This window comes from Chelon labrosus (genome assembly GCF_963514085.1).
Source record: "Chelon labrosus genome assembly, chromosome: 2".
Classification (NCBI taxonomy): Eukaryota; Metazoa; Chordata; class Actinopteri; order Mugiliformes; family Mugilidae; genus Chelon; species Chelon labrosus.
Window position 1 is genome coordinate 16029728 of NC_140338.1, and position 144179 is coordinate 16173906.

General features: G+C 41.1%; 4 protein-coding genes across 6 annotated transcripts; 1 reads left to right on the plus strand and 3 right to left on the minus strand.

Annotated features, from left to right (window-relative positions):
• Positions 1-7264: 7264 nt before the first annotated feature.
• On the minus strand, positions 7265-54242 carry arhgap10 (Rho GTPase activating protein 10). The gene is made up of 23 exons (XM_084564239.1): positions 53652-54242; positions 41198-41293; positions 40909-40970; positions 39314-39385; positions 39044-39145; positions 37583-37693; positions 36800-36904; positions 36089-36218; positions 35740-35846; positions 35565-35659; positions 34213-34294; positions 34046-34088; positions 33885-33953; positions 33401-33475; positions 30017-30101; positions 27727-27785; positions 26190-26295; positions 24321-24480; positions 21906-22047; positions 17340-17505; positions 11863-11940; positions 10347-10438; positions 7265-8767 (listed from the first exon to the last, which is right to left on the minus strand). Exons 1-23 carry the CDS (start codon positions 53803-53805, stop codon positions 8679-8681), a joined length of 2280 nt encoding a protein of 759 aa, XP_084420365.1. The 5' UTR covers positions 53806-54242; the 3' UTR covers positions 7265-8678.
• A 1857-nt stretch (positions 54243-56099) lies between these two features.
• Positions 56100-72053, plus strand: prmt9 (protein arginine methyltransferase 9). 3 transcript variants are annotated; one of them, XR_014699573.1, is made up of 13 exons: positions 56100-56844; positions 57258-57462; positions 57583-57731; positions 57808-58044; positions 58172-58339; positions 59112-59214; positions 60245-60354; positions 60497-60689; positions 61969-62152; positions 63947-64640; positions 64736-64889; positions 66894-67083; positions 67165-68522. XR_014699573.1 is itself a non-coding variant. In XM_084565787.1 (13 exons), exons 2-13 carry the CDS (start codon positions 57259-57261, stop codon positions 69358-69360), a joined length of 2562 nt encoding a protein of 853 aa, XP_084421913.1. In that variant the 5' UTR covers positions 56100-56844; position 57258; the 3' UTR covers positions 69361-72053. The 3 variants fall into 3 exon arrangements, 2 of the variants coding, with proteins under 2 accessions (XP_084421913.1, XP_084421914.1); XM_084565787.1 differs by lacking the exons at positions 66894-67083; positions 67165-68522 and adding exons at positions 68538-68660; positions 69118-72053; XM_084565788.1 differs by having other exon boundaries at positions 66894-68522.
• Positions 72054-72203: 150 nt separating this feature from the next.
• Positions 72204-77296, minus strand: tmem184c (transmembrane protein 184C). The gene is made up of 10 exons (XM_084565818.1): positions 76421-77296; positions 75476-75606; positions 75361-75397; positions 74983-75188; positions 74113-74187; positions 73900-73993; positions 73649-73761; positions 73435-73534; positions 73182-73353; positions 72204-73075 (listed from the first exon to the last, which is right to left on the minus strand). Exons 1-10 carry the CDS (start codon positions 76535-76537, stop codon positions 72765-72767), a joined length of 1356 nt encoding a protein of 451 aa, XP_084421944.1. The 5' UTR covers positions 76538-77296; the 3' UTR covers positions 72204-72764.
• Positions 77297-81797: 4501 nt separating this feature from the next.
• Positions 81798-92484, minus strand: ednraa (endothelin receptor type Aa). Its single transcript, XM_084571315.1, has 8 exons — positions 92134-92484; positions 90621-91162; positions 89121-89248; positions 86854-87052; positions 85284-85436; positions 84987-85120; positions 84376-84484; positions 81798-83977 (listed from the first exon to the last, which is right to left on the minus strand). Exons 2-8 carry the CDS (start codon positions 91104-91106, stop codon positions 83840-83842), a joined length of 1347 nt encoding a protein of 448 aa, XP_084427441.1. The 5' UTR covers positions 91107-91162; positions 92134-92484; the 3' UTR covers positions 81798-83839.
• Positions 92485-144179: the final 51695 nt, after the last annotated feature.

Sequence of the window (144179 nt, forward strand, 5' to 3'; positions counted from 1 at the left end):
AAAAAGGCCTCACTGTTTGAGCAATTAACAGTCACTCTTTCTTTCACCGTGTTTGTCAATGACTTCCCCACAGTACACGATCAGAAAGGCCTCGTTTTACAATCCGTCTCGCCCCTTACGCTAATCTCTCACCTTTTCTTTGTTTTGCCCCCACTTTTTGCTTTTTTTTTTTTTTTTTTTTTTATTTCCGTTCTTTTTCAGGAATAATCAAACTGTCTAAAGGTTCATAGGATGAATGGGAAAGTATTTTTGAGAGAATTATATTTTGCTGGAAAACAATATTTAAGTACTTTGTCTAAAAATGATATCCTTTTTGTAAAATGAAATGTTATTGCATGCTTTTTGATGAGATGTTTACATTGTATTTAAGAAAAAAAAAGGGAAACTTGTGCCTTTTTATCTCACCTGATTTACAATTTTACAGTATATATTGTAAATACAGCAAGTCCTTATGTTGAGTGTAGTATAAAACATTTCTACTTTAACCATCTTGTTGGAATATTTGGAGGAAAGAAAAAAATATATATAAATATATATATATATATATACGTGTTTCCCACTCGCCATGTTCTGTGTGTCTGATCACAGAGAAGAATTCACAGTGAGGGTTGGCGCCACGACGGGCCAAAAGGAGAAATGAATGTATCATACATCGTGAGAGACTTATGGAACTTACTACCTGAATGTTAGAGAGAGAGAGAGAGAGTACATTTATTATCTTCTCATTAAGTAAAGCTATTTGCATCTTTTTTTTTGTTTTCTTCTTTTTTTTTTTTGTTTTACTTTTCGCATCTTCGTTCTCATGACTCAAAAAGTTGTGTATTTTTTTTCCTTTTCGTGACAACACGTGATAAGTGATGGATCATTGTTGCTGTTGAAATTGTCGATGAGCACCACGATAAAAATCGAGATGTCTCTTTTTTTTTTTTTTTTTTTGGTGGGAAATGCAAACTTTGCAAGCGAAAGCAGCGAGCCGGACGTCCAGCAGATTCGAACCGTGGCCGTCTTTTACCAGTCATGGACGGGCCCGTATTGCACTAACTGCCAAAACAAGGCTCAACCGCAAATTTGACCCAAAGAATGACAAAAGAAAATTCTTGACGCTGTGACCCTTGCACCTCTCACAAACACAAGCTCTGCCTTTTGGCTCCTTTTGTTTGTGTGGCTTTTATTATTTTTTTTTAAGGTGTAGTTTGACATTTTGGGAAATTCTCTTATTTGCTTACTTGCTCAGAGTTGCACGAGAAGATCGATTCCACCCCGGTGTCTGCAGGGTAATAAAAAACATAAATAAAAAAAAATGAGGAAGGCTTTCTTAGCTTAGCATAAGGACTGGAAAGATGCACAAAGTCTGATAAATTGCATCAGCATCACCTGAGGCAGCGTCAGTCGGGGGCCGAGAACTGGTTTGAGGATGAAAAATATCTGGTGGAGCCGAGCTGGACAGAAGCAGACTTCTTCTGGAGTGACCTCGGTGGGCCGTCGGTGGTGGAGTTGCATTGTGGGTTATGTAAAGCTGACAGATCTGAGCGCGGCGTCGACCCTTCTCGTTTGACTCTCACCAAAAAGCAAATGAGCCCGTTTCCCAAAATGCCAAAACCATTACTCAGAGGAGTACGATTAATGCACAGTTTGTTTAATGGTCATCAATCACCACCTTCTGCAAACGACATATTAAAAAAAAAACAGTCCCCGCACTCGAAAGGAGTTATCTTCAGAGCTGTCTGCGTCTAAATTAACTCCCGATGACTCAGAATTCGTCTGACTGCCGTTTCACAGTACACTTATCGCGTCACTGTATGTGGAGTCACATCGTTGCCATTTTCTGTTCACAGCAGTGAATCGGGTGTAGAGAGACTAAGCCATATCTCCACAGCCATGGCAGTGCATTTCTTATTGATATATACAAATGCTTTCTTTCTTTTTGCTTTTTCTTTCTTTTTTTTCCAGTTCCAAAAATGACTTTTTACTCAGATGCTTTGTACAATATTTCTCAGCAACTATCCAGCACACACACACACACACACACACACACACACACACACACACACACACAGTAGACATCCTTCACCGTAAACCAATAAACCATCTCTGAAACCAGTTACTACTGTATATCTTGATGCAGATATTGCCATACTTGTGTTTGCAAACTATTGCAAGATTCTAATAAAACCGTTAAACCGATCGCTTGATGCGTAATTTGTCTGCTTTTTGCTCGTGCGTGTGTGTTTTTGTTGTAAGAAAAAAAAAAATTCACAGGCACTAGCTAGGAAATGTGGCCTTATAATAAATAAAAAAAAGAAAGAAAGAAAGGACAGAAAACGGTCTGTTTGATCTGGATGAATTCGTAACAGCTGCATTTGGTGGCTGGGGGAGATAATGAGCCAAAAAACACAATGTTAGCATAGAAAAACAGAGGAGATGTGGAGCGGCAGCAGGTACAGCAGTCGCGACGAGAGGAGATGAAGGGAACAAAGGGAAGTGGAAAAAAGAGGAGAGTAAAAGTGACAGAGAGGGAAGCGTGCGAGCAGGAGACTTTTACAGTAAAGCGGTGCCTGTGGAGGGGAAAAAAATCACCATTAACCTTGTTAAAGGCTGATCTGAAAACACGCCTGCTTTGCCAGACTGTGGAGCAGACAGTATTACTTTTTTTTTTTTTGCTCATTTCTCTCTCTCTCTCTCTCTTTCTTTCTCTCCGAATCCACAGCCCTCTCCAAATCTCCCCCAGATTTCCAATTGCTTTCACTTGTAGTCGTGCCAGATAAACAGAATCTATTGGATCAGGCTGATTTCACGGCTGCACCCGCGCACATGGCGGCTTCTGTGGCCCACTTTCTGAGCGGAGTTTTTTTTTTTGTTTTTTTTTCTCTTTTCTCCCTCTCTCGACGCTCTCTCCTTTATGTTCAAAATTCTCTTTTCTCCAAATTCCCACTCAGTTTTCAGCCCCAATAACACCTCGAGCCTTGCCGTGATTGCGTTTGAGCTCGGGGCTCCGAAAAGGAACCAGATGAAAAACCAGCCGGGAAGTATTGAGCTAGCTACCGCTGTTTATGGTTTGGGGGAAATTCAAACACATTAGTGGCACTTACGGTCGCCGTGTCACCCTCTCGCCGTTGCGGCTTTGATCCGAGCTGAGTCACGGCGTGGTGTGTGTTTTTTTTTTTTTTGCGTTGAAGGACACTGCGTCACGGGAGGTAGAGGACAGCTGGCACGTGGCCACGACTGGGAAGTGAGAAAGGAACGCCTCTACCTGGATTTTCACTCAAACGCACAGACACCTAGACCAAATCGACGTCGGTGTATACATCGCAGCAGCCTGGTACACAGCTCACTGATGCATAATGCATGCAGAGACAGGTAACTTCTACCACCTCAAGAGAAATGAAGGCCCCACAAGGCCCACAAACATGAGGCCACCTAAATTAACACAAAGAGAAACTATACACAGATCAGGCGTAACACTGAAGGCATGACCACCTTCCTAATATTCTCCCTTGAGCTTCCAAAACCAGTTGTGACTCATCAGAGAATGGACATGGGCCTTCTGAGGGTGTCCCGTGGTGTCTGGCAACAGGATGTTGTTAGTGGGGGCCTTTGGGTCCAATGTGTTGAGGGGAGGGGCCTCTGTGGATCATCCCACAGATACTTGATCAGTTTGGGATCTAGTGAATTTGGAGGCCAGGTCAACACCTTGTGCCGTTTTTCATGTTTTTTTGAGTTGTTCCTGAACCATTTTTGCATCCATCAAGGATGGTTGCTATGGGGTGGGGGTGTCTGGTCTGGTCTAGGTGGGTGCTACATGTCTAAGTAACATCCACATGAATGCCAGGTCCAAAAGTTTCCCAGCAGAACACTGTATTATCACAAGATGGTCAATGGTATTCACTTCTCCTGTCAGTGGTCATAATGTTATGCCTGACTGGTGTATAAATGCATGGAGCTTGACCAATTTCAAAAAACCACTATCAAAACAGCCGTCGAGGGGAGCGCCCGCTGCAGAGAAGGCAGAAACAGCGAGAGGTTTTAAATACTACAGAGAGACAGAAGCAGGAGAGAGGAAGGCAGATAGAGCAACATGGCAGGATTTCTGACAGACAGTCCGAAGCAGAGTGGATGTCTCTATGATTCAGCAGTATTCTGGCGGAGGGAAGAGGATGATGATGAAGTGCCCCGGGGGGTGGGCGGTGGAGGTGGTGGTAGTGACTGTAGGGGAATATTTTACCCATATCGTTAGCACCGCCTCATTTCATTACGCTATCGCCGCGTCTGCAGCCGCTCTAGGGCGCTGGTGGACATGTGTCGCACAGATACAACCTTCCTTTAACCGCACCAAGCCTCTGTTTGTGTGTGTGTTTGTACCAACAAGCAGTGGCATCAGGAGGTCTGAGCGTGGCGGTGGACTGGCGGTAATTATGTAACCGAGGCCAAAGCGCCCGGGTCTGGAGGCCATTTGGTGTGTTAATTACACAGATGTAGTCTAAGAATTAACATGCGTGAGGCTGAGATGTTAATGGCTCGAGAAAGAGGAGGAGGAGGAGGAGGAGGAGGATTAGTGTGTTTTCCTCTGTGAAAGATTACCATCTATTTTTAATCCCTTCATGGAAAGTTATTTTGGAAGTAGCTTTTACTCGGATGAGCCGGCGCAGGTCAATAATAAAGAGGAAGGCTTACATTACACTACACGGCTCACTGTGTCACTACGGGCTGCACGACGATTCCGCGTTTGGCTTCATTCTTAGACTGTGGCCTTTCTCTGGGACACAACAGATGAGTCATCGCAATATTAATGTGACAATTAATAAAGCTGCACATTTTTCCCAGATGTAAATTTAAGTAGCAGACCATTATAATAACTCTCAGTTATGTCCATGGTGATTATGGCTGAATAAAAACACAAAGGCAACTGGACTTGTTGAGTTTCCTGGAAGGAGTTTCATTCAAGTAGCTTGTCTGGTAGGGAGTTTAGGTTACTCTCAGTTAACACAACGAGGCCATAAGTGTGTATTTTCTTAATTGTGTTTCATCCACTGATTTAATTTTGAGAAAATGTTCACTAGGTTCCTGAAACTATCTGTTGTTAGCCTCTTAGATTTCATTATGGGGCGTGTTTAAACCATAGACTGTATATAAATATGGACTATGCGGCCCCACTTCCTTGCATTGGCCAAAATTGGCCTAGTTTTCCGGGGATACAAGCGGCGCCAGAGTCTGCGCAATAAGGTCTGAGAGTGGAGCCACGCGGAGCCACGTTAGCAATGACCCGCCCACACTTCCACCAGACTCACTTGTGCTTTCGTTTAATTAATACTGCGCTCTGTCACAAGATTTCTTTCCATCCAGTGTTGCATTCATTTTTCACCAAGATCTTGTATTGATGATGGGAGAGTCTGACCACTGACCAAAGCCTTCTCCAGCACATCACAAAGATTCTCAATGGGGTTAAGGTCTGGACTCTGTGGTGGCCAATCCACGTGTGAAAATGATGTCTCATGCTCCCTGAACCACTCTTTCACAATTTGAGCCCCATGGATCCTGGCATTGTCATCTTGGAATATGCCCGTGCCATCAGGGAAGAAAAAATCCATTGATGGAATAACCTGGTCATTCAGGGCCCGTCCACACGTACGAAAACGATCTTTTCCCTCTCCGTTTTCGATCATCGTTTCAAGAAATATCCGCGTCCACACGGATCCGTTTCAGCACGACCTGAAACGCTACTTCATATTCCAGGCCTATAAGTGGCGCTGTTTCGGTTTCAGAAATTCACCAAAAATGGAGAGGAAGATGCGGAGCATGCGCATAAAGCTTGAGCGCTGTTTACAAATCGCCTTTTTTGCTCAGCGTGGTGGCACAGGAGCATGATATTTTGCCCTAGTAACCCTAATAGGCTCAATATCGTCTCCAGCATGAAAACTAGCATGTAGTCCGCCATTGTTGTTGATGTTGTTACGAGACGTCTCGCGGGATGTGGAAGGCTGCTCGGGAGTGTGGCGATGACGTCATCGTTTTCCCCGTATTCGCCGTCCACATGAAAACGCAAGAGCTGCGTTTTCGAATTTCTCCACCCTGGGACCCGTTTTCAGAAAAGTGCGTTTTAGGGCAATGCGTTTACAGGATACGTGTGGACGAAAGGCCAAAACGATGAAAAACTTATGCGTTTCGGCGTTTTTGCGTTTCCGTGTGGACGGGCCCTAAGTATATTCAGGTAGTCAGCTGACCTCATTCTTTGGACACATAATGTTGCTGAACCTAGACCTGAGCAACTGCAGCAACCCCAGACCGTAGCACTGCCCCCACAGGCTTGTACAGTAGACACTAGTCATGATGGGTGCATCACTTCATCTGCCTCTCTTCTTACCCTGATGCCCCCATCACTCTGGAAGAGGGTAAATCTGGACTCATCAGACCACATGACCTCCAGAGTCCAATCTTTATGCTCCCTAGCAAACTGAAGCCATGAGTTCTACTGTTGTTTTTCTTCCATTTGATTTCACCAAACGTTTAAGTGATCGCCAATCACAATCAGGATTTTTTTCCGACCACATCTCTTCCTCAAAGACGATGGTTCTCCACTATCCTTCCAGTTTTTAATAATGCGTTTGACAGTTCTTAACCCAATTTTAGTAGTTTCTTCAATCTCCTTAGATGTTTTCTCTGCTTGATGCATGCCAATGATTCCACCCTTCTCAAACAGACTAACATCTTTTCCACAACATGGTTGTTTAATAAATGAGAAGCTACTCATTGCATCAGTTGGGGTTCAATAACTTGTTGCCAGCTGAAAGATAATCGCCCATGCAGTAATTATCCAACAGGAGACTCATAATGACAGAAACCAATCTTGAAATTTTTTATTTTTTTTTTGACATGTACCCATCCACTAACATTGAGGGGGTGGAGCTTATGACCTATACTGCAGCCAGACACCAGGGGGAGCTCTACTTGCTTTGGCTTCATTTTTGAGGAGCTGTTCTGTCGTACATTTTTAGTCTATGGTTTAAACCAACAGAGATAAAAAAAAAAAAAAAAAAACTCTGCATAGAGTTGGATAGTCTTCCAGCCAATCAGAGCCATTTTGTTGTATACAAATGTAACCAAACAATCAGATAACCTATTTTGACCATTTAATTGGCCTGGCAGAATTTGCTGGGGCATAATTAGTTCCCAACAAAGTGACTCCAGACCAGCCTTCCACTGCAAAATGTTTGTGTGCGTTAGAAGTCGGGCTGGGTTCCAGACTAAATATTTGTAGGATTTTTCTTAATAACTTAAAAAAAAAAAAAAAAAACTTGAAGAGACTTCAGTCTGTAAAATTAAAAATCATCATATATCACATTTATTTTACGGCAAGAATACATAATACAGTGAGAGAACAAAAAAAACTTTATTTGTTTAACATTGATCAAGAGGATACCCAAAGGTAAAAAAAAAAAAAAAAACAAGAGAGAGAAGTCAAGGCCCTTTATGAACGTCATAAATCAATGTCTTAAATTACTGTAACCTCGATTGAAAACACGAACAATCCTCCGAACCAAAGCTCTCAGACAAATGAAAGTGTTTCGCTGAACAGCTGCGGGATGAAATGTAATGTGATGTGCGTACATGCTAAAACCAATCTGAATGAAAACGTAAGAACATACTTGGCCGTAACTTTTTGTAATTATGCTGTGAACACTAAACGGAGGTACAACACGAATATGTTTAAGTACTGCAGTTAGACGCCTTGCCGATAATAAAGCACTGATTTCTAATCGCTTCCCAATAAGAGATAAAATAAAGCTGTTTGGGAGTGTCTCATTTCTCTGCTCAGAGGAACCCGAGCAACGTTAAAAAAATAAGCTTCGAAAGCAAACAAAACAGCTCATTTGACAGGATAAACTCTTCTCAGTCATCACTACCTGCTCGAATTTACCCCTGTTGACATTGATGCTAGTGTTCAACACAACAGTGTTCGTCGTGGGTCAGAGAGGCGCTTCGCTGTGTTTCTGTGAAGGAGTGCACCGAGAACAAAACAGTACAGAGTGTATTTAAAGTTCAAAAGTCATGCAATCAACGCTTCAATTAAATAAAATAAAATCACAGCAGCATTGTGCCTCATTTACTCTTAAAATAATAAAAGAATACAACATGTTATAAGTGAAACCAGTAACACTCCAATTCGTTTATCTCCCATTCGTATATATTTAGACCAGGTGTTTGGATGGTTAAGGCACGCAGGTATCGCTACAGTGACGTGAGTGCTTACATTCTGTTTTACATTTTCTGACAATCTCCCTTTGACTTTCAGCTCATGGATACCATGTATAACCGGGCAGAGGAGAGAGTGAGCTCAGGGACGGACTCATTCTCTGCTGCTGCCGCTGCTACGAACTTATATTTAGAGGCGACAGCGTCTTCATATACAGCAGAACATTGTACGTGCATCCCAATGCAGCGACAACAACGACGGCCATAATACGTTTGAGCACACTTGGATATGCATCGCAAAGTCTACTTGTTAGCCAAAAAGCGTGCAGAGAATAGTCCACCAATAATAGCACGGCTATTGTCACTTGACAGAGAGATTTCAGGGCTGCGGATTAACAAGGCTGAACTGTGAATTGTGTTGAGGCACATGCGTCTTTTGCGTACTTTTCACCGGTGAGCGCGACAAAAGTGTCCATAAATATTTCGGGTTTCTACAGCATCTCCACGTAGTTTTCAGGGATGAGGCCCCTCTTTCCATCCAGCTCCCCCTCCAGCCAGCCCGGCTCCCTCGACTGGGACACTGCAAGAGAGGACACAGCGTCACCGGGGCGACAACACCAGAGGGGAGGGTGAGGGGCAGACAGAGGACACAGATCCTCCACTCGGTGTATGTGCACGTGTTAGAGGGCAGAGGTTTAAAGCAGGACGCTGTAATTATGCAGTATAGACAAGTCTGTATTTAGGTCGGATTTTAATAGATATTTCACCTGGAGCTGGATTTCCGTGGCAGAAAAATCAAGACCTGACCATTTTCAGCCATAACATTATAACCATCTGGTGATAGTCACTGGTTAAGTGAATAACACTGATTATCTGGTTGACATGACGCCTCAGTCAGTGAGTGGGATATATTAGGAAGCAAGTTGACATTTTCATCTCAGGGTTGATGTGTTAGAAGGATTTAAGCAACTTTGACGAGGGCAAAATTGCGATCATCATCTCCAAAGCTACGGGCCTGTTCAGACCTTGCATTAAGATCCGATTTGGACAATCCAGCTTTATATGTGTGCGGATTGGTGTATGTCAGATAGCTCCTCTAAGCCGGCCTAAGATCACGGGAAAATATTATTTACAAGTCTTGTTTTTGAGGTGCAAACAAGACTGAACCTATTATTCCCATAATGACATCTGTTAAATGTGTGTTTACATCAGTCACGTATACATTTTGAAATAGAATTAAAATGAAAAATGAGTCTTCTGATGAGTACAGCATTATAATAACGAAAATAATTTCAGACAGCGCGTTTAAGAGAATAAATTAAAGATGATTTTGGCAGTGCAGAGATGTTCTTTGTTTCAATGAACACATGTTGAACTCTTCTTTAAACAGACTGTATATTAGAAGGCCTGGTGAAGTATTCAGCCCCCGTGACCCTCCGCACATTTGTTATGCACACAGCTCATGCTAAAAATTACAAATACATTTAGCAGTAATTCTATAGCGAGGCTAAGTATGCAAAATGTCAAAGGTGCTCAAGACACAGAGAGGAGATGTCTAGATAATGAAAACATCATCTCCTTTAACGCGTTGAAGGACAAACAGAATGTGAACGAAGCTTTTTTATTTTAAATCAGAGTAAATAATTCACTAAAACTTCTACTAAGCAGAAAGTTTCTGTTCCAAATTGAATATCTTAAAAAGGAAAGAACATCATTTATTATTTTAGTTTATATTATGAGTTCCAGTTCATGAGCTGGAAAGTGACCTTTTATTAAATAAATGTTGGTGTTGTTTTCATTTTTCAGCATGGGAACAGAAAACCCATGAACTGCAATGCATTGTGGGATCTTATCAAATTTATGTTTCCCTGTAAAGACTGTAGTATATATATAATGTCTGTGTCTCCTAAGTGAGGGGTTTGACAAAAACAGAACTACAAAATCCTCATTTCCTCTGAGAGCGATTAAAGCTCAGTCAAGCCTCTTCCTGGAGACACCGAGGAGCAAATCTCTCCCCTGCCCCGACCCTCCCTGTCCTCCCTCTCCTTGTCTCATCTCTCTGTTCAATTGAAGATCAGATTGGGTGTTCGGTTTTCCTCCAAATCCAATATGCCAGGGCCAGTTCTCAGTGAGCGACTGGTGTAGGCGATAACACTTACCATCGTTGAATATTGCGCCGACCTGGAAGGAGAGCTCAGAGTCGTGCTCAGCCTCACATGGGTACACTGCCTTGGCTTTCCTGCCGGTGACACTGAAAAATGAAGGCAATCAGTGAGCTGGCGGAGCTTTGGGGAGGATTACCGCACAGTTCAATCTGGGCCCAGGGCCTGCTTGTTCATTCACTCGCTAGCCTGAAACAGCAGAAACGGCCCGGGTCGGAAAATAAGCAAAAGTACAGAGAGAGGAGTCGCGCCGCCACGCCCTCTTGTCTTGCCCTATCGCCGGTCTAGACTACGGAGCGAGTCAAAACACACCTCCATGCACCGGTGTGTGTGTGTGTACAAACACAATGAGATGCGGCGTTGTTTGTAGCAGGTTTTATACAGCTGAAAAGGAAGGCACGCGTCAGGTCCGCACCAGCAGACAACCATCTATGGCGAGATAATTAAAAAGTGGCGAGGGAATTCTAAAGTAGGTTTGCACACAAACGCAGGCAGAATGGAAATCTCCCTCCGCAGCTCTCCGGCTTTTAGATTCACATTTGTTTGCTTAGAAGCTGAATTTTAAATCAGTTTGATGTAAAAGAGCGCGCGTCAAACTAGCCGTATTCAACGCTCTGCAAAGGTTCGTGTAAAGACGTATTTATGCCGTTCCATTTGCAAAAAAAACATAAAAACGGCTTCCAGAGAAAGGTTGTTTTGCCCACCATTGCGAACCGTTATCTGGGATGCCAGCAACATTACTATGTAGAAATTGTGCCTTCAACACACGATGCCCTGATAAATATTTCATATTCTTTCTGCAGAGCAGCAACAATGTAAGGATGAGAAAGAAAATACACAAACTGGAAAAAAAAAAAAAATCTAAATAAAAAGTTTGTGGTCACCGAGTTGTCAATGCAACAATGCTCAGGCAAGTTCTCGAAGTCAGAATTTAGAGAAGAACGCGCTCGTGTGGAACCGCATTGGGAAAAACGAGGACTTGTATTTATATGAAAATGACATTAATGGATCGGCCACAGAATGGCCGCGCTGTTTTCTCAGCAACATTTGAAGGCATTCAGAATGAATTCATCCCTAACTCTGAGGCAAGCGGAGCAATTGATGATGAGTGTAATGTGGCGACTGTCTACACAGCCCCCTCCACTTCACTCAGAGGCTATTTGTGGTTTTACAAGAAAGAAGGTTTCTGCTCTGGGTTCAGCCGGCACTTGTGTAGCATTTAATACGTCAAAGGTGACCAAATCACAGAGAATATATGAAGTGAGTGAAATTATTGATGTGCGAGATTGCAAGACGATGAGCTGCTGGTTCTTTTGAGTGAACATGAAAGACAAGCAAGTAATGGAGCATGTGAGTGAAAACAGAGTGGGGAATCTCATGTATGACATTTAACCACTATGTGAGAGTGAAAATGACTAATGAATGACTAAATTAAACTAAAATTAAGATCGTAAAAGTAGTCAAATGTAGTTGAGGAAAAACAGGAGGAAGGCAACAACGACCCCTGTCTTACCTCTCCCCTGGCTTGTCTCTTTCAGTGGCGGCAGCAGATTGGTTCTCTCCCGAACCGCAGGCTCCTGTTGTAGGGGATCTGAAAACAAAAATCACACCAGCTCAGCCACCAAATATTTTATAGTGTCATATATTGACCGACTGTGCATTTGCCATAAAATAAATCCATCAATCCGGCACGCTAAGAGCATTAATGTTTAGGTGTTGTTCACAATTCACACATAGAGCTTTTCTTCCATCCGGCTTTCTAGAGAAAAAAATGATGCTGTGGTTCATACGCTGTTAAATTATTCAGCACTGGTAGCAGCTACAGTAAGTGGTAGAAGCAGAGCAACAGGTGCGCTAAACTGACCAACCTGTTGTTATGGAGACAAGCTGAGAGTGTAATTCGACAACGACAGGGTGTCTCGTCCAGGTGGGAAGCTAAACCAGAAACTTAAATGCGGTGTAGTCAGTTGTCCCCGTTAAAAATACAGATGTTTTTTAAGGCAATGCCACAATTAGATGGGGGGGATGAAAATATCAGGATCAAGAACTGAACCTGTGTGCATAATAAAACATTTCTTTCCAAATAAAAAGGACAAGCTTCCATAAATTAAATCTATTCCACTCCATCTGACAAAAACCCTCTTGAAGAGGACCCACTCTCAGACCATGTTGACATGAAGGTTTAATATGCACAAAATATAAAAAGCCAATAAGCGACTACTGATATTTAACCTTAACACAAATAAATGTATTTGACCTGTGTCATATTTATTGCGCTCAACATCAACTCAACTACTAATACTCAATCACTGGGCTAAAATCTGTCAGTCCTGTCATCGAGTGACTTCTACATCTGAACTCATCAGGATTGATTATATCTGTAAAATGCCACGGGAGCAGACTTAGAATGAGAAATGCAAAGTGAATTAAAGATAATGTTTGGCTTTAGGAAGAATATTCCTACATGAGAGGGTTTGTTTGCCCAAGGTTTAACTTTAGTTCAAGCCTGAATTACAGCAAATTTATACAACAATTACATTTGACTGCAGAGGAAGGTCACCTAAATACCTACTCTACTTTTTAATACAATATGAATAATAAGCCTTCCCACCATGTGCCCATGAGTGACAAATTAAAGGAAAAATGTGAATTAGTGAAAGATAAAATGATAAAAGATGTTACAGAATGGATGAGTTTGACAGTAATATGAATCAAGCTGCGTTACAGACAATTATCCCAGCGGATACGTGTGACGTGACGTCTGGTGTTCTGAACCATCAACATAAGAATTAGAGAATATCGTCTGAATAAATATAGATATTTGTACAATTCCTGACAAGGAGCATTGATGATATTCTAGAGGCTTTTCCTCTTTATCCTAATGGTTTTGTTCATTTATTTACTTCATGTATGTACATCAAATGCCTACAGTCACGTGTATGAGTTCTGTACATGCAAAGGCGAACAATAACATTTTGACCAAGCTCTATCTTTTACAGCAGGAGCTGTGCTTTGCACTGACTGTTGTCAGGGCCAACAAGTCTATGGCTGACCCGCAGGATGGAAGCAGGGGTCCTGGTAAAGACAGAGTGCAGAAGAGGAGAGCAGGAGTCTTAGCCAGGCATCCCTCTGTGTTCCATGCCTGCCCCTGGGCCAGTGCTAATACAGCACATAATGAGCAAATTGCTCCTAGCTGCCGCTCCCATAGAGACGTTAATAAAGGCAATTAGAGAGAGCAGCTGGGGAGGGGCTGGAGGTTGAGAGGATGTTGTGAATAGTGGTTATGTTGGCACTGGTGGAGGAGAGAGAGAGACATGGCCTTAGGGGGAACATGGCAGGGGATGTTATGTGGACATAGGTGGCTCACGCTTTTGCCCCCCTCTCTGCATTGCTTCCTCTCTTCGTCTCTTCCCCTGCCTCTCTCTCAATGCGCTTGTCCATCCCCAGCGGTGGCTGTTCCATTCGGGCCTGGCCTGACTGTGGGTGATTTATAGCTCTGCAGCAGTGTGGGGCCACTGTGGTGCTCAGCTGCTTCACATCAGCATGGGGGGACAGTGCGCTGCAGTGCAGCAAATCCACTCATTAACCTAGGCCCAGGCACAACCACTGTCTGCCTGGGTCACAGCCAAGAGACGGGAGAGCGGAGGAGCACCAACACTTAACCCACCTGCAGGTGAACTTACTCACACACATGCAAACCCCTGAACTTGATGATGAATGGAAAACAGAAACTACATACAAGCATATTTCAGGGAAGGTTAATATGTCCACCTTACTTCAGCTGGAAGAGAATTACACAGATCTGTGAAGATCTTAAAAAGAAACATATCTCAATAATGATCGAACAACCAGGGAAAATCAGTGAATTCCACGTGGCTGCCCTAGAAACTTGTTAAATGTACCAGAGGTAAATACATTCATCTCAAAATTGCTTTCACAATTACAGCTAAGCCAAACCGAGGGAAATCGTTTGCCATTTCCCTTCAACAAAAATAGACTCAAGCTTTGAATTGCTCCTCGTTGTTTCACCCATCACAGGCCTAGCCGAGCTTGTTCTCTAAAGATGATTAAATATAGTAAATGGGGACTGGGAAAAAGTACTGTATGTAAGGCCTGGATGAAAATCTCTTCCCAAAGTTGCTAATATTTGAATCAAGGTTTTAAGAATATGATGTTTTTACACAGTGAGGATTTTTTTTAATAGATGAATACCGATTAAAAAAATTAATATGAAGGATACATTGTAGCTTAATACATAAAAGGACATCGTTACATAAAAAATAATGTATTGGCTTAATTCCAAATTGGACTGCGAGGTCTTCTGGTTTCTCGTTTAAAACATCAGCGCTATCACACTTGATTACACGCTGCCAGGTCAGTAGCAGAGAGAAATTCATCAGCAGAAGTGGACTGCTGCTTCTAATTACTACAGGAATCTCAGCCTGCAGCATCCAAGTCTTGTTGATCCTGGCGTGGAGCTAACATGGGGATGAGTGGGGCTATCAGCTGTCTTCCTATTCAAAGAAGAAAGGCACTGGTGGGATTTAGTCCTGTTTCTAGGAGAAAGTGGGATCAAACCTACAGTCAAGCCCGCTCAGTCAGCTACCGCCAATTTGGGTGGGCAGGAAATAGGCCCTGATCCGCAGTTTTATGATCCACAGCTGTCTGCCAGAGAGAAGCTTGGAAGGCTGGAGGAGAGGGGCAGGGGAGAGGAAGGAGAGCAGGCCAGAAAAATGTAACCTCATTGGGCAGAGCTTGGGGCAACGGAGCCACTGGGAGAAGCTGTGACTGAATTTAGGGAGAAGAGGAGAAATGAGGCGAGACATTCAAAACGACGGAGATGATAAATCATCCCACAGTCCGCGAAGAGTTATTACATGATATAGCGAGTCAGGATGCATTTGTGTATGACCAGGCAGATTTCGGTGCAAGAAATCCGACTAAAATATGCAGTTCTCCAGGTGCGCTTTTGAGCACACCAGAGAGCAGACAACACATTTCTGTGAGTGGCTGGTGGTAATCTAGCAATTGCCGTCCCTACTGCTCCTGCTGGCTAGGGATGAGGCCGCATCTTTGGCTTCCACGCCAGAGAGGTGCTGTGCTAACAGGTCTCCACCATCTCACATGCTAAGATTTATGAGTGAACAAAGCCAGGGCGACACCCTGTGACATATGGCGCAAGTCTTCATAAAGGGACAGGGGCCTCGGCTATAAGGGTAAACAAGATGAATATCTCCCCAATGTCAATACGATTTACACGGCCAACGCACGGCCACCTGTCTCCCAAACAAATAAGAGCTGAGATTTACGACCTCCTCCTGGTCGCTCCTTCCGTCCTCCAACGTGACGCCACATATGTGAGAAAGCAAAAAAAATAAAAAAAAATACCCCCAGGGAAAAAAAAAAAAGGAATTGGTTACATAAGACATATAGAGCTTTGTCTGTCTAATCCTGCAACTTAGGGGAAAAAAAACATGCCTACACACACAGGCGGACACGCGCCCACAGAGGTCACACGGAGAAGAATCGCATTGTCCTCTGTCAAGTTTTTTTTCTTTTTTTTTTAAACTTTACAGCTCTTTTCAGCTGATGGAGAAGGAGAAAGGGACAGTGAATGAGGGAAAAAGTCTATTTCAAGGTGAATCTGTAGACATGACACAGCAGAGAGTCGAACATCTGCAGCATAACCCAATAATTCATCTTTCACATCAGCATTCAAGACAACTCACGGGGCTGGAAACAACAAAAAAGGAGCAAGGACTTTGCAGCGAGAGTGAGGACAGAGGGGGAGAAGCTACAGAGGTACGGCCGGGCATCCAAGCATTAATGCGTTTTTCATTTAATGCAAAACAATGACAGCATCAACAATGGGGCTGAAACTAAAACTGTGCCTAACCTTGATTACTTGTTTTGCTAACTCAGTATGTCACAGGTTACCAAAACTGAGCCACATAAGAACTGAGCTTTGTTTATAAGTCTGAGTCACCTCAATTATTAATAATAATGATTATTTTACACAGTTAAATGTGTTTTTTTATCTGCAGGTTAAGAAATTATGTGACTCTGACTTAAAGATGCTATTTTAAAGTACTTGTTAGAGTATGTGTACTAATGATGGAGTTTTTGTTTACTCCTCATTTGTTAACAACCTAAGTTAAAAGGTCTACATTTAAAAGTACTATCATGCCAGAAGGAATAAGAGAAAGAGAAAGTGTGCAGGAGCATTTCAGCTGTTTTTTTTTATTCCAAGTTAGGCTAAGTTTGCATGATCAATTAAGTCCTAAGGCAAATGTTCTTAAAAAATAACAATAACACAAGTTAGGCTATTGCAGTTTAAAAGATAAAACTATTACACAGATAAAACTAGCAATGCCTTGAACTGTGACCTCAAAAATCTAAATCAAATCTAACTGTGAAAATTTTAATTTTTTGCCACTCCATTAACACTCAGAAGAAAAGGAATGGCACACTTTAACATTTCAACTAATTTAATGACACTGAACTAAAAAGTAATCGTTCCCTGTATTAAAATTGCCTCGACAGTTGTACTCCAAGTATGGGATTTACCGCCCACATCTCACACAGTGAATGAAAGAAGTGAAACAAAAATGGGAACTCGGTCTGACTATCAGGCTAACAGCTGTGGTTTGAAATCAAAGACCAGTTAATTACAGCTAGCTCTAATCAAATACCACTGATTGTTCAGACAGTTTACCTGTGAAAGCAGTAAAATTGATCTGATGCAGCAGAGGAAGAACTTTAAACGTCGATACTATGCTTTACTACTTATTTACAGAAAGCTAAAAACTAAATCAATAAGAGCCTGTAGAGTATTGTGAATTGCTGTATCATAGTGTAAATGGTCAACATGTCCGTCTAAAGCTTATATTGCTCATTTGGCACTTGTTCGTGGCGGATTTACCAGCCTATACCTGCATTCTGAGTGGGTGCACGGTCACATATCGATCTGGGACTAAATGAAGCACTCACCTGGGGTCGCTGCCTGAGCTGAGGTTGGCGCTAAGTGGTGTATGTTCAGTCTTCTGTGGCGGCGTCTCTGAGGCCGAGGCCGACGACGACTGGGACGATACGGACTCGTTGCTGCCCATCGATGTCTCGTCTGTAGCAAGGCTGGAACCGTCTCCCACCGTTGTCGCTTTAAAAAAAAAAAAGATATATCCACCAGTGTTAGTTTCAATTAATTGCCTGTTTTCTCATCAATTTCGTTTTACTGTAAAAGATTCAGCCCATTCTAGCTCAACGACGATAGCTTGCTTGATACAGCAGCTGAATAATTTATCAATGCACAGGGCAGTGCTGCATCAGCGAGGGAATTTATAAATCAAACTGCTGTCAAAACAGGCGAGACTTACAACCAAGTTTGTACTGTTGATAGTAATACACTTCCGCAGTCACAGGCAGGAACCTAAGAGACAATTGGGAGATCCACGCTCTTGTATTTCAATTTTCCTGTCAAGTAAAGATTGTGCTTCTGGGATATAGGGAGGCACAGAAGGAACTGTTAATGTGAAAAAAGCGAGTTTTATTTGATCATTTTTTTCCGTTCTCTTCAACAAAAACATTTCAAAGCGTTTAAGCTCATATTTCATTAAAACTGAATTCAAATTACAGTACTTACAGCCTAATTTTTTTCCAAATGTAATATTTATAAAGTATATTTTTGCATACAACCATGGCATTACTGGCGTCCCCTATTGTACAGTTTTTTAGTTCGTAACAGATTTCTACCTTAAACACACAGTATGTTGTTTCTGAAGCTGTGGATCTCTCAATCAAAACAATAAGAAAAGACATAGTTTGTAATGTTCTGTGGGATCATGGGGGTTGTTGTTTTGACCACGATTGGAGATGGTAGATGTATATTTAGGTTATGTCATTTTATTCTCATAAAATAGTTGTAAATTACTAACTTTTAATTAGAGAAGTTGACTGCCCATATAGTGACTGAAGGCAGTCTTATTCATGGGGTGTTCATGCCCGGTGCTGTTACCGTCTGTGGTCAAAACAATAATACTACAAGTATGAGCGCTTTAAAAGTTCCTGTGATGCCCCCCCACGTGGGTTCTGCTCAAGGTTGCTTGTTCTGGGGGTTTCAGTCTGTGGGTTCTGTAAAGCGTCTGGAGATGATTTGGATTGTTATTGGCGGTATATAACTAAATAAAAGTGAATTGAATTACAGGGGACATGATGCCATTGACAGGCAGCCAGAATGAAACGCACCATCACACTGAATAGAAAACATTGCTGGAAATGTCTCGGACAACGTATGTACACAAGTTAAACAAAACAAAAAAAAAAGAGTCCATGATCTGGTCCTTTTTAGATAAGGTAACGTAGATACGTGACATGTTACTCCTTTAATGGATCGAAATCCATTAATTTAAAGGCAAGACACATCCACAAGTTAAACTGATTGATCGGGTTAAAGGTGGGAGGAGAGGAAGGTTGAGACTTCTTAAGCCAATTAGAAGGATGCTGGTGTCTTTAAGGAGTGAGTTGTCAGTCTAGAACAGTCTACACGATCACACAGCCTTGAGAAAGCGGTCAGATCAGGTAACATAAGTGCGTGAAGGTGGACCATGGGAGACAAAAGTATATAATTAACACACAATTTACATCTGTGTGATGTGAAAGACCTTAAAAGCGAAAGCGAATCAGTCGCCCTTGTTAAACTATATTTGAGCTCATTTCATTTATTTACATAAAGTATTATTTCACTTTGGTTTAGAGATTTCTTGGTTGTGTGTCTTTTTGTAATTTAAAACTCAGAAAAAGTCACATATATTCCTGTTGTGAATGTTACCATTCAATCATAATAGATTTGCAGCTCAGTCTTTAAAAGTTGACTAAATTAAACAAGCAACAAATGTTCACATGATCTGTAATCATTTCCTGAAAGATAAGGTTCTCATATGCTGTGTTTGTTCGAAGGCTTCCTGACACAAATACTCTATAATGCCCTTCCCTTTGCATGGTGAGGCGTCACACTTGCAGGAGTATCAGACATGCATCGCCACATGTAGACCGGAGGCGACTGGACTTGTAGAGTTTTTTGAGAAGACCCTTCACCACTCATCTGAGTAGCTTCTTCAGTTCTAGGAGACTGGTGGGAAGTTTGAGGTTTAAATAGGAAACTCCAACTGAAACTTACTTGTTGTGTAAACAACCAGAAACCAGCGCAGCTAATTTTATTAACGGTTGGGTACTTACCTGTCGTTGAGGGGGGACTGTTTTGTCCCAGTCCTCTTTCCCTATGGACGGTGCTCTAACGACTCTTGTCCGTCAGAGACTCCAGTGGGGTTGAAACTTCTTGGGGACAGAAGTTAAAACTGTATTGTAAATAGATGGCAGATTAAATCTCAGTCCACCTCCTCTGTTTAGAGAAGGTTTCTCCAGTCTGACATAGATGGCTTCCTATACTCCTCTTTCAAACCATCGGTCTTCTCTGGCTAAGATCTGGACGTTGTTATCTTCAAAGGAGCATCCTTTGTCCCTTGTCCCTCAAGTGTAGGTGGACCTACAACCCATCCATAAACATGCGTTAAAACATGCGTTTATGGATGGGACAAAGGACACTCCTTACACAACAAGCAAGTTTCAGTAGGTAGTTTCTATTTAAACCTCAAGCTTACCACCAGTCCCCGAGAATTGAAGAAGCTACTCGGATGAGTGGTAAAACGTCTTCTCAAAAAACTCTACAAGTCCAGTTGCCTTTTCTCAAACCTTTTTTGGATATACCATGACCTGGATGACTGAGAACCTTCACAGACAAGTCATACACCTAGATAAACACTCTTCTCTCTCCCTTTAGCGTCCTTAAATTTGCTTTGACCCTTATTATGCGGGACCCACATAAGTTACACAAAGGTTAAAAAAGGATTACGCCTTTCATCCATGATATTAAAATACCCCACGGTAAAAGAGAGGCAATCTGGTAAGCTGATTTAGACCCCTCTGGTACTGTAGACGGGAAGAGATTTAAGCCGACGCGGATCAGAAAATCAGAAAGGTTTGATTTTTAATGGTCAGCAGAGCAGGTCAGGTCAGATCTTCTGACGCACCACAGCAGGCCCCTGCGTAGTCTGCCTTCTGATCAAACCTCAGAGGAAAACGAAGTAAGTTCTAAAGTAAACACGGTCACATGGATGTAAATATGTCCACGCAGTATTAAGAGAGGAAGGTGACTGAGTTCAGTGTGTCATCTGCAGACACTGTCAGGCTTCAGAGTAACTAGAGGTTAGTAGAGAACAGACTGAAAGAGTGAATTTAAAGGCTTAGCAAGGATTGGAGGTAAATGCACTCTGTTGTAGGTTTATTTTAGAACACCTAGCTAAGACTAATGCAGTCTAATACAACATGTCCACCTTCATGACAGTTAGTAATGTTTAATTTTTAATAAAGCTCTGATGGAGAGATGAGGATTCAACTTTCTAATCATTTTGAACAATGTAGTTTGTGAGGCTCTTGGACTCCATTGCACTACACAGAGAAAGGTTCCAGGTTATTTTGCTTAACCTCGTTGTTATAAATGGGTTGACGTAATACACTTTAATAAAATTTTATTTCATGACATTGACACAGCCACGTCTTGCAAATGAAAAAATAACCAAAATAAATGCGTGTGTTCAACTTCTGAAGGGTCCCCACCTCCTCATGTTCTCCTCCAGTTGTCATCACGGAGTGCGTGGCTTGGGCTATTTTCATATTTCAAACAATTTTCTTTTATTTTCATTAACAGTGCGTCCCTCGGCTGACACTGCAGTGACGCTACGGCTGGAAAATCACATTGTTCATTTCCTTAATTTAACACTACGTTGATTTAACATTGCTGTTCTTTATTTGACTGCGTTGCAACACCGCTGTGACAGACTGCCGACCTCTCCAGAGTTTACCCCGCCTCTCGCCCAGTGACAGCTGGGATGGGCTCCAGCCCCCCTGCGACCTCTAGAGGATAAGCGATAATGAATGAATGATTTCGCTACTACTAAACTCAACCTTTTTAGATGGCATCTGTCCATTTTGGGCATATGCCAGAGTATATAGTATTTAGGGAAGGTATGCTAATAACAAACAACAGACATGCCTCTAATTTAAGTGGGATTCATCATTCAGGACACCTGGGTAAGAACGTGTGGAGCACCTGAGTTGACTTTTTTTTCACCTTAACACAGAATAATGTTAGTTTGCTGCGTGAGGCCCAGTGGGTTTACCTGTTAAACAAAGTGTCATATAATCATTTGTTAAACATATTTTACAGGAAGAGAGATTTATGTTCTGTTTGCATTCACTATTAGTTTGAGAGCATGAATTAATCAGCTGTTTGAAATTAGTCATTTTTCATTCGTTTCCTCCGATACCTCCAGGGTACTCTAAATTAAATATGTGTTTGAGATGCTTTTAGTGATTTTCATCTAAAAACCGAGGGTGGGTGTGCTTCTTCATGACAGACACATCTTATCCTTAATGTTTCTTTCCTATATGGGAAAGGCAGGAGGAAATATTGCATATACGGGTGCAAATTTAAACGTCACTTACCATTTTGAATGTCAATGGCTTGTGGATTGTAGACTGCTAAGGGCCGATTTTGACGACTTATTTTCTTGGACTGCCGTGTGGGAGCAGATAACACTGGGGCATTGGGTGAAACAGGAAACGACTCAGGAACATCTGTAAAGATCTGAACGCACACACAGGAGTTAAGTCTCTACCACAGCACACAAAACACACGTGAATATTCTCCAAGAAGGTTGAGCAGCAGCCCGTTCTTGATTGACCTCACAGGGTTTGAAACTCACAGGCTTTATGCAGCACTAGATAGAGAAGGTATTTGCAGCCGCAGCATGTGCTCCTAGGGAAAGTGTAGCGTCTCATTGATTGGACCCTAAAAACTGCATGTGAAAAGATTTTGTTTGTGCCAAAAGAAAAAAGAGCAGCACATAACCCAATCATATCCCTTCCAGAAATCTGGGTCTAAGTAAAGGTGACATTTCTCCTCGGAGAAATTGACCCACTCTCTGAAGGAGTAGAAAGCAAAATGAAAAGGGTTTGGAGTCGAGGAGGGCTGGCCAACTGGCGCAGCCTGTTTACACCGGGCCGTGTTTACATATAAACTTCAGATGTGGAGTTAAAAGAGAATAGGGCTGCAGAGGAGAGGAAGTCTCAGCAGAGACTCAGAAAGGATCACAGACGAGGAGAGGAGGGAGGTAGGGAAGGGAGAAGAGAGAAAGTGAGGGAGAGAAAGTGGCAGAGAAAGTGAGACAGAGTGTGAACGGGAGAGGCAGACGCAGAGGAGGGGGCATGAGAAAGAAAGTTTGTAGGAGAAAGGCAGATAGAAAAAGTGAGAAATCTGATATGGCTGAGAGTTTCTGCTGCCTCTCTCTCCCCCTCTCGCCTCTCTCTGCAGATGGAGGTGAATATAAAACAGAGTCTACTGTTGGTATCTTGGGGTATCAGCAGTCTGGAGTGGGACTCAGCTGTGAGGGAAGTTAATGCCTGTCTGTCTGTCTGCTCAACTTTTCCCCTGCTCTAACATGCTGTACTTTCCAAAATGCTCTTGCTGCATTCTAAAACTACATCCTTTATCACCTGGCTGGTGTTGGATACCTCTGGGTAGTCCAGCAGTGTACGTCGGGCTGCTGGTGTTGTTTTAGCACATTTGTATACCCGGTTGGTTTTCATTCGGCTTCTGCATTTTCTCACAGCACATTTTAAATTTGTGAACTTGGGTGAGAATATTATTCAGACACACATCATATTCGATGCAATGAAGCTGGATGAAGAAGAAAAGAGAGAGAGAGAGAGAGAGAAAATAAAAACACACCAAAAGCTCTGGGTTTCATCTGAATCTATGTAGAGTGCAGCGCTGCTCCAAACAGATTAGAAAACTAATCTCAGACCTTTTTCTCTTCTTGATACGGAGAATTATTCCCCTTTGAGGATTGACACCGATTAATGACATTCCAGGGAGATTACACGATCACATGAACTGCAGGTTATGAAACAACTCATAACCAAAATAAATATATTCAAACTCACAAAGAACCTTCCAAACATAATAAAAAAAAATGCAATAATCTACCGGTTTATAAAACTACTCATAATGAATGGAATATATACATTTAATCCTTGTGTGAACACTTAGGGCTCCCCCTATAGGCCAGATTGAAAATTTCTGCAAATGAATCTGCAGTCCATCTCCTTTGTGCCTTAATTACTGTGTGAAGGGTATGCTGTCCCAGAAGATTAAGTTAAATATACATTATCTGGGAAAAAAAACAATATTTCTGCTCATAATTTGTGGAGATATAAATAAATACTGAAGACCTCAAACTACCCTTTGTCTAATGTGATGCATATTCTACTAGAACATTTGTTCAACTTTAAGGCAGATAAGGCAAGATGTTTACGTGAACCTCCCAAGTTTAAGCATCGCTAACAAAACAGTATCACATCTACCCTAATTGAGACTTTTGCTCTACCAAACAGACGCTGTGGTGTCAGGTGGAGTGTAGTATGTGCACTTCTCTGCAAAATAACAATTCAGAAGCAAAATACAAAACTTCTAAACATCAGTGCCAAGAGACCAAGACGTGCAAATATATTTTTCAAACATATTTTTGCTTCGCTTGCACATTGATTATTCTTCAGTGTCAAGTAATTACACGCTACCCAGGTTGATAAACACAAAGGGGCCGTGTGCAGCTTACTGATGTCATTGTCAGCTCAGATTTCCTTTGGTGCCTAGGCTACCTAGCTTCTAGTTGAAGGCAAATGAAAACACAATTATCCACAAAATGTTTCCCGGACTGAATGAATAAAATAAATACAGTCCGTGCAGAGATGTGACCAAACAAAAACTGACATTTTGGATGCTGCTAATATACTTCCCACCGTGAGTGTTAAGTTTCAAACGCATTTCTTTTGCATTATATCTCCGTTTCTGAGTGTTACCTTTTCTTGGTGCTCAATGAGGATTTCCACCACGATGTTCTGGAACTTCAGATCCATGATGGCAGCGACGGTGTCCTCCTGTGGCCTCATTAGCGTGGGGCCAAACACCACACCCAGATTGGCCACCGTCATCAGATTCTGTTTGCTGTGGGCCGCCACACTGCAGAAAAAACAACAACTCACAACATAAACATTTTACTCCAGCTTCCCAACTCAGCTTCGCAGATTTGCAGAAGCGAAGCATCTGTGCTGTAGCTATAACGGGTAACTTCTCAAAAATTCAAATACAACAATATAAGAAAAAGAAACTACTTCCTGTTCTCTGCAGGAAAAACTCCCTTCGTCTTCTGCTTAATTTAGTTAGTAGATAACAGTCTCAATAAAGAGCATCTGATAAGTGGCTGTGCCTAACAGTTAATGTTTACTTTATAAAACTGTAAAAATCATTTGATGTAAGCAGCAAGTAGCTGTGGTTCAAGAGGCAGACAGATAAAAGAACTACAAAGACACTATTCAGTCGCAGCCATTTAGAAGAACTTGTGTATGATGAGATATAATATGAAACACTAGAAAGACATATCACGTCTTGTTAGATTACTTTCAACCATCTCTCTGGGTTTTTACGTCTCTGCATAATATTTCTTACAGTTTCTCATTTGCTCTTCAAAGTTCAACACATACCAGTGATAAGGCTTTCATCGCATATTCCAAATACCGCTAAGAACTGGTCTGACGGGAGCTATTTTCATCATGTTGACCACCCTGAAATGCAAAGGTCAGGGCTACTCCACGTCATCCAGAACGTATTCAAATTGAGAAAAGACCATGTTTTACTGCATGTCTCCATTTTAAAACTAGAACATCTTCAGTAAAATAAACTTTTGTCTCAGGCCGTCGGAAAAAAAGTGAAGAAAACCTTCATTTGAAGAAAAAGTTATACGGACAGGTGAAGAGATTTCACACTCAAAATATGATGATATGCGGCGCAGCTCCAGAGAGACAGTTTAAATAGCTTCAAAGGATGCCTTTGAAGACAAAAACATTGGTGACAACTCACATTTATAACATCTCTGAAACCATTTCAGATAGGAGTGTGAAATTCTGGCTTTGCTTCCTTCCCCTGCAGGACATGCACACACGCCAACTTCAGAAAAATATTCGAGTCTCTCCAGTCTGGAGAATTTCACGCTGGATAATCCAAATTCAATTTCAATAGCGCTGCCTTTTTACCAGAGCCTGATTCTGCAGCAGGTTTCTATGAAATAAGATCCACCAGACTTTCACTGCCTCGGGGAAGAGGGATTATTTACTTATCTTCAATTTGCTCATATTTAGTTTATAAAAAGCTTGCTGAGGTAAAACCTTGTAATGTTGGCTAACATTATTTCTTAAATCTTTCTTCCTATCTAATCTCTAAAATGGAGTGATGCACAACAGAAGCCCATCTAGAGGTGTATACAGAAATCTCAAGAGAGGGCTTAATTTGAGTGGTCTATTTCATTTCACTTCCCCGGTGGGCTGAAAAACAGCATGACGAACAGGTACGGGAGACTACACAATCCTCCCTCTACCACATTAAATATACACCAAGATGACCTAAGAAAAAGTTTCTAAAAAAAATAAAAAAAAATGCTAAGATGCAGCATCAATTTTCTTACCCAGCAGTCACTGGGTAGACAGAGAAGAGATGGAGTGACAGCAGGGAAGGGGGAGTGAAGAGAGTGGGAGTGAGGGAGAGAGAGAGAGAGAGAGAGAAAAAGCATGTGGAGTGAGAATAAGGAGACAGACAGGAAGAGCGGAAAGAGAGAACTGAGAGAGCGAGGGGGTGGAGATTGGGTGAACTATGACCAAAGAACCATGAACACTCACTTGGCCAGATGCTTCATGAGCAGCCCGAGGACTAGTCGATTCCTCTCCGGTAGTTTGTGGACCAGGCAGTGGACGGCTTGGATGCGAGACTCGGGACTACCGCCCTCTGTTAAAACGCAGAAAGCCACGCAATCATATTAAACTACAAGGAGTCCTCTGTGCTCCTCACGTGGCAGACAGCCAACGCAGCTCAAATTAAGTATTGTACATTAGCAAATTTCGATGATGAAACACTGCATACACTGTTGATTCAAGCAGTACACTGTCAGATTTTGAAGTAAATAAACAACAAATAAGCCATTCAGACATGGGAAGACAGAAACCCTTTATTATTTCAAAAGAAATAATAGTTTTAAGCCGAATTTAAAAATGAGCAATAGTCAGTGGACCTTTAAGGGCCCAACAATCAGACTATCTCCCTCCAGTGTAAGGGATTAAGCATTAGAGGAAGATATATTCCAGTTCAAATAAATGAAGAAGAGGTGTGATGGTGATATACGGTCTGAAGCCTCCCAGAATTTGGCAGCCGGTACCACAATGCTGGCGGAGGAGATAGCTTTACGTTACTGTCGCTACCGTATAAAAGGGTTGTGTTAAAACCCCCAAGATCATCTCTTAAACATTTCCTCACACATGGGCATCTGACCGCCCACGCACCCTAGCGCACACACAGACACACAAAACATCATTACTATGGGAACGACAAGGATTTAAACATGGAAAAAGCCTCTTATGGATGCTGTCATCCATCAAAAAAAATATTCATTGCTAATCCATTTTTTCCCCCTTGTTATGGGGGCATTGCGAGCGCCTGATAAAAATGTCAACCTGATCCAATTATAGCACTTGTTGTAATAAGATTCAAGTTTGGCTTGCTTTAAAAAACATTTCATAGAGAAATTATATTATGTGGGCCAAAAACATGTCGTCTTTTTGCCGTTCAAGGTCACAGAACAGTTTCGATGCCGAATCTTTGAGTGGTTATTTGGCCATTCATTTAGCGTCGTGTGAAGGTGGCGTGTGTGTGAGAAAATGGACACTAGCTCATATGCACTCCTTGAATGTATAGTTAATGTTGGCAACAAGGAGTTGTAAGACAGAAGTGTCAAAAAGTATATCTTAGCCAAAGTCAGCTGAAAGGCCTTTTGGTAAAGCACAAATCAACCAGAGGCACATTGGCCGCTGAGAGTAGCACATAAGTAAGGAGACATAAGGAGCTAATTAGTATTCAAGACACACACCACCAACACAGTGGCTTTCAGACTACACTTTACATAAAAATGTTGACCACTATTATGTACTTTCCCTTAAAAGATTAGCTCTAACTTTAGAAAAGTTGGTAAAATGTAATTTAAACGTGTTCTAACACTTTTTCACTCCACAGCACGTTTTCAATAGCTCACTGAAGAGGAACAAACTGTTGGACCCGATGGCTTAAATATCTATCTCAGACCGACACAGCACATGTATACACACCGCTGTTTGCTTATGGTCTGTGCTCAGATGAAGTGTTGGTGTAAGAGGTGGGGGAACTTACTCGCAGGGCTGATGAACTCTTTGTAAAGTCCATAGGTCATCAACGGCTCAGGAAGGCTCCTTCACAGAGATAGCGAGAGAACGAGAGGGAGGTGGATGGAGAAGGAGAGTTGAAGTGAGCAAGGGGACAGAAATAGCTGGCGCACTGTTTTATAGGGTCTGCACACAGCAATGATTAATGTGGCCAGGCCAGGGGATGGAATTAGATGGTGCACGCGTTGAGATAACCAAGTTCATCTGAAGGTACTTCCACACTGCAGCTGGCTGCAGGCCAAAGGTACTTAGCCTCAGAGGAAACTGAGGAGATTGACCCTGCTTTATTCCAGCAGGTCAGACAAGTAAAAGGCAAATCAGAGTAATACTCAGCTTGGTCTAATATAGCATAACAATGTGGACATGCTATAAGTGAATACACATAGTTGTAAGTACTGACCGACTGAATATAGCAGAGCTCTCCTTCATTTTGGGAGTTTCCTTCCGGGAAATGACATAAAATCAGCCAATCACAACCCAGATTTAACACTCTGAAAATTCTTGTCATTCACATCCTAATCAGTGTCGTGTAACTGTCACACTGTTAATAGCAGTGGCCACTTGAACAATAAAATGAACAAACACTATGAAAATGTCATGGTTGTACTTTAGCTAACAGTAGAGGAAATAAATGAGAACAGTGTCTCGCTTTAATGTTGTCATTTCAGCACTGTCAGTTAAACTGCAGCCAATTACCGACAACACAGCAATAATCTGCATATTTCTAATATTGATATGATCTTGAAGAAAAATGAAAACGAGTGAACACGAATTAATTGTGCAAATGACAAAGCAGATAAATCAAAATATAAGAGGAGAAGAATTATTCAAAACTATTTTCAGCAGTACGTGGCAAAACTGGTTGATGTCGGACCCCAAAACTTTATCAGCTCCTTGTATGTTTGTTTATGTGATTCAGAAAAAAAAAAAAGGGCAAATTTGGAAACTTTAAATGCAACTTTTCATTCATTTAAATAAGCAAAGACAACATAAAGCTTGGCAACTGCTTGGTTACAAAAACAAACTGGCATTTAAATGAAACTAGCTTAGCTTCTTGCCGCCAGACTACATTTATAATCTCTGAACTTCACCCACACTCTCTGCCAACCTGGAAGGAGTTGGTGAACGCGGAACATGCACATCATAAGCAATGTTCGCTTGCAAAGAGTTAATTATAAAAAGGCACTCTGCATAATTAAATCTGCAGCCTTTTAATAAAAGAGGAAACTGACAATGGATGAAACGTTTTAAATTCAAGTGAACAGAGACAACCTTATTTATCTTAAGATATATTTAAAAAATCCATTTATCACAGTGGTTGTCAGGGGTCAGGAGTGGATTTGCTTGGATACACGACAATTGCGATTAATACTATGAGGTGCTTTACAAGATGAATCAAAGGGATCAGTTACATACTGAGCCTGTACAGTATATAGTAATGTCACTGCATTTCTATATCACTGTTAGACTCACAATGGGAGATAAAATGGATTTTTTTTAATCAATGCAGCAGAACCGAAAACCTTTTTCATTCTATTCATCTTTCTTCTTGTCAAAACATGGTCCCTGCAGTCCCAATTGTTTTGCGTCTTATGTCTACACTATGGGCCCTTATTTCAAAAATAATATATACATCGGTAGTCTGTGGCAAAGAGGATAGTGGAAAGAGACAGTTCAAAACTTCAAAGGTTTGTAGACAAATCCGACTTTCTTGACAAACTGACAAATCTTGACAAATGGGTGATTCATGTAACAATTCAAAGTGTATCAAGAACACTCTTCATCTCTCACCAGGGACTACTGTACATATTTTTTCCAATATAAAGTCCCATGGTGGTCCTGTAGAAGGGGGCTTTCTATGTGGTCTGGTACGACTATCCTCAAGCAGAGTTAAGAAAGTTGCATAGGTCTGGTAAGCTCACTACTAAATCCACACCTTCAGATTTCCTCCTCTTTTTTGTCACTCGGGGGAATTTATCAGACTTCACGCAGCTCCCTCTCGAGCCAAAAAAAGCGTTACAAAACTTTCATATTTGCAGTATTACTCCTGCAGACCCGTAAACAGGCTATGATGTTTAAAAATAGTGGCATTTCCCTTTAAATTTTATAGGTGTGACTTCAGCAAGATAATGTTTGCAATCCTGGGAGTTCAAGTGATCACAACAGAAAATAATAATAATAATGACTCTATAGCAAAACCAGTAGTTTACAGGTGTGTGTGTGTGTCTTTCACTGAATGTCATCACATCGATCCTCACCTCAGATAAAGCTTCAGTGCACTTGTTATGGTCTTGACGTCCCAGTCTTCGCTGGTAGACAGATCCACATCGTTGCTCTTCTCATCTAAAAGAATCACACATCACGCAAAATATCACCACTACAAAAATTCACTGACAAAGCAATTCACACAAAGGCACCACTGAACCACTGTTTTTTTCTGGTTTTGCCAGCCTAGAAAATCCAAATATGCAATATAAATATGTGACTCGTAATTAGCCATTTGAGGATAAAAGCATTGCTTCTGGCCTTGGGGATCGAGTCTAGCCCCAGCGGATATGGAAGGAAGTTGCAGCTTCTGTAGAGGGCTGCTGGCTTTATACTCATTACAACTTTAATTAATCCCTTACTACTTCACTGACTCCACAGGGACTCCAGGGGTGTGTTGTGCTGGAAATGCAGGGGGCTTTAGTCACACCTTAAGTAACCTCTGATGAATTTCAGAGGATGTGGAAGTGCAAGGTGTCAGTGAAACGTTTTGAGTCAGACACATGTTATGCACAGGGCCTGAGTCACCACAGAGGCTTTAACTTCGTGGGTGGTAGGTGGTCTCTTACGCGAAAATGTATTTTTCACGCTGCAGCCATAAGGACTGCATATTTATCTAGCTGCGCCCTACGCAAAATGGACTGTCCGATGTTAACTCCTGAAAGCTGATGACGTTTTTAAGGAGCCTTTGGAACCAGGTGTGTCTTTGTATGTGAAATTAATGGGCTTGGAATTATAGGTTATGACAGAGATGAAGATGATGATGAAGGACAAATTAGTCTGGTGTACAAGTAAAGAAAAATATCATGTACTGAACTTAAAATACACGTTAAATACACTTAAATGTGTGACAAAAAGAAGAGACGGTAGAGAAATGTTTTTTTTTTTAAAAGCAGAATTGTGCTTACCAACTGCATCACCCAGCGGTTGCTTACCATGTGATCAAGTTAACACCAGCTTGACCCTTTAATCCACTTGTGACCTCTTAACGGAAAGTATACTACCTCAAAACAGCTCAGGTCACGTGGTTACACAGCGTGAGAAACAAAAGCTCCCCACAACTCCTTCACTTTAGATTAGCGGGTGTCTGTATTCCACCGTTTCTGTAACTTTCTAAAACAGGCGTTCACACATTTTGCTAGGAGAGAATGCCTTAAAATATGCAGTTATCGATGTTGACTCTCTCCCTCTCTATCACAGTTGTGTTCCTGGCTGTGCAAACTAATACAGTTTGAGCATACTGAAACCCTTGGGTTTGCCCTGCAACCTTCTATGGTCCCGATTCTCAGGTAGGAAAACCATCAGCCAAGAGCAGGAAGGTTGGCCAGGCGAGATAAATCAACAGATGACCCTCATTAATCGCCTATTCAGCGTGAGGGACATCAAAGCGGGAAACTATTTTTCATGTAATCTGAGTGAACTAAACATGTTATACAACCCAAAACCCGTCTCCACTGCCTTCCTGTTATCGGCTTTGTCTGTTTTTTTTTGCTGATCTCTGTTAGCATTTTTGTGTTTTGAATGTAGTTTGTTCAGTAGATGACGGTTTTGTTGAACTGGAAATTAAATGTTTTAAAGATATATTTAAAAAAATGAACCCTCCACGACATCGCACGCAGGTATCCAGAAGAGCCGTTTTGAAGCTCATTGTGACGCCGGCCGTCGCCATCTTGGCAGTGCCTGACTGTGTAATTTAAAAGTGGGCAAAGAGGTGGAACCTGAGTGGAGCTGAGGCAAACAGGCAATGCATAGGCAGATGTGAGGCCTGCGAGGCCCACCCACCTTAACCAACGTTAAGTTTAAAGCGATGTAAATTGTTCTAAAACAATCACAGGGAACAAACTATGCGGAACAAAACGAGGTAAAGCCGGGCAATTTAACACAGAACTCTATGGAGACCGAGTCGCTTTTTGAGCCAGCTTGTTTGGCCGTTCGAGGAACTGCATTTTTTTGGCACCTCGCTGAGAAACATTTATCAGCCTATGAAGTTGCCTCTTAGTCTAGACACATCATTCACTATTTAATGTATTCATGGTCATTTCCACCTTGAAATGAAACACACCAAAATGTTAAATGTATTAAGTTGTTCTTTGGAAATCAATCCTCAAATTTGCCTCACTCTGCAATTATATCTATAGGAGCAAAACCTCTAATTCAGCAACTATTACAGCCCCATTCTGCCTAGCACCAGTAACTGCTGTGCCCATTCTGTATGTAGCACAGGCAGGTCAGAGACAGAATGGAGCACAATTTTACAGTGCTCTTCCCATTATATTGTTGCCTGTCATTTAATAGGTGCTGCTCTCTTTGTTTGTACTGTAATATGATGGTAGAGTTTTCTATCACTCTGTCCTCCGTGATTGGACCGTGGCCATGTTGGTGGGTGAGAGATGAAAAGGAGGAGGAGTGGGAGGATCCGAAGTCTTTCTTCAGGGTCTAAAGCTGGTTTCACCCACTCACTGTGGGCTGTATGCACAAAATGTTTGTGAATGTGTCTGTGTAGAAGTAATACTACCTCTGTCATGCATGTAAGTCATTTCAAGGATATTTGCAAACATTCGAGTGACACTAAAAATCTGTGGTGTCCCTACTTCAACAATAATATGTGGAATGTCAAGGCCAGAGGTGAAAGCTTTTTCTACCATACTCAAGCTTTAAAAAACTTGTTAATGCTACACAGCAGAGTGTTAATGGAGTCTATAGCATGAGTTGGCAGGGTGGGAGGCTGGAAGGTTTTGGAGAGGAAGATGAGACAGGCTGGCGGCTGCCTGAGTTTGTTGTCATTCTGAACACAGAGCTGAAAGTGAGCTGGTGTCTGCTGGAGACAGCAGGAAACCAGAGAGTAGACAGGGAGCGACGGAAAGGACAGAGGACAAGCTCTATAGAAAAAGGAGTTGAGTGAAAGGGATTCAGGACAAGTGAGAGGCATAAAGGAATTCGAGAAAGGCAAACGACTGACTAAGTCAGCCATGGGGCAGTACATGAGAGGCCGTCTTGGCGGTGTGTTAATGAAAAAAAGAAAAAAAAAAGCACAAGAACGTGAAAAGCATGGATCCTGTCTGGTTGTCTGGGGGACATAAAAGTGAATGAAAGCACAGCAGAGATAAACACTGGCACCTGTTGAGCGTCAGAGAGACATGCTACCGGTAGAAGTCATGGGTGGATTAACAGTTGCTATCTTTTTTAATATCGCCCCTGCAGACACATCCATTACCTCAGCACATCCAACTAACTAGGAGCAACCTAATTTCACAGTGGCAGAGCAGTAACATATGAATCTAATTAAAACTGAATAGTTTTTCTGTTCTTACCAAAAAATATTCTATGATACATTTACAGAGCAGTAAGACAGAGGAGATAAATGGACTTGTACTCACCGATCATTAATGAAAGGAGCTTCTGGACCTTGGAGCTCACCCCCACAACTCTGTACAGGCCTTGGTCATTAATAGCTGAGGAAAAATAATAATAATAAAATGTTCTTTTACAACACATATCATGACTATATAATAAAAACAAAACAATACAATAGGAAATTATTTATTATTAGATGCACGAATATTTCACCGTAGTTTGAGGCAACTTTTCATGCAAAGGGGATCAGAAAAGCAAATGAATAAGAGCTTAATTCCAGCGCAAGGAATGGAATCGGTATTATTTGTGCTGCTTGCAGTAACTGCTCAACACCCTTTGGTTTCAATACTGGAGAAAGGCTGCCCCCTTGTGCATAAATTAAAACACTGCACCTACATTGTTCCCCTGTGTTACCCTCCTCCAGTATATTTAGCCAAATGAAAAACCTTGTAATTCTCTCAACTGAGCTTTTCAATATTTCCATAATTACATTAGTCTGAAGCTCACCTCTTGTCTCCACTGCACTGATGGAATTCTTGACAAAACTCAAACCCACATCATCCAACCGGAAATCAACTGCAGGTAAAAGACAAAAACAAACAAGACGTTTACAATATTCTTCATAATATTCTTTTACAGACACAACATCTGGTACCAGCAATACTCACGGCCCGTTTCTTTAGACAAGGTCTTCCTAAGATAGTGTCCAATCTGTTAACAAAAACAAAACCAAATCAAACATTTTATTGAAATTTAACAGTCAAACAGAATAACGTGGAAAGACAGATAAGCTGAATTTGAGTAGCAGATAATGAAACGGTAGAGGGTGACTCACAGGTTCCTTCCCACCCATGGCCTGCATCCAGAACTTGTGGTCATCCTCCGACAGGGCCTGTACTGTAAGCACGGTCCCTGGCCTGGGAAAGAGCAACACCACAGCAGCATTAAGCATAGTATTAGAGGTACAGCAACAGTAAGAATAAGAATAAGAAAGACCTTTATTTGTCCCGAAATGGGGAAATTGCACACATTAATTAGTAAGACATTAAACGATACCAGCATCAATGCAAAGCATAAAATGTGCTCAGTATTCTTTTAACCAAAAAGGCCACATGGCCCTTGGATGGATTTTCTGTAACTACAGACATGAGCCCTATTAGTCATACCAGCTGGTTCATGGCACGTACAATCATGTAGGGCCAGATGGATATCAAATTACTCAACGCAGTCATAATGAATGTTTGCACTCAAATTTCTATACTAAATCTAGTACTATTGCTCTTCTATAAATACTACAAAAAAGAGTCAGGGCGGGGTTACGCTGCGTGACAAAATCAGATATCTATTATGGGAGGTCACAACAGGGTGGGGCAAATCCCCCTAGCTAAGTGTTTGAGGGCAGTCCTCCAACCAAGTCCTGCTATTCTGACCTCGGCAATCCAATACACAGAGCAACCAGCAGTACATGGGACTAAGCTCTTTAGCATACTGATGGAGAATATCACAGAGATCTACAGGAGAAAATATAAAGCAACGTAACTATGGCTAGGTTTACATGGACACTACATGGATGATAATCTGAATAATAGCCCAATCAGGGTCAAAACGCCACACGTGTCAACATCAGTCTAAACAGTGCGGCCTGATCAAAAGGTACATTTTAAATCAGAGAGAAAGAGGGGTGGTGTGACCTGCTGACAAGCCATTAAAGAGGAAAATATTAGCACCTAACAACCATGTAAATGCTTGATCCAATCGTTTCTCTCTGGTTGAAATGCACGTTAGGCCCTGACGTTAAACATCAGGTTTCTAGGAGGGACAGTCCTCTGGGGATGGCAAAACAAAGGATGATTGAAGCCGGAATCGATGTCGGCAGCAGAGTTGAAAACATCTGCCTTAGTCATCTTCTCCTAATTCAGTGTTGTTTTTCAAGTTGGGAAGAAGCTTCTTATATTTCTTTAAGATTTGACATCACTTTGCACATGTCCAAAGTTATATTCTGACTGATGGATTTTAGGGCGTGTGTATGAATGCATCTTAGCATTTTATTAAGCATCCATGAAATCAATTAAGCCATTTAAAAGATATATTTTCCACTGAATGTAGCCTGGATAACTTGTAACGTAATGTAACATAATCTTGCCATAGAAGTATAATTTCATCCCAGTGTGTGAGGTCATAATGTACCGATCAGTTATGTCGAGGTCTAGGCAGAACCTCCTGTCCAACATGTCTGTCGTTTTGCGGACACAGGATTTGAGCGTGACGGACTCCGTCTCACCCTGAAAGAAAATTGTTATATTCAGAATGTTGCAGAAAAGGCTGATATTTCTACAAAAACTGTACGGTATCACTAACTCACAATCTTTCCACCAGATCTGTGGTCGAAAGTCACCATGTGCAGGATCTTCTGCTCTTTGACAAATGTGCAGTAGCGCTTGACCCAACTTGAACCAAAGGGAGGTGGCCCTAGAAAAACAATGCACAGATATGACATACATTCACATTGCATCAATACCCCTTCCTTTGCACAGCTTTAAAGAGCTGGGGGCTAAATACTGATATGATATAACAGTCCCATTGCATTCCAATGTGTTACACAATATTTTTTACATGAGTAGTTTGTGGAGAGTCCCTCCTTCGATAACACACGACGGTTTATATTTGTACTACAAAAGTTAAACCCTTATTATGACACATTCAAGCCTTACGTCTTTCCTGTACATAGAGGTAGCCTTCACAGCTGATGGGACTGGTCTGTCTGTATTCTTGGGGTGTGTCTCTGATCCTCTTCATCAGCTCATGCACCTCTGACCGCGTGCCCTCAAATCGACTCCTTGTCTGGGAGGGAGGGAAAGCAAACACATGCTCCAGGAAGTCATTTCCTGATACTCACGATAGAACCTTCTTACTGAGAGGCCACAGCGAAACCGAAAATGATGAACTTCCCTTGAAATCCCCTTCAATCACGTGAAATCTCAAGACTAATTAGCGCAGTTTAAAAGCAAAACTAAAAGTGAAACTGGCACTGGAGAGTGGGTGTTACCAAACCAAAGCACTGACAAAATTAACAAGGGGTTGAAAAGGTAAACAAGTGTCATTTTTCTCTGGTGGCCAAGCCAAGACAAACAGATATTATTAGACCTGCAGCAGATTCATGTACTTAGAGACGGAACTTCAGTGGCCCATGATGATGCTTTGTTTCTACTTTAAATGGCTGTTTAAAATAGGCGCCAGTTTATTTAGGCGTCTTTCGGCCGTTTAGTGGTGAAAATGTTTTTCTGTAGCTTCCTACACTCAAACCTCTAATACTCTACTGGTAGACACAAACATACATACAAACATGTGCTGCCATGATTAAAATGGATTTCCATCCAAATTACAAATATGATAATAAACAGAATTAATAAAACATTTCTTACATTCTGGATATTGATCTGCAGCGCTCGCTTATAATGATCAAAATCCTTGGCCAGCTCAAAGCCCTGGTGATAAAAGGTGAAGACCGTCTGAAAGAAGGCCAGCATCTAGAAGACATCCCAACAAAGGAAGAAAGGGATAAGTTATAAGAGTTATAAACTGAAAGAGTTAAAAGAGTAGGTGAAAGAAACAGTCATGACAAAACACTGTAACAGAACATGATGGAATGGTTTAGTCATTTTCCAAGAAGGAAACATACGCCCATGTGACACATCATATACTGTATTGCACTGTCCTTTCTTGAAAGACTGAATTGTCTTAAAACAATATTGTTATACTTGTGTATTTGATAATATGTTACTGGTTATTAAGAATGACATGTCATTCCCTCCTAAGTTCCTCTGAGGCTCATATGCTTCACCATAAACAGACTAAATTAAATCATTTCAGCTTCTTTAAAATTTGTGGTCTAATTAGTACAAAATGTGTCTCTTTTCGTTAACCTCACACGTTCACACAACTACTGAGCAACTTTGAGAGTTACCAATCTGATTTAGTTTTGTGGGACTATTAAAGCTTCATGAGCCTCACCTAAACTTAGAGAGAAATTTGTATACAGAACAGGGGCGGTAAATCTATTGCCTCATTCCTTCCAGTGTCTTCCAAACTTTTTTACAAGTCGCAGGCAGTACCAGGAACCAAGTCCTACTCTCACAAACACATCATTTAATGCGGGGAAGAAAAGCCACGTCAGTGCCTGCGTACAATTCATGACCGTCACTCACCGGTTCCACACACTCATATTTCTTTCTCTCTTGGATCTCTTGCAGTTTGCACACATAGTCCAGCGACTCCTCCTGAAAGTGCTGCCTCATGGTTTCCACCTGGGTGTCTGCCTGAAGAGACCATGATGATTATAGTCACAGGCAAAAAAAATACACGTTACAGTTTTTTAGTGGAACAGAGCAATTTGGGAGCTGGAGGTTATTTTTGGTATGCCATACAGTTCTTATAGAATACATGTTGCATTTGGTCAATCAAAAACGGATATGAAAGGTTCGTCTCAGGACCTGTAAAGCCTTCAAAACCTTATACTGAGGGACAGCAGATGCAGCAAGGCTGAGTCAATATGATCTTTATTGCCAATGTTCCTAATATTTGAATGTGCAAATGACTGACACACTCAAAGGACATAAAAGTAAAAGTAATGGAACTAAAAATGCATGTACCCATCAATTACCCATGACTGCTTGTCCTTCCCAAGGTCACAAGCAAATTGGAGCCCATCCTAGCAGACACTGAGTGAGTGGCGGAGTGCACGCTGAATATATATATTTTCTCCAAAATCTCACCTAGAGTGATACAGTCTGCAGGCTTTGAAGTGGCTATTTAATCTAACCTGCATCTCTTGGACTGTGAGATAGAATTCACATCTAGTCGGTTTTGTTTTTTTCTTTCTATGAGGGCTATTTTGTGAGAATGCAAACTAATTTGCCGACCCAGAATTGAAATATCCTTGCAGGAACTATGCAGGTAGCAAGGTTACTAGTTAGTTAAAATACTAAATATTCAATTGGATGGAAAGATTTGGAATAGGTAGCTGTTCCAACTTTGTCCACTACATTGCAGACAAATCTGAGCGCAATATTCACAGGCTGGTCTAAGTAGTATATTCACCGGTTGGTTTGATGAATGACATGACTCTTGTGGTTGTGAACACATCACTGTTTCTATTTACTCTAATGTGATAAAAGTCAGTGGTGGTACCACAGACTCTTGTTTCATAAGGCTCACACAGAACAGAACAGCCTGTAGTCACACTGTTAACAGTTTCAAGTGTCCTCTCTGGTTGGTGTATACAACATATGCGTAAGCCTTACAAGGACACATCCTAGAACAATGACGAGAAGACGGAAATGTTGTTTCGAAAGAGGTTGCTAACAAATTAAAATTGTCATGATGGTACTGTAGCAGGAACTGCTGCAGCAATCATAGTTGACCTTGGTAATTTAGTACGCAGCGGCACACATTTCCTTTACAAACAAGCCAGAAAAACCGTTGCTGCAAGGCATGTCAGTGGAAACTCACACAAGCCTGCCAGGCTCTTCTTCATGGCACAGAACACAAAAACCAAAACAGCAACTCGCAAATTAAACTAAATATCTGCGTGCGTCTGTCTTTTTGTTATTATGAATGGGTTGTCTGCATGTTACATATCCGTTGGGAGATCATGCAAGGATAATTACCTCTTGTAGTTGTGGCTCTTTCTTCTTTGCCGACATATTCAGAAGCTTTTCCAAGGAGCTATAGTACTTCTCCGTTTCTTTTTCATACTTCTTTCTTTCCGCCTTAAGAAACACACAATGGAAGGAGACAAATGTATGGAGAAACAAAGAAAAGGAGACAAAGGAAAGTGAAATTCATTAGATTCAATCTGCTTTAAAGCACACCAATACACAAACAGCTCCAGAGCAACAAAACATATTGGGAAGAGGAAATGAAACATGATACGCTACCCTTACTGCTCCGAGCTGCTCTTTCCTGAACTTCTCCAGAGGTTTCATTAAGGTTTCTGTGATGTTTCTCATCTGGAAAGAGAACGTGCTGATCTCACTGACAATGGCCATTAATAATTTACAAGACAAAACAGCAATTTCCTGTCTTAAGCAATGACTGGCTGCAGTATATGGCTTCATACATTCTGAATTATATCATGTGGATTTGATACTAAGTCATGTAAGGGGTCAAACCTAGCGTGCTTCATTCTCGAACCATTTGCTGCACAATATTTGGTACATAGTTACTGTTAAGTCTATTTATGTCTACATGCTATCACCTGGGGAACAGAAATTCTGGAGCTCAAGTTCCACCTGCAAAGTTCTGACAGTGCACCAGTTGTTGTCCATCAACCACAGCATGACAGCAGGGTCAGCCTTAAAAGCTGGTCAGACGCAGCGTGGTTCAGACCAGAACCTCTTACGTTATCTGCTCGCGCTGTGCATGACAATCGACCTGCCACCATGTGGAGCTCATGCTGAACGTAATCGCCACGTTTTGTCCACCAGCAACTCCAATAAAGATTTTTCAAAATAAGGGTAACTTTGTAAAATGCTAAAGCTGAAACTGCTCTGTTTTTTTTTTTTTTTTTTTTTTTTAATTTTAGTTTTGAGTTTTTATTAATGGCAGAATTGCAACACTCGAGTTCTAAATCATTAGTAAGAATTACTACACCGGTAAGAATTACCACACTAAAAGAACCTTTGTCTTGCAGTAATGTATTAATCGAGTGTGTTTTTCTTCATTCCTCTGGTGTTTCTGTTGTGCTGACTGCACTCTACTGACATGTCTGTGCCTGAATGCCCATCCTACTTTTCCTTACTTTGCACTGTGATGTCATCGCACGGTGCTAAGTGCTGTGCCGAGAGCGCGGCTTACCATTAGTGTCTGAGCCTGGCGCTACTACAGTCACCTCAGTCAGCTACTGATGATGGGTTCACTCCCAAGCCTCAGACACTACACATTACAAGGAAACGTCTGTTTATATAACTCCCTACTGGCCAGGGAGCCAACTCTTTACTTCAGATGAGGCCTTCCTCTTGGCCGTGTGATGTCTCGTGGTTTAAACATTGGCAGATCTCTACCTAATGCAGAAGCTAGTTTTATGGCGATATCTCATTATGAGCTGTATTGTTGTGAACCTTGCTGACGGTTGTAGCTCTTGGTATTTAAAGCTTGGGTGTAATCATGCAGTTATGCACTCATGTCCGCTCTGCAGCCACTCCCAGGCAGGTGATGTGACAGCGACCCTTAGACAGGCACAAGGGGAGGAACTGTGCAGACGCTATCATTACTTATACAGCCACTGGGGAACTGGAGTGCTCTGCCCACATGTGTGCTGTGAATGTACAGCACAAATGAGAAAAACGCATTATGGAGTGTCTGTCTCGATTTCTGGTGGATGACGGAGTTAGACATTAATAGATACCAAATGTGGGTAGTAGTAGGTGCAGGCTTTTTATAAATGCACACAGTGCAAGCATTCAAACACAAACACACACAAACACATGTGTTCTCCCTTGCTTTCATGCAGGTTCTGACTGGTTGCTCTCACCATCAGCTCTCTTTGGTCTTCTAGGTTTTTGAGGAATGAGGAGAACTCCTGCAAAGACTCATCTGAAGGGGGAAAAAGATTGTAGACAACAAAGATTATAATGATTGCAATGCAGCCATTCTGCCCCCACTCTCTCTTTGCCTCCAACCCAGCCTGAACAATTCATGTGCACACCAATAACGGCCGGTTGAGAGAGGGCTGTCAACAAACATTTACAGAGCATGCCTGTGTGGCGTTACCAAAACTGGTGGTTAGTTTCCATCATGTGATGAGGTAAACCCAAACTTACCAATGCATCGCTCATCATCCGTCTTTGCGTCGCCGATGTACTCAAACTGAAACTCTCCCAGGCACTGAGCAAACTTTCGCTGTGCCAGTCCAAGCTCTATGAGAAAAGATCAAATATGACAACTATCAGCTCGAGCGTATTTAGAAAAGGGGGCAGCATAGCAAAACCTGCATAGCAAACACTGCAGCATAGCAAAAGCTGCCAAATATACCAGGTGAACATCTTAAGGAAAAACATTTAATCAAATCAAACTTCACAGTTGCATGTGACCACAGCTGCATGTATGTCAAAATGACAACAAAGCCTGATTTGATTTTATTAAATGTTCACGTTTACTTTAAAACTACTGTCCTAAAGAACCATTTCCAGAAAAGTAACATGACATAAGCAGTCTTGAAAAGTAGGTTTGATGTATGAGAGTTAACCACATTGCAAACATCCTGTCTGCTACATCCTGCCGCTCGTCAAACCTTTGTGTGTCAGCAGGGCAGGTACCAGAGCTTAACACATGCCAAAAAAATGAATGACATCTCTGTTATTATGAAACAAAATAGACCTAAACTTAGAGAATACACTGGTGCAAGAACTCCATTAGTCCCCATTTAATCAGATTTCTTTAACTTTTTTTTAATACGTGATAGTTCAGAATATTAACAATTCCCTTGGCCTTCATTGCACCAGAATAATTGCTTTTGAAAACTTCTTTATTCTAATTGTTTTAGTACTTCGTGTTCACTTCTATCCCTGGCTATCCAGCAGATTTAACACCCCGGGTTTCTCTGAGCAGTGTGTGTACACACACAGTAAAGATACAATGTCTGTCTGTGCCTGGCACTAAGGGCACAATTATTTATTCCAAATCTTCTTGAAAACCCACCGCTGGTCTCTCTTCAATGTCATCTCACATCTCTACAGTCCTAAAGCACACAAACAAATATGAACAACCTGTGGCTGTCTGGCCAGTTTGTCATGGAAACACAGGAAGCTAAGAAGCTGTTGCAGACAAAGGCACGGTCTGCGCATTATAGTATTTTCTTTGTTCCTTGAGTAGGTCTTCATATAGCACTTGGAGGAAATGCTTTATTTTCTAGTGGATGAGGTAATTGTTGTTCTTGAGAGAATAAGACGGACCAAACAGCAAAGCAGAACCATATGACACGCAGACACGCACATGAAAAGCAAATACACGGATAACCTTATGTATTCAGAAGAATTTAGCAAATATATTCTACTGACAGTAATCAAAACATGAAGATTCATGACTTGTTCTTGTTTATTACTAATAATAGCCCACAGCTCTGTTCATGAACTTCCGCAGGCAAGACACTGAACAGACTAACTTTAGATCATTAATCATGGCTGGAGTGGGTACACATTCATCCTTCTTTCAGGTGCCTCGCACATGGCCAACAGAAAATAGGACACGGTACAAGTCTTATTCAGAAACTCCAACTGACAATAGTAGTGAAGAGTCAAATCATCTGACTCACACACCTCTTTAAAGACTGTATTTTGGTAACATTGGAGGGACTGGGAGGGAGAACCCTCCTTTATTACTGTCAGTGAGTAATCACACTTGAGTAACTGCAAGAATTTATTAGACAGTCATTTAGAGTGGAAAAGTAATATTATAAACTTGCGTCAACTGCACCTGGTAAAACTGGAGCTCATCCATTTAATGTGCTACTATTAAACTAAAAAACATTCACTTTTTTTTTTTTTTTGCCTGAAATGTTTCTGTTACAGAGGTGACTACAAACTGAAGTAAACACAACCTGATGAATGTCATGTGGGAGGCGCTCAAGTACGGGTTACGGGTATTCTTTTCAAAATAAAGGTACGGCAAACGTAAGCCTCTCAGGCCATTATTTTGGGAGCAAACACTCATATGCTGAACACAGCAATTTTCTTCGAGGTGACTGTAAATCCAGGATGAATCTAAACCACACAGACAGCAAGGATCCAAACCAGGGCGTGCCAGTCCATAAAAGGTGACTCTGGTCAGTCTGGCCTAGTCCTGAATTTACAGTAGGTGGAACGACTACTGGCACCTTACACCGCGGGAGTGGAGACGTGATATGCGGCTGGCTGCAGCTTTTTGCATTTTCTACAAGGAGCTGAGATGATTTTGTCTGTTAATGGATTAGTCAATGCAAAGATAATTAACTGAGAACTGTTTTTACATTTATGACAAGGTTATTTATATTTTTTTTTTTATATAAAGTCATGCCAGTGTTGCTACATTGGTACATATCAGACCCTCTCTGCCTCTGAGCCTCTTTATTCCTGGGTAACTTCTGACTGCTCCACAATCACAGTTAGTCTGTTAGAGAGCCTGTGCCTTTGTGAGGGGAAGTTCAGTGGCCTTTGGTTTATCTTAATCTCTTGGTCTGGATATTTAGGTATTTTAAAAGCTCTGGACGGTGTAATACGTGCACTATAAATAAACGTGGTTTGATTTGAATTGTTTCAGTAATATTTTCAGCCACAAAGGCCTCAAAATGATCTGGCTGTTGGTACTCAAGTAAGAACCACTACATCATATACTACAACTTCATAAAATAATAAATTAGAAGATATTACTGTGGGCTCTGAGAAACTGTGAAAGACATTTTTCAGCATTTTGACATATCGCTACCCTGGAAGCTAGACCAACTACCCCGCCCACAAATTATGCATTTACAAGAATTAAGCAAATCTATTTAAATATATACACTGACATATTTGTTTTTACAGGGGGGCAGTTAGTTTGAAACCAATCTACTGGAAACTGATTATGCTCTGGCAAACATCTGCGGGTTTCACGCGGCGAGCAGCAGTGCAGTCATACACGCTGTGGAGTTTAATTTTTATACAACTAAATTGCTCTGACTGGTTGCAGAAGAATCCAATCGCATGCAAAGACTGTTCTGTCTCTGTTTGGGTAATGATAAGCAAATATCAAAGTGAACGTATCTTAAAATTGTAAAATATCTAGCCACTTTTGTCAAGAGTTGATATCAGCGTTATGGGACAGGGATGAGCTAAATAATGTTACTCCCAGCATCTCATATCTCAACAAAATGCTTTTTTGTTGAAATTCCAGTGTTTTTTTCCCCCCCAAGTGCTTCCTCCCCAGGACCTAATCCACTGCCTGTAGCTGTTTTCCACGACTATACCCCATCTCGGTCATGTCATTTTAAAAATCTATCACTTACTTTAATTGCTGTAATTTAATAGTCTTTGCCCTTCCAGTGATCCAGGCTTCAATGAGCTGGTTTCTGCAGTAAGAGACTCTGTTCTTTGAAGCCGTCTGCCAGAGGAACGCAAGGAGGATGAGTGTGTCATCTCCTGAATCCTTGCTAAAAAACCTTTTTTTAAAAACCCCACATTGGGTTTTTACTAATCTTTTTTTTTTTTACTTGTGCTTTTCTTTGGCTTCAGCAGTAGTCATATATTTTTTTTTTTTTTTTTTACTTTTAAATATTTTCCACTTGCATTTCAAATCACATAAACTGCCTCCTTTAATGGCTGTGCTATAAATAAAAAGAAAACAATGTATGCTAATTTCTTATATATTTTTTTAGTTGATTGTGAAGTTCAATGACAGGTTACATTGTTAAACAGGGTATTGAGGTATTTACCTGACAAGGTAATCACTGACACTTCCAAGTTCAACTGTTACCCCAGATAGTAAAAACTTGTTATGACAATATTAAACTGAACCTTGACACACCTTAGTAAAGCCTCAGAACACTATATTGTTTCTGACGTAAACACAGGACACCACTGTAAAAAAATAATGGCAAACTGAGGGTATGACGGTAGTTAAGGCTATGCCATTCAAACATTCTTCGAGGTGTGATAAGGATCCTGCAGTTTAGTTTTTGGAAAATTATTACAGCGCCTTACGCAACAACTCATAGCTTGCGCGTATTATTTTCACGTGCTGAATTCCTCTGATTAGGGAGTGATAACATAAAAGCAAACCTGTGTCTTTTGGCTTTTTATTATGGCAGTTTATTAGTATGTTGAACATATTTAGCACAGGCAGGATCAAGGCTTACATCACTGCGGATAATTAATGTGGACTCCGAGAACACTGATGTCAATGGATAGATTTGCAAGGCCGTTATTAGAGCCATATGTGAGCGTGGCGCACAAATCACACCCATCCACAATCTGATTACACAGGCTGCAGGCATGTTTGAACCGACTGCAGGGTGGACAGTTAATGAGACGGGGCTACATCAGGCCTGGCTGTGGACTTCATTACATAAAACATGAAGAATGAACGTTATCCGGTTACATGAAGCTCCAGCAATAATCAACATCAGGCAACATTCATAGAGGGGATAAAGCATTGTGTCCCTGTACAGTGTCAATTGAAGTTTCAGCAGCATAGATCAACTGGATACAATCAGTGGAGCAATAAACAAAGTGGCAGATGAGCAGTCTGTATAACAGACTTTAATGATAGCCACTGTCCTACAGGAAACAGCTATCACAAGATAGAAAAACTACACACTCCAGGGCACACAAGAGTCCAAGGCGAAAGCTTGCCTGCTTTTTGCCTTTTAAAGAAAGGCATTTCAGAGCAAACCTGGGAACTGTCAAACTTGGCTAGTTTCTCTGCAGAACACCAGAGGCCTCCAGGCTTCACACAGTGTGAGTCACACAAACCCCACCTTACGTCTATCTGATATAACAGGGCAGGTTGTGTATAACGGGACAAACAAAGAGAAAAATAACCATTTAACATAAACTCCGGTGCCCCCGGTCGAAAGAAAAACAAAGACGTCACAATAGAGGAGTTGCTGAATCACAGGACTCTGGCAGTCGTGGAGAGCAACAGATGAGAGAACAAGATGCTTTTTTTTTTTTCCACTGTCACCAAAGTAACAGGAACAAGCTCGTTAGGAAGCAATCATAACTCACATACACATTTCCTAGCTCTTAGCTTTAGCTAGTTGTTTAGTGCACCTAAGATTGCCGAGTAGCACAAGGTCAACAATGCACTTCCGTGTTTTCATCAAACGTCTAACTATTGTGGAAAAAAAAATCTATAAATATCTACTTAGAGTCCTTGATGACATCTTCAGTGTTTTGATGTGAAACTGGAAAATTGTGCAAACAAAATCATTACGTTCGTTCATCCATTCACGGTTGTCATCAAGCGAGAAGCGGGGTATCACCAATTAACCTAATGAGCATGTCTTTGGGCTGTGAGAGGACCCACAGGAGAACAGGCAAACTCCACACAGAAAGGCTCCAGTCGGAATCAGTGCCAACCCAAAATCATTACAACAAATATTAAAATGTATGCCAGCGGTTACAACTTTTGCCACAAAACCACATGAGGTAAGATCAGGTGTAGTCTTACAAATATCTGCTGTTGTACTCAGTCATAAATATTATCCTTTTTTTTTTTTTAAATCTGTGAATGTTTTGAATCAATGCCAGTCATCAGTTAACAGTGGCCAAAGCACGGCACTGGAAATACTTTCCTCTGTCCAAAGTCCCAAAATCAGACGGGGAGGCACCACATTACCGGAGGTGCTGACACAAAGTAAATGTTTGGCATTTCAATCACAAAAATAAATATCAGGAAGTCGTGAGTGAAGTAATGCGTGTGACACAAAAATACCACAAAAACATATAACAGAACATCGGGTTGAATTTGCGGAAGAAATAGCTGCCGTCAAGAGAATCAATACGTTTACACCGATCAGCCACAATATTAAAACCACTGACAGGAGGACAGGAGGAGTAAATAACGTTGACCGTCTTGTGACAATACAATGTTTGGAAACTTTTGGACCTGGCATTCGTGTGGATGTTACTTAGACATGTACCACCCACCTAGACCAGACCAGACACCCCGACTCCATAGCAATGACACTCCTTGATGGCAGCAGCCATCCCCAGCAGGATGCAGCTTGACACAGACACAAAAACAGTTTAAGAACAACTCAAACAAACATGAAAAACAGCACAAGGTGTTGACCTGGTCTTCAAATTCCCTTCAACACATATATAGTCCGCTTTATTGTCCGTTTCAAAAGATATGGAGGAACAATTAACAGCGATGAAGGCATTTGTCACGTATGCCTTGATCGCCCCATACTTTGTTGATCTGATTGGCAGTAGGATGTTCAATTGCGCGCAGAGGTATTTCTTTCATATTAATGTTTGAAACACTCCTCATAATAGTTTCTTGTAAAAATATAATACACTTTTAAAGAAAGGCTCCAATTAACTTTCAATGGAGATGTCACAGTTGTTGGTTTTTATTGTCACTCCTCTTCAAAGTTTTTCTTCAAAGTCTTACAATCTCATGCTGCTGTGACACTTGGGCTTTAATTGTTACATATAATACTTAAAGGAACCGTATGTAGGATTGTGGCCAAAACTGGTACTGCACTCACTTTCAAAATACTGTAGAACGGTGTATCCCCTCAGCCTCCCCCCTGACTCGAGGTTGCCAGCTAAGCTGCAGGATCCAGCAGGAACGTAGGCTGCTACAAGGAGCTTCCAATGGCAAGTGACGAGTCCTACACAGTAAGTTTTTTTTTTCTGTTAATAAAGTTTATGCTTCATGAGAGATGTTTTGCGAAGTATCGCAAAAATTTACTAATGGCGATTAGCCAAATATTTCGTAAAGATGTACTGTAATACCACATTTCAGTCGGAACATAGATTGTTTTCATACCCTGCTAGTGGTGCGATATAAAGCTTTTTATGAACGCATTTAGCACGGGCGACCATGGAAAATCCACTGTCTATATGTACGGAAGCACGGGGCTTTTAGCCTATACCAACAAACATGGCAGAATATAGCATCCAAAAGTCGAGGGTCAATTCCATGCCATTCCGGACTTTGTCACGACGTATTTCGGATTCATAACGAGGTCTTTTAGGTTTAGTAACGTTATACATGTTTTATCCGACACGTTCGTAGCTGCAGCTGTGGTAACTAGAGCAGAGCTGGCAACCCGGAAGACGAAACTCTACTGACTTCGTGATTGGTAGATAGGTGGAGGGTGGCGCCTCAGACCAAAACACAACATGACAACATCAACATCAGTTGAGGGCTGCAACTCTCACTTTTAAATGACAATATCCTGGCCGGACCACTGTTGTCAGTGATATAAGTATTTGAAATGAACATGATTTCTTCATGTCTAGTGACACATCAGGGCCATTTTATGATTAATTGAAATACATTTCTTACAAACGGTTCCTTTAATTCCTATTTACAATTTTTATCCCCATATTTCCTCACACATCTCACCATGAAATAACATCCGTACCATAAACCATTCTGATTATTTATTCAGACTATTTTTCACTCAGTGTGTGCTTTAAAGGCAGGAAACGTAGCACTGCTGCAGCGAGGGTTTTCCCCCCAAAACAACGCGTATACGTACGTATATGTCAAATGTCAGCTGGTTAAGAAGTCCACAGTGTATTTATTGGCATCTGTCGGAGGCGTGTTTGTTATGAGTTCTTACAGTGTCATCAGATGTGCCACTTAGGTCAGAACTTGCCTGGTCCAGGCCCTCGGCTTTTCCACGTTGTGCTTTTTCCTCAGGGCTTCCTGTTCCACTCTCACATCTTTTCCAAGCTAATTCCCTGCTCCACTTGAGAGCCGGCCCACTAGTCTCCTCCCACGGTGTCCCTCCCCCCTGCTCCCTGCCCACAAAACATGCATTACTTCATTCATGACTTCCTGATCTTCAAAACAAGTCTGTAGGGTCAGGCTACACTGCACAGCATCCTGTGGCTGATTATATATATATATATATAGATTATATATTGGGCTTATTTTTTAGCAGCAATCCAAAATGCTGCACTTTATAATGCAGGAAACGGTGGTTGAACCAAAAACAGGAACCTCAGAAGCATTGCCATCCAGTACACTTTCATAGTAGTCCTCTTTCTGGAGTGAGAGATAAAAAGCGTTCCTCCCACATGACTTCACGTCTTGTGCTAATGCGATTTTAATGAAAGATTGTGATGTGGCTCTTTGGCAGAATCAGTAATGTGATTACACAGAGCAGCAGTGAGCCAAAGCACACCATGGCAGGCTACTCTTAAACCTGTCTGCCAAAGACAGAGAGAGACCTTCACGTGGCTGGCTTCTCGAACTGGAAGTGAAAAAAATAAAAATAAATCATCTATATCAAGTCGTTATGTTGGGAGCCAATTGGTCGTTTAACCAGAGGAATCCCAGCTGTGGAAACGACTCGGACAGACCCCGCCGCGACCTCAGCCTAATTTCATTTTTCCTATTATTGCAGCAATCACAGGGCATGCAAGAATAAAGCCAACAAGGCTGACAGGCGGCAAACAAATAGGAAGCTCTTTCTGAAAGGTCAGCCCAGAGATTTTGGATTAATCAAATAAGAAATCAGCCTGTTTGTTTAAGGCAACAGAAAGGAGCTAATGAGAGGGTACACGTAGGACACGGTTCCTGTGGAGGAAGCCCCCTGAAACAGAAGCACATCTGTACGTTGCTCCACTAGTGGGCACTTCCATGTCATAGCTCTCTGGCCCGGGCCCCGCTCCAAAGTTTCCTCTCAGAACCAAGGACTTTCCGTAGTGGGACATCCTCCCAGCTGTAGTAGAGGAGGGAGTTACTGAAAGGCTGAGAAAGGACAACAACTGCACTTCAGACTGCTACAACAGCGGATCATTCTGAGGTCAAAGCCTAAAGCAAATCACTTTATCGTGCATCCACAAACCATTTACTAAAAGAGGGTCACTGCATATCTTTAATGTGAGGCTGAGAGTGGCTGTCATAGCCAGAGGATTACACAGCTTAGCTTCCTCAAATCAGCTCCACTCATCAAAAACAATTGTCCGAGCAAACGGGTTCGTCTAGAAGTGCGACTTCAATAGATGCAAACAACAAACAAGAAGATTCTGAGGAAGAAAACTGATGTATGATCTCAATCAAGCAGAAGACCGGTCACACTCATGTGAGACAAGATTCTGTTCACATAACAGATGGGCTACACCCTCGCAGTGTAAATATCTAACACTGATATTTGATATCTTACTTCCAATAGCTAAAAGTAGTTTATACCAAACGTTATAATTCAACTGTGCTTGGACAAAGTTTGAGGACAGGGTGAACTGGCCCTGGCTCAACAATTTGATTATTTGTAGATAATTACGGATGCAGACTTCATCGTTAAGCCGCCTCCCATTTGATTATCGGACTCAAAGGACCAGAATGACAATCAGAAGTTGTTAAATTGTAAATTGATGCGAAATTTCATTATTTTATTTATTTTCCATTTGTGCCGGGTCTCACAAAGGTAACCGACCTTGATTTTCCTGTCCGTTCCACTGGTTCCAACCGACTTTCCTGACTAAATATGCTAAATATTTAATCAGTCTGATAACGAATACTCACTTTCTGTGACCTTTGGTTGATCACGAAATAGATGTCTCCACAGTTGAGAGATAAAAACGGTGAAGTTTGGGACATTTCCCCTTTAAATAAAGTGATGCTGCTTCATCTTTTAGATTCAATTTTATTATCTATTCATTAAGAGATAATTCAGTTTTAAAACAATTTTGTTAAGAAAGAGATTTTCACAAAACTAATGTTGCCATCGGTTTCGTACATTCGTGGTGTTTTACCGCTGGCTGACACATCTTACATTCGGTTTTGCTTCTGTTCAGCTCTGTCTTCATACTTACTCTAAAAAACCAAAAATGCTGCCACCAGCGCACCAGCTTACAGAGACGTACCTTCTGTTATGCTTAGGATCTCACTCACATGGGGACTAATCTGGTTGTGCAGTCTGGAGACTGTCACAGAGTGATTTGTCATGACTAGTCTTGCGAGACCACAGCCAGAACCACAGGATGCAGGAAACGGCAGATATTTTAAAAAATCGACCTCAGGGTTTTATTAATAGATGTCATATCTGTCAAAGAACTTCAATTTGGTTTAGAAAATCAACATTTTTAAACCCCAGCCCCAATCAATTGTTGGCAAATCGGTCCACATCAGTCTAATTAGCCTCATTTTAACTAATAATCGTCAAGCCTTATTCGCATAGCAGCGTGTATAGATCATATATTGTGTTACATAATAACAACATGCGGAAGCTGTTGGATAATATTCAAATTGCTCTACTGATGCTAATAGGAAAGGCTGTAAATGCTTCATGATTACAGTGATCCAAGAAGGTCAATAACAGTTATTTCACGTTGGTGGAACAAACAGGCGACATTTTCTATAATGGTGTCCTTGAAGGGCCATGTGGGGACGGGACTGCATTAATGTCACACAGCAACATCAGTTCCTTCCTGAAACCTCAGCTGATTTTGCAACAGCCCAAGAAGAGACCGTATGACCATAGCTTCCTACTTCTTTTGATATTCTCACAGTCTAAAGTGGACCAAAGGAGACTTAACAAACCAGAAGTCTGGTACACGTCAGCGACGTGTTGGACAAAAGAAAAAAAAAAAAAAAAGACAAGACAAGTGGCACGTTGTTTATTCACGGCCACATAAGGCGTGAAATACAAGACACGGCATGTTCTCCTACGACTGCACATGCTGTATCGGCTTACACCACCATAGCAGAGCACCAATATGTGCCAGTGACCGAATACCAGAGTTCACCACAACACCCCTGGTAAAAAAAAAAATGCATGTGGCTGCAAAAAAAAAAACAGAGGGCCAAGGAAAGTGACATGTAATCTATTTTTATAAAGAAGAAGGTCAATTAAACATAAGTAGAAAAGAGAGCCGATTAAAACGACTACAGTTAATGCAATAAATGTTAAGGTTACTACTGTGGGAGAATAATCGTCGTGAGACGGGAACGTGGCAGACTTGCTCAAGCTGAGAGGCTGCAATGAGACCACAAGTATGCAAATAGTACGCAAAGAATAGCTTACTGTAGCACAGCGGCAAATGCTGGAGGACAGCGGGAAAGGAAGGTTCTTCACTCATGTTAGATTAAAAAAAAATGATGAAGGCGGGAGACTGGCGAGCAGAAAAGTGACACCTGCTCTTAAATCCTTGCATCTATTCATGTCGAGCACAGGCAGCTCGGGATCGATAAGAGCTCTCTGGCAGGTCTCAAGGCCGCAGACATGAAGAGCGCTTAAATGTCACGCATGTAACACGCATACGAACACTGCTGCTAACCAGGTGGGTGTCTTTATGACCTTTCAACTCCCGTGTCCGGCTCGGCCTTCGCACCAAATCACGGAAGCTCCCTCCGCTATAAGGCGATCATAAGGGAGTACGGGACGAAGCCGTGGGATGCGTGTCCACAAAACCAATATCAGTGTCGGGGTTTTTTTTTTTTTAGGTGTTTTGCAAGTGAAATCTGTTGTGCTTTACGCACAGCGACACAGGACTGTCTGACGAAGCAGCCTCACGCACCCCTAGACGAACAAAGACCCCTGTGTACACGTCAAACAGCACCCGGCTGGATGTGAGCGTTTTGCACAGTTCAGGTTGTCCCTAAGGCGAAATGAAAGACATACCTGGACATGTGACGCCAACTAACCAGCAGCAGAGACACAAACACGCCACAAAGGAGGGGCCTTTAGAGAAGAAAAATATGCTGACAGTCCTCAGCGCTGAGAAACTGCCTCTCATTTCTACATAACTGACAACGTGGTATTAGGTGCTTTTTTTTGGGGGGGGGGGGGGGCATTTCCATTCTTTAATGCCGTTAAAGTAAACAGAGGTGTTCAACATCATTTCCATTCAATGCAGTGATGTTAGGGGGTTTTAGGGAGTTCCCATCGAGTCAAGTCTGTTTCAGTTTAGACACTTGCCAGCTCTTTAGGCGCACCGGTGAAAGTGAATGCATGCTGATGTAACACTCCTGCACTAAAACGTAGCTGTTGCAATGTTCAATATACGTTGAAACAGTAAACCACTTTACAGGAGGTGGTTAGAGGTGCTGTTAAAAGTTTGTCTAATATTTAGCCCACTGACTATAAGCGGGGTTGTCAAAATAACAGGAACATGCGTCCACGCCAGCACACAATACAGCTCCCTCAGCTACTTTAGACAAAACGCTGAACGCCGTAACCTTCACAAAGCTAAGGTTTAGTGCAGGACCAGTGTACCTAATGTTTTGGCAACTGAGTGTACGCTGAAGCCCGGCCTGTAACCACCTCACGGGCAAGCCCAGCCCACAAGATTAGAGTTCAGAGAGATAGCAATCTAATCATTTAAACCCGGTTGAGGTGTATGGCTGTGAGCAAACAGTGCGAACGGGGTGTTATTGAAGAAAAAACATTTGAAGGGTCAAATAAAACAGAATCAAATAAAGAGCTCACGAGAAAAGACAACGCCTTTACCTGGTTACCATGACACTCGTTCTCTGATATGATCTCTATTGAACATGATCAGACACAGAGGCAAATACGTGACTTTTTTGTTGCTGTAGTTTTTCTTTTGTTTTTTTTGACTGTGTTCAACTCACGCTTTGTTGCATTGATGAGGTTCTTGCCATCTTTGTACAGCTCTTTGATGAACCTGTTGGTTTTGTCCAGCTCCGCTTCGTGCGACTTGATTTTGTCCCTGAAGCTGGGGCTGTCCAGATAGCATTCACTGAATTCCAGCGGGTGAAGTCCCATTTCGGCTCTGACAGATTGATAGCTTTGTGTCCAACAACGGAGAGGTGTGCGGGGTAGTGGTGGGGAACTTGCTTTCAAAAAAAACAAACAAACAAACAAACAAAAAAAAAAACGCCGCCGACCTATACGAGCTACTAACTAAAGTTGCCGTTGACTTGCTTTTTTTCGCTTTATGTTTTAAGGTCAGGCTGAGACAGCATAGCTACGTCAAGTAGCAGCGGCTAACGGTGGTTAGCATGGCAACTTGTTCTGACACGGGCGCATGGGTGTTCCACGGCTCTCGAATGAAACGGAGCGCGGCTAAAAGGTATAACAACGGTTGAAAGGTGATAACGATACGTCAACGGCTGAAGGATTCATCGGAAGTCGGTTCACGGCGGTTGTCAGAGAAGTCACGGCTGCTGTGTCCAAGTTTTTCCTTCCTCCATCAAGGCGCGCTCCACCTAGCAAAGTGACAGATTGGGAAACTCTGCTGACATCTGCGTGCGTGTAGCAGAACTTCCATCGAAGAGTGCGTTTCGCAAGATGGCTACGTCACCCGCACTTCCGCTTTCGCTTCGTCCGCTCAACGACGTCGTTGTGTGTTCACATCAATCACCATGGAAATGGTGTAATAATCTGATTTATTCCCGCGTGTGCTCCTACGTGCGAGGAATTTGTCTTTGTGTATGGTGAAATAAATAAAATAAATTAAAAACTTTAAAATAAAATATGTCATAGACAAAATATACTAAGAATATATGTGAATAGTCTGGTTTTAAAAACTAATATAAATGTTTTTTAAATAATAACAATAATAGTCAAACAACACATTAAATAGAAGGTTTTAATAGAACAATCTGCATAACACACATGATCTTGACATTTAAATGATTAGTGTGAAACTGTACAATTAGTTAAATTAAAAGCATAAAGCTGAAGAAAAAGTATGGTTGCCAAGCAAAGGTTTGCAGCAACAAATGGAGCAGCGGGAGCAAGCGGGAGCAATACAAAGCTGCAGTGTGTTGCCAAGTACAAACTTAAGATAAGGTGTAGATTTACTGATCACCTGCAAGGGAGAAATTCAAAGATGATACAGCAGAACAGGGTTTAACATCAAGAAGGGAAAAACAACCACAAGCCCATACATGAATCAAAAGTAGCTTACACAAATAAGACAAACTTGGGACAACAGATCAAGACGAGGTGTTGAAGACTGTACGGCAAAATAACCTCACGTAATCCACACATTAAATAGCAGCTCCTTCGGCTTGTTTACTGTCAGGAGGCGCCCAGACTGACTCATCAAATATCAAAAATCTGCCTTTCCTCAGCATGGACGTTCCTCTCAGGCATCGGAGCTGAACAAACGTGTGTGTGTGTGTCATCAGGCACGTTTCAGAAAACAACACCACGTGCTCAGTCAGAACAGTAGCTGCTGATGATGGGTCTTAGTTGTTAAGGTGCTTTGAGCATAAACACCACGGTTCAGCTCCAGACAAGGCAATATTTCTTTGCATAACGTACTCTTCTTCCCTGCCCCCATTTCTTGCAGGTAACCTTAAAAACATGGAAAGAATTAGAGAGCATTTATTTGCCACAGTGTCAGGTTCAAACTGAGGAAAGCCAGAGCCCTGGCCCCTACTGTGTGTACCTTCTACAGAGGCACCAGTGAGAGCTTCCCGACCAGCTGCATCACTGTGTGGGCATCTGCACCCATCCTGTCTTAAGACCTTCCAGCTAGATAATCAGTGCCTTTCTCCCTTCCCTTCAGGACTTCTACAACACCCATCCCATCTGGAAAGCCCTCTACATTGCAGGTGACCCCACCCACCCGTCTAACACACGCTTCCTTAGTGTCCCGCCATCAGGGAGGAGACTGCAGAGTCTCCGGGCCAGGACCAGCAGACTCAAGGACAGCTTCATCCGCCAGGCTGTCCGAAAACTCAACTCTTTCCCTGCTCTGCCCCCCTCTCCTCCTTCGGCTACCTGCACACACTAAATCTGGACTCTGACCCCACTGCTCCCCCTTCAGGAACTGTTCACTACCGCACACACTCACGCCCACGCATGTACACACCCACTCAGGGGTTGCACCAGCCACTTTATGCAGCATTGGACCGCTCTATGTTCGTTACATGCCTCTTGACACCACATCCCGACCTTTATATTATTTTGCACCTGCCAAACCCAGGGGCTGCACCATCCACTTTATGCAACACTAGACTCACTTGAATAGTTTAGTTTAGTTTAGTCACCTTAGTTTTTGTTATTTATGATATTTATTGACTTCTTTTTTTGTCTCAGATGTGTATATTTTTAAATTAGCGTTTAACTTGCTGCAAGGTGGGTGTTAGAGCAACGCAATTTCAATCCTCTGTATGCGCTGCACATATGGCAGGATTGACAATAAAGCTGACTTTGACTTTGACTTTATTTAGTAGGAGACGCTTGAGCGCTTGAACTGTCTTGAGCTTTAAGTACTCTTTGATCGTGCTGAAGGATTCGCCTGTGAATGGTCCCGGCACAGCTATTAATCCAATGCTTTGACATTTACCGTGTCGTGATTTGTGAACAAAACACGGAATCTTATTTATTTTATGCTTTTTGCATTAAAATGGCCCCTGCTCGTAATTTCAAACGAATCAAACTTCCTCACGAATGCGCCTGCGGAACCTTGTTTAGCCAGTCTTGCGTTTCCTTCCGGGCTGTTTGAGAGACGGACGCGTGTTTGTCGTAAACGGCAGTTGGACGATTCGCAGCAAAAATGTGATTTGTCGTTTTAAACTCTCAGCGGTTACATCTTGGATGGGAACCGATTCTATTATTAGTAGTATTATTTTTACAACCAGCTAAACTTCCGTGGCTGCTGTTAGAGCAGCTTTTATTATGCTAGGTCGCTGGTTGCGGAAGGATTGTCCACAGTCATGCTAACATCGTGTGTTGGACTTTACCGTAATGTTAATATTTGTGTGTTTACGAAATTAATAACGCCACTACGGTAGTGACTGCCCTCGTGTTTCTTCATCCCATCATCCAGCCGGTCATCTAAAAACCACAGTAAGTCAGTGTGAACGAGGCAGTGATGCGTTATAATACGTTATAAAATTAAATAGCTTTACAACATGATGGCGTGCTCATTTACGGCACAAAAGTTATAATAATGTTCTTATAAAGCAAATTTATGACGTAGGAAGAAAGTCAATTCATGTTCTTTATCTTTTTTTACATTCTAACTTCTTTTTTTCTTCAAATTATGATATAAATGCTGTTTCCAAAAAAAAAAATATATATATAATATTCTTTTTTTTTTTCTCATATACCGTATGTACATTATATTCTTAAGTTGTTGCAATCCTATGAACGTGTTTCACATATGTCAGAATTCTGTGTACACTGAATTGACGTAAAGTTTCAGAATTTGTTAGTTATGTTGTTTGTAATGTGAGGTGTTTTATTTTTTATTTTGGAAGGATGCCTAATGCCAGTGCCAGGCCGAAGCATGGCAGGAGGGCCAGAAGGCGGCGCAGACCGGACCCGAACCCTGCCAGGAATGAGCTGGTCTCCAGTTCCCTGGAAAGCGCCCAGCAGTGCCTGTTCAGTCAAGACTATGGAACTGCGTTTGTTCACTACCTTCTCGTCCTCAACCTTGCACCTGTGTTTAAGGACGTCGCAAGGGTAATGCCTGTTCACACATGTCTGTGTACTTTCAAACGTTGTGCACACATAATCCAGCCACAGTAGCCTGTGTGCACTGCTGCAGAATCCAAATATATCTAATGACGTGTTTGTTTTCAGGAGTCCTTCAGGTTCACACTGTTCAAATGGGCGGAGGAGCTGGACTCCGTGGGCCGCATTCAGGACCTCTTTGATTGTTACGAGCAAGCGCTGGAACTTTTCCCCGCTGATGAGGTCATCCTAAACGGCATGGGGGAGCACCTGTTCAGGTACTCTTATCTGTATAAATGTCATTGTGTAGATGTTTTTTTACTGTTTCTGACTGGCTCTTGTTTTGTCATCCAGAATGGGATTTAGAGATGAAGCTGCTGGACATTTCCACAAAGCCTTAAAACTGAGACCGGACTATCCAGAAGCCAGAGAGAACTTCTACCGTGTGGCCAACTGGCTGGTGGAGCGCTGGCATTTCCTTATGCTCAACGACCGCGGGAGGAACCGGAAGTACCAGCAAGCCATTCAGAAGGCTGTTCAGAACGGCTGCAACACTGTACTTGACATAGGTACTGGCACTGGAATCCTTGGGTGAGATATTTTCCATTAGCAATCCACTGGTAACTTTTTATTTTTGTTTATTTCTTAAATCGATCCCTTCAGCACAAACTCCACAGTGTGTTCTTCTTCTTCTGATTTCCTGTTTATCTCTGTTAAGTATGTGCGCTAAGAAGGCCGGGGCTGCAGAGGTGTATGCCTGTGAACTCTCCAAGACGATGTACGAGCTGGCCTGTGAGGTGCTGGCTGCTAATGGAATGGATGGCAGCATCAAGATCCTCCACATGAAATCTCTGGAGATGGAAGTGCCAAAGGACATCCCACACAGGTACTGTTTTATGTCTAAAATCTGTGCTATTAAGACCTTCAGGTAGTGCACACTGTAGTTTGTATAGACTAGTCAACTAGTCGGTTTGTCGGATATCACGTCGATCAGTCACTGATCACATGACAATAACAACATGGACAACTCAAATTGAACTGAAATACTTCACTAAAGATGAAGCCCATACTTCTGTGACATGCAAAATATGTAAGTCAGCCCTGAAATACAACAAAACTACCACTGCAATGCACCTGAAAATGCCTCCACTAACACTAACAGAGGAATGGTCCAAATCCTCTTGACAGCAATTAACAAATTCACCAAACGCCCTGTGGTGACATAGAGAAAGAGGCTGCACATCAACAATTTGATGGTGAATTTCACTGTCACAGTTGGTAGACCTTTAGCTGAAGTACTCAGACACCCAAGGCTTCAGAGAAAAAACTGTTGTTAAGCGCCTGTGGGCCTAGTTTTTCTGGTGTCCCCCAACACAGTTGGCACTGGGTTTCTTCTCAGCCTGCCATTTAATAGTACCTCTCCCAGTTTTGTCTGTCTCTCACCCTTGCTCAGAAGGTATGTGCCAACAGGCTGTGTGCTGTAGTCAAGTGCAAGTTCTTGGCCCAGACACAGGCAACGTGAGGCCTTCGTTGCCTGTAGTAATTTGATGTTGGTTAATGTTGTGTCACTATCTTCAGAATGTACTGTTTGTTGTAATTATAATGTCCTTTGCTTTAAGAAGCTTATTTTAAAATGTTTTTTTTTTGTCCTTGTTTAGGGTTTCACTGGTGGTGACAGAGACAGTAGATGCTGGATTGTTTGGAGAGGGCATCATAGAGAGTCTCATTCATGCCTGGCATCACCTGCTGCTGCCTCCACAGGTAATTCCAAGTATTAAACAACACAATGTTGTGACGGTAAACACAACGTTACATGAAATGCAGAAGACAAAGTGTTTTACAGCATGGCTCTCTTTCACACACTTACATGGCACTGGCCTGCCTTGGGCTTTGGTGTCTTGTTTCAAGACACTTACACGTGAACTACCAAATTAACTGCCCTACCAATTCTGCAGAAACCCTCTATGTTTCCTTTTCATCCACGTTTTTGTACCATTTGCCGCTGATATAGGGGGTTCATGATACATGATAGAGAACATACAAATCCTTTATGATGAAACACAGTGACCTGTAACCTCTAAGTGTTAGAGCTAATTGAAGAACAGAACGATGAAAAAGGCAGAAACCACGTGTACAAAGGAGACAATATCCATAAATTATAGATGTTGCCCGAAAGAGCAGAACTGAGGAGCGAAATGTTATCAGTAACCCAAAAAAGATCCAGTTGTGTTTTTCTCAAGCTCTCACGCGGAGTCATATGGTTATCATGGGCATGGATCTAGCAGCCACAACATTAAAACCACTAAAAGGAGAAGTGAATAACACTGACCATCTTGTGACAATACAGTGTTCTGTTGGGAAACTTTTGGACCTGGCATTCATGTGGATGTTACTTAGACATGTACCACCCATCTAGACCAGACCAGGTACCCCCACCCCATAGCAATGACACTCCTTGATGGCAGCAGCCATCCCCAGCAGGATGCAGCCTGACACGGGCACACACACAAACGGTTTAGGAACAACTCAAAAAATATGAAGAACAGCACAAGGTGTTGACCTGGCCTCCACATTCACTAGATCCCAAACTGATCAAGTATTTGTGGGATGATCCACAGAGGCCCATCCCCAGACACCACAGGACACCTTTAGAAGGCCAACTGTCAGTAACTTTTTAAAAGTACACTGTAGTAAAGAGCAAATGTGTTCAGTGGAAACTTGGGTTCATGTGTTAGTGATATTAAGGGTCTTTATGCTCAGTATCATTCAAATCATGTTTCTCTTCCTCTAGAGGGGTGAGAATGAATTCGGGGAACAGTCCGCCACAGGACGGGTCATCCCTGCCGGAGCCACTGTGTTCGGTATGGCTTTTGAGTCCCCTGAGATCCGTCGCCATCACAGGTAGGACCTGGAGTCCATCTGTATTTGCCTGAATAGACGTCTTCTCCTGCAATGACGTCTGCACATCAGTTATCCTGATCTGTGCGTTGTCTGGATCTATCAACCTATTGCGGCGTCTTTTTTTAATTTGTATTTTTTGCAGGCTCCGTGTGACAGAAGTGGGCGGTCTATCCTTGGCTGCCGCCGGGGAGCTCCATAGCCCCGTGAGCTGCAGCTCTGAACCAGATGACTCCATGGAGCCGTACACTACGGAAAGACTCAGCAGACTACCGGGCGGGTATAAACCTCTGACAGAGCCTTTCACCGTCCTCAACATAGATTTCAATAATGTGCAGGTGAGGGAAAACATTTAGCCATGGATATTTGAATACATAAAGCCAATATATTAATATTAATGTGTTTTGGAATTTAATCCTCGTATGTTCCTTTTGTTGTTGTTTTTGTTATTTGCTTTAGTCGAGCAGAATAATTAAATGATGTGAACATCAGTCCTATGAAACTAACACTGGCTGCTTCACTGGCTTAAATATGGCACATCAGCGACCACTTATTTACTGAGCTATAGGCCTCCAGGGATTTCAGTCTGGCTTATTAGCTCCCTGTACACAGCTGGCCATCTGGAGAGGCTGTGTTTATCAGTCACGTATTAGCTGTAGGACAATTATGTTGACATGCATCACTAAGAATATTCATCCATATAGGTGCAGTAGGGATAGTATATGAATACGTATATGTGTGCACTCACATGATGAGTCAAAATTCTTCTCAAAAACAGCAGAGTACTTTGTTTGTGTCTCATACCCACAAATATGACCGTTAGCTGTATGTAATTGTACTAAAACATTTCCTGTTGCATTTTGTTCTTCGGCATCTGGAAGATTTTACTTCCTGATATTGAGATGTAATACTAAAATCCTGTTTTGATTCTAGTTTCATGCTCCAAAAGACCAATATTAGTCTTTAAGGTCACATTCGAAGGTTGTCTGGGCCACTTGTGATGACAGTCTTTTAACAGTGTGAAGACACAGCGGCCGCAGCGAGTCACATTCAAAACCGCCTACTCAACTGCCATGTTCTTACATAAGTGGAATTTAACCTCATAAACATTTGAAAAACTTAACTTGTGTGCTCTCTGTCTTTATGTCACGATGCACCCACAACCACAGCACAGTTTGTGGCTCCGTGCAGCACACAATTTGCTGCTGCACCCCACGTGATGCCACAAGGTCTTCGTTTGCATACAGCTCTCGAAATATGTGATCAGACCTCAAGATGCGTGTGAAATGGTAGATGTTTTGACACGTATTTTCAGCTGATTAACCGTGATCCGATCACTCGAGATGCATTCAAGTAACTGGCCCGAAACATCCACTGGCTTGCTTGCAGAGTGTCTCAAAATATCAATATACGTTTTATAAGGTGGTACATATATTTACATCCTCATCTTACATCCTCCTCATCTTAACAAGCAAGTTGGTTTTCACGTAATGTCAGAGGCCTCAGTATTCACGCGGCTAAACGTGATTTTAGTTGAGACCAGGATTTCCCCATTGTGGGACAAATAAAGGTTTTCTTATTCTTATTCAACTCTTTTGTGTATTCGTAACCCTGTAGGAACTGGAGGGCCTGAGCTCCAGGGAGGTTCAAGAGCTGCAGCTGCCTGTCACTGAGGAAGGAGTGCTGGATGCGCTGGCTGTGTGGTTTCAGCTGCACCTGGATGAGGAGAGCAGTCTTTCTACTGGACCCCAGGAGGACACCTGCTGGGAGCAAGCCATTTACCCTGTCCACATCCCCCAAGGTAAGATACTAACACGCAACCAATACATTGTATAGCTTACTGGTAACTACACTGATCTTGACTCATTTTAAGGTAAACTTTAAGCAGAAAAGTCGAGGTGTAGGTCCAGGGCATTGTTATTAAATTGTGACTGCTTTTCTCATTAACATGCACTTCATTCTCATATCAGATGAGGGCACTGTGTGTTATAGACTGCAGTGTTTCAATTTTTATGGTTTTATATAATGGATTTTAACTCATAATGATTATTACTATTTTTGGAGAATTATACACGTTAATAGATAATAACATAAAGGTTTAGATCCCTGAAATGTAACTAATAGAATACATTTCTAAATTTTTAAAACCAACCCCTTGACAAAAAATATTGTTCCAGGCGAATATATCACAAGTTTTATGATCTTTAAGGCGTGCAGTAAAGCCATTACCCCAAAGTAAAGTGGATAGTATATAACACTAAAACTGTTGAGACCTTCAAAAACTTTAAATTGCTTTTTGAGCATTAACTTAACTTTGCCAAATGTCCCCGAGGGCTCTGCACATCCTTTACTCCGCTATCAAATCAGGCCACAGTGAACTTAATAGCCGCTGACGTTCGATGACATGTTCCAGTTGGCATCACAGTACATCGACTTTCAGACGGGGCTCAGCGGCGTCTCACTGAACTGCTAATTGGCGAGGGCAGCCTCGAGGGAGCCGCCACCTTTCCCGGTGATCACCGACATCCGTTTCCCGGCTGTTGTGACGTGTGCGCCGTGATCGCCTGTGACACTCTTTAGTGTTCATGAAATTCTTATAGGGAATAAATATGCATTTTCCCCAAATGCCTCTGACGAGCTGCGCGTTGACATGAAGACATGAACAGATGTTATTCCTGTAGGAATCCTCTCGCTGCCGAGTCTCCTGAATCTCATTTCTCTGTCGGATTTGCTCTCCCTTCCTCTTTTCTTTGCTTTAGACGAACTCATAAACATGACATCAAGAAAAACACTATATTTAAGTTTATTGGGGCCTTGTTTGCAGGTGATGGTAAGATGGATGGACAGGGAGTATCGGCATTATTGCAGTCACTGTGCTAGAACAATGTGAAGAATAAGGAGCTAAGCCTGAAGAATAGTTTCAAGTCAAACTTGGTTCCATCTCTCTCCTATGGTCTTGGGGTTTGGGTAGTAAGAAAGAAACTTAAGGATACAAGCGGACAGTCTGAGTTTCAGAAGTACAATGAGTTGGTTGAGTTCAGTCTTAGAGATTGTGTGAGGAGCTTGTACATAGGGAGCTCGGAGTAGATTAAGATGCCCCCTGGTGTGCCTTCCCTCTGAGATTTACTTGCCAGACCCAGCTGGAAAGACCATGAATTTCCTGAAGGGATCAGATATCTCATCTGGCATGGGAACCTTTAAGATCTCCCAGGAGGAACTAGAAAATGTTGCTAAGGAGAGGGATGTTCAGAATGCCCTGCCTTGGCTTACTGCCACCGTGACCCAATTTCAGATAAGAGGACGAGAATTAATGAATGGATAAATCTAGTGCAGGCACAGTATCGGAGGTCCGTTACCCAACACAGCACAACACAATGCTTTGACAGATAATTTAAGAAATAGAAAACTTTCTGCAATGACTTTCTGCAGTTCTTTGTTGGGAACTTCTGCAAATAAAATAAGCCAAAACAGACTAAATGCACTTATATTGACATGTTTATGTAAGAATATGTCTTTCAGTAACTTGTAATTTGTTACTATGAACACATTTCCGTTGGGGCCAGAAAAATAGTTTGTTTGTTTGTTTGTTTTTTAGGTTTTGTCCTGAAGCCTCAAGACAAGCTGATTGTTCAAGTCTCCTGCCGAGACGCCTTCCTAAGGCTCTGCTGTGTCTCTGTGCTGAGAGATGGGCATAAAATCCATTTGGACAAGCGTGCAGATTCGCAGCACTATGAAAACCCCATTTCAACCCCAGAGGCAGAGCTGTGCAGTGCATTAGCATGTCTTCAGACTGATCAGAGTGAGGCTAAAAACTCGTGTATGCTGGAATGTTCCGAAATGGCGCTGCTGAACAATCACAACTACCATCAGTGTTTTTCCAGTGCAATCGCCAAGCTCATCTCCCAGCTGAAGGTTAAATACCAAACTCAAGAGCAGGGATCAGCTCTCCAGTCTGACCCCGCTATCTCCACTCAGTGCAGTAGCCCGTTCTACGTGCTGGATGTGTCCGAGGGCTTCTCCCTGCTGTCCCTCATCGCTGCCTGCCAAGGTCACGTGAAAGCCTACAGCTCTATGGAAAAAAACAAGCAGCAGGAAGTGCTGAAGAGACTGGCTCACTCCAAAGGTATCTCAGAAGAGTATCTAGAGTTCTGGCTCAACCGCATGGAGGACGAACACGGGATGCTGCAGAGGCCGGCCAGGGAGAAGCTGTGGAGTGCCATCATCCTGGACTGTGTGGAAACATGTGGCCTCATAAGACAGAAGCTGATGGAAAAAGCTTCACTTGCCAGGTACGGGGAAGCCATCAGAGTTGCAGAAATGTTCTATCACTTCAGTATATTTTAGTGGGGGTTTTTTCCAACTAGATTTTCATTATTTATCCTAGGTGTCTGCTGGAGGAAGGAGGGCGTATATTCCCAGAGAAGATTATCGTGTATGGTATGCTGGTGGAGTCTGACACTTTGCTGCTGGAAAGTGCTGTCCAGGGTCAGGAGCCAACACTAGGCTTCAATATTGCTCCTTTCATCAACCAGTTCACAGTAAGTAAACCTGCGAAATCTTATATGTATCTAACATGTTTACTTATTTATGGAAAGTCTAGTTTAATGACTCGTCACTGCAGGGTGTGAAGGTAAAAGGTTATATCTTGAGCACCTGCGCAAAACTGGAAATATGCTTCCTAATGTCTTATGCATTAGTTACTTAAGGCATTTGAATTAAAAAGGAAAAAAGGGAATTAAAAAAAAGTAATGTTTTTGTAGCAAGGATATGATGGTTAACTAAACTAGGTGTAAAAAACATTTCAATTACCTGAAATAAAAACTTTTTTTAGACTTTTTGTACGTACAAAGCTAAGATAAAATGTAAAATATATACAAATATATACAAATATGTAGCAAATGCCTTCAGTTTTAGTCTTTGTCAATTTGGTCAGACTTGTCAGCACAAGCCTGAAGAGGCACTGGTGCTTACATCTCAATAAACATATGCACCAGTTGTTGTGTAGTGTTGTAAATCTTCTGGGAAAAGAGTTTGGTCCTAGAAATATGGCTTAAAAAAAAAAAAAAAACTATGCTCTGAATGTTAACTTCTATAATTTGACACCTTTTTAACAGGGATTTCTAAGCTATGTATGGAACACATCTGTAGTAATGCACTCAACCACTGGTTTAAAACAAGCATGTGATCAAAAAGTGTTCCAGCTGATGGCCGTTGCAATATCACTTTAACTTTGATAATCTTTGCATCCATGGTAATGGACATCAGGCGTATACTGGTTTCATCCAGTAAAGCTGCACGTTGCTGAGCCTTCCCAGTAACTAAGCAGAGTGGATATAGTCTATTACTGCACATTTTAGATTATAAGGTGCCAGGTGAGTCATGGCAAGGCTGGATGGTAGTTTATCACAGATACTTTGGTTTTCAGCAGGGATGTCCCGACTGGTGTCGGTGCCAATCTAGCGCAATTTTTAAATGATGGTTCGGGATTGGGGTTCAACCAAGGCCGAACCTTTGTAGTTCTTTGTTTTAGGTCTGTCATAAACCAAAACCACGTCTCAATGGCGGTCGGCTAGCGCCAAAGCTGCCAAAAAAAGTAAGTAGACAAAGAAGACTACTGGAAGGAGAGGAGCGATCTAGGAGAATAAAAATAAGATTAGAAATGCCGGTCTGAAACTCCAGGGGATGGAATTTTGTTTATTTGAGATCGGATCAGGGCTTGGGATCGGGCAGTACTCGTTTGGTATCGGATGGGGGCGCGAAAAAACTTGATCGGTACATAATTTCCAGTATATCCCAATATACTTAAAATGTAATGACAAATGAATGAAAAGTATGAAAATTGTCTGTGAGAAGAAAGAAGAAATGTCAGTTCTTAAACGACTAGAACAATTATGGTGTAGACATCAACATACTTCTGTTGCACCATGCAATTATAGTAAGGCAATTTATGATCATTTTAAATCAAATCCAGGTGAACTCCGAGGGAATCGCACTAAAACTACACACACCGAAACTTTTTCACAACACAAGTTGCGAAATCTTCCTTTTGTACATCTCAGGCCGCTTGTATCTCTTATTCTGTCTCATGTTCCTGATGCAACAGCCAGTATTGACGTTCTCACATACAGTATGCTGTGTTTGTAAGCTTGCGTCATTTGCATTCAACGATGGTACATTAGGTGCAAATTTGTTGCCTTGTTAAATATGACTGACATGTGGTGCAATAGCATAAAAAAGCATTAACAAAAATCCCAGGTTACATTTCACTCGTCTAAGGTAATCAGACGTGCTGAGAGTCCAGTTTGGGTTTCTACCATGTTTGGGGTTTTCTTTTGTTTGAATACTGAAGTCCAGGACTGTGTTTTTCTCTACTTCTCTTTGATGTGTGCTTGCCAGCTGTGTCAAAAAAAAAAAAAAAAAGCTGCAAAAATCCTTTGAATTCTTTTTCTTTATTTGGTCTGGAACTGATTTGTTTTTTTCCAGCATCATGTTTGCGCTCTAATTTCGCTGGCCTCTCGAGGGACGGCCGTTTGTTTTAACAGATGCCGTCTTTGAAGCCCTCAGTGGAGGGCACTTCCTAGCGCAACTGTCACACAAGACATAGCACACAGCTTGGCCCAAAGACATTCCTACCTGAATCCATCAGCACACATTACGTCAAGCACATCAAACAGTGGGCTCTGAGGTCTACACAACTGTGACAGGGAGGAGGAAAGATTCTTTTGTTCTGCAGTAAGGGAAACGGTGACACTTTTTATGCGCCCCCACTTTGGTTTCTGTGTCAGCTTTTAAGTTTTTTTTTTTGCCCTGCAGCCACAGTCTGTTTGTCAAGTTTGGAAGAGGCTGAGGTGGAGGACCTGATTTGAGCGTTCACCTGTGATTGAGTGATTACCCACCGACACTGCAGATTAAAACTACTTTGGAAGCAGCACCCGATAAAAGGGAAATGGATTATAATCATAAAAGAAATCTGTAATATGGAAAAGATAACTTTCTACCTATGCATGCATAAATTCACTGATTACCGGAAGAACCTGACAAGTTATCTTGATACAGCTGTTCTCCAACATGGGGATCTGTGAAGAGCTGCAGTACATTAACAAATATATAAGTGTATGAGAAGGCAGGGTAATTTGCATATAAGTGCATGCACGTGTACATGGATAGGTGTGAGTGTATGCATGTATATTTGTATGGGTGTATACACAGATCAGGCATAACCTTATGACCGCCTTCCTAATATTGTGTAGGTCTCCCTTGTGCATCCAAAACGGTTGTGACTCATCAGAAAATGGACATGGGCCTTCTGAGGGTGTCCTGTGGTGTCTGGGAACATGAATGTTGTTAGTGGGGGGCCTTTGGGTCCTATGGGTTGAGGAGAGGGGCCTCTGTGGATCATCCCACAGATACTTGATCAGTTTGGGATCTAGTGAATTTGGAGGCCAGGTCAGCACCTTGTGCTGCTTTTCATGTTTTTTTAGTTGTTCCTAAACCGTTTTTGTGTTTGTACCTGTGTTAGTCTGCATCCTGCTGGGGATGGCTGCTGCCATCAAGGAGTGTCATTGCTATGGGGTGGGGGTGCCTGGTCTGGTCTAGATGGGTGGTACATGTCTAAGTAACATCCACATGAATGTCAGGTCCAAAAGTTTCCCAACAGAACATTGAATTCTCACCAGATGGTCAATGTTACTTACTTCTCCTGTCAGTGGTTTTAATATTGCGGCTGGTCGGTGTATGTTCATGGTAACCATATGACTCATGTAATACTGAGCTTGAGAAGAACACGACTGGAATGTTTTCTCTAGGTTATTGATGACGTTTCACTCTCCAGTTCTGCCCTTTCCTAGAAACGTCTTCAAGAACCAAAAACTACTATAAATATTCCAAAGTGACTCTATTCTGACCTATTCTGTTCATGTTGTTTTAATCTGTTCTTTGCAGTTTGTCTAAGCTTTTCTTGCCATTTTATATTCAGTAATTAAAAAAAAAAAATAATTTGGATTAATAGTGAGGAGGACTGCTGACATCAACATCATGAACAACGTTACCATTACTGTGTACTGCATTGTTCCGCTTTGCAGACGTACAACTGGCAACTTACCCAAGAATATGATAATATCAACATTGAAGTTATTACTTTTGTCTTGTGCCAGCAGCTCGCTGACTCTGTTTTATATCTTCTCCAGGTACCAGTCCACGTGTTTCTGGACTTTTCCACTCTGGAGTGCAGACACCTCAGTCAGTGCGTAGAGCTCTTTGTTCTTGACCTCATGGATACCAACGCAAACTACACCAACAGAGAAGTCAAGGTAAGGAGTGCATCAACCATGTGCGTGATGCCAACATGACTGGAGGCAGTCCAACTAAAATGTCTGTTAAGTGATTTAGAACAGCACTGAACTGTTGAGACTGAAAGTTTTGCACCGACTCTGTGGGTATAGTTCAAAAAATTCCCAGAACTGCCTATTGCTATATGAACGTGAGCACAAAAAAAAAATAAAAATCACTAGAAATGAGTCAGACATAGGAACACACACTCCTTTGAACAAACTTCTGTCCTTTACTTTATTTTCTACCCCAAATCCACTATCTAAATGTTGAGAAATAAACTTTTATTTCATAAGCTTGGTGTTGGGGTATGGTTTTTTATAAACTATCAGAAGCTTTACATGAATAAAAAGAGACTGGGACAGAGTCTGTTAGCCGTGTCTGTTCTCCTATATCATTGAGCACCATGTTAAGCCCCGATCCCCTGTTCTGTCACAGGTCCAGGCTACGTCTGCGGGGAGAATAACTGCAGTTCCCTTCTGGTATCAAATGCACCTGGACCAGGAGATCAGCTTCAGCACCCTCGACCAGAACTCTCACTGGAAGCAAGCTGCTGCTGTCCTGCAGCAGCCCCTGGAGGTAAAAACTGGAGACTGGGTCTGCCTCGCTGTGAGGGTTCACAAAAGCACCATCTCAATTTTAGCCCGTATAGCGGAGGCACCTGCTGGGCCAATGGAATAATGTCTTGGACATTAGCTAGTATGCTAGGGTGGTATAAAGGTACTTAAGAATCCCGAAAGGTATGATTTTCCATACTTTCAAAAATAAATACACCCTCACTTTATGTTGAACTGATAGGGAGATGCAGTATTGAGGTGATGTACTGTACAGCACATGCCACCAGAGGGAAGTCTCAACTGGTAGTTGAGCTGAGAAAAATGGCGACTATGATTATTAGACACTCGACATTAGAGTGAAAATATTGGGGACTTAGCCAGCCTGACTTACTTTCACTTTGTTGGGAACTGATTATGCCCCAGCGAAGATCTGCAGGGCCAAACAAATAGTTTGGCCGGGCTTTATGCGGTGACAGAATAGTAACATCAACCTAGTCATGCATGTCATCTGAGCACAGAAGAGTTGAATTTGTTTACAACAAAATAACTCTGTAGGATTAACCAATTGTGGAGGTATTTTTTTCCCTCTGTATCGACTGGATACTGAGGTAACTCGTCCCATAAAATGAATTATCAGACTAATTTTCTAATAAGAACTGAGTGTGGCTACACCAGGCTACAAGGGAACCTGTCTGATTGTTGAAGTATTTGGAAGTAAAAAAAAGAAAACAATTCGTCATTTCTTTTCTGTAGGTCTCCAGTTTAATCTGATGGAAAAATTGCTAGATAGATGAGGTTATCTTGGAAACACTTACTACTATAAAAGTAGTTTATTAGCAACATGTGATTCAACTGCCAGTATGAATCACATGTCAGCCCATCTTTGTGTCACTATATCACGCATGCAACGTTAAATTCTGTCACCAGTGGCTATTCTTTATACCTCTGTGAAAAGTCAGGAAAGTCCATAAAAGGTAGACAAGCTTGCTAGCTAGTTTTATTTTTATAGCTTTTAAGTCAGATTTACACCACTGTCACATAACCTGTGGGGAAAATGGACATTCGCCTTCTGGTAGAATTGAAAGATTTACCCTTCACCGGTGCCATGTTCATAAATGTAATCAGTCTTCAGATTTCCACATTTTTCCAGACACGGTGTTACGTACAGAGAGGTTTAGTTTTAGCTTGCATGATGATGGAAAACCTTGTGAGTACCAGTGGAAAGCTGATACGTTAAAATCAAAGAATTTGTACTTATCAATATCATATTGTAAGTATATACATATGGTCAGTGTTGTTTTTGTAAAGATGTTTGTATCCAAAAGTAAACGAAGAAATGGAACATATTCTTAATAAATACAAGAATAAATAAATTGTAGTCAGTCTGATTTATTGACAAGGCTGTCACAGATGAAATAAAATTGAAATGATCCTGTTGATTTATTTAAAAACAAAAACGAATGTAAGGCAATGCAACACGCTTAAGATGGACATGATGCAGATTATGATACATGATTCGATTCATTTCTGACACAGGCTGACCTATCCTAAACTGTACATTAATCATGTCAATATCCCTGCACAGATCCACGTAAAGTCACAATGACAGAAGCTTGTCAAATCTAACGGAAAGATAAATGGCTTGTGTGTGCAATAGCTGAGAAGTTATTTCAGCTTAAAGGCTAAAACGGATGGATCTCATCAAATAAAACTGATGCTAATGTGATGGAGTGGATAGACTAGTTCCACGGCACAGAGAACAAGGCATCTGAAAAGACTAGTGAATAGATTTCTATTACACATAATAGAGTATGCTATTTGCAGTGAAGCGTGGATGGGATCTCACTTGCTGATTGTGCTGTTTCAAATTGAATTATATATGTTTTTTTAATACTTGAACTGCACTTAAAGCATCGACTCAGACCCCCTAAAACAAACACTGATCAGCCGCGACAGTAAAACCGCCTGCCCAACATTTAGTAGGTCCCTGCTCTGTCAGCTTGTCAATGCATGAACTTAACAAGACCTCTGAAGGTGACCTGTGGTATCAGTCAACAAAACATTGACAACTGTCCTCTTAAGTTGCGTGGTGACGTCCCCGTGGATTAAACTTTTTTTCAAGCTTGCCCCTCAGATGTTCTATCGGACGGCCGAACTTGGCCGCTGCCATCAGAGAACAACCGTGCAATGAAGGGGTCTACATGGGCTGCGATAATGTTGAGCGGTTAAATGGTTTGTGGTCACATCCACATTATTTCCAAGACCCAAGGTCTCCCAGAAGAACAAGACATTCACACTGCTTCCATCTCTTCCCCAGATAAATGACGCCCACACGCTTGGATGTCCATAAGATATAAAAGAAAATGTGATTCCTTAAACCAAGTCACCTTTGTTAATTGCTCTATTCTGACGCACATTTAGGCACTTTCAGTGGTGGAGTCGGGGTTGGCATGATCACTCTGACCAGTCCGAGCTTACTAAACCCATGCACCACAAGCTGCAGTGTAGTAAGTGTCCCAGTTGAGCAATTTGTAGTTCTCCTGTTGGATCAGAAGCCACAGACCAGGATTACTCCCTACACACTTCAGTCAGCCTTGAGCACCCACAACCCTGTCGTGGCTCACCAGTTGCACTTCGATGGATCACTTTAGGTCTGTGCCAACCTCTACAAACCAGGGGCACCACAAAAGACCTGCCGTTTTGGAAACATTCTAACTCAGTCATCTGGGAATCACAATTTGGCCTTCAGATCTTTACTCCTGCCCATTTTCCTCCTTCCAGCATACCGTGTCAAACTCGAAGGACTGAATCCTCTCCTGCTGCCTGTTATGTCTGAGATGATGTGGCTGTTCAGTGTACAGTGTATTTATATTGATACTGTGTGCAATATAGATACTGTGATGTTACTCTGTCAGCAGGCACGGCTTTAAAAATATATACTTGCATGAAAAAGATTCTGGACATTGATGTGCTTTAAGTGTTTTATAATTACTCATAATACATAACTGATGTCCAAAATCAGTAGAAACCAAGATAAAAGGATACGAGTATCTGTTTTTAAAGTTGCATATTTTTCTTTTTCCTCTGACGCGTTTGAGATCATGACATCACTGACACTGCCTACCTGTAAAAGTAGCCCATGCTCAGGACCCCTCGCCTCAAAAACACAAGGCAAAGACTTAGAAGCAACAAAATTATTCTGAGGACGCACGTTAAAACTGACCTCATGTCTTTCCCAATTAAAACTGATTCTGTAAAAGCCTACTGAGCCAATTGCCTCTCTAGTACAACATAAAACGGAATAAAATGCATGTCAGCAAGTCTTTTAGTGTCATACCTTCACTGAACATTCTTGGAGCTGCCACAGGCAGAGAGGTCCATTTGGTTATGAATTTGCAGGCAAACGTCTTCTATTACTTGACGTGGCCTCTTAAAAGTTTCTTACGTTTGCATCAGTACTCTGAAGGAACACAGCGAGGTCCTGTGGTAGAGTCTTTTTTTGTTTTTTGTTTTTTACACCAGCCTAAGCTAGGTGATCACAATAAGATCTGCCTCTGCTGGTTCTTTGGTTTGGTTGGTCCTTTCTTCGTCCTGGACTTCTTCAGGTCTGGCCTCAGACACTTCATCCCAAAGCGCAGAGCCGAGCCCAGCTGGTGCAGACAGAGAATGTGGTGCGACGGTTCTGCCCAGGCCTTGATATTGACCATTTGGGGACCCTGGGTTGGCTACTGCTTCTGCAATGGCATCCTGGGATGCCGAAGACAGCAGACCAGATCGCTCACCGACGTTTTGCGCCTCGTCCATGTAGGACTTCCTTGGACGACCCAATACTGTTCTCCCTGTCAACAAAAAATATATTTGAAGTATTTTTAACGTTTGGAACAGTTATTGACACTCAAAACAAAATAAAGCCGTGAAAATACATCAGGATAAGGAGGAACCTACCAACATTACGGACTTGTTCAGAAATGTCTGCCCTGACATCAGATATGTCCCACATCGCCATGAAAGAGTCAAAACAAGAACCCTCCTCAGCCTCCCGAATGTAAGGTTTGTAGGAAAAGCTGAAATGATGGGCAATGGCCGCGAGAAACATCTCCAAACATATGACGAAATCCTGAGCATAGCAAAACGTTGGTGTCAGGCCAAGTTACTCTCACATTTGTAATGTTGTTTTACAAGATACACATTACATTACCTGTAAGCCAGTAGCTACAGCCTCCACACTTTTCCAGTCCCAAGTGTGTTTGTCCGAGATGATGCCCACTTTCACCAGCAAAGCAATGAACACGGCTTGCCTATGAAAATTTAGAAAACTTGTCATTTCACCCTAACACACACGCAAAGCATGTTTTCAAAAAACAAAACAAAAGCAAGGTTATGCCATTTAATCTGAACACGCTAAGATTTACCAAAAAGAGACGAACACCACCATTTTGACACACAGGAATTTGCCCACTGGTTTGATTGGATTCAGTTCCTCTCTCAGAGCCCTGTAGAACAGCACCAGGCAATACATGGCAAACTAGACCAAGAGAAGACAAAGCGATAATTCAATTCAAAACAGTTTGTTCGTAATAACTTTAAATCTGCCTCTTGGCGTGCTCCCAGGGCATCATTTATGATGTTTTATACCAGTTTAATAAAAAATGTAAACATTTACCAGCTGTGACATATTATTGAAGATGACCAGGTATGTCCATGCATTTCCTGAACTGAAATTGCCTTCATCATACACTCCGCACAGCTCACAGATTCTAGGAGGGTAAAAACAAAACAATCAAAAAAAAAAAAAAAACGGCATCAGGCAACAATACAACTGTGAACAAAAAGTGATTAGTGAAACTGTAGTGTATAAAGGGAAGAGCTTACGTACAAAGCAATCACAGTTGTGACGGGTCTTACAACTGTGTACTGCAACACTCCCAGTTTGCATCTCAGTAGTAAAACCCTAGTAAAAAGAGGCATTTTATGCTTTGAATTAGAAGTGTACGGGTTAAACATCAACAATGTTGCAGACCTAAGCAAAGTATATTGAACTGAATGAGTAAGCCAAACTACTAAAGGTGACGAGATACCTGAAGACGACATTTAATCATGAGCTGCCTAACTTGCCTCCACAACAGCACAGTTAATCTATAGTATTCATTTACAAAATCCTACAGTGTTGTAAATGTTTAAAAGTTTTAACAAGACAACATTACATAAAAGACAATGTTAACAGAGGCTTCAGTAAAATGTCACTGATTCTCATGGAAATAAACAACTCTGGATTAAATTAACAGCACACAGGAATGTTAACCACTTATGGATGCTGCCTGACTGAGGCTAATGTGAAGCTGGTGACTGTTATAGATTTGTTGGCTTTGAGAAAAGACAGCCTCTGTAATTCAATAAACGAAGACAAACTCAAACATACTTGAAGTACAAGAAACACGCAGATTCTTCAGCATTACAAACACATTGTCAAAATGGAATAATATCACAGGGGATCATGTAGATGATCCATGTGATTGAAAGGCCAACTATATCTATAGATGTCATCAATTCAATGAGGCAGTAAGGAAAAATAACTATGACCCGTAAAGCTGACATATCTTCGTCACAGCAGGGCGGGCAATGATTAACCAATATCACTGCAGCTGAGCAGCAGTCAGCCTGACTGGGTCCATCACAGGGTACAGACAAGGATTTTATTTATATGAATCCAAACTATAAAAGAAGTACTATTCAAAAGGGAACTCACTCTCCCATAGGCCATGGAGGGCAGCAGCAGAGAGGGGGCAGATGTTTCTGCTGCTCCTGAACCTCCAGCATCATCACCAGGCTGGGGTACTGATTTTCCAGGTAGTTAAGCAAGAAGGTCATGAAGTTGTATATGACGTACGCCTCGTAGCACTCTCTGCATGTGTCCACATAAATCGCGATGCCGGGGTATTTCAGTGCGATCCACTGAAAAATAAAACACGAGAATATAGAATTGTCATATAGCATATAGCATAGAAGATATTCTCTAAAGTGTAACGCTGGAGGTAATGTCTTAACCAAAATCGCTTTTGTAAAACACTGTTTCACTCCTCTCTGTATATAAACTGTTGTATAAAAACGCTAATTCACAACTTACACTGTCCAAGCTGTAGATTGGGACCATCCATAATATCCTAAAAACAAGAACACGGACAATTAAAAACCTGTTTCAGGCTGTTATTTGTGGCTGATGTGATCATTGAAATCTTTACCTGATGATAGGTTTCTGAAGCTCTGGCTGAGTATAGTGAACCAGATGCTGGAGGATGCCCCATAATGATATGGGTATGGTCATGAAGACAAATATGCCAGCGATGAACCATGCTTTGTTATGAGTGCTAACCTGTCGTTAAATGAAAAACAAAAAAAAAATGTTATTTATGCAGTGACGTCTTATTCAGAAGAGCTTTTTGACTACACAGAGTGTAATCTACTCAAAATTAAGTGTGATGTGTATACATTGACATGTGAGGTAATTAAGAACATTTATATCTATAACTCAGGCATGACAGCCTCACTCTACTGCTTAATGTGTAAAAAATATGTACTTCTACTTATTAAAATACAATTTGACGAGTTATTTTATTATTTAAGAGAAAATCTTCTAGTGGAATGACGATATTTTAAAGTCTTAAGGGACTTAATAAGGACATGTTAATAGGGACAGTGAGCTTTTTATTGAAGAGATAATAAATCCTGCATCAAGTACATCATAATTGTGTTCAAAGTCACCATGACATTTATTAGCAGAGTCCCACATGTTCTTTAATGTTTATGCTTCCATCCAACTAAGTGAAGGGAAACCACTCTTCTCCTGAAAATCCCTATCTGCTCCGGCAGTAGCCCCCAATTAATGGTGGAGCCACTGGTCCAAAAAAACATGAAAATTTGAGAAAGCCTTTCATTGGACACTGGATCAATACACGCCCTTCAGTGCAGGATGAGTCATCAACATGTTTAAATTGTTTTAAAGGAATACCTATAAAATAACTTGGCACAAATAGGCGGTGTCCACAAAAAAAAAATAATAACATAACACTTCACACATAAATGTAGGTATCATGGAGACTTTAAGTACAGTATTAGAGTACCACTGTGTTTAACAAACATAACTCTCAGGATATAAATGAAGTCACACAACAATCGACTGAACTCACCCCGGACTTCTGGAGTTCCCATATGCACAACGGCAGGACGACTAACAGCAATAAAACATACAGTACAACGACCAAGGGCCGAATCCATCTTCTCCAATTCCCACAGGAACAAGGCATCTTCTCATGAAGCCGCCTTGGGGCCTTTAAACCCGGCCGCTGATCCGGTGACAAAACAATTAAACCCGCTGAACCAACGCTGCTAGCACTAATAACGCCCTTAACGTTAGCTTCGCATTGTTACACTCTTCAACGGCTCACCGAGACCTAATTCACCTCTTCATCGGTGGAGATGTAAGTTAGCCCTTTTACTAATGTTGCGTTTCATTCATGAGGGCAGAGCTGGTGTGTAATTTACCAGCTCATATGACTCGATTTTATTAGGACGTCTGCTAACGTTAGCTTGTCAGCTGATTCGCCATGTAAACAAACACATGATCCATGCTGCCTGAATCGTTTAAAGTTAGATAACTAAAGCAATTAAGTAAAAAAAAAAAAAAAAACGAACGAAAACGTTAATCGATCCACTGGATGAGTGTAAGGATAACAGACTTTATGTCCGTTATACGTTGGTATGTAAAAGTTCCCTAAGAAGTAATTGTTGTTCAGCGTCTACTTCCTGTTTTTGCGTCTGCTGCGATCCCCGCCTGCAAGCTGCAATCTGATTGGTCGTATAGAAGTTATTAGCCAATCACAGAAGACTGTCCTGTGACAAGTTTGGTTGCACTACATTCTCGTTGACCTCATGGTGTCTGTACATTCGCCACCAGATGGCAATGTGAATTAACAGTTATTAGGATCTGACCTTGAATACTGTGCAACAGTTTTAAGTCTGGCTCAGACTAGATCACATTTGCGCTGTTGAAAGTAGAAGTGGCGTTTTGTTTAGCCTGTTTATACAAATGATGGGTTATTGATTTAATTAAGACCAGTTTTCCACACATTTTAACTTAAGATGTATCAGAAAAGACTTTGACACCTAGATGTGGCTGTACTAAAATCATTAATAGCATGTGCAAAATAGTTGATTTGTTCCTTTTCTAAAAGATTAATGTCGATACAGATAGGTTTTACAGAGAAACATTACAGCTATGCTTTAAGTTGGACAGTCTACTGGCTCTTATACATTTTGTTTTAGTTGTTTTGGTGGATACTAAAGTTTGAGCTCAAGATCTAAGATTTAGGGTGAAATTGTTTCAGGATCAGGACAACAATCCCTCTCCAGCAACAATTCAGCTATTTCTATGACAGACTAGTATACTAATGTTTACAATATATCACAATCTAATTGTGCTGCCCCGGCTCTTCTAAATGTGCAAACACTTCTCACTGTGTCACGACCCGGCTCGAAGGAAAGAAAAAAATCTGGAGACCACACATGAATGTTTTATATGAAGCAATTTGTTTTATTATTATTGATCTAAATCGAAAGTGGGTGGTCAGCACTGATGCCTCACAGCAAGAAGGTCACCGGTTCGAATCCATGGGCCGGCTGGCCTTTCTGTGTGGAGTTTGCATGTTCTCCCTGTGTCTGCGTGGGTTCTCTCCGGGTACTCCGGCTTCCTCCCACCATCCAAAGACATGCTCATTAGGTTAATTGGTGATTCTAAATTGGCCGTAGGTGTGCATGTGAGTGTGAATGGTTGTCTGTCTCTGTGTTAGCCCTGCGATAGACTGGCGACCTGTCCAGGGTGTACCCCTGCCTCTCGCCCGATGACAGCTGGGATAGGCTCCAATGAATGAATGAATAAATCGAAAGTGCAGTCAGTAAATCAGTCATGTTTGTAGTGACTGTTTGCGGGAGTGAATGCTAGAATATGAGAACCAAAGGAAAGCAAAGTTCAACCAAACTAAACCAAAGAAGAGAGAGAGCGACTGCTCAAACACCAGCAAGTCAGGAAGTTGATCTTGAGGCCTGGATTGTAAATTCTTAAATATTTAAATAAGTATATACCTTATATACTTATTAATCTTGCTCACATTGACACGCAAATCTTTATCTTTTATATCAGCTTGATCATATCGTCTGTATACGTATCACCCTTGTTGCATTAAAAAATTATATATTTCCCTAAACATTAAATCGATCCCTGCACTCTGAGCAACATGTAACTGGAGTCAGATTCCTTGTATGTATGTGTGTGAACATGACCAAATAAAGCTGGTTCTGGTTCCGATAAAACGTTTTCTGGGTTTGACACTCAGAACTTTGAAACTTACATCAGTATATTAGCAAAAATCTGGTCTAATGTAATCCTAAGAAGTTTAGTGTCTGCTTCCTGTTTTTGCTTCACCTGTGGTCCCCATATGAAGTCCACCTAGGTTTATCTTATCACATTAGCGGTAGATGACACTACATTCTGTAGACACGATTGTGCATGCTGAACACACTTACTATGACTCTTCATTATCTTTGAAAGGCTGTTTATTTGCACTGACTTTCCAGGTTTTCACACTTTTTGTTTAAAATTAAAAAAAGGACCTTTCTTTTACGATTTCCTCCTGTGTATTTGTGCATGTGTGTCTTTCTGTAAAATGAGGAGAGGCAGAACCTTCCTTTCTGTCTGCACTGCCCCACAGTCACAGAAATCACTGGTTGTTGCAGGACAGATTGTTCATGAATTTTGAATTGATCCTTTTGGCTTTTATGAATTAGAGATGGTCTCTGCCACAAGTCGCGCGAGCGAGTGCCACGGCGGATAGCTTGGAGGGATTGCCATGCAAAGTGGCATACAGGGTACAGCCGTGTAAGGGCAGGGAGATAAACATATGCTGTGTTTGATCAGACCCAAAACATATTTTGGCATAAAGGATGTGGCGTCCATCCCGTCTCTCTGAATCCCAGCCATAACCGCGGGGTTTAGTAACTCGAACCGTATGTGCCTTGTAGACAAACACGCATATGAAGGAGACAAACAGAATGGATAGGTCTGAGGAATAATGATAATAATCAATGCAGAACAAAGGAGGAGACATACTGTCTGATTCTTGAGTTATAATGCATCAGCCAAAGTGCACCTCCTTTGTCAGAGGAATACACAAGACTGCAATTGTTCAACAATTACTAATTTATTTTAATGTGTCTGCCATAGGCCTTTTTGTCAGGAAATGTTCAGACACACTGAATGCGTTAACCTCAGTTCATCGCTTGTGTTGTCGTTCAGGAGCAACAGCCTACAACAAGTAGGGTGGAATTAAAGAGCATCTTCATACAATAACAATAGTTATGTCGAAACTGAAGCAGTAGAGTCGTCCAGAAACCATTAAAACCATGTTCCCACATAACCATGAGCAAGTTTGTTTCCAGTCACCACTGCAATTACGTTTAGCCAGCTTCATCCTTTACACGCAGGACACAACGAAAGTACTTCAGTGACTCACAACACTAACACTAATGGCCGGCTGAACCTGATCCCAGGCTCCAGACCAAAACGGAGCTGCCCGGCCTCTATTAGCCTCTCTTCCCTCCCACCCTCCGTGCATCGTGCATGGCTTTTCTACACTGACGTACTGCCTATAACCAGCAATGCAGGGTAGCTGGTGAATTAAATTAATTAATAATAACAAACTGACTGAAATACAACATGATACATAATACATACAACATTTTTATCTGCCCACGTGTCTTTAGTTTTTTTGTTTTGTTTTGTTTTTCATACTTTAACTTTTATATTCCATCACGCATGCCACTTACTGTCTTTCATCCGCTCCCCGCAGTTACGGTATTACAAATCTGATTCATCTGTTTGTTTACATCTGCTGACTCATTTGTTGGAACTGTAATTTATTATTGAGCATACCAGTTTTGGGGCAGTTTCCTTCTTTGCGTGTTTTGTTAATTTTTATTTTTTTTCCCCAAAAAAAACAAAGCTAATACAAAGACAACTGGACTCTTTGGAGTTTTCTTGGAGACTTTTCACCATTCACTGACATCTGCATTGATAAATGACGACTGGTGGGGAGTTTAGGTTAAGCTTCCTCCTTTGTTCCTTTATTTGTTCCTTTGGCTTTATTTTTGGGTATATCACTCCCTGGATAGCTGGAAGTCTTCACGGTCGTTCCAGCCTTTGCCTATCATTGCGGGTCATGAAATACACAGTCGATGAACTAATGTTGCCCATTATGAAAGAAACAAGTACATTTTGTGTCTTCACCCTTTACCCTAGATGACAGATTTTACTTTCATTCATGATTAGATGCACATGGACATAGGGGAAAAAAAAACTCTGGGATAAACATACTGATTTATGGCGTAGCCTTATCCATTTTGGATCCATAACAATCCACAGATGATTCATTTGCATGACCCGTTTAATTTCTTCAATATGATCCGAACTGAATGAGAACATTAAAGACAGCTTAGGGCTTAAAAATGAAAGTCAGAAAGTAAACAATGTAAATAAGTGCTTGTTGTCATGAGAATGAATGTCAGAAATTTCACAACACCGTTAATGTTAGGTCCTTTTAGGATACCTTGTGTCCTCTTTTTGTCTTTGACCTTGAACTTTGATAGGTCCTCAACATGTTTGGAGTAGCAACAACCAAATCTGACTAAGCTCTGCACGGGGGGAAGCACTATGAACCTTTGAGCTCCTCTATTATTTGTTTTTGAGCTTTCTTCAATTCACTGCTGCCAGGAAACAATGTTCCCACCAAATTCCAGAAATAAAACCGCTCCGGTTCACCCTCCTTCTCGTTTTCTCACACTCTCCAATTTCAATCCCGAAAAAAAAAAAAAAAAAAGCCTGAATAAAATCCCGAGTTTCATCCCAGCATCATCAGTAGTATTGTCATTATTTATGTTAGTTGTCTTTTATTTAAACTCTCTTCTGCTTTGTCAGACTTTCAGCTATGGCGCCCTAGCAACCAAAGTTTTGAGCAACACAGAGTTTGATTAGGGATACAAGGGAACTGATTTAACACGAGGAATATGAAACAGCTTCATAAAGTTTATGACCTGTCAAAGATTTATCTGCAACCCGCTGAATAAAAAAAAAAAAATAACTGGCCGGCATCTGATAAAGTCTTGGCTGCTGCAACAGTCTGTTGGTCTTGGGTGTTTTTCAACTTTCTATGTGGGATTACTGTTAAATGTCTATTTCTGGCAACCACTGAGAGTTTAATCCCAGGTTAATGACATATTTTGCCGCTGCCAAGGAGACATCGAATTGTGCCAGAGGAAGAATTGTCGATATGTGTTGTGTTGCTGCCATCCAGTTTTCAACATTTCTCTTATTGTTTATTTCATATAACATATAGGATCCCGATGAAGCCAAGCTTAGATGTGGATGAAACTATGCAAACTTTGCCCTCCTCCTTGTATCCTCTCTTGGCAGCAGAGATGAGAAGTGAATTATATGTATCAAATTCCCACCGTCCGAGCCGTTCACATCCTCTCTGCTGACATTAGCAACCCTTAGGGCTCAGCTGCCAAGCAGGTCACAGTGCGTCTCAAATCACTCCCAGACGCCTCTTTCTCACAGATGCCGATTAAAAACAGAAGGAGGGCCCCTCGGCTTCGCTGAGAAACCAGCGCGTTGGTAAAAATCCGAGCCGCATACCGTCGAACAAACCTCCTTGTTTATTTACAGTGGAGATGGAAACTGATTTATTGGTATAAGCAGCAGCAGCATCAACACGCATCATTGGGGTCAGCGTGTTCGATCAGTGACAACAAACGGTCTCTTACTGATTATTATGAAACCATTTTATGGGTAGTGGTAAAATAATGCTGTACAGACATCGCCTGTTCCTACACACAAGTGTGCAAAAAAAAAAAAAAAAGACACTCCAACTAACGAAGTACACACATACACCCACACACGCACAAATGCTAGCATATTTTTGAACTTACACAGGTTCACACATCAAATAGTATAAGCCAGTATAGTTGTTTGGTACAGTTTCCACATAAAAACCATAGCAGGCTATAATTTGGAGAAACATCCTTATTCGTTTACTTGTCAGTTACATATAAAGCTAGAGGAAGTATGCATAGAGACAGTCCTGAACTTAACACCTTGAAAAATATTAAACTAATTACCTATTACCTTGTACTTCATGAAAGAGTTATTACATTATTAATGACTCAAGGGTTAAACTCATTACTTTTCTTTCAGTCCTCAACAGTTAGCTCCATCGAACCTGCTTTGGAACAACTCCAAATCCTTCACAACCTCTTATACGCCACGCTGTTAGACATTACGTGAAGCCACGTTTTTGCGTAGCTCAAATCAAACAACCCTGAATGTGTAAATCAGGAGGCGGATCTTGCTACTGTTGGACAGAAGCAGTCCAGCTGTTTCCAGTCACAGAGCATTGAATATGCAGCTTCATTACATTACAACTGTAACGTAGTCCGAGTACAATATTTCTTATTACAGCAACACAACGATTTATAAACGTGGACACTATACATGTATTGTTTTTTATTATTACATGGGTTACACAAGCATAACTGTCACAATAACTGCAGGTTTTGTACGGTAAAGTTCACAGTGTTGTAGGAAAAGAAAGCTAGTCCTTGTCTGTTTGTGGTCAGTGGTGATATCAGGTTTTCACGATGCATCAAATGAATCATTTGCTTGACACGTGTTCTGAAAATTGAGAACTGTAACTTGCGAATATGTGCTTTGTCCCAGGTACTTTAGCATATCTTGTGATTTTCCTATATTTAATTTCTTTTTTAATTTCTAGAAGTTTTAGAGTCTGTAGATGGTGCTTATAACTTGTCATGTTCCCACCTTTTCCCAGAGAAAGCAGCAGGAGTCGAGCAAATTCAAACTTCAAAACATCTAGTTACATCGCAAAGTAGCTTACTGAATAATGAGTATGAGTAAAATGTGCCACAACCGCTCACATGTGTAATGGAATTAATTAATTCTTGCTCGAGTCAGTAACATGCTTTCCTGTTTTTCATCACCACTGAGTGGTGAACTCCTGAGGACACCGCGCACTCGCCTCCCATCATCCCCTCTGACAGCGAGCAGTCAGTTTTTTCCTTCCTGTAGCATCCTTCCCAGTAGTGCTGCCCTTTACAGGAATAGCACGCTCGGCTCCCGGTTGAGGCATTTATAGCCGGCGTTCAGCTGCATCCTTTTAAAGGGTCCTCCTCCTCATCCTGCTCTCCCCCACTGTGCAAGCTCCTCTGTCATTGTCTGTGGGTGTGGGAACAGAAGTTTGTCCTCGGAAGTCAAGCCCGCTGACAGGCTCAGGAAACATCAGAGCGTTGGATAGCATTGTTCCTTTTGATTCCAGTTCCTAATCCATCCCTGCCACACTCATGTGCTGCTTCAGTGGTCCGAGAGTATTTATTATAAGTTTTTTAAGTATACATTTTAGGATGAGTATTGGTTGCACTTTAAACATTTGCTTTGGAAAACCGCAAAAAAAATAAAAATAAAAAAATTCTCAGGTGAGAGATCAGTTGCTGTCTTTCCTGATGCTGCGGTCGGTGTGGAGGTTGTTGGGCTCAGGGCTTTTACACTGGATACTGGTGCCATTCATGGGCCCGATGCTGCTCAGCTGGTTGTCAGAGTAACACCAGCAGCACAAACACGACTTGAAGAACATGTGAAGAGAGGAAAGAGAACATTTTAGCATGGCAGTGTTTACCGAAGGGTTTTCCCATATGTGGAGCTCGTCTGTCATCCGCCACCACAACTCTTTCAACATGCAAACTTGAGGACTGGTTTATCTCCAGCCCCGCGACAGACATGTGTTGTGTGTGACCTCAGCGGCTACATAAATCTCCTGCTCGCTTTTACATGGCGGTCATGGAATGTCATCACCGTCAGAGCAACTGAGTCATGGACAAAAGGTCGAGTTCACTGTTTGTTTTACTGGCCAGGCTGAATCTGAAGGTTTAGTGCCTGGAAACTGAGAGCGATTGATTGTGTGTGATATGTGTGTGTGCGTTACATGCATTCAAATCTATCTGTGACGGGGAAGTACGATACCTTGAAGCAGTTCTTGAACTTCTTGCTGACAAAGTAGAGGATAATGGGATTTATGCAGGAGTTGATAGTTGCGAGGTTGATGCTAAGGTAGTCCAGGACCAAGAGGAAACTGAAAAACAAAGAAAAGATGATTTTCACCACTAATTTAAACCTTTTCGGGTGCTTTGGCCCAACGAGCCTGAACAATCATGTCAACTTTAATGAAACATACACCGATCAGGCATAACATTATGACCACCTTCCTAATATTGTGTAGGTCTCCCTTGTGCCTCCAAAACAGTTGTGACTCATCAGAGAATGGACATGGGCCTTGGACCTTGTGCTGTTCTTATGTTTTTTTGAGTTGTTCCTAAACTGTTTTTGTGTGCGTCAGTGTTATTTACTTCTCCCGTGAGTGGTTTTTAATGTTGTGGCTGATTGGTGTTTTTTCATACTGAGTAGGATACATACTCCTGTAATATTCTGTGAGCATTTAGAAGCCCGGTATTACTGCCGTATATTCTGACTTAAGTGAAAAGATGAGATCCTGAACTTAATAGTCACGGCAAACGTCATAGAAAGAACTGTTTAAGGATCCTCTGCGTAACATGGTTGTTCTACCAGACACTCACTTGAGCAGATCACAGCGCATGTTATCATTCTGATAGTAAACCATCTTCTTAAGAATCCTGCTCAGATGCAGCGGGAACCAGCAGAGGGCAAAGATGAGGACGAGGCAGAAGACCGCTTTGGCCACCTCCCTCCTCTGCACACAGAAAACACAAGGCTCCAGCATTAACAAGGAGGTCACGAAATATAACGCAGAGTACAAAAATGTAATAAACACTTCTAACTGTGCCAACCAGAAATCATTTGGTGTATTGAAGTGTAAGGGCTTGTTATTATTGTCATTTAAAGTGTTGTCTGACCTGTTTGAGGTGCTCACTGAGGGCGATCCGAAGGCTGCCGTTCCTGTGGTTGAGCATCTCGCAGGTCATCAGAGTGTAGAAGATGGCGGTGCAAGTCAGCGGTACACAGAAGTAGAAGCCAAACAGCCACCAGTCCTTTGCATCTCTGTAGAACTAGAGGAAGACACAAAACAAGTATGACCACACCTCCTGTATACATGGATCAGCCAGAACATTAAAACCACCGTCAGGAGAAGTAAATAGCATTGACCATCTTGTGACGATACAATGTTCTGCTGGGAAACTTTTGGACCTGGCATTCATGTGGATGTTACTTAGACATGTAGCACCCACCTAGACCAGACCAGACACCCCCACCCCATAGCAATGACACTCCTTGATGGCAGCAGCCATCCCCAGCAGGATGCAGGCTGACACAGGCACACACACAAAACTGACTAACTCATAGATCTACTTCATAGGTCACTGTCTTGTGTTCATCCCCAAGCTACGTCTGCCATTGATACAGGCTATGAAAGTAAACTGGAAACCATTAAGCTTGACTAGGTTCGAGACCCAAAACACCACCAGACTACCCCTGGACTCCAGTCCAAATGAAGTTCACATAACTACTGCTCTGCACGCAGAAATCAACCTGATTCAAATTACGCTGTGTGTAAGTGTCTTGTGGTTGTAAGAAAACATGTGAAATATGCTCTTTAAAAACACCACAACTTCTCAACAATGCAGACTTGTTCGAAACTTATTACACAACGTCCTCGAGTATTTTGTTTTGCAGATCCAGAGTTTGGCATCTGATTCTCGGTGCAAACAAAACGAAATCCACAACGTGCTAGTCGGTAATGGTCTTAAGAGGTTTCCTGGGGCCTTCACATTGTACCGATAGCTGGGTGAGATTTGGAATGGGTGTGCACATGTGGCTCAGCTTGAGGCCCCAGGCCGCAGTAATTGCACTTGGCCTGCAATCAATTATGTGCTCCGAGGATGTGAAAAGGCCACGATCACTGAGAGGGAGTGTAAGTAGAGCAGGTTTGTTTCTTTAAGTGATACTCCACTCACAATATTGATGCAGTGAGCTTGGGTGGAGTGGCGCACCCTTTCCGTATTACTAGGTGGCATTCTAGTTTTCTCATGTTCTAATCGTCTTATGTTTTGAGTTTGTTGTATTTTTAATTATTCATTGCACAAGGAGGAAATGCTATAGGTCATCGTTCTTACGGTCTCATCGATGCCCTTAAAATACATACGCCCAAACCGATAAAAATAGCACATCGGCGCACCTAACGTCCATTAAAAGCACTCCCCAACTCCACACAAACAACACATGCTTTTAAGATCATGGAAGCTGTGCTTGTGCCTTCACTGTAAGTATGTTCTCATGCAGGTGCACTTCCTATCTCATTAGCGCAATAATGTTTTGTCTCTATATAATGTTCTTCTGTACGAGTGCTGTGCCACATTGTACTTCACAGCACATCTTGGCCTTAACAGAAGCTAAACAACGGGACGCGAAAGCACCCAACTGCAGTTTTCTTACCCAAAGCTGATAAGAGAAATGATAATGGCGTACCAGCATGAATTCATCCTTGGGATTGAGCATGCACGTGCGCAGGGTGTTGTTGCCGTAGTTGAAGGTGATCATGTCGAAACCGACGGCCTCCGGTATTGCCAGGACGAGTGACAGCACCCAAATTGAGAAAATCTCAATGACGGTGAAGAGAGGGATGCCCACTCCCTGCACTCTGCTCCAGGATGCTACAGCCCTGTACCTGTAACCCAAGAGGATATTAAGTTCAGCATGTGGCTTTGAGCACAACATAGATGTTAAACGTCTTAAACTGATTAAAGGAATGGAGGATATTGAGTTACTGCAGTAAGATAATGCAATAAAACTATTCTAGGATAAAAATAACACACAATTACTACCATTTGAGTGTGACATGAATAAAAAATGTAATTTATCAGTAGGTCTATAAGAGTTAATTTGCTTACAGTTGCTGCCACGAGTGCAAAAATCAGGAAATTCACCTCTTCCTTTGTCTATACTAACTGAGAAATGCTAACATTTCCTTTATGCGTGGCAGCACACCAGACTCAACATACTGCTCAGTCAGCAAAGAATATCTGAATGTTAAGAATTAACGAGGAGAGATGATCAATTGTTTATCTTAAATATCTAATATTTATATTTTCGCGATGCCTCCAAACAGACCGGCCCCGCGTTGGCAGGGAGGCCTGTCTGTTGGCTTGTGCTCCGCGCGCACTGAATACTTGTTTGCTTGTTTGTTTCATTAATGGAAACCACTTGTCGAAATGTTTTAGTAAAATCGTGCATCAAGATTTTATGGCAAAAACAATATATTTTTCATGACACATTTGAATTCCTCTGTTCAACAACATGGCGGCATTTATATTTTACTAAGTGGTAATGTATCCACCTTTTTCCTCTTCCTCCAACATTGAAAAGATACAAAGGGGACTTGAGTACTTTCATAATGCACGCAGACTAAGATATGTTACACATTTCCTGGAAACAAATGGAGAGCATCTGCTCTTGATGGTGCAGCACCGCAGCCTTTTTTTCTCCTGATAGAGGTCATTAGAACGTCCCGCCTAGCTGAACCTTGGAGCCTCGTCAGAGCCTCTTATCTCTGAAGTTGTGTCTAGTGCATAAAGTGAAATGACACTGAGCTTCAGCACTTCACGACCATCATTTATTCATTGCGGAATTTCTATTAAGGTGCCATCAAAAAAAAGGAACTTGGCGGTACACTTGCAAGATGGAAGTGATGTCAGCGTCACGAATTAAGTGTGCAGTGCATGCATTACGCACAATACTGCATGGAAAATGCAAATAATCCCAAACAAAGAAGTGAAAGGTATCTTTGTAAGGGATAGGAAAGATAAATGACTTGTACCAGCAGACAATTAGTGGTGACCTAACGAGTTTCCCGAAAGTCGTTATCTGAGTCTTCCCGTCATTACTCTGGAATCAAATCAAAATCTCAATTCTACTATAATAACAAACCGTCCTGCACTAAACCCCTCTTCATGACTGTTATAATGTTCAGTTTATGTTGTAACAGTGTTGGAAAGGTGGTGATTCAACTGTATTATCATCTTGGAGGATGTAGTTTGTGGTCCTGTTAAACTGGACTGAATACAAAACTAAAGTATTTCTGTTATTTAGCCTGGCCCGCTGACTGAAATGGGCTTGTCAGAGCGATAGAAAAAAGAAACATGAGTCGGTACAACACAATACCATACAATAGCACCACAAACCACAGCCTCTGATATGAAAACACAGTGGAATCAACATCTCTCTGTGTTGTTTTGAACAAATGCTGAACACCAGAACCTGTATGAAGCTAGGATTTAGCTCAGGACTGTTCTATTAAAAGGCATTAGCTTTCACTGGTGTACCTAATGAACTGGCAAATGCTTCGTTTTAAATTAGTTTCCTAAAATTTTACTACAAGAAAATATGAATGACAAACTTATCTAAAGTGTGGCTGAGCAACATACAAATTTCAAATCAAATGCTCTTTCCAGTCATTTGGCCGCGTCCTTGAATTCTTTGCAACAAAGTTTTCAAGTGGGAACAACACACATTTGGGTCATGAAGCGTCTGAGCAAATATGTTTGGCATGAGAGCATTAGTGGAAAGCTACTGCTTTACACATGTCTGTGTGGGTTGATCAAAACACAAAAACTCTGCGCTTGTGACGTCTCTTTGTTAATGTCACGAACACACACTCAAGCGTCGGAGCAAGACTTTTGTTATGGTAAGACCCATTAACCTCATATCTGAAAAGCTCTTGGTGGGACAGCACTGACCTGTCCACGCTGAGGGCGCACAGGTTGAGGACGGTGATGCCCACGGAGGCCTTCTGCAGGAAGGGCACCAGCTTGCACAAACACAGGCCGAAAGTGCTGTCATCGAACGGCCAGCGTGACGCCAGCAGCTGGAAGGAAAACACAGAGTGGTCACAAAAAACTATCTGAAAAGAATTCAGTCGCATTCTTCCCAACGGCATTTATCTCCCATCGTCGCTCGACACGTGCAGAGTTGTCGTTAAGTCACTGCTCGGCCGTGTTAATGTATCCGTTAAAAGGATTTTAATTAAGTAATCTGGGAGCCTGCTATTTATCTAACCCACGTGGAGTTCATTAACCCATTAAGCGTTGTGCAATACATTCACTCCTCCAATAAACAAAAGAACTGAAAAACTTGCATTGCTAAAATAAGTCAAGGTCATGTAAACACAAGCTCTTACTTTATCACTAAAGTGTCTCTTCTCCTTCATAGAACAGTTTTTATACAAGGAAAAAAAAGGACAGTGTTTTGGGAACAATGTCCTTGCTCTGAGGAAGAGAACACGAGGATTTCAACATCGCGGACGTGGCTTTGTCTTTGTTTGTGCGTACGCTTCTCCCCGCAGTCGGATATTTGTTTCCTCTCTGCACATGTGCTGCGCCCACTACAAAGCCCTGCGCCCTCGGCCAAGTTAATTTCAACCAGGTGGCTTTCTTCATTTTTCTCTTGTTAAGATGGCGTCCCGTAATGGGCTCGAGAGATCAGCTTGACCGATCGTTTCGTTTCGTCGTCATTCTTTGTTATTTCGCGGAGCCGCGGCGGTGTTTACGGGCATAAATCAAACCGGGACGGGAGGCCTGTTGCAATTTATCATCATTAAACACTTCATAACTCAAAGTGGTCTCAAGTTGGAGGAAAGTGTTAGGGGTCACGCAAACCCGAAACTGAGTGACAGGGCTTTCAAATATACTAAAAATCATGAGACAACTACTTAATGTGGCTTTTAATGATTATGTGTTCACGAGGAAAGGATTGAAATGAGCCAATACCTCGCCCTAAGAATCCTAGTCTCTTTTCTTTTACCTTTTTACCCTTTCACTTTACAAAGAAAATGTAATGTAAACGCATCCCTTGAGGATTAGTTTTTAATAAGCTACCAAATACAGGTCAATGACTGATATCTCAGGTCAATACAAGGCCAGAGGCATGTGTGACTACGGCCTGATTCCTGTGTTTATTTAGCCAGTCATATCCCCGGCCCTCATTGCTAATCTGCCCATGTGAGGAAGATAACGGTGTCCGTCTGATTGCACTTTCCCGTCTACTTGCCTCCTCCCTTAAACTCCCCCCTTCCCTCTTCCGCTCCCTTTTCCCGTCCGTAATATTCCGCTTTATCTTTCACCTCCTTTGTTGCTGCGTTTCATCATATCAGCAGCTCGGCACCTGTCACTCAGCAGCTCGGCTGCGACGCAAAGGTTAAGGCTTCAAATAAACATGCGGCGGCTGAGTGAAGACTGTACCTTGTATACGTTGATGGGTATGTCAATGAAAATGTAGATGAGGTCGCCGAGAGCCAGGCTGGCAATGAGGGCGTTGGGCCCGTTCCTCATGCACTTGTGCTGGTATATAATCCTCAGCAGGGTGGCGTTGCCGACCAGGCCGACCACAAAGACCGTGATGGAAATGATGGTGTTGATGTACTTAAAATAGCTGTTAATGGAGGTAGATACGAGGCAATTCGGAGGACGCATCAGCCTCTTCGTGATAGTCTCATTGTCAGGGACGGATCCCGTGGCTTGTGCGGCAGTTCCCGGGGCCCACGTGTGGCGGCGGGGCCCCGCGCTTGGGCTGACGGTGCTGTAGAAACCCGGAGACTGGAGGGTGGAGTGGACGAGAAAGCCCGGGAGATGATCCTCCTCTGCTTCGGCTCTGTTTGTCTGGCACATTCCTCTGGCTGCCATACAGGCCATTAGCACCAACATATGCCCGGCTGGGGTGCCCATCATGGAACGCAGCGAGCGCTTTGATTTCGCTGATTGAAAGACTGTCCCAATATATGTCACTGGTGAGACAACAAAACAGAGAACAAGAGGACAAATATTCAGAATGCGCACTTGTGTTGTGAAAGAAAATCCGGCAACTTTGCCAGATCCCTTTTGAGGAATGAAGAGACAGCAGAACAGACGTGTAATATATCAAGTCAGGCACAAGACACAAACTTTGACAGCGTTACTGTCCCTTACAAAGGCTATGAGGAAGTTTAACAACGTCTTTAAGACATCAAAAAGGCTTTGCCGAGGGCGCGCAGATGGGAGATGCCAGAACCAGTTATGGTCATCCAGTGCGGATGGGGCATCAGCAGAGCACGTTGGGCATCTCTTTTTGCTCTCAGTCATTCCTGGAAGCCGGAGCAGTTGCTTATGTCTTTGTGTCAATAACGTTGCAGCTACGCAGTGAGGTTTTGACAATGAGCCTCTTGCGTGCATCTGCAATGAATGAGTTCCTCAGTTCTGCATTCTCCCTCTGTTTCTAATATTGAAAGGTTTAGACTTGTGGGACTTGTGTTTTTTTTGTTTTTTTTTCTTTAGCTGTGAATAAGTGCTCATTTCCAGTCAGCTGTGTGAGTGTAAAGGTTTTTATAAAAAGCAGATGAGGATCCAAATCCACAAAAAAAACGCATGCTCATACCATGAATCCCTGTTCCTCCTCACACACACACACACACACACACACATACACACACGCTTTCTGGACAAAATCAGAGTAGTTCATTCCACCAAACTGCTAGATAAAGTTTTAAACTATCAGATCCATAGTGAAGCCCTTTTCATCATGTCACAGCGCAGGCAACTCTTATAGCCCAGAGTTGTTCCTGTTCAAAGTCCCAGCTGTCACCAAGTACACAAAGAACTATTTAGCAGCCAGCCCTTCAAGTAGCATCACAGTTTAGCATCAGCATGACACTGCTGGGATCTGTGACAGCACGCAAACTGATCCGTCCATAAATAATAAATACATTTGGTTTTCACCTACCGCTTCTAAAATGTCTGCCTGGCCCCCTTGGAAACCGTCAGGCAAACTTTCAGCTGAAGCCCCCCAGACATCTGTATCACATCACATGAGTAATTAACGCACTATCAAAGTCGCACCGTATCCCACTTGGTTTCAGCAATGCACCCGTCTGCTCCGAGATGCCTTCGCATTATGGCTCAGAGTTTCCTGTGGAGAGTTTTTGCAGTGGTGTGTGTGTGCCTCAGCGGCGTGTGTGTCAGCTTGTGTGTATTTCTGCATGTGTGTGTGTGTGTGTCAGAGCACCAGTGAGACACTTTGACTGGGTGGGATAGTAAATCTCCACCTCCCTTTGGTAACAGACTGGGCCCCCCTTTGGAAACATCCACCCCACCTCTCTCTCCTGTCTATGAGAGGCACCGCCTGCTGACAGTCTTCTCCAAGGCACGGCAACGCACACAGGGGCAGGGGCATCTGGGAGCCCGACGCCCCTCCAATCTGCCCCTTTCCTTAAATCCCTCCCACCTTCTTCTTCAATCCCCTCTGACTCACGTTAGGTCTTGTATACATTACACGCAACTGTTTCCTCACACAAAAGGCAGCAGAGATTAGACTGGAGGGAGGAAGGCACGAGGAAGTCGGTGTCCATGTTGTGATGCTGTGTTTGTTTCATTTGGGTGGGGGGGGGGTGCTGAGACGGGAAGTGGGAGCTAACCATCAGGCAGCCTTTACTTTTACAGACAACAGTGTGGGTGGCCAAACCACATCACACTTTTATTTTTTCTCCTCCTGCTACATCTGTGCAGCGGAGAAATCGCTCTTCAGTAAATGATACGTTGGGGAAAATGTGGTCTAGCCGAGTGTTCCCTTTATTCACCAAACCAAATCTAAATTAAAAATACTGGAAAGCAAATAAATTGGTTTCACCTGCACACAATAAGCAGAACAAACAAACAGAGGAGTGCTTTCTGAGACGATTAGACGGCTGACTGATGGGTGAAGATGGCTCAATGTCAAGAGGGAAGAGAGCTTGTACATCAGTGTCCATTATGGATTTCAAAATGGACCATTTATCATGATGCGCGCTGAGAGCAGGAAGAGGCCTATCAAAGTCACCGCGTGTGTGTATTTTGCAACGCCGGAGAGCTGATACAGCAGCTGCTTAAAGAGGGAAAACCACTCCATTTTTTGTTATTAAAAAATAAAAAAAACTCTTTACCTGCTAGAGTTCAGTGCAGAGTTGTTAAAAATTTACCACTGAACACATTAAAATGACGAACAAGTACAAACCTGACTGAGAAACATTGATTTGGTGATTTTTACATCATTTTAGATGTTTGTGGGTTTTGCTTTCATTATTTTAAATTTTTATTTTCACCAGGCAAACCAGGCAAACTTACAGATATCTTAAAAATTATTCGTGTTTGTGTATGTGCATGTACATCTATAAACGCAAAAAGGAAACAAAGCAAAGTGAATGAATGAATGAATGTTACTCATTTGTGAAGATCTGATAGCACCTATATTACAGTGGCGGGCGTACGTGCCATCAACGAGAGGACAGAGGACACTAGATTGTAGAAATTGTGTTGTAAAAAAATATATATATATTATTGATCATTGATCAGACATGCTACATGATGAAAGAAAGAGGAATGTGGGTGAAAACGGGAACAGACGCACACTGACTGGTTGTGGCCCTGAGACCTTCAGGGTCAAAGATCAGACGTAGCTCAGTAGTTTGTTTTTAATACAATAGAGTTACTCATTCCTGTGTTGTAGACATCTGTGGTCATCTGTTGATGTCAAGCTCTGAGCTCTATCCTCTTTCTCTCTCTCTTTCTTTCTTTCTTTTTGAGGTTTAGTAACAGCTACAAGAGAGAGAGAGCACCAAGGCCAGTGCAGCTGCAGTGTAAATTGTCATGAAGTGCAGGAAGAGGTAGAGCGGTACAGAAAAGGCTTTAGAGACGAAAGAAAGAGACGTCTTGGCGAGAGTAAAAACACAACTTACACATACTGTACAAATAGATTAAGACCTCTGTTTACATCTGTTGATTTCAAAACAGTCAAAACAGTATTAATTCCACTATTGTCGTATGTTCTTATTTTTCTTATCTTGCAAAAAGCTTTCATATGTTGATTTAAAGCTTTCTCTCTCTCTCTCTCTCTCTTTCTTTCTTTCTTTTCTATGGTTCTAAAAAAATGAATGTAAAAAATATAAATCATGAGACAACTACTTAATGTGGCTTTTAATGATTATGTGTTCATGAGAAAAGGATTGAAATGAGCCAATACCTCGCCCTAAGAATCCTAGTCTCTTTTCTTTTACCTTTTTAAATAAATCCTCTACTAGCACTACTTTGGTACATATGTGGTTTTATACAGTTTTATGAAATGTGAATCGCTTAGTGTGTAGTTTTCTTTTTTTAATTAATTAATTAATTATTATTTTTTTTAAAGTTGTTAATGAATCTTTCATACTCCCTCCTAGGAAACATAGTTTCAGCATGGTTCATTGGCAGGTGCTTTTCCTACAGTCAAATGTGACTTAATTGGGTAATGCCAATATTTACAGCCATTTGAAATTAAAGGGATCGTGTTTTCTTTAATTGTAGTCATGAATAAATCATGGCTTCTGAATTAGTTATGGTCAGCAGTGGCGAATATTTAATTTATTGGAACGTGATTTGCTGACGGCATCTGATTCCTTACCCCTAGTCCCCCCCACCCCCCCACCCCCCTTGATTGCTGGCAATGTCTATGACATTTTAACTTTTGAGAGGGGGGGGAGTAGAGTCTTTGTTAGTAAATCCATTAATATATAAATGATGAAACCTTTACCTGCTCCCAGTTGCTTCGGCTTTCATGTTGTTGTTGTGTTGTTGTTTGGATCGTAATCAGGTATTAATGCCATTCTGTGTGAACTCAAAGATGGCAGGCTGCCTGGTAATTCATATGCTTGTTCTCTGATGGCATCTGTCGAAGTGTGCTCTCTGCATATTGGTACATACCCTATGGGAAATTTCAATCCAGCCCCAGACTGAGTGGGATGTAAGCAATTTCTTAACTGGGACACTTGTGCGAAAACAGAAAGAACAGAGAGAGAGTTAGAGGGAGAGAGAGAGAGAGAGAGACGGAGAGAGAGAGGGGAAGAGGCACAGAGAGGGAGGTAGAGAATAAGTTTGAGGCCAGTCCTACTGTGACAAGCAGTGACAGAGTGAAGAGGGCTCAGCATACTGCCTGGCTTTATTAATTTGGGACACATGGTTCGCTCAGACAAAAAGTTACAGCACCAGTGAAAACGTGGGTCTTGATGGAGGAATATCCACAGATTAGTGCCAGCGCTCATCTGAAATGAATTAATACCATATTAACAGATTCTTTTAATTTAGAAGGAGGGACGGTTCGTGCAAGCAGCGACGACTGTAGATGGTGAAAAGTGGAGAACTCTGTGTTCTTGAGAATCATGCCGTTTTTTAAGTTCCCGCAGCTGTCTTCACTATGGCTATTGAGCAATGCATCAGGTTTTTCAGTCATGATCCATAGCGCAAACTGGAAGTGGTCGCTTAGTCACTTTCTGTTCTTCTTTTCTTCTTTTTCTTTTTTTCCTGGGGATCCTTGTAAGTCAGGTTTGTTTTTGTTTTATTTTATTTTGTTACTTCCTTTTTTTTATCCCTGTATCAGCCTTCTCCCTGGTTTTTGGATTCCTGTTCTGACCCATATTAAGTAAATTTTGCTTTGTGTTTGTCCCAGGTGTCATGCATTTGGATCCTCTCCTGTCTGACCCGAACTCGCACATCATGGGTACACAATTTAAAGGGGAACTACTGTTTTTATTTCTGGCATAAAATACCATTGTTTACTCACCCATATAACTTTTGTGTCATTGTAGTAAATCAGAAAATATTTAGATATGCGTATATCCATATAGTGGGAGTGACTGGGGCACCGAAGCGCAGCCTCTAAATAACGCATTATCTGCCACGAAACTCGTTCATTTGACCAATGTTTTGTTATCGTACGCTAGTGCTATTCCCCGTTGAGTCCGGAGTTACCTGTTATCATCATCCAGGGTCTTTAGGTTAATCTACAGACCCTGCACCCGCGATGGTTGGCTTGTTTACCTGTAATTTGCTACTGCTATGGTTCATCCACAACCTCAGAATCGGAAAAATATTTAGCCATGTTGCAAAAAACTAGCAGTAGCAAATTACAGGTAAACAAGCCGACCGTCGGGTCTGTAGATTGACCTACAGACCCTGGATGATGATAACAGGTAACTCTGGACTCAACAGGGAATAGCACTAGCATACGATAACAAAATATTCGTGAAATGAATGAGTTTTGCGGCAGATAATGCGTTATTTAGAGGCTGTGTTTCGGTGCCCCAGTCACTCCCACTATATGGATATACACAGATCTAAATATCTCCCGACTGACTACAAATTACACAAAAGTTATATGGGTGAGTAAACAAACGTATTTTATGCCAGAAATAAGGTCCAGGTTGTAAAAAACAGTGGTTCCCCTTTAAACCATAATAAACCCATTTTTTACGACTCCTATCAAACCTGATTCGCCACCAGAGTGACGGAGGAAGAGGGTTTCGTGTGAACAGTCCGGCGCCGAGTTTTTTCCTTATTACATTTTTTGCTGGTTCATGTCTCAGATCTGCGTTCCAACCAGACATCGTCGTACAATTCCCAAACACTTCCAACGGATGACTCAGTCTTACCGGCATCAGCACTCCCACTTGAAATCAGAGAGGAGGTAAGGCTGTCAGTTTGGACATCGTCATGCTGAATACAAGGAAGATATCTGGACTGTGGTGCCAGTTTAATTTGGTAGCTTCCTGATAAAAGCTACAGGTTGAAAGACTGACTGATGAGGGTTCAGATGGAACTTGCATGAACAATCTGCCAAGGAATAAAAACTTGGGCAATTACAGAACCTGCAGGTTGTCTTCAAAGACAGTATTAATTATGCATTGAACATTATGGGTTATGGTTAGAGAACTGGACTAAGCACCACCCTATGTCCATAGCTGAAGTGCCCTCGGGCAAGGATCCAAGAGGGCTCCTTGTATGTATACATATGCAGCACACTTGGCCGATAAACTGATTTAGATTAACTCCCATTCTGGTGGTATTCCTCAAAGATTTATGTATGTTTAGATAATGTAGGTTTATACTGCATATTTATGGAATGATCATTCTTTTTCTTAAGCTTTTTTTCCTCTGTGGGATCTCGTAGACCCTTCATCAGGAGCTTCTCCTGAAGTGAACAAGCACTGCTCTGCTTTTTAACTGGGATGTATGCCGTATTCACATAAAACCAACATAATTTGTACATACTGTATTTTAATGTGGCAAAAATATGGGCTCCATTTGTCTGCATTAATAAAGTTAAAACGTCCTGCACACACACAAACACACATGGGAAATGATGGTTACAGATATGTTGTTGTGTCTTCTGTTCCAATGGAAGCTGCCCAGTGAAAAGGCTTTTCAAGCTTCCTTCATGAGGTACCTGGACCTGCGTGCCTCTGCAGTTCTGGGCTTAAGGAACACTGGCATTATTATCCTTCTCAGATAAGCCCATAGAGAGCATGCACAACTGAGACCTGCAGATATATGATAACATACTGTAGCTTCTCTAGACCAAAATTCTGATAACACATGCATCATGCATGTGTTGTCCCACAACCTTGCACTGTTTTGGGAGATGCTGAAATCCTCTTGTCTTCAAAGCAAGCAGAGTACAGTGGCAGCAAAACCTTGACCCCTTGTTGGCCTTCTGATTGGTCTGGTGACCACCAAAAAGAGGTCTCCTCGTCTTTGTCAAGTCCCAACTTCTTATGTTTCTGTTGCAAGGTTAGACGAACAAAGCGGGATTCAGTCCCATAGGAAACATAGAAAACCTGTAATAACAGGGTCTAGCGGAGGGTTAGCTATCATACTGACACTGGCAAACGTTACCAGTTGTCAGTTTTTATTTACGTATGGTAATTTCCTCCACTGTGCACACACTTGTGGACAGTACATCTTTTACGAGTTTTAATGCTAACTATGTCTGCATGTTTACGATGTTTTTGTATTTGAATGGACCGCTGCCTTGCTATTGTTTGTCTGAACCGTAACAAAGTAAATCTGGGCTTGACTAGGAGCCCTCTGGTTGGTGGTGGTCAGCAGACCAGTCAGAAATTGTGACAAAGAGTCGACTGGATCCGAAACAACTGCTACAAGTTCAGCTGATGGCCAGAAAATGCCTCGTTAATGGATTATTGCGTTGAGCCAATGTCAACATTAGTTTAGCACAAACATCTGAAGCAGGCGGAGGCTGAAAATGTTTCAGCTGGTTTAACTATCCAGTGGATTCAGGAGCATGCACAGAAATGCAGAGACTGCACATTACTAGAGTTTTCAGATGTTCTAAAATCAGCTCACTCAGCTCATACCTATCATGCAGCTAACATCTGTACACTTGGCACACTTGCTGTGTCTGTGTTTGGCGCACAGAGGGAGATTTTTGAGCATTCAGATTTGTGATACAATACGAAGTAGTGCTTCTATCTGACTACATCTTTGGGTCCCGGCATTCCTCACACACTTTCCTGAGTCTACACCGAACCCAGCTCACTATAGAAGCAATCTGGATAGCTAACAGGACTCAGGATTAACTATCAGTTGCATTTAATTTTCAAAACATACCATACAGACCCAGTGCCTTTAGTGTTTCCATGCTAAACACAAAGCTCTCAGACGACCGGGGAACTGATAGTGGGGTCTTTGACAGGGCAGTTACGGCCTAGACGCATTCCTGCTTACAATCTGGCTCTTGTCGGACAGACCCCAAAAGCACTGATAAACGCAGAGTCTTAGCCTTCTTGCTTTCCACTATCAGGAAGCCCATGGTTGCATGCTCAAAATGTCCAGGACATAATTACAACTCCATGTTGGTGAGAGCAGCACAAAGCTCCTCGAAAGGTTAAAGTTAGCTGTTAGACATTTTGAACATACTGTACATACTATATCCCACACATAAACTTTTAATTAGTGTGAAGTTGTCGTCATGATGTTGTGTTGCAAGTCTCACCGAAACACAGCATAAACAACCACAGAAGCAGTGATCAACACTCTGAACTCCTTAGGATGGATTGTAAAAACATCTGTAGACAATTTGAACATGACGTGCTACTTGTAAACACAGCTGTGAAGACCAAGTGGGCAAAAGTGAAGATAACAAACCTGAGTCAGGAAAGACTGATGGGGTTTCCTTGCCGAACTTCCAGATGTTGCTCAGGCCAGTTAGCCGATAAAGATCTGATATCAGATAGCACGGCTATGGCGAATAATTCTGGCAAAAAAAAAGAAATCATTACGGATATTAACTGTGAACGTTGGAGGAAATGGCTCTGTGGTGTTTAGCTACAGGTGGCTGAGCCTGATGTTCGTAAAATGCTTACGCTATTTATACTTTCTTAAGCACTAGATAGCAGGTTTACACACACACACGTGACGGCGGTCTGTCGAGAGCTGTCCGCCATCACGTCGCACGCTTTGCTCCTTCTCCTTTCCCAACTGTCCATCATATTCGGTTGCTATTTCAATTGGAACAACCTCCTCTCTCGCCCTCCTCCTCCTCCTCCTCCTCCTCTCTCCAGAACACTTAATCCCTCCACTTATTTCCCTTGATTGCTAGCTGTGTTGTTTTCAGCTTTGATGTAGGGCACCGGGCCCATTTGTATTCCTCATAGAGCGCCTCGTAGAACTACTGAGCAAGGTTTTTTTTTTTTTTTTTTCTTCTTCTTTTTGTGAATACTTATCGTTTGTAAAGAGTAATGAACTGGGATTTGTGTGTTAAAATCAAGGTTGTGATCTGGCCCAAACCACAACTAACATCAGTGAAAAGATAAAAGTAGCTAATGGGGCCTCGTCCAATGAAATTATGCTGACATTTTTGGACATTATTTAAATCATTATAATACTTACAAGGTCCTGGGTTCGAATCCATGTGTGGAGTTTGCATATTCTCCCTGTGTCTGTGTGGGTTCTCTCCAGGTACTCCAGCTTCCTCCCGCCGTCCAAAGACATGCTTGTTAGGTTAATTGGTGATTCTAAATTGGCCGTAGGTGTGAGTGTGAGTGTGAGTGGTTGTCTGTCTCTCTGTGTTAGACCTGTGATAGACTGGCGTCCTGTCCAGGGTGTACCCCGCCTCTGGCCCGATGACAGCTGGGATAAGCTCCAGCCCCGTCGCGACCCTTCACAGGGCAAGCGGTTACAGAAGATGAATGAACGAATTATAATACTTACATGTTTAATATTGAGGCCATTGTTAAATGTAGTATTGTATTAGACTGTGTACCATATAACACTATATCTGTATCAACTGTATATTCTGTCTATTACAGTATGCCTAATATTTATGTTAATGTTGAGGCATTGTATGAGATCATGCATGTCTAAATCTGTTTAAAGATGGCCACCAAATAATAATAATTTAAAAAAAGAATTAAACTTTAATCCCTTTAATCCCTTGAGATTTTTTTTAAATGTTCACCAGAAGAAAACTCGGCAGTGCAGCACAAACCGTAGCATTGCTAGGTGGTCTCTTAATCAGCGTGCCTTTTTAATTTGCCTTTTAATTACAGATTCAGCCTGTTCTCGATGCAGGGACCTCCAAAGTGGAAAGAGCTGAGGGAGAATTAACTCCACCGTGGTTAATTATACTTATTACTTACTGGTATTCCTTTGAGTTGCAGACGTTTCATTTCCAGACTTCGCTGGTCAATGAGATGACCAATAGAAGCCTTCACATGGCATGAAGCTCATGTGACCAATGAGCTAAATGTAGGTGCCGGGATTAGAGCCACCATTGTCCCACCGTACACAAGGTTATCACCCTTCTATTGTGGCGTTATGACTGGTTAAAACAATTAGGGTTATTATACACATATGTACACACACACACACACGCACACACACATGTTCATTACCAGGGCTGCACCTGTTAGAGTCAGACAGTCTGTTTCCCTGCACACGACAGCACCAGCTCTTCATTTAAGGGATGAAACTTTACATATTATCCATCGGGCGACTGGGGCCTTTCTGTGTGGAGTTTGCATGTTCTCCCTGTGGGTTCTTTCTGCGTACTCCAGCTTCCTCCCACCGACCAAAGACATGTTTGTTAGGTTAATTGGTGATTCTGAATTGGCTGTAGATGTACATGTGAGTGTGAATAGTTGTCTGTCTCTCTGTGTAAACCCTGCGATAGACTGGCGATCTGTCCAGGATGTACCCCGCCTCTTGCCCAGTGACAGCTGGGATAGGTTCCAGCCTCATCATGACCCTTCACAGGACAAGTGGTTACAGAAAATGAATGAATTAACTTTTCATATTCTTTATATTTTGGATGTTCAGCAAATCAAAGACCTCCAGTGTTGTCCAAGTTATTAACTGTTAAAAACACAATGAGCTGCATTTTTTACTCCATTGCAATGGACTTGGACTAATTAGAGTGCCAAATTTATTCATTCTAAATTAAAAATTGTCTATGAGTATATTTTCTACTTCTCTTTTACTGGCGTAATTGAATACTGAAAATGATTTGTTAGCGATAAGGGAAAATAGAGAAAAGTAGCAGCGTTATCCTTTAAGATGTTGAACTCTGGCACTGATTTCACAATATAATCATGAACCGCAAACAAACACTGCGTACTGTGTAGTGCTGGTACTGTGATGATTATCTTTTTCTTAAAGTGTTTCTTGACGTCTCACATCATCAGGTTTCCAAACAGCTGCAGCGTTGCAGTCGGCAGTTATCTCATAAGACGTTTTCACATTAATACATTAGCTCTTGTGGTCATGTTTATCCTTTGTTTATCCTTTACATTGATTAACGGACCACAGGGAATTCCCCGGCCCCGTCTTGGCTCCTCACACCGCGTGACCCGCTCCTGAGTGTTGCTCCTCCAGCAGACGAGGGAGCTACTCCCTGAATCATGTCGTTCTCCCTTGTGTATGCGTCAGAGACAGAGAGAGGAGTCAAAGGTTAGAGGGGCGAGGACCGGCAGACATCTGGCAGTGATTACGTCTCCAAAGAGAGGCTGAGATATCATTCTTGATGTGCCTTGAATGTATATTTGTGGTGTGTGAGTGCTGAACCTGTTAAACAGTGCATTTTTAAAAGCATGCGCTCAAAGAAATAACAGTTAATTTCATCTATTTCCTTTCTTTGCAGAATTATTGGAACAATGTGATCATTACAGATTTATCAAAATCCAGTGATTGGACATGAGTTAACGCTGAAGAACCTCACATGTTAAAATATATGGATAATCACACTGATTAGACGCGATTGCCGTGATTCATGGGATATGCATATCTAAGCACCCCGCAAATCAATTAGCCTCAAGCACTAAACTGACCTTTGACTTTCATAATGGGGCCCTTATTCAGCCCTGAGGGTCAAAAGGATACGTAGAAGCCCACCTGTGTAGACAATTAAAACCAGGAAGCAGGATTTTTAAACTGACAAACATCTCCAGCAAGGTTGATTTTACATGCAGCCAGCGTACAAAGAGATTTATTACATATTTAAATGATTTAGTGGTAACACTTAACCACACAGCGTACTTGTCAAGGTCTCTGTTGTTTCTCTGTTGGGTTAATGATTATTGAATTATTTGAAGTGCCTTGCTGAGTACTATAAGTGGTTTTAATGGACGAATGAAAATTCTGCATTCCAAACTGCAAGCTTACATATCAATTGTTTTCACTCATCTTAAAACGGAATATAATATTCCTATTTTGATCAGTGTGATTCACATTGTTTTTTTTTTAACCACTCATGGAGCAATTAATGAACACAATAGTAACTGTATACAGTTTTCAAAGAGTTGAGTTTTCATCCAGCAAACAAATTTCTCCTTTTATTCTTCCTCTCAGCTTTCACCCATTCTGCAGATATTTGAACCTACGCTAACCTGACAAAACTTAAGGTAATGAAAATTAATGCAATTTTATGCATGACTGTTCTAATGTTCAGTTTATGTTGAAACAGCGTAGAAGAGGTGTTGATCCAGCTGTCTGATCATTCTGGAGGATGTAGTTTGTGGTGCTGTTAAACTGGATTAAATTAAACACACACTGTTTCTGTTATTTGGCCTAGCCCACTGACTAAAATGGGGTTGCCAAAATAAAAGAAACATGTGTCGTTACAACAAAAACAAAAACAAAAACCACAGCCTCCAAAACGAAAAGTTGAATCAGCAACTCATCACTTCTTTTAAACTAATGCTGAATACCATAACCTTCATAAAGCTTAGATTTAGTTCAGGACTGTTACATTAGAGTTAATTCATTTTGTAACCAGTGTGACTAATGAAGTGGTAAATGACTGTATAGCTTTTAAATGGTCGTCTATTATCGCCGGCAGCTAGTCGCTAACTTTGTCGGGCTGCAGTTTTCATCCTGGGAAGGTAACGGACAACCAGAGCTTTATCTCTAAAAACGGTTTCCTGCAGTGGCTGGAAATGACTCTGACACTGATGACAGAGGTGAAGCTTGTGTCCTGTGAAACCAAAACGAGTTTAAAAGATGCCAAGACGCTTCCAAGAGCTAGAAGGTTCTACGATACCTTGCATCAGTTAGCGCTGACATACACTCACAATCTGGTAACTGTCCGATGATGCTTTACAACCACTTCTGATTAATCTGTGTACCACTGATTAAAACATTTAGCTGGGAATACAAGTATATCTAATGACAAAATATATATTAGGCTTGAATGTTTACTTTATTCATAATAATGCACATTCACAGTTTTATAGTTGAAACCACAATCCTACTCTACTGTATATATTCTTTTTCCTTGCAGTAGCACCAGCCCATGAGTCCCTTCCCTTCTTCATCCCTTATCGCTCATGTAATTATTTCAGTGTTGAAAGACTTACACTCAGACGGTCTTTTCACATTGGTTTCCTGTGCCCAGTGATCAAAGCAGGGGAAATGGGCACTGCCAGACATGCCTGGGCAGGGCTACGGAGTAAGTTACTGTATGACTGCAGACACGGGTTATTAACTGTCATCTCTGATGTTGTGTTAGTATTATTGGCTGGGTTTCTCTAAGACAACAACAACAAAATCCAACAAACTGTATCACATTTCGGGAGAAAAGAAGCAGTGTTTTATTGCCTTTTGGAAATGACAGTTTGTTGGCATTTCATGTTGGCATCTCCCTCAGAGTTTCAGTAAAAAGTTATAAACCAACTAGTTGTGATAATAATGGCAGTCTGAATACAACACTGCACCTCCAGTGAATAAAGACTGACTGCATAAAAGACTGAGAAACAAGGCAAATATCACTTCCATCTATGGATATGCACACAAGGATGAAGTATCGTCAGACAGCCATGTGTTAGCACGCAAAGGATTTGTAAAGGGTGATAAATTCCATAGCACTATTTGTGCAAAATACAAGTTTCCCGAAAGCCCTGAGTGATCATCATCATCATCATCATCGACGTAGTCGTTGTCATGCCCATTTCCTGTGCTTGTTTATACTGAAGGTTCTTGCTGGAGACAGAGCTGCTGTAACTATCAGAAATGTTAAAGACCATCGAAGATGACAGATAATAGCTTAGATTTGACTCACAGCTGAGCCAAGACAAGCATGCACTTAAACAGGCCTTTTTATTAGTCACCAAGCAAAAGTTAATTTGGCTTATGCATGTAGCAGATGCATGCACACTCGCCAACAGATTGCAGTATCAACTAAGTTGATAACCTCCAAACATACATTTCTTTTCATAAACCTATATATTTTTTTTTTTAATACTACATTTTTTTAAATTTTTTTATAGCCATAATAGGGACTGAAAATAAAACTTTAAAACCTAAGTCCATAAATATAAAGACGCATTCATGCAAGGGCTGTGCATGAACAAATCTTTCATACTCTTAGATAAAAGATATTTAAGTCTTCAAGTGTTCACTAGGACTCCTAGTATCACAACTAATTTGGCATGATAGTGATAAAGCTGCTGGATTAAAATAAAGTAGCATGATAAAAAACCTGGAGTTCAGCCGGACATCTGCATGCAAAACAAATCTACTATCATCAGTTGCAGGAAGATTCTTGGTAAACAACAATTTATTGATGCGGGAAAACATTCCTGACCCGGGGTACTTACAACAGTTCTGCTGCAACTGAGAAGAGGGGATTTGACAAAGCACGGAGACGGATTTAACCCTAATGTGTTGGAAGTTGGGTTATTGTAAATCATAGGAAAAAGACAAAAATGTACAAAGTTTAAGAAGTCACTGACTGTTAGTTGTGGTTCGTCAAATGTATGTAGTCATAATTGTCATCATACTGTATTGTTAAAGTACTCTTAACAAGGTCTCGAAACATCAAATCACTATAGAAACCATACTGTAGCCTCAAGCTAATTAGTAAATAAGGAGTACCTAGCCAAATAATAACTTCCCTTCTGAATTGCTCTCATTGTTCACTGTAAGTCCTGTACATCTCAAAACTACTCTAAACCTCATAAATTTCTCATGTTACATAGTCAAATTGGAGACAATTCGATTAGAGCTATTCTTGTTGAACTAACAACATCAAAAAATCCATGCCCCGACTCCAGTCACAGGCACAACACAGACATCATAAACAACAAGAAGCCACAGTTTATTGCCATACAGAACATGATGTCACATATTTACTTATTTATTGGTGAAGCCGGGTGGAACATGTTTAGGTGCTCTAAGGCCTTGAGGTAGAGATCAGTCGAGCTGCATGAGAGGCTTCCTGTGGTTAGGGACTCTCAGAGGAGAATGGGTTACATGTTTAGAAGTCGTGGATCACAGTACAGCCTACAGCCATACCTCCACCTCCATCTGGTGTCGAAGACACAGTCAGGTTAATGACCCAAGCCTGCTAGATCTTGGCACAAATGGGCTAAAGACATCATTGTGTCTAACCCGAGGATGGGCTTGCAACTCAGTGTCAGCAGGAGGTCCATTCTTCCTCATGTCTTTTTTTTTTTATCAGATCATTTCTTACAACAGATAGTGTTTGAATTAGGCGTTAGAGCATGGAACTCTTTGTTTTACAAACTGCGCACCCCAAAGAAGGGTGCTTTTAATCCTACTTTCACATACTTTCAGATATATTTGTAGGATTAGTTTTGAAAGGGTGTGAAAAGCAGTGATTTGAAACTGTTTGATATGATCACAGTATATTGTATATATTGTACAAATTCAAATTATTTTCATTTTGGAATAGCACCTTTTCTGCATTAACAAAAAAATGACTTACTGTTACTGTGGTGTTCCTCAGGGTGCCATGTGAGGTCCTCTAATATTTGTAAACAAACCAACGATTTGCATTGTTGGTTTTTGCAAAAAATATATACATAACACACAGCTGGGATAGGCTCCAGCAGACCCCCTACCCTTAACAGGAACAAGCAGTTACAGAAGATGAATGAATGAATGAATGAATATACATAACACGTGTCCCTTATTGCCTTCATTGTGTGATTTTAAACATGACTTCCTGAAGCTTGTTGAATAAAGGCACACTGTACAGTAATCTAAAGCATGTCGGACATGTCAAGTGAATTTTGTCGCGTGTTGCAAATAGACACAGAAGGCGCTACAAAAAGCTGAAAAAAGCACAGGCACAGAAATTAGAAACGATTTGATGTAATAGATACATACATGAATACAAGATAGTTAAGTCTCCACTTTTGGAAAATTGTTAAGCAAGTCTTCCTGATCTCAACAAAAAGGACTGTTGTCTAACCATAAAATAGATGTTACTGTTAATTTCAAGCCGTTATTGTTTTTCCTTTCTAATTGATCTGATGCCTACAGTACCCTGCATTCAGTAGTCATGAAGTTTGTCAGTGAAATAAATTTAATCTAAACACTGATGGGAGAAATGCTCTGTGACAAAGACCTGCTTACAATCAGCAGTACAATCTAAAATGGTGCACTACTTGTTCACAAACTGGACTAATCCTCAGCCGCATTACGCTTAGTGATGTCACTGGTGGCATTACAACAATGCTGTTCAAGTGCATCATTGGTAAAAATAGATTTTCTTTTATACAAATGCACAAAAATCTGGCTGTTAGATAATTTTTCCAGTTTTGTGGCATACACGTACACATTAACTTTCCTACTTAGGACCTACCCAGTACACCCATTAGTGAAAGGCAGACAGACTCAAAAACACCTCTAATCCAGAACTCTGTCTTGTGAACATTTCTGTTGTGAGTTCCTTAATAAAACATAAACAGAGCAAACATGAGAGGGCCCGACATGACCTGTAGCATATTGTGAATGCGAGGCCATTTGCTGGGAGCCTCTTCAGGGGGGTGCAGGGCTGAGATGAGTCTGTGCTCAACATTTGTTCTGATGTCCGTGGTCCGCATCGCCACCTTTGCGCCTTTCTATCCCTGAAGGACCAAATTCCCAGAGAGATCACAAGCAGTCTCATGAAAGATGTCCAAGAAAAACAGCCACCCCCGTGACCTGCGGGGACTGTCAGTGTGGGCCTCCAAATCCTCGAGGGAGATCCTGTGGAACGAGTACGGGCCGATTTAATTACGCTAGGAAAACATAGTGTGTGTGTGTATGAATAGCCATGTTTTGCTGCCCTTACTTGGCTTAACTGTCTGTGTGGAGGGATTGTTAGAGACACATGTTATTTATGTCTTTCGTGTGTCTTCTAATTTCCAAGTAGTCTGTTGGAATATATGAATGATGGCAACAGAAGGAGGATTGGAGTGAATCTATGAGTTAGAAAGAAAACAAACAGGCTTTGGTTTGTGTTGCTGGACTGTGGCATCTGTTTAAAAGACACTGAAGCAGTTTTCTGTAACAGAGGACCCATGTGAGCAGGTTAAAACAGAATAAATAAGCATCTTTTTACGAGTCTTACATTCCCGATTGTTCTCTTCTTTATGGCGTCCTCTTTGCAAAGATATTGTGAGAGTATCTCACTGTGACAGAGTCAGGAATCCAAGAAACTGTTTTTGTTTTATGATAAAATATAGGAAGTAATTCTTAGTCTAAATCGTATAATTCAGATTTAGACATACCATATACTATATAGCGTTAATATTATGCACCTTGTCAAACCAAAATCCTGCAAATTACAGTCGTTATAAATCACCACTTGTTTTTATTGCCTCAGTATGGCTTCATCTAAGATATATTCCATCCAGACAAGCCCTGGAATCAACTGCACATCAGTTATTCAATCATTCCCCACAAACGCACCTATTAAAAGTAATATTGTGCAGCATCACCCATGCCGTTCAGTGAATTTTAAATAGCAACTGAAACGCTTTTGCCTTCCAAGTAGTCCTCAAACTACACTTTGGAGAAAACTGAACGCTTTTATCAACAAAACCTCCCCGTACGAAGCTATAAATATTAACACTACTAACAAAGATCAAGGTTTATACTGTAAAAAAAAAAAAAAAAAGAAGTATAAAAAAGGGGATAGTAATAACACAAAACAAAAAAAAAGAGCAAATAAGTTCGAGGCCCAGACATTGCTGAAAGTGTGTCTACGCTGACCTATCAGACAAGAAACAGAGTGATTCTTGACACCGTTATGATTCATTATATATGCCATGAGTCCCAGAGCTCATAAAAATGAAAACAGACTGCTACAGCGTGAGTGACACGGGTTGAAGAGTGCAGACCCTGATAAACTATCACTTTGTCCGACAAATGCCCGCCAACAGATCAGTCGCTGATTATTTCAGTAATCATCAGTCAGCACGCTCAGTCTTCATCTCTGGGGAACGCATTTAGCGTTAATGCACGACGCAGATCAAGCGTTTCCATTCCTTCGCAACTTTCTCAGACTTTCGAGGATTTTATTCCTGCTTAACAAAATTAAACTAAAAATGCCTCGATGCCTTTGCGATTGCTTCTGTGGCGCATACTCACAAACGTGTAACAGCGGTAATAGGCCCCCCGACCTCACATATGGTAGCACTTAACTGGTAAGAGAGAAAAAGATCTCAGATAAAAGATCAAATGGGAAGAGAACGCTAAACCCCGGCCTGCCTGAACTAATGCAATCAAATACAAATACACTGCGTTCTGCTTTCTAAACAGAGCTGTGTTTGCTCTCTGTGATGAATGAGCAGATATCACGTAAATATTTTGTGAAAATGACTGCTGTAAAATGGCGACTCTGGGGTGGTGACCTTCTCTGGCATTGCAGCTATTTTATTTGGTCGCAATGAGTTTATTTTCTTGTTTACGGATGCTGATAAATGTTGTCAGATGTAGTATTTGCAGGACATTTTTGCATTTTTTTTTTTATTCCTACTCGCCTATTTATTGAAAAGGGAATAAAATACCATAATTCTGCACGACGCAGCTGTTCGACTCATGGCCTCAGTTGCATCTAGAAGAACTAAAGGAAAGATAAAAGAAAAAGAAGAATATCTACTGCAGGGGAAACTGTGTGCCCTGCCATCTGAAACAAATTTTCCTTCTGCCAATAAACCGGCTTTGAGAAGATTGAATACACGTGGTCAGGCTTTACGGCGAATATCAAATAGCGACTGGTCGCTTCCTGTGTTTGTAAAAAAAACAAAAAAAAAACTGCATCGATGCAACAATCTAGCTGCCCTGTTGACAATCTTTAGAAGAAGGAATTCAAGAGAGGTAGCATGAGGACTGATTATATAACAGCTCTGACTACCTCCATATGTCCATGCACATACTGTGTGAAGTATCTGATATTTGACCCCTTTCCTTGATTCATCTTACACGAACAGCTGACGTGTAATAACACTATAGGGGAGACAGATCCACCAGCCGTCTGTGTGTTAAATGAGAAAAAAGTATATTTAGAAACACGTCTATCGTCAGGTTTATTAAAGTCAGCCGGGGCAGCTGTGAACCTACAGCCTCTTTCAGGCCAGACTGTTCTGCAGCGCCTTGAACCCAGAGAGCAGCAAAGCCACAGATATACCCTAATCTTTCCGAAACGCCCTTGCGTTGCATTCTGTAATTGGCGATAAATTACCGAGGCGCAGACTTTAAGGAAAAGTCGTGTTTGGAGAGCGGTTGAAGACATGCGTGAGAATTTTCTAACCTCTAGTAGGGTTCAGCGGGCTCTGGCCCTCTGCCTAGAATCGTCAGGCTCTGGATGATGTTTGGGAGCTTTTGAAAATATAAAAGTATGGGTTCCATAAATTCTACTGAAAAAACCCCCACATTCATAACGCTTTTAATATCTGACACTGGTTCTAAATTATGATTCGATAATTACATAAACCATAGGATTACAACTTTTTTCACCCCCTTGTATATGTGTGTGTACATGTACATATATCCATACAGACACATATCTATACCAAAACATCACTGATGAAAGACCAGCTAGAGGAATGATGGCTGAAAAAGTATACATGTTTGTGAGCTTGAGCTATGACTCTTATGTACTGCACATGGTCATGGTTTTTGAAGGTTTCCACCTCTAGGGAAGCATTAAACTCTCTGTGCAGGTTGTCCATGGGTGCAAAAGCTTTTTTTTTTTCTGTAATGCTGTGTTTTGGGGAAATAGCCACTAGATGTCAGAGTTGCTTGGTTTTCAGGACTGTCATGCAGCGGAGTTACAAATCTGGAGATTTTCTGATGTGCTGAGACAGACAGTGATCAGGACAGATGGTGCTATGGCCTTTAAGCACTTTTGTTAACAGGCTTGAAAAAGAAAGAAAGAAAGAAAACTGATTTTATGATGACAGGCAAACTGACTTTTGTGGAAATAAACCTAAATAAATAGCATTAATCTTTACATAAAATATACATTTCTGACAATTTCCGTGTCAGTTCTGCATTGTTGTTGTTTTCTCCTGAAAATATTAACTTTTTTTTATATAAATACATTTATATATAAACAGTGTTAACATTTTAACAGGATAATAAATGGTTACGTAATATAAGTTCTGCCAAACTTAATTCCACGCTAGCAGTCGCTCAAGCCTGTGTGCAAAACTCCCCCATTAACGCTGAAAAAACCCGTCTACCTTTAACATTTCACTTTCCTCCTTCACAGTCAGAACAAAAGCAGGGTATCTGCCCCCACATGGGCCACATCACCCCCTCCTCATCCTCCTCCTCCTCCCCCTCCTCCTCCCCCTTCTCGCTTCTTCAATTTCTCCTCTCTCTCAATTTCTCTCGCTGAGCCTCTCTCCATCTTTCCAATTCAAGTCAGACAGATGCCTCTCCGGAACTTCAGAGCTGTGGAGTGGAAGTGATGAAAGCCACAAGCCGGGTCCCACTGCAAGACCCCAGCTCCTCGTCTGCCAGCGCAAACTCCCTCATTTAGAAGCACATCCTGGAACTGGGGCTGCTTTTTAATTAAAGCCTTGGTGGATTGGGCGAGACCCAGTAGAGGTTGCGAGGGAAACTTTAAAGTTGCACTTGACAGGTATATTTAAGTTCACCAAGTTTGACCAGATGGAACATGTATATTGTATAAGTCTTTGAATATGGTGGTGGTGGGGTGGAAAGAAATATATCAAACAAGCAAAAAGAAAGAAAAAAAAATCGTGGAGGGGGGGTGGAAAGGGAAAAAAGGCAAGAGTGTAAGGGTGGGTGCTAGTTGAGGGATCGAGGCATGGAAAGGGGGTGGATAGGGAGCTCAGAGCAACTAGCATGGAGCAAGCAGAGTGCAGCCTTCCGGGTGAATCTTAGATGTTTCGGCAAGCAGCATCTCAGGAATTAATTCACTAGAAGAGAGCAGTCTTTATCTGGCATCAGATAAAGTAAGACATTTGAAAGACTTAATTGTTAATATTCATCAATACGTCAAATTATTCAGTGATAAGTGAAAAATGCATCGCCAGCCTCCCCGCGGATGACCGGACGTGTCCCTCAGAGCGAAGTGTCTTTTTATGATTCATTCATCCGTCTTCGCTAATCAGCAACATCACAACATCGAGCAAACAAACACGGCTAAGTCGTCTGATCAAAAAAAAAAAAAAAAAAAAAGGCCCAGCATGCAGTATTTACGCATGAACTCCCTTCGCAAGATCATCTTTGGGTGGTGCAGACATTCAAGCAGGCTGTGCTTTGGAGAAACCTCAATCGCTCCTTGGTTTGTGAATGTTCCTCATCCAAAATGAAAACTTTTCAAAGAGCCACGAGCAAGAACAATTTGTCTTAAACTAAGTATCGCACAGGTAAGCAGAGGAGTGTGTGTGTGCAGCCTGCCCTACTATAATGTCATTTGAAATGTAATTAATGCACAGGTATGATTTTGGACCGTGCACAGAAGTGACAGAGTGCAAACAATCTGCATAGTGTTTAGCCCGTTCCTCTGAGTGTAGAGAAACTGAAGAGCTTTGTGTTTGCTCCCTCTAGTGAATCATTTCGGAACTGGACAACTGATCACACAAAAGGATAACATGGATTGTCTGCAGAGCTACAACAATAAACAGACAATAAAATAAACAGCTGAATATACAACAGTATTCTCTTGCACATAAAAAAGAAAGAGAAAACACTTATAACTTTCGAAATCCAGAGCTCAGTTGGTCAGCTTGACTATTTCCCAACACACAGCACTTCTTACTTACCCTTTGGCCATCACCCAACACTTACACTTAGATTTCATCATCATACTGGACTTAGGTAATTGGGGAATTTCTTACTGCCAAAGATGTAATTTTCTATTGCTCATATATACACCGTGTAAGAAATTAAGTGAAAGTGAAAAGTGTGCTCCCCATAATCAGCTTTCCATTTTTACATAAACGTAACAGAAAATGTCATTATTGTTATCCTAAATATTGAAATATCCTAAAAACGGGAAGGGATATCCTCTTTGTTTCTAACTGGCCATATCAAACACACTGTAGGGTCCATCGTTTCGACAGATGGTACTTCAGTGAGCAGTTAAGATTTAAAAGCACTGGGCATTTCTCTTTTGCTTCTGTGAATTAATAATCAAAGAAAAAAGGAAGAAGGAGTGAGGCCTTCAAAAATCAATGGACCCATCAACAAGGCTGGGTGTTGCTCTTGCCTCCCCTCACCTGGGTGACTGAGTGTGTGCATGTACTTAGAGTAGGTGTGTGTGCGTGTGTGTGTGTGCGTGTCCACACACGCAATAGCCCGTCCATGCCAGGGAAACTCACTTGAACAAAGCGGAGCAGCACTTCCTGCAGCTGCACGTCTAAATCACTGGCACGAAACACAGCAGATTTAACTGGACCGGCGACGGTGCACCCTTTCGGGTTCGCTCCTTCTAAACACCAGTTGTCTCTTCCAATCAGTGTGGTCACGTCTGCATTATTGATACGGTTGCGGGGCCTGAAGGGCCCGGGCTCAGATGGTGCACGGGCTCCCATTGTTCTCCTGGTGCGTCTGGAGAGAGTCTGGTTCTTGGGAGAGATCAGAGGCATGCTGGGACAAAAGTGAAATTCTGGTTAAACTGAGAATAAATGGCAGCAAGGCGTCTCCAGGGACAGCTAATGGTCAGGGATTACACCAGCGTCCTACAGTACACAGTGAGTCAGTACAGGGGAAGGTGACAAGATGAAGAGCCTGTCTGGTAACTATAGATGTCTTCATTTACTCTTGTTTTAATCCCTTAATCCCGTATTTGGATACGACATTTGCTCCTTATTAGAAGAACATTTATCAGGGCACGTCATGAAATAGCAGATTAATATCATTTAATCAAGCAAAAATATAATTTTTAGGCCCATAAAAGACAAAAATTATCTGATTCATTTGAAAATAACTGTCTCCACTGATCAGTCAGAGAAAAAAACAACAACAACCTCAGTATTCGGTATTTGTTTGCTGTATCATCAGCATTGAAATACATCAGCGGCTCTGGTGTCAAATCCTCAACAGGCGCGAGTGAGAGGAATCATGTTTGACAAAGCTGCGCCACGCATTAATTAAACCTTTTAATCTCAAACCAGAATTGAGACATTTAGCATCATTTTCTCCCTCCTGTTTGCTGTTTGACTCCTGCAGGAGCCGTATGAATTCTTCTCTGTCAAGCGGATAACTTAACGAGACGCGAGTTTAAAAAGTAAATGGATGAAATAAAAATATTCTTTCCAGGGCACTCCGGGCTCGCAGGGCTTCGTTTTAATTGAAGCTCAGTCCAGTGAAACCTTGCGCCAATTAGATGATTGGTTAAGTGGTGCAGCACCACGGCCTTTTTCTTTTTTCTTTTTCTTTTTTTGTTCTGGTGTGAAGCAGCTTTCTTCTCACCCTGATATGGGTTAACATGATAGGCAGTAATTGTCCGGATCAGAGTTAATTTGGCATGTGCTTTTTCCGCCTGCCTAAAATAAATGGCCTAAATTTAAATAAATTGTCACATCTCATCAGACCTTAAACCCCGGCAGGAAATTTTAAGCGAGGGGGCATTAAATAAATATGGATTACATTTCAAACAAACTATTTGTTTTGCCCAATTAGTAGAGTCATTCGATGAGAGAAATATTGATTCGGCAAAAAACAACACAGAAAATTCATTTGGGAGATTTGCGCAGTATTTTAATAGTGATATTACTCGTGATAATCTATTTGGTTGGATCCTTTCTGCCAGGATTCTCAGATTAATCAATTGCATTTGTCAGATTGATTTAATATGTTTTCCTCACCTCTCGAATCAAAGCGCGTGTCAAAATATCACGCCAATGACCTCAGCACCGTGTTCCTGCAAGAGAAGTTCAGATTTTAATATTTAAAGTTACAGGGTAATTTTTATTCACATCTGCCATAAAGGAATTGGGAATGTGGTTTACCTTGATGTGTTTTGATTTATTCTGCATGCCCTCAGGTTATACCCGTGAATTAGAGAGCATCAATAAGGAAAGACCATCTCCCCTATCCCAAAAGTGATAATTACCAACATCACTATTGATCTGACTATTGATGCATTACTAATTGTTTCTTGCAGTTATTTATTTAATTCCATCTCTGGCCACGTGAAAGGGTTGACCTTGTGCAGCAGGAAATATAAGAGTTGTTCAGTGGAGGCAAAACACACATTAAGATTCCACTTAAAACCTTAAAGCAGCAAAGACTTTTCTTTTTCCCATCCAAAGGAGAGAAGTTGGTTATGATCTCAGGAGGCGGAAGAGCACCGGCAGAATGGCAATGTGATTGGGTGTTACCGAGCAGCCTTGATGAGTGATGTTCTTGAGAGTCTCCGCGGACGTTACTGAAGGTTCAGGATGGCATCCTATTGATCAGCAACAACACCACATTATCAGAGATATAGAATAATAATGAAGATTATTCATCATTAAGGCTGTATTGGATTTCGGCGCATCAAAAATGCATTCATAGCTCTGAAATTAGTTTCTCCACGCGCTGGCCCTAACAGAAACTCAAGGTCTCGCTTCATGAGTATGTAATTATATTTGGAATAAATAATGAAGCAGGAGATTTAGGGATAGTTTTCGAATTTAATCTTTGATTTTGTGGCCGAAAAAATCCATAAGTTGAAAGTTTCTACAAATACATTTAGTCTATACATTTATACCAAAGACTTTTTTTTGTGTTTATTTTGTTCTCGCTGATGTGCACTGTGTAATGAACCTTGCATCTGTTATTCATAGTAATCAATGTTTTGGACTCTTGATGCTGAATCATCAGACTGTGCATATCTAGCTGAAGTACAAATTTGAAACAGACTTACAATTACTTCCTGAAACATTAGGTACACGAGTGAAAGGGAACGCATTCTAATATAACAGCCCTGCACTAAATCTTAGCTTCATGACCGTTGTAATGTCCAGTTTATGTTGAAACACTGTAGGCAATCTGCTAATTCAACTGCATGATCATTTTGGAGGATGTAGTTTGTGGTGCTGTTAAACTGGATTAAATTAAAAACTAAAGTGTTTCTGTTATTTAGCCTCAGTTATTTTCAACACCTCTCTCAGTTATTTTAGACAAATGCTGAACGCCATAACCTCCATGAAGCCAATATGTCGTGCAGGACTGTTATATTGCAATGCATTCGTTTTCTCCAGTGTACCTAATAATTCATTTCAGTTTTTACAGTCTTCTGCATAAAAATCCTTCTTGCAAACACAATGACGGGTGCACTCAGTTACCAGCCTTTTATGGGCCTTTTTTAGGTTTCAATAAAGTTACAGTAAGCTCTCTGAAACCGGAGTCTTAATGGTAAAGGGAAATATCTTATAACAGTTTCCCGGGTCAACGTAGATTCCCCTGATGTCTGTCAAGTGAAATAAAAAAACGTCTGGAAACCCATTTAATATGAGAAAGGGGGCTATAAATGATGAATAAAAGAATGATTTGGAATCCGTCTTGTGTTGGGTTATTTCTTGAAATAATGTGTGACACAAGATAGGACATGCAGTGCAGGTAGATTTCACATTTTAGGAAACAAACACATGAACAAAAAACTAAAGTGTCTTGTTAAACAGAAGCTTAACAGGATATCTGCTCACAGGGACCATGAGGTGAAGGTGTCTGCAGGCATTTAAGAGTATTAAGAACTTTTCTGTGTAAAAGCGGTTTTGACACCTCTGAATTGCCAAGAGGGAGCTCTGTTGTCATGTTTTTCACAGGGTGTTACTCGTGATGACTTCAGGATATAAAAAGTAAAACTGACTTCTGGTGGACTGTTGTTTTTCATTATTTTATTATCTCCACAATGTAGTTTTGCTGTTGTGTGAAGCTAAATGTGGGCAGCAGCTCATTAAGGCTCATTTAGGGTACTGCGGGACATGGACGACGTAACCTACACACGTAGCCTACACCGGTGTGAGCCATTTATATGTGTGTGCTCGTCAGTCTGGCTCGCTCTGTAACAGCAGCACCCAAACGCTAGTGAGTGCTGTGTCTTTTTTGCCAGTCGGGTTCATTTTTGTTTCTATTTCCTGCTTCACTTTCATCAATGGCGACTGAAACTTTCGCCACAATTTCGCTGAAGACAAGTCATACAAATGTTTGTATCTCCGAACCTTCTCAGTTAACCTTTCCTCTATGTGTTCCACTTTTATTGATTCAAAACAATCAATTCGAAAATTGCAGAGATGGAGAAACAGCTGGAAATACTAAACCGGAAACACGCTACTACCAAGAGGAGTCTTGCAGTCTACGTCACTGCAGTGGCACGTGGACCTTACATTTCTGTGGAGATGCATGTCAGTTGCGGCGTTAGGGTCTGTGTTATCACCGTAGCTACGACCTAAAGCCCTATTAGTGTGAAAGCAGAGAGGGCAACGTGTGTCAGAGCACAGGTGATCTGGGACACATACAGCCAAGCGTAATGTGTGGACACGTGGGTGAATGTCTCTATATGTGTGTGTATGTGTGTGTGTGTGTGTGTGGGGCACGTGGTCACCCGTGGAGACAGCTGGCCCTTGCCAAGACATCTGGTACCTGTCACACCACTTTGTGTGTGTGTGTGTGGGTGTGTGCGTGTGTGAGCTCTTCATTGGCTTGACCTGCCCAGTTCTGCCCACCCATCAGGTACCTGTTTAGACCTTTAGTCAGAGCTGTAATACAACATCAGCTAGGGCCATGTAGGTGTCTACTGCAAGGAGTGTGTCAGGCTTGCGTCCCAGCATGGCGATAGGAAAGTCCTTGAAGAGGGGTAGAGCCTCCCCATTCATCACACACCGATGGTTTTTGGACTCCATCCAAGAGTGAGGTTATGATGTGAGTAGATACGACATCGCTGGCCTGAGGATGAGTCTGCCTGACTGGTGACCTCAGTTTCTTCCCCGCACATAACCCACACCTGAATCTCACCTAATAAACTTTTATTCCGACACAGTAGGTGATGCGCTTCGGCTTTTACCTGAATATACACACATGCTGGTGTTTACAATGGATGTCAGTAGTTGATGATTTGAAGATAATTACAGTGTATTTACTTTCTCTTGCTCTTCCCTCTGTCTCTCCCTGCAACTCCCGCCCCTCCAGATTGCGAAGCCGAGCCTCTAGCACTGTAGTGCTGAAGGTGTGTTTGTGCTGTTATGCCCTCTGGCTTGGCTGCCAGCTTACTCCCACTGATCTGAGCCAGAAGGCAGACTGCCGAGGAATACCGATCACCTTGCCCAGACCGAATCCTTTGAGCTCTCTCTGGCATCTTTCCCCCTTCTGCCAGTTTCCTCCTCTGCTCCTCTCTTCTGAAGTTGACAACAAAGACATCCTCAGGGTCCTCCTTGATGTGAGACCCACTCTTGATCTTTTTCCCTATGTTTTTGTACCTTATAGTTGCACTACTTTCATATTCCGCTAGCACAATATTTACACACCAGAAGACAAAGAAACAGGGGTCTTTTCATGTAGGAACCCCTGCCAACATGTTAATCACCAGAAGATCTGCACTGGTCATGCTGGCCAGGCAGAGGCAGGACATTAGTGAGACTCCTTTGCACAAGGCTTCCTATTTGACCAATGCCTGAAGACATCTATCTATCTATCTATCTATCTATCTATCTATCTATCTATGGTTGCCTATGTCTGTCAGTACAAGAGTCAGTGCACTGTCATTAGACCTGTGATATCCAATAGGACTCACTCTCACTCCTCTCCACTTCGCTCTGCCGCTTCTCTCCTTACCCCACCCCACCCGTCAAGCCCCCTACACCCCACCACCAACCCCCTGCTTCCACGAGGAGAAATCTCTGAAGAGCTAATTAGTGGTGGAATGGAGTCCAGGAACAGCCAACGGAGCTGAAGACGGGAGATTGGCGCCGGTGCTAGCTTTATCGGTCAGGACCTGACAGAGGGGTGACAGTGAGTGGAGGCAAGCCACCGGCTTACAACTGACAGAGACAATAAAGTGAGCCTCGGAGTCAGAGAGAAACAGAGTGACAGACAGGCAGGTGGGGTGAATGCCTGGCTTCTTTAGGGGCTGCCCCGTGGCCTAGGCACACCGTCCCAGTCAGTGAGGCAAGTTTCAGCTGTCCCCACCAAAGTGTTTTGTGTTTGTGGAAAAGCACAATGTGCTGAATGATTAAAGGATGGAACTGCTCATAATATTCACTCAATTCATTTCAAAACATGTTATTTATTTAGTAGCAAATGGAATATCGCTAATATGCGTGGCTATGTTGGGGGTAAAACGTTATAACAACAAGATGTATAATATGTTGTTTATTTTAAATCATTTTAGTGCATTTTGAGACACAGTCACAGTCCATTAAAACATCATAGAAACAGTTGAGTAAATTTTGAAAATGACATAAGGCATTAGCAAATCTAACGGTGCATCTGTAATTGAATGTAACTATGGTTATATCTACACTGTGACTTGAGATTAAAATACAGTCACGACAAAAGCAACCAGTTCTTGAGTTGGTTATCCTCATCACCAAGCATTAGTGTATCAATAATATCAGTAACTGAAAAGTTGCAGCACTGGTGGTTGTGTGTGTGGTGTATATGCGCATGTATGTGTGTATATTTTATATTAAATAGTATTATTGGTGTAATTAGAACTTTTAAACTGATTTTAGTTATATTTAAACACAACAGTACCCGGTCCTATTTTACAAACAGATTTGAGGCCTAGATCAGCTGCAGGGGTTGTATTTCTATAAAGAAAATATTAATTTATTTCTAAATGAAAATGCTAGCAAGCTTCAAGATGAAACTTTGTCTGATCTTACTTTATTTTATTTTTCTATTATTTAAAGTTCTGTTTATTTAAGTTAGTATTAACAAATCTATGCCAGCTATAAGACGAAGCCGGAGAAGAAGAACAGGACGAAAGAGGAGAAGACAAAAACGCAAGAAGAAGAAGAAGAATAAGACACCCACCCACTTACCTGCGCTTACCTGTCTTTAAAGGCGAGCGGTACTGGGGGGGGGTCATGTAAAGTTAAACTTCCGGCGATCTGAAGTGACCACAGTTATGTTTTTGTGCAGGCTTCTGAGAAGTTATCATCATTACTTCCGTTACGGACGGAGCTCAGAAGGTAAACACGCTCAGATATAACTATTAAAACAATGCTAATCACGGTTAGCAGCACGCGTCGTTAGCATAGCTTTTAATTTGTTCCTAGCTAGTAGCCTAGCAACAGGTCTTGTGTCAGAGGTGAACCAGTTAATATAACAACAAAAAGTCAAACAGAACTATTTAAAATTGAGGTTTACCTTATCTCTCTAACAGGTTAATGTTTCCCGATAACCAGCTTTATTAATGTTAAGGGTTGTAGGCTCTCCAAGTTCCCAAATGGCATGAGGTTTGTCAATAAAAGCACTAACTGAGCTAACTGAAATAGTTGATATTTACTCATTTACTGCTTCTGTCCCAAGTCCTGAACTTGTTCTCAAGAGATAGCATGTTAATAATTACATTTTATTTATTTTTTCCACCTGAGAGTGTTGACAAATTAGTGCCCTTAACAATAATGTTCCTTTGTTCTTTATGAATCAAATACATAGTTTGTGCCTCTGATATCACTGCATGGCTTGATAGATATGTTTTGCGTAGTTCATTCATCGGACTAAACAAACATTTGCGTTCTCCAGACAGAAGACCAAGAACCTGTCCTTGGATCCCTGGATGACTATGTTGTATTTTGATGTCTCCTGCCATCCTTCCTTTGTCATGGCTTACATCTCCCCTCAGCAACCTTTCTCAGCGAGACTTGTGAGTAGTAAAATTTTATTTGGTACTTTGATTTAACAAGCCAACCCTCTGTGTGTTTGGGCCTCAATGCTTATTGGGACAGTTAACCTGAACATAGCATTTTGTTAATGCTATTAGTATCACCAGTGTTTTATTTTTCTTTTCTTTTCAAGTGAATTTCTTACAGCAGCTATAACGGCGACCGGTCAGATATGTTAGGTTTCACTCTGTACTTTACTTCAGTGGCGAGTGTAACTGAGCGGCTCATGCTGGAGCTGAAGTTAATAAATGTGGATCAACAGTAACTTTCATTGAAATCACAAAGGAGCACAGAACATAGACACATCTGAGTAGATGGTGTGCTGGAGGCTGAGTAAGGGAAAACGTCAACGGACTACTGGCATGCGTCATATTCATGCATGGACAGTATTTGTGTAATTGCCCTTACTGCCAGAGGGGGTAGACAAAAGATAAACGCTGTAGTTTTAATGATAGATCACATGACCACACGTTTGTGATGGCTGCGACTTCTACCTGACTCTGCAGCTCTCTCAAGCTGTATAGAGATTTTCAGCGACACTTTTGCCAAATGGCAGCCGAACAAAAATTAGCATTTTAGCACCTGAATTCAAAGCATTGTGAATATTGGACGTACTTTCATCCTGTGGACATCAAAGACACCAGATTAATGGAAACGCTTTTGTGGTTTTGCAGGTCATGTTTGCTAACGAGCTATTTTAATATTGTTTCCGTTGCTCCCCCAGGTAACAAAAAGCGTTATTGGAAGTTTAAATGCAGATGATTAGACTGAGCTATCCTACCCACATCTGTGTGTACACAGTGTATCATATCTGCAGTATTTATCTCGGTCTGGATTATACTCTTGTCTGCAAAGACATGCGGGTTAACAAGAGGCAGCAGGCAAAATATCAGCGAGGAACACACACAAGGTTTTCCCTGGCAGGTATCAAGAATTGTTTAAGAGTGAGAAAGTATCTAACATAAGAACAAAAGATTGTAATGTTTGCTCCACTATACCTTGGCTAACATGGCCTGAGTGTGGGGAAAGGTCAGAGAGTTGGCATTACGCTTTTATGATGATCATTTATTTATTTTGTCAAGTAAATCCAATCAGAATACCTGCGAGCTATCCAGATAGCAAACAGGGATAATTAGCATCACTGGGAGAGGTGGCGTCTCCTTGTACTCTGGCCTCCACTTGCTTTTATCTGCAGAAGGGGTGAGGTGGTGGAGAAGCTAAATATTGATGGAGCTGCCCATACTCGGTGAAACTCAAACACACTGTCTATCTTTGTTAAGGGTTGTTTTTCAATGCTGAACTTTCTCCCTCACATACACTAAGAGTGACACACTTAATTTGTCATTCTTTTTATAGTTCTTTCTTGCCAACAAATGCTTGTAATTTGTAGAGGGTGCAGATTTACCCCGTCGTCTCGGAAATAATGATGGGCGGACACAAAATGAGGACGGAGATAAGGTGTGTTAAGTCATAATAAAAGACAGGTTTGGGATTGTCAGATAATGGCTGCTGCATAAATTGATGTTTTATGTGGTTTAATATGTTTATCTTTATTTGAGGGTTAGGGTTAGCAGTATTATGCTAGGTCGGCGCAAGTTTTCACCAGAGATTGTCACGGACGCTCTCTGTGTATTTAAATTCCCTCTGTGATTTCCCCACAAAACTGCAGCTGCAGACTAATTAAATCTTGTTCTCACAGGATGTACCGCCAAGAAACATGATGCAAAGAAGTCTAACAGTATATTTACATGGTGTTACTTTACTCCTGCCACATTTTTTAGGATGAAATGGATGTCAATACTAGTCTTTAACACACAATTAGAAGGTAATTTGACAAAAAAAGGATAAAAATATTAATCTACTATTGTATTAATCTTATATAAATATTAGTCTTAAAAGGTCACATCACTGTCTAATTGTACATTAGGGCAGTGGTAGCTTGGTATCCCTACCAAACTACGCTAATTGCATCTAGGGCTGTAGTCGACAACAAAAATTGTTGGTTGACTGAAATAGTGGTTCCTCACATCACAGTTCAGTTCATTTGATCGCTTACAGAAAAAGAAAAAACCTACACTGCATCTCTATAGTGCACCAACTCCAGTCTACCTTGTAGTCTATTTTTGCCCAAATGAATTATAAGCTATTATTTACATATTTCATATCAAATCAGTTATTTATACTGAATGACAACAGACTTGGAGCTGAGCCGTAATGGTGTAGCGAGGGCTGCAACCGCTCATCTAACTACTTTTTACTTCCATCCCCGCTCCTAGGAATTTTGAAAATGACTGAACCTGAATGTCAAAAATGTGTGAATTCATACCACCCCCCCTGTAAATTACATCCTTTGTAAAAATGCCCACCACAGTTGCAATAACTATGCACGAGCACCTCATCAGGAAGAATCCGCCAGCCTTTTTTACCTTTACACAGCAAGGCGGCAGTATCAGTATTTGAATTATTGCAGTGACTTTTGTCTGATTTTTGGCTGGTGGTCAGTGTCTGGGAGCTGGCGTTTCGTCCTGTTTGTTGAAATTCAGGTATGAGCACGAGAAAGCAGCAATCCTTTCCAATGCATTTGCTAGTGGCAACCTTTACCCGATAAATGATACAGGTGTGTTTCTAATCACAATCTTCACAAGTAACGGAACTTAAATCATACTCAACACTGTGTAGTCTATTTAATAAATATACAATTCTTTCCCATTTTAGTCAACACTGCATAATGAAGACTCTGTCCCACCAGTGAGAATTTGGTCCAACGAGAACTTATCAACCATCCACTCGACCAGCAAACACTCATATTAATGTCCCTGAGATCCAGCTATATTCTCATATAGTTTTCTACTGCAGTGTATAAAGTAATTCCCTCATCCTGTCTTGGTGAGGAGAGGTTTAGCTGATCTCGCTAGCGGTCAGAAATGAGGCTGAGCATTGTGGAATTTAGAAAGAAGGACAAAGACACAGGGCTAACGCTGAGCTGCTGCACATTGAGTGGCTGCTTGTCATACTGCCCAGCGCTGCTCTGCTCTGTGTCAGCCGCTTTTTCATTACTGTTTGGTGATTCTGAGCCGACGCAGGTTTTTATAAATTGATGTAACCTGCCTTACTGTTTTGTTTGTTTTACCGTGTGTGGTGATGCAGAGAAAGTCAGATGCTTAGACTGGCAGCATAAGGTTTGAGCTCTGAGGTTACTTGAGTAAGCTGTTATTCGTTATTAAACAGGACTCCAGACTAACTTATTTTACTCTGAGCACCGTGGCCCCTTACTGAAAATTGTAGGAACCCAAACAGAAAATATAGGGGCACACCTTTAATAAATCTTATAATAATTCACATTTTCCCCATTTTAACTGTTGTGCTTTGGTTTGCTAGACTTAACTTACAGAAATAACAATGTACCATTTTATTTTACGTTTACACGGATGTGGTCAGTAGCATTACTGTCATTACAGTACAAAAACACAACTTAACAAATAGTAGTAAATGTAAGTGAGGTAAGTTGTCATTAGAGCATCAGAAAAAGTAAATAGCTTCTGTCTGTCTCTCTTGTAATACTCTCCCTTAGAGCACAAGTGTTGGATTTGTTTTGCAGCTATACCTCTATACCACTAGTCGGCATCTCGTCAGATGTCTTGAGTTTTTTTTTCGTGTGCTTAAAATAACAGCGTCAGAAACTTAGCAGCTCATATTGGAGTCGGAGTTTAGAATTGACACGTCACCATAAAACTGCCTTTAGACCCGATGACAGCGAGAAACACCGGCAAGTATAGACTACTTGACCTGTGCAGTTCACTGATCACTCTTGGTCCTCGCTCCCTATTCCCTACTTCAGTGTGACAAAAAAAAATCTAAATATACAGGTCGTGCATGTACATTTTTGAGTCTGGAGCCCTACTAAATGTAACTGAAATACATCCTGGCGTTGCTGCATGAAATGTGCTCATTATAGCTGAGTCCTTTCTCATTTTGCTGCAGTACGCTCATGGTCGCTAATCATAATGGCTGTTCGGTCCTCGAGGCATTTCTAAAGGCACCCAGAGCAGCAGTATTGATTTGATATTGTCTACTGAGTAATAGAGGTCAGTTTGAATTGGTGAAGTCTGTTTACCTCTATTTGGCTTATTACTCCTTGTAACTGAAAAGACCCAAACAAAACAGGACAGCAGATATAAGTGAGAAAACTAGGGAACGTTTTGTCCTCTGTAACAGTAATTGATTGCAACAACTGACAAGTGAAATTCAGTCCTTCATTCTGTCTGCCAGGGAAAGGTAGTGCCCTGTATTGTGCTTCTCATTCTGTGTATACCTTGGGGTGTGTTGAATAATTAATGGTGCCCTAATGACAAATGTACTCCCAGATCTAAGAATGACCTTAAAAACATTGATGTATTTTTGATTTTGCATAGCACTTTGAACTGTAAAACTATTTACATTTGACCCTAGCAGGCTGATCTAGAGCTACAGTATATCACAGTTAACCTTCTTTCTATAGCCTCTCTTATTTATGGATCCATTAATCAATAATTTTGTATAAAATTACTGCATGTATCGAAGGGGTGTTGTTTTCTAATGGTAATCCAACCCCTTGAAACTGTTGGAGCTTAGGTCAGCTCTGTACGATGGTTTTTAGCTCCTTCTAGCTTTTTAGCCTCCAAACTAATGGTCGCGCGTCTGGTTTCCACTATTGAATTACGATTACAGATTCCTGTCCCCAGCAGGTATGAAGAGTTATTTTCTTTTACACAGGTGCAGAACGAATGTGCCAGCTGGCCTTGGCTGTAGTCTTTGTAATGTGTTCCATCACAGCTTTTTAGTCCAGACAGAGTGAGGTGACGTCAATCTGTCTTTGTTGCAGGTGCTTCTTTGACATTAGTTTGGTCTGTCTCTACCTTAAAACAGTTACAATACAACCTCACCAGATACCACTTTAAAGTAATTTATTGTTAGCTGGGTAGGTAGGCAGAGGAGTTGTAATGTTGGCAGTCTGAAAGTATTTTATGACAAGAAGAGGAAGGAATAAAAGCTCCCACAATCTTAAGAACAAACATAGTGTAAAGTTTAACAACTTTGCTGACGCTACCAGTGGGAACTGGCAACTACCTGCATTTGCAGTAAACACTGGAGAAGCAACAGTCTAAAAATAACCCATCCTGTAGATGGCTCTTGATGAAAAGCTGTTGTCAGTTGTAGATAATATGAGATCCAGTGTCAGCCCGTGTGTCTTTAACTGTGCAACGGATTGATGAGGATTTAACTCTGCACTGTGGCGTTCTGCATGCAAAGCAGTTTCAGGGTTTGCACACTAGCCCAGGAAAAGCAGGTGCGTTTGATGACATTCGTCAGATGTGGGACATTCTGAACTTCTCAGGGAAACCACTGTAATGCTGGGGGATTAACAAAGTGCCATTTCCTGTTCTCACCCCAAAGTCTCCTACATACCTCTCAGCACCATGCAGCAGAGTGGAAAGTAAAAGGCTGCTCTAGCTCAGTGTTACATATTGTAGACAAAAACAGAAACAGGCTCACGTCTGATAATACAGAAGAAGCTTATTTTATTTTTTTTTTTTTTTATAAAAATGTGCTCAGGTTTTTGAAAAGGGAAAATTCACCAGAGATGTGGTGGCAGTTTGAAGTTTTTTAAAAAAAAAATGTCAAATGATGCAACACTATCATGTTTAATGTTGTGAAAGTCAGAACAGCAGGAGCATCTGATCTGAAAATAGAAGATGTTATGAAAGTCATTGTTAGAATGAAATACTCATATCGGTACTACGTATCTACAGATACTTAAATGTAAGTACCACTCTAAATACTTGGTCTGAGAAAAATCGTGTTTATTGCCACTGAACTGTAGTAGTCAGTAGTAGTAGTGGTAGTAGTAGTTGTAGTAGTAGTAGTAGTAGTAGTTGTAGTAGTAGTCATAGTAGCCTCTGTTATTTTACCGCTGCTGGGGAACTTGCCAACCTTTGCGGCTTCATGCTAAGGTTTAAAATTTGATTAAATGCACAGAGAAATTAAAGGAAAATTAGCATTAAAAATGTTGTAATTGTCAAACAACACATTTATTTCGACAGTAGCAGCACTTTTGTCTTGTGCGTCCAAATATGAGGCGCTAAAATGTAATTGAACATCGTCGTGTACTTATAACCATAACAACCCTGCTTTGAATGTATGACGCACATATGGTGGGTTGTCAAGGTTGGGAGGAAGCTACGGGGTGATGTATGTTGTTTTCCCTGCCCCTAAGTGGAGGTGACAGCATTCAAACATGGTGACCTTGCGGGGAGGGGGCACCAGTGACTGACTTCCCTGTGAGTGAAGGAACATTTCTAGAGGCACCCTGCAAGGCTTTTTGGTTTACGAGGGCCTGTCATCAAGGGGGCCTCCACGGCAGAAGGAGTGTCTTTTTTTTATTTTTCCACGTCTGTAACTCGCTTCAACACAACTGTCTTTGACTGGCCGGGCTTTGACGGGCGTGGGTGGATACTGGCGTGGAAAGGAAGTGTAGATTGATATAATAAACCATATTTCATCCTGAAAGTATACGGTGTATTGATTTTGGAAGTTGTACAGCATAAAAATAACATAAGGAGTGTTGAAAGAATTATGAAAGTGTGCAGATGAGGAGGAACACTAAGTTTGAGCTCTTTTCATTCATCCTTGGATCAGCGATTATTCACAAGATTATACATAGTCGATACTTCAAAAATGACTTCAAATTCATAAAATGCTAAATATATACAGGTTGGGAAAAACATGTAGAGGACTGTCAAGGTTTTTAAAGGTTTACTTAGGAAAAGTAATGGATGAGATATGTCAGTTTCACATTTCATAAGCCCTTTGTGTCCCCAGAGGGCTGCCGTAGCCTCTGGCCATTCTCCCCTTACCTTAGGCATCATCTGGAAAAAAAACTGATGCTTCTAGTCATTCTGCATCCCTGCATCTGTCTGAAAATAATTGGTCAGGAACCTTCCCTCCAAAAAAGGGGCCATGAAAGAGTAATAGCTTGCAGCGAAAACACGCATGTCTCACAGATCATATTTGAAACTGAAAATGTATAGACCTAGACTATGTGCACTATGAACCCCGTACCTGTAGTTTAAAAACAAACTTTCCTTTACTTTGTCAACACTGCTGAGGGGAACAACATTGGGTCAGTGTAGCTGAACAAACTAAGCTTTGCAGTGTGGCCTTTTAGCGGACATAATCAAGACAACTCATGGTTGTACAACAGTTGTTTCGAGAGCAAATCTCTCTTATGTAATTACCTACTAATTAAATAGCCCAAAGTGAAAAGCACAGTTTTTTAATTGAATGTTAAAATGAATCAGAAGTTAAATGTGGACACTTATTTGGTAAAGAAGAAAAATGCGTCCAGTGTTCTGTGGTATTTCTTTTTTTCTACAGTTTTTGAGGATGTTGGTGCAGCATCAGGTGGATTGGTTCGAACAACTGTAAAACATTACGTTAAATGCCTCATAAACCTATCATGAACAAAACATTACTCTGCCAATAAACTAATGCAGAACAGTTGAATGATGATCACCTATCACCTTGCGAAACATCGGCGTAGCACAATTTACAAATTGCCGTCTGACTGACTTAATGTACTTCCGCAAAGAAGACATGTTTTCGTTTTTTATAGGCGTTGACGCTACCAGCCGCCATTAAAACACAAGAGAATAACAACATTTTGCCGCAACAGAGATGTGGTTTATGTTTATGGCAGACCAAAAATAATAGCTACAAAAGATTTGGCTTGGATGAAGCCCGATCCTGAGCCGACCCGATCATTTTAAAAATACCTGGATCGGGACATCCCTGTCTTTTACAGTGAGTTTTATCTGGTTGTTGGCTGGCGGTCAGAGCCTGGGAGTCATTGCGTCCTCATCTGTTGTGTTTCAGACAAGATATTAAAGACTAAAGAGAAGACGCTAATGGCTATGATGGTAATGGTTACTCTGATTTCCAGCAAATGGATAACTATAAAATGGTTATGCTTTAAGTATGTGTAAGCAGCCCTTTGCAGATAAAAAACAAAGCTGCATTTCCAACTACAATCTGCAGAAAACACTGAAGCTAAATCACACTCGGCCCTGTGTATGCAAATTAATGCCAGAATATAATAAAGAACATCTTTTCTAAATAAGTCTACACTGAATAGTATCATCAGGTAAAAGTTAAAGTTTGAAAGTATTTCTTCAGTTGTAGATTTCATGTTTAAATATGTCATTTATTTGAATAAAGGTTTGAGAGAGAGAAAGTTTGAGAGTTTTAATAGTAAATGTTTGAGTTAATATTTAGTAGTTAACTGAAGGACATAATTATAAAATAATTTATCGACTAATTGAAAGAATCAGCAATAGATTAATCAGCTGAAAAATGGTTTGTAGCAGCCTGTAAAATAATTTGAAGAAACAAAAAAGTGTGAGAAAGTGAAGTTGTCAAGTTTTGTGAGCTATAATGAATGGAAAAAGAGTGGATCACAATGTAATGTAAGTCTATCCGAGGGTCATGGAAGTTTCATGGTTAAAACCACGGCCCAAATAACTGCTTGTCCCACATGGGCACATCTCTTTTTCTTCACTGCTGTATCTATTGTCCATCGGTCCTATGAACAACAATAGATATTTCCTATTCAGTCACATCCTCATATGCATGAGAAGATATGCACAAAAGGAAGTCTGTTTTCTTCCACATTTCAAATGAAAATATATAAAAAATGCATATTTATTTACTTGCAATCCAGTTGGAGGGCATATCAAATGTATTCAGTGGAGTGGGCCTGAATCTTCACTGTGTAGGCAACCTCTAAAAACGTGTCATATCTGCATTTTCCATTCTTTTTGGCTGTGTCTAATCCGGCAGAAGAAAGGCTCCTGTGCTTAAGTACTGGAGGGAAAACAATACCACTGGGCTTTGCTCTACCTGTAAGCTCACAGATGAGACAGAAACAGAAAAATTAAGGGGGGAAAAAATCATTATTCTCTGAATGAGATGTCTTGGGTTTGATCAGAGTGTGAATCAAAGCCCATCTCTTAGACTACTTAAACATTCACTTTTAAAATTCCAACCTGATTGTACTTTTATGGAAATTTCTTGCCATCAGTGGCTGCATCCTCTCCTGTCTCCAGGTCCTCTTGTATCCCTGTAGATATCTGACTCTGCCCTTCATTAGAATTCTCTTGGTAAGAAAGCGGAGAGAAATGAGCAGAAGATGTAAATTCAGTCGAAAGAAAAGGTTTAGATCTTTTCCTTTTTTGTCCTGGGAATAAGAAAAGAAAGAAAAATCACAGATATACCACATCATCGAGTCAAACCTGACACCGGGGCAGAAGACTTAAGAATTTCATTAAGAATATGCTACAATGCATCACGTTCACTGTCGTTGTCTTAATAGAATTTATACTGTATCACTATGGTATATTTTTCGTTATTTTATTCTTCTGTTAAAAAGTATAAAGTATTGATTAGAAGGCTATTAGGGGCAGGTTAGGGGTTTCAAATTGGAAACATACATTAAATACTTAGGAATAGTAATAGTAGACTCCTTAACCAACATTCATTAAAGGAATAATAAGTATAAAACAAATGACCCTTTAGTCCTTAAAACGCATATATATCAGCAACAAATACTACAGCTGACTTGTTCTGAAATGTTAATTTGATCATAAACCATGTCTTACACATCCAGCTTGAAACCAAATTGTTCTGCAGCTCAAGATGTCAGTGTTCTCCATCAGATGTATAAAACCTTGATTTTGAAGTGACTATTCAAATTATCATTGTAAGTCGTCATCATAATTAGTGGAAATATATACAGTAGCTGTATTCTCTGTTTGTTCTGTGTTTTAGCGTCATTTTACAAAAGTAGGATGTGTATTATAGAATAAATGTACAAGATACTGGTGATACAACATAATTATACATAACAATAATGGGGAAATATACATAAATATTTCACGCAAAATCTGTGCTGAATAAATTTGTTATTTACTTTTAAATGAATGAGTTGGACAGGTGACAATTAATACCCAATACATGGACCCATTTATCAATGGGACACAGTTAAGTCAGGTTCAGGTGGGATCTAGATAAAATAAGATATTATGTAGAAGAACCTTGACACCAGTGTGTCAAGAGAAAGTCGACCTCTACTATAACCACAAATGCAGTTTTCTTATTTAACGTGCTTGATGCTTGACTATATTTTAACATGAACATATCTAGTTAACTGGTACTTTACATTTGATGTAGTGTTTACTGGGATATAGGAGCATAGGAGTGTATTTGCTAGTGCGAAGTTGAGACAATTTCTTTTTTGGCGGCCTTTTTTATTGTGATTGTTTCTAGCTTTGTTCCACAGTCTTAAATCCTGTAATGTGGCTTCAGACTAAGAAGCACACCAAATACGACAGTGTTGGCCTTTGTGATGTGAATATAATTGCCGTCAATTGTATAGTGGCTGTATTATTGATATTAATGCGTTTGACTTGACAGTAAAGTGTCAGTTCACTAAACACGTCCATACACAAGCATAACATTATGACCACTTTCCTAATATTTTGTAGGAACCCCTGGTGCCTCCAAACAGTTCTGACTCATTGTAGAATGGACATGGGCTTTCTGAGAGTGTCCTGTGATCAGTGTGGGATCTAGTAAATTTGGAGGCCAGGTCAAAACCTTGTGCTGTTTTTCATGTTTTTTTTGTAGTTGTTCCTAAACCACTTTTTTGTGTGTCCCTATGTCAGGCTGCATCCTGCTGGGGATGGCTGTTGCCATCAAGGAGTGTCATTGCTATGGGGTGGAGGTGCCTGGTCTGGTCTAGGTGGGTGGTCTAAATAACATGGTCCAGGTTCAAAAGTTTCCCAGCAGAACACTGTATTGTCACAAGATGGTCAATGTTATTTACTTCTCCCATCAGTGGGTTTAATGTTGTGGCCGATCGGTGTATAAGCATTTGTGCAGTTGTTGGAGCTTTGGTTTTGTTATGGAAAAGACTGGGCAAAGAAATTCTTTGTAGTGGATTGAAACCAAGTTTTTGTTGTGCAGCCATTGTTTGTGCCAGTGTGGTTTGTGCTTCTTTCTTTGTTTCATCAGTTTGACTTGTTTTTCTCATGGTGTTGTTATTCCCTTTCTGATTTAGCCAACCTGTCCAGTCAGTATTCAAACTATGCATAGCGTCATTGGCCAAGGGTGACACGTTGTTTTCAATATTAATTCCAATAATCCCTCACTCTGGGAAAAAAAACATTCAAAATTCATTTTGCGATTCAAATCGATATTCATTTGAAAGATCCAATTTAAATTCATAAAATAATTGGATGGATTTTATTAAATTTAGGTGCAGGTTCCTGCATCTTCTCTTTAGAAATCTCACTGTGGTCTAGCAAGACTGGTTTTGCCTGACTAGTCTCCCGCAATGAGATTAGTTCATGTGTCTGGGAAATCTAAAACAGGACTGAAGCTACAAATTTGCAAACACCACCAGTCCTGAAAGCAATTGCATGAAAAAACTCCATGGGTTAGCAGTGTGGACTTTGCCCCACTGCTAACTGTTTAATGTCTGGACAGCAGAAACTTTCCCTCACAGTAACGTGACCATGGTGGCGCCATTTGTTGGTAATAAAATCGCCACTCGCTGTTTTGTCCCTGTCCACACGAACCATCTGAAAGCTGACTTTGGGATCTGAAACACAACACTCAAGGGAGGCATGGTCACATCTCCATTCTGGTGAAATTGCGAGAAATTAGCAAACCTTTCAAGTGAAAAGATATTTTAGTGGCTGCCTGCCCTGATGGACAGTGGAAAAATGTAGGCTGTTTTAATTCCTGAACAACCAGGGAAATGGCATCAAGGCCAAGGCGAGTCACATGGCAGCCAACCAGCGCTTCTCCTCATTACGGAGAAGCCACGCATCGACTCCCAGATGCTAATCACTCACCCAGAGACCTCAGCGCTGTGTGGTTAGTACGGATTTACAGCTCTTCTTAGCCCCTCCGCTTTATTAGAGATGATCTTTCACAGTGAAAGAGAAGGATGTTCTCTCGACAAATGTTAAAATGCAATGCAAAGTTACAGGCATGAAAGCTGAACACTGTAGGATTATTCCACAGCTATTCCGGGGAGGATGAAAACGGAGGAAAAGAATGTGGAACAAAAACATCAAAGGGCCACAGAAAAGGAGTAAAAATGGAGAAAAGCTGTGAAATATTTAGTATGAGGTCCCAACAGGTGGTCAAGAGTGCAACGCAAGACTATGGTCTCATTACTATGAATTATAGATGTTGCTTGTACTTATGAAATTCGGTCATTTGTCTTCTCCTAATTAAAGGAAAATGGTTCATATATGATAACAAAGAAATATAGCAGAAAGTTAGATTGATCTTGATGTAATTAAATGATACAGGAACTGTGTCATTGGTATGAGATGAATGAATAAGAAAACCTAACTGTACTGGTTGTGAGAAAGAAATGCTTTTATTATCACAAACATTACTGTATATTTTTGAACAACAAATGGATGCGTATTTGCTGTGTTGGTACTGGGCATGTTGATTTAAAAGGGAAGCCAATGTCATTCAAAACTATTCATTCATTCACACACACGCACACACACACACACACACACACACACACACACACATATATATATATATATATATATAATATATATATATGATAAAGAAGTCACTTTCAGACAAGAATTCAAACTGCATGCCATCTTATGAGAGCATCATGTTAATATTTTAATACTGAATTGAGTGTGTTTTTTTTTTTTTTTTTTTGGAGAAAAGCACTGAATTTGCCTAGTGAAGTTTATATTAATTATATTTCAGAACAGCCTCTGTGCTGGTCTGATTTGGGGAATGGAACTGATAAATTATAAAAGGGTGAATATTTGTCACTGACGTTTGTCTCTGCAAAGGGACTAAATCTCTCTGTTAAGCGTGTACATGTCCTCAGTGTTACCTACCCATTGTACTCATGATGCAACTCGGTAGGGATGTTGTGTATCGGGTTGAAGCTGTGCTCTCTGACAGCATTGTGTGCCCACAGTTCAGGTCTGCCTTCAGACTCATGCTACAGACCAAAGTTAAGAAGTAACGGTGACAGATATTTGCACAAACAGGTTATTAAGTTGTACCTTGAGAACAGTTTAATGTTTTAAATATTTTTTCCCCAGTCATCTAAGAGCTGAATGTGCCTTCTGAGTGAATTCATTCGATACATTCTGAAATTGTAATGTGCATTTCCTGCTGTTACGCTACAACCAAAATGCCTGTATGGGATCATACTGATAGGAAACGGAACTGAAAACACATCAGGTCAACATTATTACCTAGTATAATATGTGTGTGTATATATATACATATATTATTTTTTAAGGTAAACTGATCTGACATACCAGAGAGGATTGGAAGAATTAATTTACACTCATTTTGAACAAATTTAGGAAACTGAAATCCAGTCATTTCAACCATATTCAGTTTATAGTGTTCTTTTTTAGAGAACCTCTGCAAGTCTTCATCTTTAAAAGGTTATAGCCTACTAATGTTGCAACCTTTCACTTGACCATTGACACAAAAATGGACAGCATTTAATTGTATTTTCATTTTCTCGTCAAGGAGAACTTCAGCCTCAGTTGTTTTGATATAAAAATGACCTCTCACTCTTTTCCATTATTCTTTAACAAATCTACAGTGAAAAAAGGGTCATATTAGGATTTCAGCGTGATAACTTGGTGTCAGCCAAGTCATTTAATTTGTTGACCAGTATCTTTACATTTGTGTCTGTAAGTGTAGGATGCAGGAATTTTAGAGGAATGGGAAATTTTCAAACAAGTCTCATATTATTCGCCCATAACCATAATGCTGATGTCCAAAAAAATCTAAGCAATCAGAACTGTCTTTTGGAGCTATTACCATCATTTTATTTATTTTATTTTTTTGTAAGCGCAAGTTGAACGAGAGTTTATCCACACTGTGATGTGCTTCATTCCAGATGTAGCCTCAGTATTTGTGGCCATTGGACTTCTTTTCCTTCTTCTTCTTCTTCTCTTCTTCCTCATTCATCACTCACTGCTATATATCTTAATATAGAACTGGCTTGCCTCAAACGTCATTTATTTCCTGGTCTCTCATCAACAGGCCGTTTAGTCCACTAGACAGTAGACATTTTACACTGTGAAGCCAGAATCTCTTTTAACATTTCATCTGCATGGAACTAACAGTAAATTATAGACGACAAGTAACAGCAGCACATCAGTGATCTTTAAAGGGGAGCCTTTTAAGTTTTGTCGGCCTTTCACAAGGGCAGACTCCACAGATGAACCCTGTATCTCTAAGATTATTAATACAACCCTTAGGGAGAACAAACTGCAAGTCTAGCAACTACTTTATTAATCTCTCCTTAAATTAAGGAGCAGTGGTGGGCATCCTTTTCCTGTGGTTTTCCTTTCGCAGGTTTTACACACAGTGGAAGCCCGCGTGGGTTCATAAACCCAAATGTCCTGTGGCGATTATTAGACACACTAACGACAATGCAATTAAGGCCTTCGCCTAACTAAAAACAACTGAGTATGCAAAAAAGTAAACTGTGCAGGACTGTTTTTATTTGCCTTAATTCATAGACAGGTCCTGGGTCTGCCTCGCAGGTAAGTTTGAATTTCATTTGGCTCTGCTCTTTCTTAACAAACGAGATGAAGAAAAGAGGTTAATTAACATATATTTACAAATTATACTATTCAAACTAATTTAGTTACTGCAAAATGAATCTCAATTACAAAGGGAACTGGAATGGAAATTTCTGAGCATTAAAATGGATGAGTGTTGTTTTATGAGCGAGTCTTTAGCATCACTGATCTTTTATTAAAGTTATTCAGTAGCCTTTTGCTGGATTTGAATGAGGAGTGCTTACAGAAGATCACACGACGGAGCGTTTCCAAATTATGTATGAATTCACATTTGCCATTCACAGGGAAAAAAATGCCACTGGGAGATTTTGTAAGGGGCCACTTTATATTTCTTTGTCAGTTTGACCATGTGGAAGCATAACATCACACTAAACTGACTATTTGATTGTAATTGATTTATTTGCTTATTCAATAAAACAGTCCAACAGAGGCTGATCTAAATTACTACGGTTTGACAATAAAGGTTTTTCCTCAAATTTAATTTTTGGATTTCTGCTAAATACAATGTTACATAATCAGTATTTTAATCTTGTTAAATTAGATTTTTGTTAAAGTTATAGTTCAATAATCACAACCTTTAGAATGTGAGACAGAGCTTTATTCAGTGAGGTTGTATGTACCTTTTACATCTTAAAAGAATTCACCAGTAATTAAAACCACAGAAAACTTATTAAGATGTATTTGTCATGACAAAAACTGATCAAACTAAATATGTCATGTCTTACATAAAAAAAGGACTTTTGAAGCCTTTTTGTCCTTTAACAAAAATCATTGAATACAATAATTGAGGTACAATAGAAACCTCTTCTACTTATAATTAATAGATTAATCATACATCCATAAATATTGGTCATATTTCTGGTTTATATTTAGTTGTGTATTTACATTTCTTTACGTTTCACACATTAAAACTGCACACCGTGTCCTCAGAGTAAGAATGAGATGAAGCTGAACCCACATGATTTTCAGTATACAGCGAGCTGGCTCAGAGCGCCACTGTTATGAAGCCATCACAGCACAGAACAGACTCACACTAGTTAGTTTTGTTCTACATATTTCTCCCACATTCTACTTATTACTATTCATTTCACCAGTGAATATACATATCATGATTTGATAATGCAACCGTAAAGAAGGATTTTCTCTCCCGACCATAAAGCAAACCATTTGTTCGCCAGCTCCCTTTTCTGTTCCTTTGACTCTGTCATACACAATTCATTATTTATCCCGGTCTTCTGTATTACAAATGGTCTCAGGATTAGGACAAATCAGGGCTCTCCAAACTATCAGGAGGGAAATGGATTCCTGAACAATATGTGTCAACGGAGAAATTGGCAGAGGAGGTGGCGGTGGCTCTGGAGAGGGGCCAAACGATGCCTGGGTGTCGCAGGAGGAAATCGCACTGTTCCACATGAGACAAACACAATTTCATATTAATGAATAATTGAGAAAGTTTAGAACTGGGTTGGGACAAGTGTGCATGAGTGTTAGATGTATCTGTGTCATGGTAATACTCAGGATTGTTTTCAGCCGTGCAGTCGTATTTTGCGGGATTAAGTGGATTGATCATATAGGGTGCAGACAAGACATGTTTTGGGAAATTTTTAAACTCTTTGCTCATGGCTATAAATTTTGAATTGTGTTTCAGTTGCTCATTTAGTGACTTCACAAAAAAAAATGTTGAACTTGCTAGTTTATTTTAGTCAAAACTATGCTTATAAACTAGATTTCAGATTAATTTGTTAACTGCAGTTTGTTTTTTCTTAAATTAATTACATGTAAGATGTATTAGCTGATATCAGTGTGAACTTGTGCCGATGCTTGTTAACCTGTGCCTCGGTAACAAGGCCAGGCTCGTTTGTTACATGAGAAGAGAGGGAGGAGAAAGGAGGGGGTGGTCGACTCAGAGCACAGTGCCTTGACTGGAGACGAGGACGCTCCATACTGCACCCCCATCAATGCTAATGATCCGAGCTCTGCACATAATTAAAGCCCTGCTACCCCTCTCCCGTGAAACGCAAGGGGGGACTTATGTACGTCTCCCTACGTAGCTAGAGGAGGTTTGGAAAACTTCTGAACATCTATGGTCCATTATGTATAATTTCAAAACACATCCCAAGTATGAGGAAAAGAAACTTTTCATTTTTAATGACAAAATCATGAATTATTCTATTTATTGTATACACTCACTCTTTCAAAGGTATCTGGTCCATGAAAGGTAAAACTGAATCAGGAGGAAAGTCTTCTTGCCGTTAACTAGGACTCACGGTCGCAAACGACACCTGTTGAGTGCGGCTGAAATGAGCAGAAGCCAAATGAGTGCAACATTAAAGGGATATGTTTTAGCGTTTTTTTTTTTTTTCTCCTTGGTCTTCTTTTGTTTTACTTGTAATTTCTGCACCGTTTTATTTTTTCATGAATCCAGAAAGCTCAGGACAAGGAAAAGTGACACAAACAAAATGTGTGAATGGTTTGACCCATGTTGCTCAGTGGGCAGGAATAACTCAGACTCTCTAGATTAAAAGACAAAAATGTAGATTCAGGTAATTGTTGATGGAAATAGTATTACTAAAAAAAATAATGTGTGTCTGATTAATGCTATGAATTCGGAATGGTCCAGAAATTTCAGTTTAAAAAGCTAAAACATCCATGTGTTCTTTAAAGAGGCAATCCTCAGAGGCTTCTAACACTGCTTTACATGTAGTTGAGACATTTAGTGCTAATCTTTTGTCTGAAGTCTGAGAATTTCAGACACGTTTCTAGTTTTAATTACATTATTACTAGTTGTTGCATATCCTGGGACTGAGCTGTGTGCTTGTGGCTTGTGAGACGCTTGCGTTTATAAACCAATAATGATTATCTTTTATACATGATTCATTAGTATGTCCTAAGGAAACACAGCTTTTTTTTTTTTTATTCCTAACAGGCTGACTTGACTGCTCAGTCGTGTGATTGCACTGTGCGTTAAAAGTCGGGAAAACTCTGGCCCTGTTTTTTTTTGTTTGTTTTTTTTTGTTTCTAAGGAACGGAGATAGAGTTTGCCTTGCGCTTTAATTGTTATCCATTATGTATGACAAATCTTGTTTGTTATTCACCGTTAATGAACTACACAAATTAAAAGCAGTGCACTCTTGATGGCTGGGACGTTTTCATCTCGAGTGCATCTGCAGCTCACACGGTGTAGTTTTCAAATTTAACCAACAGGTGTCACTGCAAACCATGCAAACGCTGCACTGTGCTGTCCTGCCTGCAGCGTGACACTGTCGTAACCGCCGACATAACAATCACCACCATCCCTTTCACTATTTCAGAATCAGGGGCTAGACTGACAAAAATACTGAGCATCAGAAAGTAATTTGATTTTTCATATACATCCCATGACCTTTTGTTGTACTTGTTAAATCTAAAAAAAGAATACAATCTGGCGCCTTTGTGTGATTTCTGTTTAAATAGCTCAATGTTAAATGGTCAAATATGCAAATAGACCATGAATACGCTGTCTCCGAAATGATTCCTCGTCTTAAAAGATTAAATGCTACTGTTATGTTATTTCATACATTTTTAAATAATTAAAATTATGAAACAAATTAATATGCACTCACGAGTTGATTTCATTCAGTCTAGAAAGTGACTTAAATTCATATCAGCTCAAACAAAAGGCGGTGGAGACATCTTGAGCCCCTCCAGTTGTGATTACACTGATCAAAGTCCACACACTTGTGAAACTCTTTTGAGTGTAAATGTCCAAGCAGCTATTATGAGTACACAGTGTGATTTTTCCTCATACCTTGACGATAAAACAACCCCTGATCATGTCATTTGAAGACCCCGCGATTAGATTACAAACCTAAGCATGCTACAAATCTCGTCTGTCACTTATAATACCCGATTTGCCTGTCAGTTAACAGTCCCCAGAGCTAACGCCTCCATCAGCCTCCCCTCATTACAATTTACTGTTCCCAGCAACTGGAATGGGCTGCGAAGCAATACTGGAGTGGACATTTTAATGTCAACAGCCTTGTGCTTTTACTGATGTTCTCTCTAATAATTGCCCTTGCTTCCAAAGCCAAACCTGATGTTCCTCTATATGCCGTCTCCTTTGTTCTGTGATAGCTTTAAAGTGTCTTTAGTCTGTTTCTGCCTCTGCACTGGTACATCTGGGCTGTTTTTGTATTCATGTCTTATTGTCTGATATACTGACTGTATTATTTGCTTGCCTATCATCTTTTCATTGACTCTGTATTCATTTTACACGATGAGGATTAATATTTCAATTCAAACCCATCACTTCACGATCCTTGTTTGTTCGTTCCATTTTTAACTTTTGACCGCCCTACCGTTTAATTATAAACTCACTTAATATACGTTACAAATGACGATGATTCAAATGTATTCTCTCTTTTCTCCCATAAGTTCCCTAAAGTATTTGTTCACGTGTTCAAACATGCCTATACTTTATAATGAGTCCTAGCGTACTCAGAAATGTAAATGATATCTTCAAACTCCCACGGGCACCCAACGCACGTCACACATAAATAAACATACACAAATTAGATAACAAGGTAGCCTCAACAAGGCCCTTGTAGGTCTTTGATAACAAACCGCTATACTACAGAGGATTCTAATAGGTTGGCCTTTTTTTTTTTTTTTTGCCTTGTTGATATACCATCTGGTCCACGTAGCAACTGCGTCCCTTTAGGCCTGCAAATAATGACTTTCCATATCCTTGCATCTAACCTGTGCATGGCTTATTTTGCTGTAGGGGAGTATGTGACACTTCACGTCCCTCCCCTTCCCTTTCCTACCCCTCTATCGTTGATGGTTTTTGCTATGGAGAGAGGCAGACCTTCGTTTGCAGGATGAAAGGCAGGGGTAGCACCCCTCAATCATTCTGCCCTCCAGGAGGCGAGAGGAACGAGGGATGAGAAGGATGAGGGAGCCTAGCAGGGTGCAGAGATGTGAGACACATTGAGATACAGCTTCGGCTAGCGTGGAAGCTGTTGACTTTTTCCTCTCTATTTCTTTTCTATCCCCCTTTGTTACCTTAGGGGACAAAAGGCATGCAAATGTTGGCACAGGTCCATTGAGGCCACTGGTGAAAGCATATTTAAAATGTCAGGGCACTGTCACTGGAAAAGTGAAACCGCTGGAAAGTGCTGTGAGTATTGTTGTGAATGCTGCCACAGGTGCCACAGGTAGAGCATTCTGTCCATCTGCCAAACTGTGCCATTATTGTATGCGCAGGTTTTTTATTCCAGTGCAAGAACTGGAAAAGAGAACCCAGCTGAACCTTCTCATATCCACTGTCGACTAAGAAATAATGTTGAAGGGCCAGTGCATCCACTTCAACTTCTCTTGACGTCCCTCCACTTCTTTTTCATCTTCCCACTTTAGTTCACATTTTTAGGAATTTGCTGAAACAACATCTGTGTAGTCACGCTGGGGGTAGAGGGCCGACGTGGAGAGCCGCATACATAGAATCGTTACTCTGATCCAGGCGCAAGTCACCCCTGGGGAGGCTGCAGGGCCTGGGTCAGCCATATGGTGGCAGAAGCCCCTGGAGGAGCCAGCCCGATAAGCTGGATCAGCTTCAACACTTCCTGACCGAGGCACGGGCCGCACCACCAAGCAGGTAACTGAGGGGGATGGTGGCAGCTACTCCTTAGCAGCAGGAACCACAGCAGCACCGCTAGGAGCCTGAGGGCAGAGAAATGGAAATGGTTTCATCCATGGCATCTGTACTGCTAAGAGAAATTAAAGTCAGGGCTTCTAAAACTTAAAATAAATATGCTGAGCTTCACTGATAAAATACTCTTAAGCGATAACTTGTTGAATGTGGTTGTTGTTGTTTATTCATTTCAAAGAAAAAAAATATTCATTATATTTGTTATTATAAAACATCTGCAGATATTTTTAAGAGATTTCACTAGTGTTGACAGGCACTGTATTTCTACTGTGCCAGATTAGTATAAATTGAGATATTTATGAAAATGCAAATTCTCCCTAAAAAAAAAAAAACACACAGCAAAAAAAGTTTCTATAAATTTATAACACTGTCAGTACCACTGAGCATTTTGCACACATAAATACATTGATAAACTTGTCCATATCTGACGATTGCAACATAATACACATGTTGTACAACCACTTTATGGAGATATTTTAAAATTAAAACACTCATTAAGCATTTATTCTTTGTGTGAAATAACTTGGAAATTTGTACACCAGTGTTTTTAATGCGTATAAATTTAACATTGGAGAAAAATCTTGGTTTCTCTGGACTAATTCAGGAGATTTGCAGTCTTGCAATACACAGTCTACTGCGTTGTGGACGTGGTATAACACTTCTCAGAGATATCAACGAAATAAGATTAAGCATTAAGCATTTGGGAATTACAAAGAGACAATATTTAGGTCTAAGATCGTTTTTAACTCTTGATTATTTTGTTCCGTTTACTACATTTGTGTGATTTTGTTTCATTTTTACAACATTTATCATAAACCAAATGCTTTGTACATACCTTAATCTTTATTGCAGCTTTTCTATAACTCAGAATACTATGCTCACTTGACACATCTCGCTCCAAATGTGCTGTCCCGTCAGTATTATTACCTGCAAGGCCTTCATTAGTTTTGCTGCTCACTTGCACTTGTGCGATTCTGAATTTTTAGATACTAGTTACACAAAATTCTTAATTTATAGGTTTTAAGACAAGTGACCAGAGGGGTCTATTAGCAGAAAAGGAATAAAGGTCTCGTAAGTGTGTCGTCATTTGTGAATAATTACAGCTACAATGTTGAGTTTTAAGTTTCGCTTAAAATAAGTCCTTCATAACTACAGACGGAGCAGGTGTTGAGCCATCGTGTCTCTGCAATATCCTCAAACACACAAACCAAACCCTTGCAGTAGAGAGGGCCTTTCATATCTTTTTTTATGTTTAAAATACAGCCAATAGGGATAATACTGTATATTCTGTTTATATGGGTCCACAATAAACACATCGTTTGCAAAAACTGTTTTGCATCTCCTTGGAGTTGAAAGATGAGTTCCTGAGGTAAGACACTCCTGGGCGTGGTGGATTTGGACATAATTTGTGGAGAGAAGATCTGCCATTCTTCTTAAGATGATTCTTTTGAGCTGCTCTTTGCTGAAGGGGTTTTGTTTCCTTTACTGGCCACTTTAAAATACTCCAAAGGTGTTCTGCTGGATTCATACTTGGGGTGGTAACTTTTTTTTTTTTCTGCATATCACTATGCCTACACGTACAAAATATTCTGGACTTTGGCCTTGTATAAGACAATATTGTAAGTTGTTTACATAGCAAGCGAAACAGCCTCCCTGTTTGATTCCGTTGGACATCTTCTAGAAACGATTGACACTGCAATATCTGTGCATATCCAAGAACCAGATATTCGGGCATTTCTTGTGGGCATGTATATCTGTCCCCGGCTTACAAATGGTTGGCTAGTTGGTATACGTTCAATGCACGAGGCTGCAGATTCTGAATATGCAGAATAAAGTGCATGTCCAAATGATGCACAAAAACCATATCCTAAGACATACCGTATGTCTTCATGTGAAAGTTCTGCATTTGTAAAAGGCCTAATTTGGAATGTCCTAACAAAATACAGTGTAGGTACTTAGATGACCCCTTTGAATTTGAATTATTAGGGTGCATATAGACATACTTATCGTTGCTATTTGTTTCAGATCTTTGTCATATTAGAAACTTCTACAAATGCTAAGCTTTCTGAAAATGGAAATCGTCCTTTCATTTGATATTTGAGTACACAAACTTGCATAACCAGTTGTGATTTGTAAATCTAATCTCCCCAGACACTTTCGCAGGTTACAGTTTTAACATTTCCATGTTATTTCACTGACTTTTGTTGTTGTTTACTGAATAATATAGGATTACAGTATTGTCAGGTCTATTGTATTTATGTACAGTAAACCTATTTCACAGACTTGGCTAAAAGCGCTTCATGTTGTGCATCTTTATGCATGAGATAAATACTGTACATGGAGAAAAATATTTTTTTGGTTACTGTGACCCAAGCAGGATTACAGAATTGGTCAAATCAAACTATTGGTCAACTAGATAATGATATGCAACACACCTTTCGCAAAGTTTCAGGAGAGAGGGTATTCTTTTCTCATCATAAATCAAATAAAGCACATTTTAGAAACACAGCCTGGGGCAGAAGAATTGGTATTCTGCGTGTCTTCAACTGCCTGATATTAATGAGAAGTAGAGGTAATTACACTGATTTCTTAAACTGTTTAATTCACAGTCTGAACACCCCAACTTGAAGCTACCTCTAGACATATAGGTAGCCATTCGGGAACCTACATTTCATCTCTCTGTCATTACTTTGCCGGTTTTTGTTTAATTCAGCTCAGTTTTATTTGAGGTCAGCTTTATTCTCTAATATGTCAATGCTCGGTCTTTATTTATTTTTCACTAATTATAACATCAAATGTGCCTGGCACAGTAAAAAGCCAATTCCCCTCCCAGCCAGATAGATTAGCTGCAATTTGCTGTCAAAATCTAAAAATTCAACCTGGTCCTCAGAGAAAAGCATTGTTGAAAGTTTTCAGTCGGCGCCAAGTTTCTGAGCCGGAGCGTGTCATTTTCATTTTGTTTGGCATTTCTGAGACGTCTGAGGCAGTTGGTGTGCACTTTAAG

Bases quoted from the DNA above. Each gene is read 5' to 3' on its own strand.
- arhgap10 (XM_084564239.1), bottom strand. From the start codon at position 53,805: ATGGGACTTCACCCGCTGGAATTCAGTGAATGCTATCTGGACAGCCCC. The intron at 39,146-39,313 runs GTAGCGTATCAT...GTGTTTCTTAAG, and splicing joins AGCAGCTCGGAGCAGTAAGG to GCGGAAAGAAAGAAGTATGA. The intron at 30,102-33,400 runs GTGAGTACAAGT...TGATTCTTTTAG, and splicing joins GCTCCTTTCATTAATGATCG to ATGAGAAGAGCAACGATGTG.
- prmt9 (XM_084565787.1), top strand. From the start codon at position 57,259: ATGCCTAATGCCAGTGCCAGGCCGAAGCATGGCAGGAGGGCCAGAAGG. The intron at 58,045-58,171 runs GTGAGATATTTT...ATCTCTGTTAAG, and splicing joins ACTGGCACTGGAATCCTTGG to TATGTGCGCTAAGAAGGCCG. The intron at 60,355-60,496 runs GTAGGACCTGGA...TATTTTTTGCAG, and splicing joins GAGATCCGTCGCCATCACAG to GCTCCGTGTGACAGAAGTGG.
- tmem184c (XM_084565818.1), bottom strand. From the start codon at position 76,537: ATGCCTTGTTCCTGTGGGAATTGGAGAAGATGGATTCGGCCCTTGGTC. The intron at 75,398-75,475 runs GTAAAGATTTCA...TCTTGTTTTTAG, and splicing joins CTTCAGAAACCTATCATCAG to GATATTATGGATGGTCCCAA. The intron at 74,188-74,982 runs GTGAGTTCCCTT...TCTTTTTACTAG, and splicing joins CCTCCATGGCCTATGGGAGA to GGTTTTACTACTGAGATGCA.
- ednraa (XM_084571315.1), bottom strand. From the start codon at position 91,106: ATGATGGGCACCCCAGCCGGGCATATGTTGGTGCTAATGGCCTGTATG. The intron at 85,121-85,283 runs GTCAGACAACAC...TTCTGTGTGCAG, and splicing joins TCAGTGAGCACCTCAAACAG to AGGAGGGAGGTGGCCAAAGC. The intron at 84,485-84,986 runs GTGAGTGTCTGG...TTTGTTTTTCAG, and splicing joins ATGCGCTGTGATCTGCTCAA to TTTCCTCTTGGTCCTGGACT.